Source organism: Megascapheus bottae, chromosome 1 (assembly GCF_031878675.1).
Source record: "Megascapheus bottae isolate mThoBot1 chromosome 1, mThoBot2.hap1, whole genome shotgun sequence".
NCBI lineage: Eukaryota > Metazoa > Chordata > Mammalia > Rodentia > Geomyidae > Megascapheus > Megascapheus bottae.
This window is the reverse complement of record NC_143509.1, coordinates 8,855,700-8,999,878: the sequence shown is the minus strand read 5'-3', so window position 1 is coordinate 8,999,878 and position 144,179 is coordinate 8,855,700. Positions and strand designations below refer to the sequence as shown.

Sequence of the window (144,179 nt, the reverse complement as noted above, 5' to 3'; positions counted from 1 at the left end):
AAAGACAACGTTTACACTGAAAAATTCTTAGCAGATAGAATCATTCCGACCAAGTTCAATGTAAAAATCCAGTCTCCGTTGTACTGGATCAAAGACTTTGAATAAGAGAAAGCAGAGGCACTGAAGTTGTATAGGGAAGAATAACATACGCAGTTCAGACAGAACAATTCTTAGCAGGTCACCAATGCAGAAGGAAGTTCAACGCAAAAATTCGGTCTCCACTGTAGTGTATCAAAGACTGCAATGAAAAGAAATCAGATACTTGAAGATGGATGAATAAAAGGCTCTTTTTAGACAGAACAATCGTTTCCAGATAGGGCAATGCAGGAGGATGTTCAGTAAAAAAATTCAGACTTCATTTTATTGGATCAAAAACGTTGAGAAGTAAAACCAGACACACTGATTTTGCATATGGACTAATAAAAGCCCTCATTTAGATAGAGCAATTTTTTTGATTGTATAATTTTTTCATATATTTTTATCATAATTAATACAAGGTTACATGATATTTGCCAGATAAATGGTGCATTAATTCGCATACATTGATACACTTTCACATGTCTTGGTCCCCATTTCCCTCCCCCCTCCCCAACCCCTCATCTTGTTTTCCCCCGTTCCCTATCCAATTTCAGATAATCAAATACAAATATATCCAATTTATCAGGTAATAAAGTGAAATAGTGTAACAATATGACATAACCAAGGGATAGCAGAAGTGATGAGAGATAACATAGTACCTTAAGAACAACAATCATTAATTATAGGGCTTATGTTTACATCATATTTTAAATGACAATTTTAACAATTGTTCAAGGAGGGAATCTCTAATTACAATCTCTGGGACTTAGTATTTAGAATTTCATCAAAATTAGGCTAACAGTTTGTATGTCATAGAAACATATCAATTTATGAAATAGAACATTGTGACTATACAGTCATAGGTTTTTATGTCTATATAGTTATGTTTGTATTTCCATTACCATGTCCATAGCTTTGGGTATGCAGTTATTGATTCCTCGCTCTTCTACACGTTGGATTTAATAACCGCATATTAAGGATACCATGCACCTTTTGTTCCTTAGGTCTTGACTTGTCTCACTCAACATGATTCACTCTAGATTCATCCACTTCCCCGTGAATGCCATAATTTTATCTTGTCTGTTGGCTGTGTAGAATTCCATTGTGTATATATACCATATTTTCTGTATCCATTCATCTGAGGTAGGGCATCCGGATTGTTTCCATTGCCTGGCTATTGTAAATAGTGCAGACATGAACATAGCTGAGTAGGTGTCTTTATAATATCCTGGTCATGCTGTTCAGGATAGATGCCCAGAAGTGGTATAGTGGGATCGTAGGGAAGGTCTATTTTCATTTCTTTAAGAAACATCCACACTGCTTTCCAGAGTGGCTGAACTAGTTTACAATCCCACCAGCAGTGCAGTAGGGTTCCTTTTTCTCCACAACCCGGCCAGCAACTATCATTGTCTGAGTTCAAAATCTTGGCCATTCTTGTTGGGGTAAGGTGGTATCTTAGGGTTGTTTTTATTTGCATTTCCTTTATGACCATAGATGATGAACATTTTCTGCCATTTTAATCTCTTCTTCTGATAGGTCTCTCTTTAGTTCCCTTGCCCATTTATTGAATGCTTTATTGGGTTTTTGGGGATTAGTTCCCTGTAGATATTGGATGTTAAGCATTTGTCGGATATATTGTTGGTGAATAACTTTTCCCAGTTGGTTGGCTGTCTCTCTACTTTTGCAACTATGTTTTTATCTGTACAAAAACTTTTTATTTTTAGGTAGTCCCATCTATCGAGTCTCTCTCCAATCTCTTGTGACCCTGGGATTCTGTTCAGGAATCTGTTGCCTGTGCCTATGAGTTCCAGTGTCTCTCCTACTTTATCATGTAGCAGTTTCATGGTTTCCAGTCTGACGTTGAGGTCTTTGATCCACTTTGAGTTAATGCTTGTGCATGGCGAAAGGCTAGGGTCAATTTTTAGTTTTCTGCATGTGGCTGCCCAGTTTTGCCAGCACCAATAATTGAATAGACTGTGTTTGTTCCATTGTATATCTTTGACTCCTTTGTCAAATACAAGTTGCCTACAGTTATGTGGTTCTATTTCTGGGTCTTCTATTCTGTTCCCTGATCTTCTGGTCTGTTTTTGTGCCAGTACCAAGCAGTTTTTGTTATTATGGCTCTATAGTAGTGTTTGAAGTTTGGTATTGTAATACCACCAACATTGCTCTTTTTGCCTAGAATTGTTTTGGCTATTCTAGGTCTTTTCTTGTTCCATACGAATCTTTGGATAATATCTTCAATTTCCGTAAAGAATGTCTTTGGGATTTTGATGGGGATTGCATTGAATTTGTGTATCAGTTTTGGCAGTATAGCCATTTTCACTGTGTTGATTCTCCTTAGCCATAAGCATGGGATGTCTTTCCATTTCCTAGTGTCCTCTTTAATTTCTTTCATTAGGCTTTTATATTTTCCATTGAATGATTCCTTTACATCTTTGGTTAAGTATATTCCTAAGTATTTTATTCTTTTGGGGGCTATTGCGAATGAGATCATTTTCTGGATTTGGCCTTCTGTTTGTGTATTGTTGGTGTACAAGAAGGCTACTGACTTCTGAAGATTGATTTTGTATACTGCCACTTTGCTAAAGTGGTTTATTAATTCTAGACATTTGGAAGTGGAGTTTTTTGCGTCACTCAAGTCACTGCGAATAAGGATAGTTTAATTTCTTCTTTCCCTATGTGAATCTCTTTGATATCCTTTTCTTGCCTCATTGCTCTGGCTAAGGGTTCCAGAACTATACTGAAGAGAAGTGGTGAGAGTGGGCATCCCCGTCTAGTTCCTGATTTTAAGGTGAATTGTTCCAGTCTTTCACCATTTAGTATAATACTGGCTGTAGGTTTTTCATATATGGCTTCCACTATTTTGAGGAATGTAACTCTTATTCCTATTTTTTCTAGTGCTTTCAACATGAATGGATGTTGTATTTTGTCAAATGCCTTCTCCACATCCAGAGAAATTATCATATGATTCTTATCTTTAACTCTATTGATATAATGTATGGCATTGATTGATTTGCAAATGTTAAACCAGCCTTGCATCTGTGGGATGAAGCCCACTTGATCATAGTGTATGATTTTTTAAATTTGTTTCTGGATTCTGTTGGCTAATATTTTATTGAGGAGTTTTGCATCTGTATTCATTAGAGAGATAGGTCTGTAGTTTTCTTTTTTTGTTGGGTCTTTCCCTGGTTTGGGGATGAGAGTAATATTAGCTTCATAAAAATGAGTTTGGTATTGCTCCTTCTGTTTCTATTTCTCGGAAGAGTTTCAAGAGTATAGGTGTTATTTCATCTTTAAACGTCTTGTAGAATTCCACAGTGAATCCATCTGGACCTGGGCTTTTTTTGGTTGGCATTTCCCTGATTGCTTCCACAATTTCGTTGTAAGAAATTGATCTGTTCAAGTTGTTTACCTCATCGTTGTTCAGTGTGGGTAGCCTATATTTATTTAAGAAATCGTCCATTTCTACTAGATTTTCTTGTTTCTTTGAATATAGGCCCTCGTAATACCTATTCATTATGGACTGGATTTCTTGGGAATCAGTTGTGATTGTTCCCGTGGGGTCTCTAATCTTGTTTATTTGAGTCTCCCCTTTCCTTTTTTTGATTAATCTTGCTAAGGGTCTGTCTATTTTGTTGACACTTTCAAAGAACCAACTTTTAGATTTATCAATTTTTTAGTATAGTAGATCTTATTTCAATCTCTGAAATTTCTGATTTTATTTTTGTTATTTCTGTCCTTCTAGCTGTTTTAGAATTAACTTTTTCTTGCTCCTCTAGGTGTTTCAGATTTTTAAGGCTACTTATGTGCTCTTCTTCTTTCTTTACAATATGCGCTCGCAGTGCGATAAATTTGCCTCTTAGAACTGCCTTTGCTGTGTCCCATAAATTCCTTTGTGATTTTTCTTGATTGTCATTACATTCAAGGAAGTTTTCAATTTCATTTCTGTTGTTCAGTTTCCATGTGATTGAATGTATTTTGACTTTGACTGCATTGTTCAGAATTAGTCTGACTCCACTGTGGTCTGATAGGATGCATGGGATTATATCAGACTTCTTGTATCTGCTTAAGTTTTCTGTATGGACTATTATATGATCTATTTTGAAGTGTGTTCCATGTGCTGCTGAGAAGAATGTAAAAAGTTTCACCGTTGGGTGGAAGACTCTGTGTATATCTGTTAAGCCCAGCTGGGCTATGGTTTCATTTAAGTCGATGGTGTCTTTGCTTAACTTTTTTTGAGTTGACCTGTCATTTGTTGAGAGTGAAATATTGAGGTCACTGACAATGATTGTGTTTGAGTCTATCTTGTTCGGTAGTTCCAAAAGAGTTTGTTTGGCAAAATTGGGTGATCCCATGTTGGGGGAGTAGCTGTTTATAACTGTAATATTATGGGCATGGATTGTACCCTTTACTAATATATAATGGCCCTCTCTATCTTTATGTGCTGATTTTACTGAGAAGTTAATTTTGTTGGAGATTAAGATTGCTACTCCTACTTTTTTGCATGGTGCATTGGAGTGGAAAATTCATTTCCATCCTTTCAGTTGGAATTTGTTTCTGTCTTTGGCAGTGAGATGGGTCTCTTGGAGGCAACATATGGATGGGTGGTGTTTCTTAATCCAGTCTGCTGCTCTGTGTCTTTTGATTAGATTGTTCAGCCCATTCACATTGAAGGAGATTATGGAGAAATGGTCAGTGTCCATTGTCGTTATTTACTTTGACTTCTAGGTTTCTTTCTCTCTCTTTTTTCCCCTTTTGTGTTTAGTGTATTTTAGATGTTTGCTAATTGATGGGAGTTCTTGATGTTCTACAATTTGTTCTCTAATTAGTATTGTTTGTAATGCTTGTTTAGTGTGCATGTATTCATAAAACTTCTCTTTGGAGTGAAATATTCTTGTTTCTCCCTCAAATGTAAATGCTTGTTTTGCTGGATATATCAGTCTGGGTTGGCAGTTGTTGATCTTCAGGACATCAATGATGTTTTTCCAAGCTTTTCTTGCATTTAGGGTTTGTGTGGAGAGATCTGCTGTAATTCGAATATTCTTCCCATTATGATATAGCTCCTTCTTTGTTTTTGCAGAATTTAAGATCAATTCCTTCGTATTTGGGTCTAATGTCTTTACTATGATATATCTAGGTGAGTTCCTTCTAGGATCTTGCCTGCTTGGCGTCCTGAAATCTTCAATATTGTGAGTATTTTCCCTTTTGAAGTTGGGGAAGTTCTCTGCTATGATTTTGGTGAATAAAGGTTGCATACCTTTGTCTTGGAATTCGGCACCCTCCTAATAATCCCTATTATACGAAGGTTAGACTTCTTTGCTGCATCTGCCAGTTCATGGAGCTCTCTCTGGTAGATTCTGACTGATTTTTCCAAGGTGGCGATTCTCTTTTCCAGCTCTTGTGTTTTGTCTTCCATTTCTGATGTTCTATTTTCCATCTCTGTCAATCTGCTGCTTAATGCCTCCAATTTTGCTTGAAGTGTGGACACTGAGCTGATCATGTCTGCTCTAAGGGTATTGATCTTTTCTTCCATTTCTCTTTTGAATTAGAGGAGCTCTTTGGAGATTTCCTGCTTACGTTCCTGGAATTGTTTTTGGAGTTCTGTTTTAATCTCTTAGTCATGTTCACAATCATCTCCTTGAATAGGGTCATGTTTTGTGTCTCTTCAGATGTCATTTCTTGGGATGGTGACATCTCTCTCGTCCCTTCGCTCTTATTGCCTTTTGGGCTTCGGGTGGAACTTTGATTATTTATGTGTGTTGTAATTCTTCTTTGCACTCTCCTCGGCATCGAGTACTGTTGTTGTAGTTCGCTCTGTGGTCAGTAGGTAGTGGTCTTTACTTGGATTGCGACCGTGGTTCTGGGAATATGTGTTCTCGGCCAAATTGGTTTCTCTGCTGACTACGTCAGAGTTTACAGTTTTTGCAGGTATTCGGTCCATTCTCAGAGGCTATGTGCTGCTGCAAGACTAGCTCCCAGCCCAACCAATAGCCTCACAGTGGGCTACGGGATGGATCTGCGAGCTTCAGTCTCAGCATGCTGGGCGAATGGTTGCTTTTCCTGTGCTGCTTCTAGGGGCGAGCGCCTGGCCAAGGGTCTGGGGTTTGGGAGTGTCCAAGGGCTCTCAGCAGGGCCTGCAGCTCTCTGCTCTGTTCCTAGCGGCGGGGCCCAGCTGAGGACATGGGCTCCAAGGGTGGAGCCTCGCCTTTCTGATTCTCAGAAGGGGAGCATGGCTGCTGGTCAGCCCTTCAGTTCCCTGCTGCTTTGTCAGAGAGTCTGTGACTGTGGGGGGCCCCTCGGTGCTATCTTGCTCAGGATTCTCAGCTGGAGGATGCCCTGCTCAAGACTTGAGGGGGACAGATGCTGGCTCCTATTTTGGCGCACACCCCACCCTCTGTTGTAAGACAGGGTCTCAGCCCTCCCCACTCTCCAGACCCAGTGACCTTGGAGAGGAACCTGGTGGGCGGGTGGGAGCTGGGACACCTCCACGTCCCATGGTGGGTTGCTGGGTCTTAGTGCCGCCCACCTGTCTGTTGCCAGTCAATAGCCTGAGGGAGGGGGTTGTTGAGGGAAGGGACAGGATTCCGTCCCCTGCTCCTGCTCATCTCAGGCGGGGTGGAGGTTTCTGAGTTAAGTTCTATTGATTGGCACCAGCTCTGCTTTCCCGATGTGTTTGTGGACCCGCTGCGGTACTCATGCCTCTGTGTTCTTCTGTGGGTGCCATACGGTGTTGGAGAATCCTTCACTCCCCTCAGATCTCTGCCACCGCCTGTGGTTCGAGTCTGAGTTCCGCTGCTTGCTGTTCTGGTTCTGTGTTTGGGTTCCGCTGCCCTTTGGCTCACTGGCCGGGTCCTATGCTAGTTTCTGCAGTGGTCGGGGCTTCCCGGCCCCGGCGCCCTCCTCCACCGTTTTCGCGGGTCAGAGCAGGCAGCGAGAGGTGAGGGAGGGATCCTCGCATTCCGAATTCTTTGAGAAAGTTGGATGTGAGCTTCATCTTTTCCGGTTTGGGTCTTTCTCCCTTGCTTCTTGAGTTTGTTGTTGTGGATTTCTTAAGGTAATTGACTCGTGGAACTCCCGGGTTCTCTCCTTTTGTAAGAGAGAGCTAGCCAGCGTCCCTATTGTCCCGGCGCCATTGTCCACACTCAGATAGAGCAATTCTTAACAAATACAACAATATAGGAGAAAATTGAATACAAAAATTCAGTCTCCACTATACTCAATCAAAGGCCTCAATTAAGTGAAAGCGGGTACACTGAAGTTGCACAGGGAAGAATAAAAAAGTCCTTTTAGTCAGAACAATTCCTAGCAGATAGAGAAATGCAGAACAAAATCAATGCAAAAATTCAGTCTACAATTATACTGGATAAAAGACCTCAGAGAAGTAAATCAGATACCCTGAAGTTGCATATGGAAGAATAAAAGAACCTCCTTACACAGAACAATACTTAGCAGATACAACAATGCAGGAGGAAGGACAACACACAAAACCAGTCTTCATTATAATACCAGATCAAAGACCTCAAATAAGTGAAAGCAGATACACTAAACTTGCAGAGGGCAGAATAAAAGACTCTGTTCAAACAAAACAATTCATAGCAGAGTTCACATTGCAGGAGGAAGTTCAACGCAAAAATCCAGTCTGCATTATCCTGTATCAAAGACCTTGAAGAAATAAAATCAGATACACTGAAGTAGCATATGGAAGAATAAAAGACCCTGTTAAGACAGCGCAATTCTTTGCAGATAGAACAATGCAACATGAAGTTCAATGCAAAATCAGGTCTCCATTATACTGGATCAAAGACTTCGAAGAAGTAAAAGCAGATACCCTGAAGCTGCAAGTAGATAAATAAAAGACCCCTTTGAGACCAAACAATACTTAGCAGAGAGAACAATGCTGGAGGAAGCTCAACACAAAAATACAGTCTCCATTACACTCGGTCAAAAATGGTGTAAAGTAAAAGTAGATACACTGATGTTTCATATGGAAGAATAAATGACCACGTTGAGACAGAACAATTATTAGCAGAAAATAAAATGCCAGAGGAAGGTCTACGTAAAAACCCTGTCTCCATTATACTGGATCAACGACTTGGAAGAAATAAAAGCAGAATTTGCACAGGGCAGGATGAAAGACCCCGTTTAGACAGATCAAATCTTAGCAGGTAGAACAATTCAGGGCAAACTTGAACGCAAAAATACAGTATCCCATATACAAGATCAGAGACCTTGAAGAAGTAAAACCAGATACACTGAAGTTGCAGAGGGGAGAATAAATATTCGGTTTAGACAGACCAAATCTTAGCAGGTAGAACCATGTAGGAGGAAGTTCAACGCAAAAATCCAGTCTCCGATATCCTTGATCAAAGTCCTTGAAAAAGTAAAAGCAGACAAACTGATGTTGCATAAGGAGGAATAAAAGACCAGGTTTAGATAGAACAATTTTTAGCAGAGAGGACAATTCATGTGAAAGTTCCAGGCAATAATACAGTTTAAATTATACTGGATCAAATACCTCGAAGAGGTAAAAGCAGATACACTAAAGTTGAATTTGGAAAACTAAAAGATCGCATTTAGACAGAATTCTTAGTAGATAGAAAAATGCAGGATGAAGTTCAACGCACAAATCCCGTGTCCATTGTACTGGATTAAAGACAACGAGGAAATAAGATGAGATACACTCAAGTTGCATGTGAAAGAATAAAAAAACTCTGTATAGACAGAGCAATTCTTAAGAGATAGAACCATACTGCACCAAGCTCAACAGAAAAATCGCATCTCCATAACCATGAATCAAAGAAATCATAGTTATAACAGATTCACTGAAGTGGTATATGCAAGAATAAAAGACAAGGTTTAGACCGAAAAAATCTTAGCAGATATAGCCATTCGGGCCAAGTTCAACGCAAAAATCCAGTCTCCATTGTATGGGATCACAGACCTTGAATAAGAGAAAGAAGATGCACTGAAGTTGCATATGGATGAACAAAAGAAGCTTTATAGGCAGAACAATCCTTTGCAGATACAACAATGCAGGAGGATGTTCAATGCAAAAATTCAGACTCCATTATACTGGAACAAAAACATTGAGAAGGAAAACCAGACACACTGAAGTTGCATATGGACAAATAAAAGCCCGCGATTAGATAGAGCAATTCTTAACAGATAGAAAAATGTAGGAGGAAGTTGAATACAAAAATTCAGTCTCCACTATACTGGATCAAAGGCCTCAATTAAGTGATAGCAAGTACAGTGAAGTTGCCCAGGGACGATTAAAAATCTCTGTTCACTCAGAAAAATTCCTAGCAGATGCAACAAACAGAGTCTATTCAATTATTGGTGCTGGGAAACCTGGGCAGCCACATGCAGAAAACTAAAAATTAACCCTAGCCTTTCATCATGCACAAGCATTAATTCAAAGTGGATCAAAGACCTCAACGTCAGACTGGAAACCATGAAACTGCTACATGATAAAGTAGGCGAGACACTGGAACTCATAGGAACAGGCAACAGATTCCTGAACAGAATCCCAGGGTCACAACAGATTGCAGAGAGACTTGATAAATGGGTCTACTTAAAAATAAAAAGTTTCTGTACAGATAAAAAAATAGTTGCAAAGTAGAGAGACAGACAACCAACTGGGAAAAGTTATTCACCAACAATATATCCGACAAATGCTTAACATCCAATATCTACAGGGAACTCAAGAAACTAATCCCCCAAAACACAATAAAGCATTCAATAAATGGGCAAGGGAACTAAAGAGAGACCTATCAGAAGAAGAGATTAAAATGGCAGAAAAACATATGAGAAAATGTTCATCATCTCTGGTCATAAAGGAAATGGAAATAAAAACAACCCTAAGATACCACCTTACCCCAAAAAGAATGGCCAAGATTTTGAACTCAGACAGTGACAGTTGCTGGAGGGGTTGTGGAGAAAAAGGAACCCTACTGCACTGCTGGCGGGAATGTAGACTAGTTCAGCCACTCTGGAAAGCAGTGTGGACGTTCCTTAAAGAACTGAAAATAGACCTTCCCTATGATCCCGCCATACCAGTTCTGGGCATCTATCCTGAACAGCATGACCAGGATATTATAAAGACACCTGCTCAGCTATGTTCATCTCTGCACTATTAACAATAGCCAGGTGATGGAAACAATCCAGATGCCCTACTGCAGATGAATGGATACAGAAAATGTGGTATATATACACAATGGAATTCTACATAGCCAACAGACAAGATAAAATAATGGCATTCACAGGGAAGTGGATGAATCTAGAGTGAATCATGTTGAGTGAGACAAGTCAAGACCTAAGGAACAAAAGGCACATGTTATCCTTAATATGAGGCTATTAAGTCCAAAGAGTACAAAAGCGAAGACTCAGTAACTGCATACCCAAAGCTATGGACATGGTAATGAAAATACAAACATAACTATATAGATATAAATTCTCCCTCTTGGCTTTCCAAACCATAGTCTGAGCTGGGAGAGATATAAGATGGAATGAGCAAACAAAGGACAGTTTAAGAGCATTAAGAATTGACCTCCTCCTTGAGCTGGCAACAATCCCAGGGGCATCCTGAAAGACCAGTCATATCATAGATCACAAAGATGGTGGAGAAAGCTTCTGGCAATAGAAAAAGCCATGAAGTTAAAAAAAACTAACCATAATTGTTCCTCAGCTCAAGATAATGCAAAATTATAAAAATACAGTTTTAAGTGTCTAATTGTATCTATGCACCTCCACTATTTTGCACATAAGGTATTAGAAATAACCAGCTACAACTTCAACTTATCTTGATCTTGGTAATAATAAAATAGAAAATTAAAGTGAAAGCACTTTGGTTATCCAAAGTATAACAAAGGAAGACAAAAATATTACAAAGGGCAGATCTCTGCAGCAGGAACACATTTGAACATATAATTGGAAAAAAAACGTATATATTTTCACTACTGAATCTACTAAGTCTTATTAACAACATTCTTAATTTTCAAAAAACTTATTTGTTTAAATGTCTTAAATAATTACTTTAAATTATACAATTCAAACTATAAACCCATATGAAACACACACACACAAGTCCATATGCATATGTACATAGTCAGACTGATGAAAAAATGATACATACTAGGATGGATTTCCATGGTGAAAGTTCTTAAACAATCAAAGACTAGTTTAACAAAGGAACATTTGAAAGCCAAAACATGTTTTGTCTGAGCTACAGTACTAAATGTAGACGGGTAGACAAATGGAGAGAAGAATGCTGACCAAATATGGTCATAATATTCAATTATACGTATGTGGAAAATGGAAATTTTAGGAGATAGGAAGGGATCTATTAAATGGGTAGGGAGAATGACAGATAAGCAATTAAGATACATTATAAACAAAAAGGATATGTTAAAATATTGCACTTTAGCACAATTACTTTAAAATTTAAAAGCATTCAATGGATTTTATTTTTTTAACTCAGAATTTTTTATTGCACGGCAAGCTCTAGAAGCATTAGAATTAATCTAAGGGAGAGTAAGAAATAAGATCAAATGATGACATAAGAAAATGTTGAACTTTCTCGATGGCCAAAGCAATTACCATTTTCCACAGAGATTAAATGTCTTCATACATAAAAAGTAACTGGATAGAACCAAGGACACACTAAACCCACTAGTACAACGATGTTCATTGCAGCACTATTTGCAATAGCAAAGATATGGAACCAACTCAGATGCTTCTCAGTTGATGAGTGGATCAACAAGATGTGGTATTTATACACAATAGAATTCTATGCTGCAATCGGAAAGAATGACATAGCCCCATTTGCAAGGAAATGCAAAGACTTGGAAAAAAGTGAAGTAAGCCAGACTCAAAGGAACATAGGTTCAATGGTTTCCCTCATTTGTCATAATTAGTTTAAACCTTGGACTCTCCTAGCAGTTTACATAGGGCAAAAACCTAGATATATAAGGCCATATAGGATGCGGCTAAATGAAAGGACCTCCAGGATATGGAAACAAGAGCCATATGATGTGTGATTATTGTTCTTAATGTACTATGTTATTTCTCATCTCTTTTGTTGTCCCTTGGTTATCTCATATTGTTAAAGTATCTTACCTTGTTATCTGGTATATGGTATATATGTTTATTTGAAATAGGATAGGGAAGGGGAAAACAAGATGAAGGGAGGGCATGGGAGGAGGGAAATCGCTTATCAGTGGTTGTATTAGATTGGTCTGCAAGTGCACAAAAAGAAAGACTGATAACACCAATCAAAATTTGTGAACATCTAATGTCTGCTAGCTACAGAGGTCTAGGTTGGTTATATCTGAAAAACTATAATCGTGTTGAGTAGTAATCTTGCTCCCATTTTCAAATGGGCAGAACAAGAAACTCAAGAAACATCATGCCCCACCCAATATAAACAGAAAATGGAACAGTCACTGGCAAACCTAGAGGAGACTCTTCCAAGTGCTATACAAATGCAATTGATAAACATCATTAATGAAAAACGTGAAAATACAAAGAAAGAGATAAGGGAGGAAGCCATAGCTAAACAAGAGGAAACCATAAACAAGGTCATAAGTGAAAAAGAAGAAGCCATAAAGGCGGCCATAATAAAGGTTTTTTTTTTAAAAAAGGATGAATTCATAGAATCCACAAATAAAAAGGTGACTGAACTCCAGCATATGTCCAAAGAAAATGAAGCTACTGAGCTAACCACTCAAATGGAAATCAAGGAGCTAAAAAATCCATACATGATCTAAAAGAAGAGATGGAAGACATCAAAAAAAGAGCAATTAGAAGCAAGGGAGATGAAAAATAAAGTAGATAGCTTTGACAGAAGGTAAGACAATGTGGAGGAGAGAATTTCCGGGGCTGAAGATAATTTAGTTGTTATAGAGAAAGAACAGAAAATGAGTCAATCTAAATCGAGGAAATATCAAAGAGTGCTTCAGGAGGTCCAAGATACAATTAGGAATCCTAATTTAAGGCTAATTGGTATTGAGGGGGGTCTGGAGAAAGAGGTCATTGATATTGGAAATATACTTCAGGGAATCATCTCAGAGAATTTCCCAAATATCCAGAAGGGCAGGCCCATCCAGATACAAGAAGCTTTTAAAACCCCAAACAGTCCTGACCAGAAAAGAACATCCCACCGCCACATCGTAATCTGAACTGAATCAATAGAAACCAAAGAAAGAATCCTAAAGACAGCCAGGGAAAAGGGATCAATAACCTATAGAGGCAAACCAATAAGAATAACCCCAGATTTCTCAGCAGAGACCATGCAAGCAAGAAGTGACTGGAAGCATGTATTTCATGCTCTTAAATCAAATAACTACCAACCAAGAATACTGTACCCAGCTAAGCTTTCATTCATATCTGAGGGAACAATAAAAACATTCCATTCCAGGGAAAAGCTGCAAAAATATGTAGCAGCAAAACCAACACTACAGAGAATTCTCAAAGATGTTCTATACGTAAAAAACCAAAATAAATGCAATATACTTAAGAAATGGCACCCAAACAGCATATCATCTAAGGACCACAAAAACTGTCAAGACACAGGCCCTAATAAAAGCTTTTAAAAATGATAGTAACTAATAAATATCTCTCAATTCTAACTCTCAATATCAGTGGACTTAACTCTCCAATTAAACAGTATAGACTGTACAGTTGGATCAAAAAGCAAGAGCCATCGTTCTACTGTCTTCAAGAGACACATCTTACCCAAAAAAATAATCATCTTTTGAATTCTAATGCCCCCGTAAACAGGCTGGAGTTGCCATCCTCATATCAGATGAAATAGATTTCAAACTACAATTAGTAAGAAAAGACAAAGAAGGTTACTATATACTACTAAAGGGATCTTTCCTCCAGGAAGACATAATGATCCTAAATATTTACACACCCAATCCCGGAACTCAGAACTTCATCAAGCAAACTTTACTTTCACTGAAACCATACATAGATCAAAACACAGTTATTGTGGTGAGTTTAACACACCACTCTCACCTATAGACAGATCAACAAGGCAAAAACTTAACAGAGAAACCTTAGAACTGAACAACTATATAGACCAACTAGATCTAACAGACATCTGCAGAATATTCTACCCAACAACAACACAATATACATATTTCTCAGCAGCACATGGAACATTTTCCAAAATAGACCACATCTTAGGCCATAAAACAAACCTGGTCAGATTCAGAAACACTGAAATTATTCCCTGCATGCTGTCAGACCACAAAGGCATCAAATTGGAACTGAACACACATCTCCACCAACGAAAACCCTGTATCTCATGTAGAGTGAACAACACATTGTTGAATCACCAATGGGACATCGAAGAGATCAGAACAGAAATCCAACAGTTTATGAAATTTAATAATAAGGAGCACACAAAATACCAACTCTTTGGGACACAGCAAAGGCCGTGCTCAGAGGAAATTTATAGCGCTAAGTGTCTACAACAAGTTGGAAAAATCGCAAACCAACAAGTCAATGTCTCACCTTAAGCTTCTGGAAAAAGAGTAACAAACCAACCCTAATCCCAGTAGAAGAAAGTAAATTATTAAAGTCAAAGAAGAATTAAATCGTTTGGAATCCGAAAAAAACTATAGAGAGAATCAACAAAACAAGCAGTTGGTTGTTTGAAAGAATTAACAAAATTGACAAACCCTTAGCAAATCTTACCAAAAAAAGAAGAGAGCATACCGAAATAAACTAGGAATCCATGGAACTTTCCTCAATAAAATAAAGGGTGTGAATGACAAAAACACTGCTAGTATTACACTTAATGGTGATAATCTAAAGCCATTCCCTCTAAAATCAGGAACGAGAGAAGGATGCCCACTCTCTCCACTCCTCTTTAACATAGTTTTAGAATTCCTAGATAGTGCAAAAAGGCAAGAAGCAAGCAAAAAGGGGATCCAAGTAGGGAAAGAGGAAGTAAAACTATCCCTCTTTGCAGATGACATGATTCTGTATTTAAAGCATCCTATAGACTCTAATCCCAAGCTCCTTGAGCTGATTCAAAACTTTGGAAGAGTAGCAGGCTATAAAACTAACTGTCAAAAATCAACTGCCTTCCTTTATGCCACCAGTGAGAGGAATGAGGCAAAAATCAGGAAAGCAACACCATTCACAATAGCCTCAAAGAAAATAAAGTACCTAGGAATTAGCTTAACTAAGAATGTAAAGGACCTCTTGATGAAAACTTTAAAAACCCTAAAACAGGAAATTGAAGCAAAACTAACAAAATGGAAAACCACCCATGCTCCTGTATTTGAAGAATCAACATTGTGAAAATGACAGTCTTGCCAAGGGCTATCTACAAAATCATCGCAATACCCGTCAATATTCCAATGGCATTCTTTAAAGAAATAGAAGAGGCAATTCAAAATTTCATATGGAATAATAAAAGACCCTGTATAGCAAAAACACTTCTTAGCAGAAAGAACAGCGCTGGAGGAATTTCAATTTCAAACTTTAGACTCTATTACAGGGCTTTCCTTATCAAAACAGCTTGGTACTGGCAAAAGAACAGGCCTGAAGACCAATGGAATAGAACTGAGGACCCAGATATTAAAGCACATATCTTTGGCCACCTAATCTTTGACAAGGGAGCCAAAAAAATAGAATGTAAGAAAGACAGCCTCTTCAACAAGTTGTGCTGGCAGAACTGGTTGAGAACCTGCAGAAAACTAAAGTTGGATCCTTCTTTGTCACACTGCACTAGAATTAACTCCAAATGGATCAAAGACTTGGAGGTAAAAGCTGACACACTGAAAACTTTACAGGAAGGAATAGGAGACACACTAGGTCTCCTTTGCATAGGTCCAAATTTTGTTAATAAGGACCAAGAATCACAACAAATCAGAGAAAGGCTGGATATGTAGAACTGCAATAAACTGCGGAGCTTTTGTATGGCAAAGGACATAGCTAGTAAATTAATTAGGAAGCCTTCAAAGTGGGACAAGATCTTCACCAACCAAAGAATAGACAAAGGCCTCATATCTAAAATATATCAACAACTCAAAAAATTGAATCTCTCCAAAGTAACAACCATCCCATTAAAAAATGGGCCAAAGACTTAAAGAGAGTCTTCTCTGAAGAAGATACAAAAATGGCCTGTAGACACATGAAGAAATGCTCAAAAACTCTGGTCATAAAGAAATGCAAATCAAAACAACTCTAAGATTCCACCTCACTCCAGTTAGAATTGCCAGGATCAGGAAAATGAAAAATAACAGATGCTGGAGGGGATGTGGCCAGGACGGATCCCTACTACACTGTTGGTGGGAGTGCAAACTCGTTCAACCATTATGGAAAGCAGTATGGCAGCGCCTCAAAAGGCTAAACATAGAACTCCCCTATGACCCAGCAATTCCACTACTTGGCATTTACCCAATCATCCAGAATCTAGGGCATACTAAATCCACTAGCACAACAATGTTCACTGCAGCACTATTTACCATAGCAAAGATATGGAACCAACCTAGGTGTCCCTCGGTTGATGAGTGGAGCAACAAGATGTGGTATTTGTACACAGTGGAATTCTAAGCTGCTGTCAGAAAAAACAACATCGCCCCATTTTTTAGGAAATGGAAAGACTTAGAAAAAATCCTATTAAGTGAAGTAAGCCAGACTCAAAGGAACTTAGGCTCAATAGTTCCCACATTTGTCGTAATCAGTAGAAACCTTGGGCTCTACTAGCAGAGGTCTGCAATAGAGCAAAATCTTGATACATAAGGCCATATAGTATGAAGCTAATTGACAGGACCTCCAGGATATTGAAACAAAAGCCATATAATGAATGATTGTTGTCCTTAATGTACTATGTTATCTCTCATCTCCTTTGCTGTCCCTTGGGTATCGCTTATTGTTACAGTATCTCACTTTGTTATGTGATATATTGAATTTATTTGTATTTGGTTATTTGAAATTGGATAGGGAAGTTGGGAAAACCAAGACAGGTGGGGGAGTGGGGAGAGGGTAATGGTTACGAAGACATGTTAAAGGGTATCAATATATGTGAATTAATGCATCTTCTATCTGGCAAATATCATGTAACCCTTTTATTAATTACAAAAAAATATAAAAAATGGAAGAAAAATCCACTCTCCTAATGTAGACTTGTTCAAAGAGCTGGAAGAAATAAAAGCAGATACACTGAAGCTGCATGTGGAAGAATAATAGCACCGTTTAGACAGAAGAACTCTTAGTGACAGAACAATGCAAGTGGAAGTAAACCTCAAACACTCATTCTCCAATATACAGGGTCAAAGACCTTGAAAAACTAAAGGCAGATTCACTGAAGGATCATAGGGAAGAATGAAAGACAGAACTGTTCTTAGCCAATAGAACAATTCTTTTCAGACACACCACGTTTAAGCAGAGCAATAATTAGCAGATAGAACAATGCAGGAGGATTGTCAACACAAAAATCTGGAAGCTCAACACAATCATTCAGGCTCCTTTGTACTGTATCATAGACCTCAAAGAAGTTAAAGCACATACACTAAAGTTGCATATGTAAGAATAAAAGGCCCCAGTTAGACTGAACTATTCTTTTTTTAAATTTTTTATTGTAATTAGCAAAAGGGTTACATGATATTTGCCAGATAGAAGGTGCATTAATTCACATACATTGATACCCTTTCACATGTCTTGGTACCCATTTCCCTCCCTCCCCACACCCCCCACCCGTCTTGGTTTTCCCCCTTCCCTATCAAATTTCAAATATCCAAATACAAATAAATTCAATATATCAGATAACAAAGTGAGATACTATAACAATATGGGATAACCAAGGGACAGCAAAGGAGATGAGAGACAACATAGTACATTAAGGACAACAATCATTCCTTATATGACTTTTGTTTGAATATCCTGGAGAGCCTTTCAATTAGCTTCACATTATATTGCCTTATATATGGCCTTTTGCTCTATTGCAAATCTCTGCTAGGAGAGCCCAAGGTTTCTACTGATTATGACGAATTAGGGAAACCACTGAGCCTAAGTTCCTTTGAGTCTGGCTTACTTCACTTAATATGATTTTTTCTAAGTCTTTCCATTTCCTAACAAATGGGGCGATGTCATTCTTTCTGACAGCAGCATAGAATTCCATTGTGTACAAATACCACAACTTGTTGATCCACTCATCAACTGAGGGACATCTGGGTTGGTTCCATATCTTTGCTATGGTGAATAGTGCTGCAATGAACATTGTTGTGCTAATGGGTTTAGTATGTCCTTGTTTCTGGATGGTTGGGTAAATGCCAAGTAGTGGAATTGCTGGGTCATAGGGGAGTTCTATGTTTAGCCTTTTGAGGCACTGCCACACTGCTTTCCATAGTGGTTGAACGAGTTTGCACTTCCACCAACAGTGTAGTAATGATCCCTCTTGGCCACATCCCCTTCAGCATCTGTTGTCATTCGTTTTCCTGATCCTGGCCATTCTAACTGGAGTGAGGTGGAATCTTAGAGTTGTTTTGATTTGCATTCCTTTTATGACCAGAGATGTTGATCATTTCTTCCTGTGTCTATAGGCCATTTTTGTTTCTTGTTCAGAGAAGACTCACTTTAAGTCTTTGGTCCATTTTTTAATGGGATGGTTGTTACTTTGGAGGTTAGATTTGGAGTGATTCAATTTTTTGAGTTGTTGATATATTTTAGATATGAGGCCTTTGTCCGTTGTCTGGTTGGTGAAGATCTTCTCCCACTCTTTAGGCTTCCTGATTAGTTTACTAACTATGTCCTTTGCCATACAAAAGCTCTGCAGTTTAATGCAGTCCCACTTATCCAGCCTTTCTCTGATTTGTTGTGATTCTTGGTCCTTATTAAAGTTTCGACCTGTGCCAAGGAGGCCTAGTGTATCTCCTATTCCTTCCTGTAACGTTTTCAGTGTGTCAGCTTTTACCTCCAGGTCTCTGATCCATTTGGAGTTAATTCTAGTGCAAGGTGACAAAGGGTCAAAGACCTCGAAAAAATAAAGGCAGATTCACTGAAGGTTCATAGGGAAGAATGAAAGACCGAACTATTCTTAGTCGATAGAACAATTCTTACCAGACACACCACGTTTAAGCAGAACAATAATTAGCAGATAGAACAATCCAGGAGGATGGTAAACACAAAAATCTGGAAGCTCAACACAATCATTCAGGCTCCTTTGTAATGTGTCAAAGACCTCAAAGAAGTTAAAGCACATACACTAAACTTGCATAGGGAAGAATAAAAGACCCCAGTTAGACAGAACTATTTTTTTAGCTTTTAAAATAATTTAATTTACATCATGTATGAAAAATATAAATCAAAACTTCCCATCTTTTTATATAAATGGGTATTATTACATGGCAAGTGTATATCATTACATACACTGGACTCAACTGAATGAATAGGTAAAATATTTTTCATAAGTATTAATTATAAAAATGAAAACAAAATTATAGTTGCCAAATATTCAACATTCACCTCAGAAAACCATACACATAATGGTAGGTGAATAAAAGACTTCATGTGTGGAATTAAAATGGAATTTCTAAAAATTGCAGTCAACTTGCTTTTCATTTAAATTTTATTGTAAAGGTTATGTACAGGTGGGTTACAGTTACATAATTAAGATAATGAGAACATTGCTTTGAAAATAGTGTTACCTACTCCTTCATTTTGTCACCATTTTCCCTCTCTCAGTGCCCTCCCTAGTTATAAAGTTCATTTTCAGCATATTGTCTAGTGAGTATCTGTTGAATTGGTTCACTCTTGGTTATACTGTTTCTGTGATTCCCTTTTCCTTCCCCAACTCAGATAAATTTACATTCAAAACAAAGAGTACAAAAATGAAAAACAGTGACAACTGAGAATAAACCAAAGGAAAGACGAAATAAAAAGTAAAAACATATTAAGTAACCTAAGTAAGCCAGCACTAAAGGAACATAGGCTTAGTGGTTTCTCTCATTGGCAATAATTAGTACACATCTAGGACTCTTCTAGCGGAGGATTACAATAGCATCAAACCTAGATTCATAAGGTCATGTAGAATGAGACTAAATGAAAAGATGTCTAGGTTAGGGAAACAAGAGCTTTATCTTTTCTGATAGTTGTTCTTAATGTACTATGTTATTTCTCTACTTCTTTGTTGCCCTTTGGTTAATCTCATATTGTTACTATACTTGACTGTGTTCCCTGGTGTATTGTATATACGTTGGATTATTTGAAATAGGAAAGGGAAGGGGTCTAAGGACCCGCTAACATGGATGGGGTGGTGAAGGGAACAAATGCCTAATAATTTTGAAACATGAGTTTTATTTAAAAAAAAAGCTGGTTTAGTCTATGCATAAATGACAAGATGAAAAGTATAATTATAGGCTAAGTATAGGCTATACAGGAAGGCAATTCTATGTTACAAACCCTTTGAACAATTCCCAGACAATTCATAAAGGAAATACCTAGAATATCAGTGTATTGAATGGGGGACTAGCAGGAAGGATTGAATCCCATGGAATCAGTGAACAAACAGTGGAGAATTTTCTCACAATACTCAATATGCATGTACAAGACAAAGTGTGTCCATTAATGTTTCTGTTGGTGGATGGAGAGAGGAAGTATTTTGGAAGGTGTGGTTTTTTCATATATTTTTATTGTAATTAATAGAAGGATTACAGTATATTCACCAGAAAGAAGGTGCATTAATTCACATACATTGATACCTTTCTTATGCCTTGGTCCCCATTTCTCTCCCCACCACACCCACCCCTCATCTTGTTTTCCTGCCTTCCCTATCCACTTTCAAATAACTAAATACAAATGTGTCCAATATATCAGATAACAAAGTGAGATACTCTAACAATATGAGATAACCAAGGGACAACAAAAGAGATGAGAGATAACATAGTACATAAAGGAAAACAATCACTCATTATATGGCTTTTGTTTCTATATCCTAGAGGTCCTTTCATTTAGTGTTATACTATATTACCTTATGTATCAAGGTTTTGCTCTATTGCAAATCTCTGCTAGGAGAGACCAAGGTTTCCACTGATTATGCCAAATGAGGGAAACCATTGAGCCTGTCTTCCTTTGAGTCTGGCTTCACTTAATATTATTTTTTATAAGTCTTTCCATTTCCTAACAAATGCGGCGATGTCATTCTTTCTGACAGCATAGAATTCCATTGTGTACAAATACCACATCTTGTTGATCCACACATCAACTGAGGATCATCTAGGTTGGTTCCATATCTTTGCTATGGTAAATAGTGCTGCAATGAGCATTGTTGTGCTGGTGGATTTAGTCTGTCCTTGTTTCTGGGCGATTGGGTAAATGCCAAGTAGTGAAAATGCTGGATCATAGGGGAGCTCTAAGTTTAGTCCTTTGAGGAACCGCCATACTGCTTTCCATAGTGGTTGAATGAGTTTGCACTCCCACCAACAGTGTAGTATTGATCCCTCCAGGCCACATCCCCTCCAGCATCTGTTGTTATTAGTTTTCTTGATCCTGGCCATTCTAACTAGAGTGAGGTGGAATTTTAGAATTGTTCTGATTTGCATTTCTTTTATGACCAGAGATGTTGAGCTTTTCTTCATGTGTTAGTGTTTTGGGTCAGGAAAAAAATAATAATGACTTTCCTTGCTATTTAACCTAGAAAAATATTAAATACATTCTCCCACATGTCAGAAGGTTCACTCTCATGTAGAATATGGTTCAAACAAATAAAACTGCCTAAAATAAATCATATGAAAAGTGTGTCTCATCGTTTATAGTTTTTAAGTATGGGGAGGCTTTGTGTGTCCTGATGTCACTACTGTAACCTGCTATGGTATACCACCATGTGCATTTAACTGGCATTTCTAAATAAAATTTTGCATTTCACATGAGTCATTGATGAGAGTTAAATATGCATTACATTCTGTTTTTAACATTTTTTGTGCCGGTCCTTGTGGTTGAACTCAGGGATTAGACACTGCCTATGAGTTTTGTGGCTCAAGTCCAGTGCTCCACTCCTTGAGCCACAGTGCCAGCCCTTGCTGAGTAGTCTATTGGAGATCAGAGTCTCACAGACTTTCCTGCCCATGCTGGCTTAAAAACCTGACCTTCACTCACAGCATCCTGAGTAGCTAGGATCACAGATGGAAGCCAACAGTGCAGCCTCGGTTCAGAAATATTAATTCTTCACTTGTTTTTACACAGAACTCTCCATTTAAGACATCCATGTACATGTACAATGCATCTTAAACCCGATCACACCTTCCAAAATTCTCCCCTCTACCCCTTCCTCACCTGCCACATTAATATCCACACTTCCTCTTATACATGAACATTGAGTATTGTAAAAATATTCTCCACTGTCTGTTCACTGATTCCATGTGATCCATTCCTTCTTGGTAGTCTCCTATTCAAGACACTGATATTCTACATATATCCTTTATGAATTGTCTGGGAACTGTCCAAAGGGATTGCAACGCAGAATGGCCTTCCTGTATTGCCTATAATTAGCCATACTTTGCATCATGTCATCTATGCATAGACTAGACCAGCTTTGTTTATCAAAGGACATGCTTCAAAACTATTCTATCAGGCCTTTCATCCTGACCCGCCATTTATGTTAGTGGGTCCTTAGAAATTATTTTCTCTGCACCAGTTTGGCAAATTGTGAGCTCTGTGAAATGGGCATCCACAATCATAAAAGAGCCTATAAGGTGAGAGTCCCCTGACATCTCCCCAAATATCTCCAATGTAATATTAGCCCCAATTGGAAATTCTCCTGTGTTGCCCTATTCATGTTCCACTGTGAGGATTGAGCCTGAGGTTTTCATACACTTCAGGCATGGGACAATCTTTTCATCTGTACTTCATGGACATGACCCAACAGACACAACGCAACCAAGTGTGTGTGTGTGTATTATGGTCTAACCAGATATTCCTTGTGATATGAATTTCCCAGAATATATTGTAAGAATTCACTTCTGTATTGGTAGATAAAAACTATTTCTTTGATTTGGACAGCCTTATTCACTTTGTTTAGCACTAGGACCAGAGCCCAAGAAATAAATTCACACCTAAATAGTGACACCAATATAAAAACATTAAAAATATTTGGTGAATAAAAGAGTTTAAATCATTTGAAGTATATCCCTGAGACAGATGATTGGTGGAAAGGCAGGGGAAACAGGCTGCGGCCCTCAGTCTGGGCTTCAGCCTGTGAGTTGGCAGAGACACACTGGAGCCAGGCGGTTCACCACCAAGCTACTGGAGAAAACAACACTTCCTGTCCATGAAAGCACTGGGAGGAGGGCAGAGGGAAGAGGAGGAACACACAGAGGAGCACTTTCACAGCCATGTAAAGTGACCCCTTGTGTCCTCACCACATCATTTTCACCTAGAGGGTTCAACCTAGCAGGGGTGTTCTCTAGACACAGCCGTTCATCCCACTCAGCTCATCACACCACCAGCTATGGGGCCAGCAGCACAGACCCCACTGAGCCTAGCTTCTCCTTCTGTCGCCTACAGTGCTGGACAGTGGGTGGGTGGTTGTGTGAACCGTTCCCAGCTCCCCTACTTCATTCTGCAGAAAAAGATCCAGAGAGGCTGTGTGAACCACCTCAGAAGGAAATTCCTCCCCCTACTAAGCCCACTTTCTACCTGACCAGAAGCAACCTTCTGCAGATAGGCTCAACTCACTCAAAGGCAGCACTTTCCAATCCTGATTCAGTTCGGTCGAGTTTACAGTACATTCAGGTTCAATGTGGGTTCATTTTGTACACAGAACATAAAATACTCACTAGTGGTGCCAACCTGTTTCAGTTAACACAAGAGACACTTCACCAGTCTCTTTCAACCAGTGACAACTAGGTTCAGTAGGTCCAGCAATGGGGCAACATCTCACCACCACCTCAGCTGAGATGTACAGGCATGTCCAGCTCACCCACCGGCCTAGACAAGGCCCATACACACCGGCAGAGTTCAACCTCCATAACAGACAAAAGATATTCCTGACCTTCAGAGTTAAAGTTATTCATATTCTCTTGCCAATGGTTTTCTTCTTGATGAAAAATGACCTTGAGTGCACATGACTTCATCTACTCATCCAGATCATGACAAGGCAATATTGACTCCAATCCTCCCTGACGACTGAGGATGGATGAAAACTCAAGGCTCAATTCTAGAGTTCCTGTGAGGGCACCCAGTGTCCAGATTCGAGGGTCAAACACCACAGGCACTTGATACTCAGCTGTGAGCCCATCAGAACTGCAGTCGTTCAAAATGAACGTGGGTGCAGACCATGCGTATTAGCTACTGTAAGGAGTCTTGAAGTTACAACACAGACCTCAAAAGTACCCAGTCTCTCAGAATATATGCTTGCACTTGAAGAAGAACAAATTAGAAAACTTCCACAGAAATATTTGTTTAGACTCTTCATATATTCCAGGAGAAACTCAAAAGTCAAATTAATTTCATTCATCTCTTCCCTTCTCTATCATTGCCCCTTCCAGGAAAATAATTTTTTCATATATTTTTATCGTAATTAATAGAAGGGTTGCATTACATGCACCAGAAAGAAGGTGCATCACTTCACAAACATTGATACCCTTTCTCATGTCTTGGTCCTCATTTCCCTCCCACCACCTCACCCCTCATCTTGTTTTCCTCCCTTCCCTATCTGACCTCAAATAACCAAATATGCATATATACAATATATCAGATAACTAGGTGAAATCCTGTAAAAATATGAGGTAACCAAGGACATCAAAAAAGATGAGAGATAACATAGTACATGAAGGACAACAATCACTCATTATATGGCTTTTGTCTCTATATCCTGGAGGTCTTTCATTTAGTGTCATTCTGTATTGCTTTATGTATCTAGGTTTTGTTCTATTGTAGATCTCTGCTGGGAAAGCCCAAGGTTTCTACTGATTATGACAAATAAGGGAAACAATTGAGCCTATATTCCTTTGAGTTTGGCTTATTTCACTAAATATGATTTTTTCTAAGTCTTTCCATTTCTTCCAGGAAATTCTTAAGAGTCTAAAATACCATTGTAATTTTGTTCTGTGCACATTCTATTTACACGAATTGCATTGAGAGCCTCACAGGCACTACTCCTCTGCTGAAAAACTATTTATTCTCCTGAACTGAATCTTTGCATCTGTCTATAAATACTCAGTCTCCAGAATCCTAAGGCTCTTAACTACTGTGCAATGAGGGAACAAGTTGGGGAATTATTTAGCCAATTACTCTTCACATTTTCCAGTTGGAAGAAGAAACAGAGAGCTGCCTAAATTTTCCATTTAGTTAAGTGTCCTACCCAAGACCTGAGTTCTGAGGATCCTGCTGCCCAGTTTCCTCAGAATCCTGCTAATGTCCCTGTTACTCAGGCTGTAGATGAAGGGGTTCGGCATGTGGGAGACCACGGTGTGCATCACCGAGGCCACCACAAACTTCTTGGAGCCGCGGAACACAGTCGAACCAGAGTACGCACCAAGCAAGGTGCCGTAGAAAAAGCAAAACACCGACAGGTGAGCCCCACACGTGGAGAAGGCTCTGTGCCTCCCGCTTTCTGTGGGGATCCTGAGGATGGAAGAGATAATTTTGTAGTAAGAGTAAAGGATTCCTGAAAGAGGAAATAAGCCCAAGACTACAGTAATTAAATATATGAACAGTTATTTGTAAGGGAACCAGAAGAGGACAGTTTAAATATTTGAGAAGCATCACAGAAGTAATTTGGGATTTCCACACTTTTAAAGCAAGTACAATGTAAGATCAATATATTGTGTGACTGGGAATTCAAAACACTAAAGAAAGCAGACACCAATAATAAGATCGACAGCAGTGAGGGTTCAAGTGGTCCGAGTAGTGCAGGGAGTGACAGATGGCCACAAAGTAGGTCATGACAGTCAGAAGCATGTCATCCATGCAGCCAAAAAAAAGAGAGACATCTGGGTGAGGCCGCCCCCATAGGAGATGGCTCTGCTGTGACTCTGGATGTTGACCAGGATCTTGGGGATCGTGGTAGATGTGAAGCAGATGTCAGGCAAGGAGAGGTTACAGAGGAAGATGTACATGGGGTTGTGGAGGTGAGGGTCATAGCTGACTGCCAGGATGATGAGCAGATTTCCCAGTATGGTGGTTAGATGCATAAAAAGGAAGAGCCCAAAGAGGACTGGCTGTATTTCAGGGTCATCTGAGAGTTCCAGGAGATGGAACTCAGAGACTGTGGTTAGATTTTCTGCTCTGAGATGACTTGGACAACTGCTAAAGGAAGAAATCTCATTAGAAAAGCATAATGTTTGTGTAGGAATATTCAACTGTATATACCTGATATTCAGATATGTATACATTTAAATGTGTAACATAATTGAGGTGCAGTGTACTTAGAAATATTTCTCTGCTGTGGCAATCCCACACTTGTAGCCTCTTCTAACTCAGGCAGGCCTTTTTTTCCCAGCCCTGTGCCTACACATCTGACCCACTGGGAGAACAACATATTAGAAATTCAAGATCATAAAAATAGCTAGAGCATGTCAGTACAACAATACAGCCCACTCTTATCTTCTTTTTAGAACAACTTTTTGGGGAGATCATTTGTGTAAGAATCATAGAAAGGACACAGTTCCAACATTTCCAAAAGATTCACAGTAGGACAGCTTTAGCCTAATTGAATTTGACTATACTGAGAAGAAATCAGACCCACCAACAGTCACTTACTGTCCCACTGCAACCCCAGGCAGACCAATCTGCTTCTGGTCCCTGTTGACTTTCCTATTCTGGTACTATGGCATTTGCAGGGAAATGAGTAGACCTAGAAATGTGCGAGTGAGTTCAGTAAGTCAGGCTCAGAGACAAAGGACACTTGTGCTCTCTCAGACATGGCTGTTAGATGTCATTTATATCCATATAAAAATCCATATACAGGTTTATGTGCATCTATACACAAAGTAATGTATGATGAGTAGAAGAGGATTCTGAGGGTGTTAACTCCTTGATCGCCTAAGCTGCAGTTTAATGAAATGAAAATCCCTTCTTGAATACTTGTTTGTTAAACATGACATTTGAAATATGATGTAAAAATCAATGTTAATAAACTCTTTTTAAACAGGGGGCGGAGTTCCCCCATGCCATTTTTGTGGTCTCTGTTGTGGCTAAGAGGTCTGTAGAAGTTCATACAAATGATTTACATGTCATTTTCCTCTTTACTCTTTTTTTTGCCAGTCGTGGGTTGAGATCAGGACCTGAGCACTGTCCTTGGACTTTCTCAAGGATAGAGCTCTACCACTTGAGCCACAGCACCATTTCTGGCTTTTTTCTATGTATGTGGTACTGAGGAATCGAACCCAGGTCTTCATGCATGCTAGGCAATCACTCTACCACTAGGCCAAACTCCCGGCCCTCCTCTTTATTCTTTCAACTCTTCTTAAAAGTCCTTGCTGTCTTTTGGGCCAGCAGTTTGTCCTAGTGGTAGTATGCTTGCCTAGCATTCATTGAAGACTGGGGTCTGATTTCTTGGTGGTGCTATGGCTCAAGTGGTAGAGCTGTATCCTTGAGAAAGCCCAAGGACAGTGCTCAGGCCCTGCATTCAAGCCCTGCACTGGCAAAAAATATTTTTTAAGTCTTTGCTATTTCTTTCAACTAGTCTGGAGGAAATAGTAAGTCCAGTCTTCCACTTTTGTAATACGCTTGTTTGTGTATGAGTTAAAAAAATGAAATGAATATCAGAAAGCTCAACCTACTTTAATTGTTTATATTTATTTATTTATTTATTTATTTATTTATTTATTTATTTATTTTGGGGGTGTCTTGGGGCTTGAACTTGTCCTGGGCACTGTCCCTGAGCACTTCAGCTCAAGGCTACCACACTACCCTTGAGCCAAGCCCCACTTCCCATTTACCTGATGTTAATTGGAGATAAGAGTCTCAGATCCTTTTGTGCCCAGGATTCTCAGACCTCAGCCACTTTAGTAGCTAGGATTAGAGGCAGGAGCCACCTCATTCAGCTCCTGGTTTTAAAAAAAATAGACAACATTCTACTTTCCAGTGACTCATGCCTGTAATCCTGAGATCTGAGGATAGCAGCTCTCAGTCAGCCTGAGCAAGAATGTCCTTGAAACTCTTAACTCCAGGGAACCACCAAAAGAGCAGGAAGTTGAGCTGTGGCTCGAGTGGTAAAGTGCCAACCTTGAGCCAAACATCTCAAGGATTGGTGACAGGACCTGAATTCAAGACCTGACACTACTATATTCTCCCTTTCCCTCTCCCTCTCCCACTCCCTCTTCTCTCTCTCTCTCTCTCTCTCTCTCTCTCTCTCTCTCTCTCTCTCTCTCTCTCTCTCTCTCACACACACACATACACACACACATTAACAAAAGTATGGAGGAAAAGTGATGCATATGAAATGAGAATGAATGACTTATAAAATTAACCCCTGAAGACAGGCCCTGGTGATGCACTTCTGTAATCCTAGCTACTCAGGAGGCTGAGATCTGAAGGTCATGGTTCAAAGCCATCCTTGGCATGAAGTCTGTGAGATGCTTATCTCCAATTAAACATCAGAAAACCAGAAGTGGCACTGTGGTTCAAGGAGTAGTGCAGTAGCCTTGAGCTGAAGGCTCAGGAACAGCCCTCAGACTCTGAGTTCAAAAAGAAAAATCCAAACTGATCTCAGAGATAATCACATGGCATTCTGTCAACCATGGCTCACTGTTGTGTGGTGTTCCTGTCACAGACAGCAGCAGCAGCCTCCAACACATCCTCCATCTCGTCGTCGTCATCATCATCATCATCATCATCATAATCACTATCATCATCATCATCATCATCATTATCATCAACATCCTCTCAGTAAAGCCTTCCTCATGGTCCACAAAACACACCTACAAATCCCTTCTCCATCCACCCTCAGCACTCACTCGCTGAAGCTGCCTCTCTCTTCAGCCATGATCCAAGTGGACAGGTCTGAGGACCCCAGAGCTGCCGTGTAGCACCAGTTCAGCCTCTATCCTCAGAGTGGATGTGAAGACTCCATGGAAGCAGAGCTGGGGGACGGTGACAAGGAGGAGGCAGGTCCTGCAGGCAGGAGAGTGAAGGGCAGGGAGCACAGGATCACCCTCCAATTCTAGGTGGCCTTGGAGGACTGAGGCCCACAGCTCCGAATTAGCCAAATTGAACACATCAATGACCAAGTCTCTGTGGACATTTCAAACAAAGAGCTGAGATGGCCTAAAGGAAATCCATGCTGTTCAAGACTCTATGTCTATGCACATCATTAATACACTGAAACTTCTATCACCTATGCTTCTCTGATCGAGAGATGGCATGGACTTTTCACACTCCTTATAATTGATCTCCAAACTGGGGTGACTTTTAATGAATTTTCATTGTTCTCTATCCATACCATATATTTTCAGAATTATTATGATTTCAAATTCAAAGTTTACAACTTTTCTAATTTTATTTTGTTTTATTATTCATATAAACATCTAATCAAACATTTTCTCTTCTTCCCACCTCCAAATGCCTACAGAAAACATTCCATGATTTAAGGATATATAAACCCTGAAGCAGTATAATCCCTGAAATTACAAATAAAATAAAGACAATAGTTGAGAAGTTGGGTATTAATTTTCCAGGTCTATCTATTCCCTTACAAACAGTACAATATATTTTTCTGATGGGTGTATATAATTTCATTGTGTTTATAGACCACATTTTCTTGTTTCGTGCATCCACCGAGGGGTATCTCGGTTGATTGCATATCTTGGATAAGTAAACAATGCTTCAGTGAAAATGGTGGTACTGACAGTTGCAGTGGGGAAATGTTTGTAGTGGATTTTTATCAAATGACCCAGAGTGGGAATGCTGGGTCATAGAGAATCTCTGTTCAGTCTTTTAAGTAATCTCCATAGCTTTCTAGAAATTTTACCCACAACATAGGAATGTCCCCTTCTGGCCCCATCCCCACCAGCATCTGTGACTATCAGTTTTCTTCATAATGGTCATCTAACTGAGGTTTGGTGGAATCTCAAATTTTTTTGATTTGCATTTTTTGTCAATCCTGGGGCTTGAACTCGGGGCCTGGGCACTGTCCTTAGACACTTTTTACTCAAGGTTAGTACTCTGCTATTTTGAGCCACACTGCGACTTCCAGCTTTTTCTATGGTTGTGGTACCAAAGAATTGAATCCAAGGCTTTGTGCATGGGAGGTGAGCAGTCTACCATTAGGCTACGCTTACAGCCCCACTTCCTATTTTTTCCATGCATGTGGCACTGAGCAGTTGAACCCAGGGCTCTATGCATGCTAGCTAAGCACTCTAATATCAGATTAACATTTGTCCATTGAATAGCACATTCACCGTTACCATACCTCTGCTGTGGTGACTAGTGCAGGAATTCCCTTGGATGTAAGAGATGTTGTGGTAGATCCTAAGCAGATGGCAGGGAAATGAGGTTGAAGCTAAAGCTTTATGCTTCTCACATGAGGAAGGAAAAAGTTGTTTACCAATACACAACAAATCTACATAGGGATCTAGAATTGGACATCCTTATGTGTGGGAGAAAGACAACAAGACTCTTACCTTCAATTAAACACCAAAAAAGTTGAAAGGAGTTATGTCTCAATGAAAGCAGTGCCAGCCTTGACAAAAAGAAAAAAAAATCAGGAACAGAGTAAGGTCCAGAGTTCAAGACCCAGAAAAAAGGATTGCAGTCCTAAATTCCAGAAATCTTAACAGCTTTAGTTTTGAAATCTCACCACTTGAGATCTCTCAATCTCAGTGACTTCTTTCTTTTCCCTTTCTCAAAATATTATTATGGTTAAATAGTTGTACCAGAGGATTCAACTTGTCATATTTATTTATGGTCTCTGTAATCAAAGTCATTCATTCCACAGTTCTTCTAGACTCTCTCATGCCCTACCAATCCCCTCAATTTGTGTGGATTCCTTTCCACATATGTACATGAACAAATGCAGTCATGATATTCTTTTGAACTCAGGGACTGGGTGCTGTCCCTGGTGCTGGTTTTGAACCATGACCCTCAGATCTCAGCCTCCGGAGTAGCTAAGATGACACGCATAAAACACCATCACACAGCTTTATTTCCCTTTAGTGTTTCCTGATGTTTTTAACTATACTGAGCACATTTTATTTGGTTCATTACAATTTCAATAAATAATGAAAACCCCAACTATGTGTCAAATATACCTGTAGCACCACTATACATTACAACAAAAAATAAAAAGATAAATTTTTAAAAAGTGGTCACAAACAGATCATTTTTCTTTTGGTAGCACTGGTGTTTGAATACAGGGCTTTCTGATTTCTTGGCAAATGATATAAAACGTGCTTTCTTTGTTTTTAGTAATTTACAGATGGGATCTAGGACTTTTGTGTTTTTTTTTAAAGAACTTATTAATGTTGATTTTTTACATCATATTTTAAATGACAAGTTTAACAAACAAGTGCTCAAGGAGGGAATGTCTCTTTACAATTACTAGGACTTAGTATGTAGAACTTAATCAAAATTAGGCTAAGGGTTTGCATGTCATAGAAACATTAATTTAAGAAATAAGACATTATGTCCATAGAGTGATAGGTTTTTATGTCTATATAGTTATGTTTATATTTCCATTACTATGTCCATAGCTTTGTGTGGGCAGTTATTGAATCCTTGCTCTTGTAATCTTTGGATTTAATAGCCACATATTAGGGATACCATGCGCCTTTTGTTCCTTAGGTCTTAACTTGTCTCACTCAGCATGATTCACTAAAATTAGGTTCATCCATTTCCCTGCAAATGCCATTGTTTTATCTTGTCTGTTGGCTCTGTAGAATTCCATTGTGTGTATATACCACATTTTCTGTATCCATTCATCTGCAGTAGGGCATCTGGGTTGTTTCCATCGCCTGGCTATTGTGAATAGTGCAGAGATGAACATAGCTGAGCAGTTGTCCTTGTAATATCTTGGGTCACGATGTTTAGGATAGATGCCCAGAGTGGTATTGTGGGACCGTAGGGAAGGTCTATTTGCAGTTCTTTAAGAAAACTCCACACTGCTTTCCAGAGTGGCTGAACTACTCTGCAGTGTAATAGGGTTCCTTTTTCTCCACAACCCCGCGAGCAAATGTGAAAATATGGAACCCTTCACGAATTTGCGTGTCATCCTTGCGCAGGAGCCATGCTAATCTTCTCTGTATCGTTCCAATTTTAGTATATGTGCTGTCAAAGCGAGCACGATCTAGGACTTTTTAATGCACAGGTCTGCCTGGATGCTTATATCTCAGGGATGAGCCTCTAACTGCCTGCTCATAAAAGCAAGGTGGATAATTTTTGTATTTTGCTTGCTTCTTTGCATCTTGGTTTGTACTATTCCTGGGGTTTGAACTCAGGATGTGGATACTTTCCCTGATTTTTTTCCTCAGGGCTATTTTTCTGCTTCTTGAGCCATAGCTTGTCTTTTTGCTCTGTGTGTGTGTGTTGTAATTGAATTTAAAAATCATAGTTGATGACGTGAGGGAAGAACTGGGACATTAGGATGGTAGGAATTACAGTATCCAGAATGAAATGCACTCTTCGCCTGACTCATGTAATATTAGCCCATTTATATAACACCTTTAAAATAACAAAAGTCATCAGGGGAAAAATTAAGGCACTAGTTTATAATTTTTCAATTAACTCAAGCAAAAGGGCAGGATGGGATAGCTGGCTACAAAATAACGTTCTGACTTCAAAGTCTGTCCAATAGTATTGAGGTAAAATGTACATATTACAAAATTTGCCACTCAATCCTTGCAATGTTGGGACTAACATCTGTAAACATCTGTCCTACTTACGAAAACTCTGTAAAATATACAGAGCTGCATGATCCAAAGTAATTTCACATCGAGAGTCCAGTACTAGAAAATCCTCTACCGTGCCTGCAATACCCCAGGAGATTTCTTCATCCTAGCTTTTTTTCTAAGTTTCATCTTTGTTTCCCTCCATCCCCCCTTTTTCTCTCTGTCTTTCTCTTTTTCTGTCTGTCTTTCTCTGTCTCTGTCTCTCTGTCTGTCTCTCTGTATCTGTCTCTGTCTCTCTGCGTCTCTCTCTGTGTCTCTCTCTGTGTCTTTGTCTGTGTCCCTTTGTCTCTGTCTCTGTCTCTGTCTGTCTGTCTGTCTGTCTGTCTGTCTGTCTGTCTCTCTGTCTCTCTCTCTCTCTCTCTCTCTCTCTCTCTCTCTCTCTCTCTCTCTATCTATCTATCTCTCTCTATCTCCGTCTGACTTTGTGTCCGTGTGTGTCCTAGGATTCTGACTCTGCGCCGAGGTACTGACCTTGAGGCTTTCCTGCCCAAAGGAAAGCTCAAACACTTGAGTAAGAAACTCCACTTTTGGCTTCCTGATAGCTAATTGGAGATGAGAGCTCACAGGTTTTGCTGCCCACGCTGGCTCTGAACCTTTATCCACAGAAATCCGGCTGTTGAGTAGCTAGGATTCCAGGTATGAGGCACCAGGCCTTGGACTGTAGCATAATTTAAAAAAACACAAACTCTTCAGTATCCTACATATAAGTAAATCAAAACCTCCAATATAACATCTACTTCTTCCTGAAGTAATTTCAGGAATTGAGGAATTTTCTGACAGTGGAGCAAGGGATTCCTGGGATGTAGGCAATGTTGGTTGACATTTAGTTACTGGGTTTCTTCCATTTCAATCATTTTTCTGATTATTGCACTTCCTATACTGGTTGCTAGCTGTGACCCTGGTGGCTGTTTTGTGATCAGTCAATAATCCCCTAGAGAAGAAATCAGTGTTCTCTTTCTGGAAGTCAGAGAGAGATGAGACAAATGTCCAGATTTTCACTGGAGGACTAACAAAGCCTATCACACCACTTTCCAGTATTTAATATTTGCTGACAATAGACAAATAGAAAGTTAGATTCACACCGTTTTTTTATCTAAGCATCTACCACCACTTCCATATATATTGAGTGTTCAGTCATATCCGTTTAGATAACTAGACAGACTGCAGTAAACAATAAGAGATTTTAAGTGAGAATCCTGTGATCTTCTATAGAACAGATTAATAATTTTTTACAATCTTCACTACTGCTATTCCCGGGACTCCTCTAACAGGATACCAAATTACTGGCTTGTCTTCATTATATTCATTATGTAGAAGCAGTCCTTGCAGCTGTTTTGCTCTTTAGTTAGGAAGCAATGCATTTGACTGTATTTCTTTTTTTTATTTTTATTTTTTTATTGTAATTAGTAAAAGGGTTACATGATATTTGCCAGATAGAAGGTGCATTAATTCACGTACATTGTTACCCTTTCACATGTCTTGGAGGGAAACGGGTACCTTGACTGTATTTCTTGACAAGAAGGAAAACTCTAAATCACAGGCATCTTGCAGAAAGCACTCTTGTATGAATAGTGTGGTACACTCACTACACACTTGGTTGTGTTGGTTCTCTGTTGGGTCATGTCCATGAAGTACACATGAAAACATTGTTCCATGCCTGAGGTGTATGAAAACGTCAGGCTCAATCCTCACAATGGACCATGAGTAGGGCAACACAGGAGAATTTCCAACTGGGGCTAATATTGCATTGGAGATATTTAGGGAGATGTCAGGGGACTGGCTGGTAATAGGCTCTTCTATGATTGTGGATGCACAATTCACAGAGCTCACAATTTGCCAAAATGATGCCGAACGAATCGTCTCTAGGCACCCATGTTATGGGGGAGGGGGTGAGGGAGAACAAATGCCTAAAATATAGATTTGAAGCATGTCCTTTGGTAAACAAAACTGGTCTGTCTATGCAAAGATGACAAGTTGAAAAGTATGGGTAATTATAGACTATACACGAAGGCTATTCTGCATTGCAAACCCTTTGGACAGTTCCCAGACAGTTCATCAAGGAAATATCTAGAATATCATTGTCTTGAATATGGAACTAGCAGGAAGGAATAAATCACATGGAATCATTGACCAGACAGTGAGAGAACTTTGTCACCATACTCAATATACATGTATAAAAGGAAGTGTGGATATTAATGTGGCAGGTGGGGGAGGGTGAGAGGGAGTATTTTGGAAGGTGGGATTGGGTTTAAGATGCGTTGTACATGTACATGAATGTCTTAAATGGAAAGTTCTACCTACAAACAAGTGAAGAATTAATATCTCCAAAAGGAGGAAGCACTGCTGGCTCACATCTGCGATCCTAGTTACTCAGGATGCTGTGAGTGAAAGATGAGGTTTTTTTTAATTAAAGAATTTATTAACATTGATTTTTACATCATATTTCAAATATCAAGTTTAACAAACAAATGTTCAAGAAGGGAATCTCTATATACAATCACTGGGACTTAGTTTTTAGAATTTAATCAAAATTAGGCAAAGGGTTTGTATGTCATAGAAACATATTAATTTATGAAATAAAACATTATGTCTATAAGGTCATAGGTTTTTATGTCTATATAGTTATGTTTATATTTCCATTACCATGTCCATAGCATTGGGTTTGAAAATATTGTGTCCTCGCTCTTCTACTCCTTGGATATAATAGCCACACATTAAGACACCATGCGCCTTTTATTCTCTTGGTCTTCACTTGTCTCACTCAACATGATTCTCTCTAGATTCATCCACTTCCCTGTGAATGCCATTGTTTTATCCTGTCTGTTGGCTATGTAGAATTCCATTATATTCATACATATATATGTATATATATCACATTTTCTGTATCAATTCATACGCAGTAGGGCATCTGGATTGTTTCCATCACCTGGCTCTTGTGAATAGTGCAGAGATAAACATAGCTGAGGAGGTGGCCTTATCATATCTTGGGTTATGATGTTCAGTGTAGATGACCAGAAGTGGTATAGCAGGATCATACGGAAGGTCTATTTTCAGTTCTTTAAGAAACTTCCACACTACTTTCCACAGTGGCTCAACTAGTTTACAATCCCACCAGCAGTGTAGTAGGGTTCTCCACAACCCTGACAGCACCTGCCATTGTCTGCGTACAAAATCTTGGCCATTCTTGTTATGGTAAGGTGGTATCTTAGGGTTTTTTTATTTGCATTTCCTTTATGACCATAGATGATTAACATTTTCTCATATGCTTTTCTGGCATTTTAATCTCTTCTTTTCATAAGTCTCTCTTTACTTCCCTTGCCTATTTGGTGAATGGTTTGTTGGGCTTGGGGGGGGGATTAATTTCTTGAGTTCCCTGTAGATACTGGATATTAAGCATTTGTCAATTGTATTATTGGTAAATATCTTTTCCCAGTTGGTTGGCTATCTCTCTACTTTTGCGACTATATTTTTTCAATATCTTTTTTATTGTAATTAATAGAAGGGTTACATGATATTTGCCAGATAAATGGTGCCTGATTCCCATACACTGATACCATTTCACATGTTATGGTCCCCATTTCCCTTCCCCCCTGCCCCACTCCTCATCTTGTTTTCACCCGTTCCCTATCCAATTTCAGATAACCAAATACAATTATATCCGATATATCAGATAACAAAGTGAGATAGTGTAACAATATGAGATAACCAAGGGACAGTAGAAGTGATGAGAGATAACATAGCACCTTAAGAACAACAATCATTTATTAAATGGCTTATGTTTACATCATATTTCAAATGACAAGTTTAACAAATAATTGTTCAAGGAGGAAACCTCTAATTATATTCTCTGGGGCTTAGTCTTTAGAACTTAATCAAAATTAGGCTAACGGTTTGTATGTCATAGAAACATATCAGTTTATGAAATAAAACATTATGATTATGGAGTCATAGGTTTTTAGTCTATGTAGTTATGTTTGTATTTCCATTACCGTGTCCATTGCTTTGGGTATGCAGTTATTGAGTCCTCTCTCTTGTACACTTTGGATTTAATAACCGCATATTAAGGATACCATGTGCCTTTTGTTCCTTAGGTCTTGACTTGTCTCACTCAGCATGATTCGCTCTAGATTCATCCACTTCCCTATGAATGCCATTATTTTATCTTGTCTGTGGGCTATGTAGAATTCCATTGTGTATATATAGCACATTTTCTGTATCCATTCATCTGCAGTAGTACATCTGGGTTGTTTACATCGCCTGGCTATTTTGAATACTGCAGAGATGAACATAGCTGAGCAGGTGTCTTTATAATGCCCTGGGTCATGCTGTTCAGGATAGATGCTTAGAAGTGGTATGGCAGGATCATAGGGAAGGTCTGTTTTCAGTTTTTTTTCATTGTAATTAATAAAAGGGTTACATGATATTTGCCAGATAGAAGGTGCATTAATTCACATACATTGATACCCTTTCACATATCTTGGTACCCATTACCCTTCTCCTCACATCCCCCACCCATCTTGGTTTTCCCCCCTTCCCCATCAAATTTCAAATAACCAAATACAAATAAATTCAATATATCAGATAACAAAGTGAGATACTATACCAATATGAGATAACCAAGGGAAAGCAAAGGAGATGAGAGACAACATAGTATATTATGGACAACAATCATTCATTATATGGGTTTTGTTTCAATATCCTAGAGGTCCTTTCAATTAGCTTCATACTAAATGGCCTTATGTATCAAAGTTTTGCTCTATTGCAAATCTCTGCTAGTAGTGCCCAAGGTTTCTACTGATTATGACAAATGAGGGAAACCATTGAGCCTAAGTTCCTTTGAGTCTGGCTTACTTCACTTAATATGATTTTTTCTAAGACTTTCCATTTCCTAACAAATGGGGCAATGTCATTCTTTCTGACAGCAGCATAGAATTCCATTGTGTACAAATACCACAACTTGTTGATCCACTCATCAACTGAGGGACATCTAGGTTGGTTCCATATCTTTTCTATGGTGAATAGTGCCGCAATGAACATTGTTGTGCTAGTGGATTTAGTATGCCCTTGTTTCTGGATGGTTGGATAAATGCCTAGTAGTGGAATTGCTGGGTCATAGGGGAGCTCTATGTTTAGCCTTTTGAGGCACTGCCACACTGCTTTCCATAGTGGTTGAACGAGTTTGCACTCCCACCAACAGTGTAGTAGTGATCCCTCCTGGCCACATAACAGCATCTGTTATTATTCGTTTTCCTGATCCTGGCCATTCTAACTGGAGTGAGGTGGAATCTTAGAGTTGTTTTGATTTGCATTTCTTTTATGACCAGAGATGTTGAGCATTTCTTCATGTGTCTATAGGCCATTTTTGTTTCTTCTTCAGAGAAGACTCTCTTTAAGTCTTTGGCTCATTTTTTAATGGGATGGTTGTTACTTTGGAGATTAGCTTTGGAGTGATTCAATTTTTTGAGTTGTTGATATATTTTAGATATGAGGCCTTTGTCCATTGTTTGGTTGATGAAGATCTTCTCCCAGTCTGTAGGCTTCCTAATTAATTTACTAGCTATGTCATTTGCCATACAAAAGCTCTGCAGTTTAATGCAGTCCCACTTATCCAGCCTTTCTCTGATTTGTTGTGATTCTTGGGACTTATTAAGAAAGTTTCGACCTGTGCCAAGGAGGCCTAGTGTATCTCCTATTCCTTCCTGTAAAGTTTTCAGTGTGTCAGCTTTTACCTCCAGTTCTTTGATCCATTTGGAATTAATTCTGGTGCAAGGTGACAAAGAGGGATCCAAGTTTAGGTTTCTGTAGGTGCTTAACCAGTTCTGCCAGCACAACTTGTTGAAGAGGCTGTCTTTCTTCCATTCTATTTTTTTGGCTCCCTTGTCAAAGACTAGGTGGCCATAGGTCTGTGGTTTAATATGTGGGTCCTCAGTTCTATTCCAATGTTCTTCAGGCCTGTTCCTGTGCCAGTACCAAGCTGTTTTGAGAATTTTAACTCTGTAATAGAGTGTAAAGTTTGGAACTGAAATTCCTCCAGCGCTGTTCTTTCTGCTGAGAAGTGTTTTTGCTATACATGGTCTTTTATTATTCCATATGAAATTTTGAATTGCCTTTTCTATTTCTTTAAAGAATGCCATTGGGATATTGATGGGTATTGTGTTGAATTTGTAGATAGCCCTTGGCAAGATTGTCATTTTCACAATGTTGATTCTTCAAATACAGGAGCATGGGTGGTTTTCCATTTTGTTAGTTTTGCTTCAATTTCCTGTTTTAGGGTTTTTAAAGCTTTCATCAAGAGGTCCTTTACATTCTTAGTTAAGCTAATTCCTAGGTACTTTATTTTCTTTGAGGCTATTGTGAATGGTGTTGCTTTCCTGATTATTGCCTCGTTCCTCTCACTGTTGGCGTAAAGGAAGGCAGTTGATTTTTGAGGGTTGATTTTATAGCCTGCTACTCTTCCAAAGTTTTTAATCAGCTCAAGGAGCTTGGGAGTAGAGTCTACAGGATTCTTTAAATACAGAATCATATCATCTGCAAAGAGGGATAGTTTTATTTCCTCTTTCCCTACTTGGTTCCCCTTTATGCTTGCTTCTTGCCTTATTACACTGGCTAGGAATTCTAGTACTATGATAAAAAGTAGTGGAGAGAGTTGGCATCCTTATCTCATTCCTGATTTTAGAGGGAATGGCTTTAGATTTTCACCATTAAGTGTAATACTAGCCGTGGGTTTCTCATACACAGTCTTTATTTTTTTTTGCCAGTCCTGGGCTTGAGCTCAGGGCTTGAGCACTGTCCTTGGACTTTCTCAAGGCTAGAGCTCTACCACTTGAGCCTCAGCACCACTTCCGGCTTTTTTCTATGTATGTGGTACCAAGGAATTGAACCCGGGTCTTCGTGCATGCTAGGCAAGCACTTTAACTAGTAGGCCAAACTCCAGGCCCCACAATCTTTATTATATTGAGGAATGTTCCATGGATTCCTAGTTTCTCCAGATCTTTTAACATAAAGGGGTGTTGTATCTTGTGAAATGCCTTTTCTGCATCGATTGAGACAATCATGTGATTATTGTCCTTGCTCCTGTTGATGTGTTGAATTATATTATTTGATTTGCGTATGTTGAACCAGCTTTGCCTCCCTGTGATGAATCCAGTTTGATCATAGTGTATAATTTTTTTGATGAGTTGTTGTAGACGTTTGGCCAGTATTTTGTTGAGAAGTTTTGCATCGATGTTCGTCAAAGTAATGGGTCTAAAATTCTCTTTCTTTGATGAATCTCTGTCTGGTTTGGGATCAGGGTTATACAGGCTTCATAGAATGAGTTTGGTAAAGAACCTTCGTTTTCAATTTCGTTGAAGAGTTTGAGGAGTATTGGTGTGAGCTCTGCTTTGAAGACCTTATAGAATTCAGCTGTGAATCCATCTGGCCGCAGCTTTTCGTGGCTTGGAGCCGGGTGAGAGTGGTGAGGGAGGGGTCCTCGCTTTCTGAATTCTTTGATAAAGTTGGATGTGAGGTTTAACTGGATTTCTTTTCCGGTTTGAGTCCTTCTGCGTTGCCTTTTGAGTTTGTTGTTGTGGATTACTTAAGATAATTGGCTCGTGGGACTCCCTGGTTCTCTGGTTTTGTGAGAGAGATCTAGGCAGCGTCCCTATTGTGTCGGCACCATCTTCCTTCTGCAGTGAACATCTTTATGCAAGTGGCTTTAGTAGGACAATTTTTATGGACTATTGGGTCAATGCCAAGGAGTAGGATTGCTGGGTCATAGGGGAGCTCTATGTTTAATCTTTTGAGGAATCGCCTTACCGCTTTCCATAGTGGTTGACGAGTTTACACTCCCATGAACAACAATCCCTCCAGGTTACTGACCAATTTTTTTTATGAGTACATTTCTTTTTTAATAGTTTTGACCTCTTCCCTCCTTACCTATTCATTCTTTTTTCCATATATTTTTATTTTAATTAATAGAACGGTTACATTACAGTCGCCAGATGGAAGGTGCATTACTTCACATACATTGATACCCTTTCTCATGTCTTGGTCCCCATTTCCCTTCCCCCACTCCCATCCTCATCTTGGTTTCCCCCCTTTCCTATCCAATTTCAAATAACCAAATACAAATATATCTAATATATCATATAACAAAGTGAGATACTGTAACAATATGAGATAACCAAGGGACAGCAAAAGAGATGAGAGATATCATAGTACATTAAGGACAACAATCACTCATTATATGGCTTTTGTTTCTATATCCTAGAGGTCATACTATATGGCCTTATGTATCTAGGTTTTGCTCTATTGCAAATCTCTGCTAGAAGAGTCCAAGGTTTCTACTGATTATGACAAATGAGGGAAACCATTGAGCCTATGCTCCTTTGAGTTTGGCTTACTTCACTTAATATGATTTTTTCTATGTCTTTCCATTTCCTTTCAAATGGGGAGATGTCATTCTTTCTGACAGGAGCATAGAATTCCATTGTGTATAAATACCACATCTCGTTGATCCACTCATCAACTGAGGGACATCTAGGTTGGTTCCACATCTTTGCTATGGTAAATAGTGCTGCACTGAACATTGTTGTGCTACTGGATGTAGTATGTCCTCGTTTCTGGACAAATGGGTAAGTGCCAAGCAGTGGAATTGCTGGGTCATAGCGGAGCTCTATGTTTAGTGTTCTGAGGAACTGCCATACTGCTTTCCATAGTGGTTGAAGGAGTTGGCACTCCCATCAGCAATGTAGTAGTGATCCCTCCTGGCCACATCCCCAGCAGCAGTTGTTATTAGTTTTCTTGATCCTGGCCATTCTAACTGGAGTGAGGTGGAATCTTAAGAGTTGTTTTGATTTGCATTCCTTTGATGATCTTACTGACCAATTTTTACAGGAGATAGACCCATATCTAAAATACTGTGCAGACATTTATTTATTTAGTCATGAGGCGTGAACTCTGGCCTGGGTGCTGTCCCTGAGCTCTTCAGCTCAAGGCTACCGCCCTACTCTTGAACCACATCCCCTCTTCCTGTTTTCTAGTGATTAATTGGAGGTAAGAATCTCTTGGCTTTGTATTTCCTGGGCTGGCTTTGAACCGTGATGCTCAGATCTCAGCCTCCTGAGTAGCTAGGATTACAGCCATAAGCCACCGCGCCCGGCCCACATAGACATTTAAAGAAAAATAATTGAGGAGTGACAGTAAGAGCAATGTGTCTCTTAAGCTGTCACTTTGTTTAACTCCTCAGCAATTACATCTCTCTACACACTACATCCCAGGTGTGGTGAAGGAATCATGCATGCGTATGTGAGACATTGATGTGGATAAAGAGGTAGGAGAGGTAGGGACTGGAAGGTTACCGAAAGAACAAAGATGAGAAAGAGGGAAAAGTACTGGATAAAAATCACCCTAGGAAATGGCAGCTGAAATCTGTCTCCTCATCTTTTTTTTTCTTTCTTTTATGGCCAGTGATCAGTCAAAGAAAAGTAAATGAAGAGGGTAAATGCAAAGCCAATTTTGTTGCTGTTCCAATGTTCCAGTGTGCTAAGACATATAAAATTAAACAATGTACTTGGGTCTGGAAGTGAAGATATTCATTATGTTTTAGCCAATAAAATTAACTATGATTGAGAAAACGCCTTTATTTCACATGTTAACCTGAAAAACAGAATCAAAGAAAGATTTTGGGGTTGTAATTCAAGCTTATTGAAAATGTCTTCTAGGAGACTAGGAACCATCGCCTTGACTGAATGAATCTCAACTGAAGTTATAGCTTTACCCATAGACACACAACCACTCTGTACTGTCCCTACCTTACAATGACTTTATTAAAGCATTTTTCTTTAAAAAAAATAAGGAAAAATATCTTTCTCATCTTAGAAAATTTAAATATTTAATTTCATAGAGTAAGACATCCTCTAGTAAATGCCTTTGTTTTTGGTGTGTGCCTTGTAAAATAAAACAAATCACCTGTGAAGGGAAAGGCACTGGTTCTTCTCTATTTCTCATTGTTTGAACTTCTGTTTGATGAAGAAGCATCTCATAGAGAGCCTGGGCCACCTCGTACATTATTGGAGACATTATAACTGTCTGTACACATATCATGTCAAATGTGTGCCCAGACAGCAAATCCAAGGAGGCGTCATGAGGACAATTGTCCCATGTCACACAGTCAGATTCAGAATCTGAGCAATTAAGAGAAACCACAGCCTTGCAGAAAAAACGTCCTCGGTATATTCGGAAGGGTTAGCTGCCTTGACAAAAATCTGTGAATGCAGAACCAGCTGCATGACGGCGTGAAAAAATAAAAGGTACCTAGGATGAGCCTAGCATGAAAAATTTCTTTCTCATGGATAAATCCCACTGTGAGTTCATAATACAAACCTTGCTTTACCTAAAATTTGCTCCATACACACTATTAAATCTAGTTGTAAATCATTATCATGATTTATAATGAGGACATTTGCTGAAGGTTTATTTATTTGATTATAAACTGCCATTCATTTGCGTATATGTGACAAGACTTGTCTTGAGATCACTAGCCCATATGCTACCCAAACTCTGTTCTTGTTTCTTCTTTCAGCTCAGGAAAACATTCTCATCTTGTGAGGTCAACAGCCCTACCCCATTTCATCCAGCTGAAGTGAAGCAGTAAGGAGACCATGGCAGGGGCTATTGCTGTGTCCGTTGTTGCCAGTTAATAGAGAGCTGGAAATTTGTTATGATCACTCAGGGCCTGATCAAAAGGTCTGAAGGATAGCTAAAAATAGAGACAGACATTGGATACTCCATGATTAAGAATATTGCCATCCATCACAATCTCAGTCTTGCATTCTATTAATAACCAGTTGAAGTGATTGAAGGTAATATTTGGTTTTAGGTTATGAAAAATTGCATTTATTTTTCTACAGTTGTACAACATCTCAATTTATTTGTAAAATTCCTCTTGGTCTTCTTCACTATTTCCATCACTCATCTCTATTAACAAACCCATTATCTGAGTTTCCTAATTCTATTTTCACCTTTGTACATTGAATTTTATGCTGTTTTTCCCCAAACATCCATTCAGTGTTCCTTTACATTTTCTCTCTAATATCTACTGTTCCCACATGTGTTTCAGCTTTGTGGGGTTCATTGTTTTACAGTGATAGCAGATCAATAAATTTACACCTTGGAACTCCAACCCTATATAAACCATACGTTAGTCAAAGTGAGTGTGTAAATGGCTGCGCATTGATTCATTATTGATTTCATATTACATGTTCCGATTTTAGATCTAACTTTCATATGTGAGGGACCCATTTCTCCTTTTTCTTCAGAAATCTGACTTTATATAAAAGTTAAGAGGAAGGATAGGGTTCCTGAAAAAAAATCATGACTTTCTACTTATAATTCTAGAATCAAAATAAATTAAAAAGAATTGATGAATGGGGCTACATCATACTTAAATTTTTCTGCACTGTCAAGGGCATAGGTAACACATAATGGGCATAGGTGACAAAGAATGAACACAGAATGGGAGATTTTCACTGGCTCTACATCAGATGAAAGACTGATGTATACAACTTTCCAACTTGGGGGTAGAACTGGGGCTGGAAATACAAAATAGCTGTGGTTATACCAATTGAAATCTTCAGTCCAGTGAAAGAAATGGTGGGAAAGAAAAAAGAATCATTAAAAATCTTGCTAGCAATTCATCTCACAGAGTCTGAATAGAATAGTGAACAAAACTCTGAAACCTAAATACCAGTAGGAGGAAATCCAATAAAAAAACATACTTTTATTAAAAGATTTAATTAACCCTGATTTTTTACAACATATTTCAAATGTTAGGTTTCACAAACAAGTATTCAAGAGTGGAATTTCTATATGCAATCACTGGCACACAAATATAAGAACTAATAAAAACTAATCTCCAAAGTAACAACCATCCCATTAAAAAATGGGCCAAAGACTTAAAGAGAATCTTCTCTGAAGAAGAAACAAAAATGGCCTATAGACACATGAAGAAATGCTCAACATCTCTGGTCATAGAAGAAATGCAAATCAAAACAACTCTGAGATTCCACCTCACTCCAGTTAGAATGGCCAGGATCAAGAAAACGAATAATAACAGATGCTGGAGGGGATGTGGCCAGGAGGGATCACTACTACACTGTTGGTGGGAGTGCAAACTCGTTCAACCACTATGGAAAGCAGTGTGGCAGTGCCTCAAAAGTCTAAACATAGAACTCCCCTATGACCCAGCAATTCCACTACTTGGCATTTACCCAACCATCCAGAAACAAGGGCATACTAAATCCACTAGCACAACAATGTTCATTGCAGCACTATTCACCATAGCAAAGATATGGAACCAACCTAGATGTCCCTCAGTTGATGAGTGGATCAACAAGTTGTGGTATTTGTACACAATGGAATTCTATGCTGCTGTCAGAAAGAATGACATCGCCCCATTTGTTAGGAAATGGAAAGTCTTAGAAAAAATCATATTAAGTGAAGTAAGCCAGACTCAAAGGAACTTAGGCTCAATGGTTTCCCTCATTTGTCATAATCAGTAGAAACCTTGGGCTCTATTAGCAGAGATCTGCAATAGAGCAAAATCTTGATACATAAGGCCATTTAGTATGAAGCTAATTGAAAGGACCTCCAGGATATCGAAAGAAAAGCCATATAACGAATGATTGTTGTCCTCAATGTACTATGTTGTCTCTCATCTCCTTTGCTGTCCCTTGGTTATCTCATATTGGTGTAGTATCTCACTTTGTTATCTGATATATTGAATTTATTTGTATTTGGTTATTTGAAATTTGATAGGGAAGAGGGAAAAACCAAGATGGGTGGGGGGTGAGAGGGGGAGTGTAATGGATACCAAGACATGTGAAAGGGTATCAATGTATGTGAATTAATGCACCTTCTATCTGGCAAGTATCATGTAACCCTTTTACTAATTACAATGAAAAAAATCTTGCTAGCAATTCATCTCACAGAGTCTGAATAGCATAGTGAACAAAACTCTGAAACCTAAATGCCACTAGGAAGAAATGCAATAAAAAAGATATTTTTATTAAAAGATTTCATTAACACTGATTTTTACAACATATTTCAAATGTTAGGTTTAACAAACAAGTATTCAAGAGTGGAATCTCTATATGCAATCACTGGCACACAAATATAAGAACAAAATAAAAATGAAGCAGAGAGTTTGTATGTCATAGCTACATGCCTATCTATATAACATTGTCTATAGAATATAAATCCCATCATAGACTTATATGTCTATGTAGCTATATTGATATCCCCAAGATCATGTCAGTGACCTTGATAACCCAAGTACTGAGTCTACACTAGTATACTGTTTGGATGTAATATCCACATACCAAGGAGACCATGCACCTTGTGTTCCTTTGGTCTTGACTTATCTCACTCAACATGATTGGCCCTAGTCTCGTCCACTTCCCAGTGAATGCCATTATTTTATCTTGTCTGTTGCAATGTAGAATCCCATTGTGTGTGTGTGTGTGTGTGTGTGTGTGTGTGTGTGTGTGTGTGTGTGTGTAACACAATTTTGTGTATCCATTCGTCTGTACTAGGGCATCTGGGTTGTTTCCATTGCTTGGCTAATGTGAGTAGAGCAGAGATGAACTTGGCTGAGCAGGTGTCCTTATCATATCCTGGATTATGATGCTCATGGTAGATGCCCAGGAGTGGTATGGCTGGATCATAGGGAAGATCTATTTTTAGTTTTTTGAGGAACCTCCAACCTGCCTTCCAGAGTGGTTGCATTAGTTTACATTCCCACCAGCAGTGCAGTAGGGTAAGGAAGAGATATTTTAAACATTAAAAATTTTAAATATAGAATCAGTACAGAAAAAAATTTTCAACCATTTGGAGCATTCAGGAAAACTACCAGTTACCCATGAACCCAAGAAGAAATTCAATTTTTTGAGCTGTTGATATATTTTAGATATGAGGCCTTTGTCCGCTGTATGGCTCAAGCCATTCCCTCTAAAATCAGGAACCAGTCAAGGATGCCCATTCTCTCCACTCTTTAACATAGTATTAGAATTCCTAGCCATTGCGATAAGGCAAGAAGCAAGCATAAAGGGGATCCAAGTAGGGAAAGAGGAAGTCAAACTATCCCTCTTTGCAGATGACATGATTCTGTATTTAAAGAATCCTAGAGACTCTACTCCCCAAGCTCCTTGAGTTGATTCAAAACTTTGGAAGAGTAGCAGGCTGTAAAATTAACCCTCAAAAATCAACTGCCTTCCTTTATGCCAACATTGAGAGGAATGAGGCAACAATCAGGAAAGCAACTCCTTTTGCAATAACCTCAAAGAAAATAAAATACTTAGGAATTAGCTTAACTAGGAATGTAAAGGACCTTTTTGATGAAAACTTTAAAACCCTGAAAAGGGAAACTAAAGCAGAACTAAGGAAATGGAAAAACTCCCAAGTTCCTGGATTGGAAGAATCAACATCATGAAAATGACAATCTTGCAAACGGCTATCTAAAAATTCAACGCAATACCCAACAATATCCCAATGTCATTCTTTAAAGAAATAGAAAAGGCAATTCAAAATTTCATATGGAATAATAAAAGACCCCGTATAGCAAAAACACTTCTTAGCAGAAAGAACAGAGCAGGAGGAATTTCAATACCAAACTTTAGACTCTATTACAGAGCTATAATTAACAAAACAGCTTGAGACTAGCATAAGAACAGGTCTGAAGACCAATGGAATAGAACTGAGGACCCAGATATTAAACTATAGACCTATAGCCACCTAATCTTTGACAAGGGAGCCAAAAAAATAGAATGGAAGAAAGATAGCCTCTTCAACATGTTGTGCTGGCAGAACTGGTTAAGCACCTGCAGAAAACTAAAGTTGAATCTTTCTTTGTCACCCTGCACTACAATTAACTCCAAATGGATCAAAGACCTGGAGGTAAAAGCCGACACACTGAAAACTTTACAAGAACGAATAGGAGATACACTAGGCCTCCTTGGCACAAGTCGAAACTTTCTCAATAAGGACCAATAATCACAACAAATCAGAGAAAGGTTGGATAAGTGGGACTGCATTAAACTGCAGAGCTTTTGTACGGCAAAGGACATAGCGAGTAAATTAATTAGTAAGCCTACAGAGTGGCCTTATTTTTTATCATTAAATTCGTCTCTCTTCCTCCTCTATGAGTTTGAAGTCATGTCATACACAGTACGTACACCTAAAATATAAAACTTTCTGCTTCGAGTACTTGCTTTGTGACAAAAATATTCGTGGATAATGAAGAGTATGGGTGTGTAGATTCATGATTAGATTGTGAAATATACATACATTTCAGAAAGATGAAGACTCTCTTTCATAAGGCTTTTATTTAATGTCACAATAGAGTGAAAGGTAAGTTGATGTGATAAAAGATTTTTCCCTGGAATAACCATGCTTGAAATAGAATAGAAAATATTAATGAAATATGCAGTTCAATACGCTGATTTGTAAATATTCAGGAGCAATATCCTCAATTGCTACAATTACATCACTCATTGATGATAGTTCATTACAAGCCTGTGTCAAGGTAGTTCTTGCATGAATGTCATCTAGGGTGCAATTGGATCACATCAAAATGCAATGTCAAAGTTAAGGTGAAACAATTGCAAACCACTGCTTTCTTCACTCATTGTTATTTTCAGTTACAGACCAAAAGCTAGAAATAGAGCTGAAGTCCAAGTGGTAAAGCAGCCTTGAGTGAAAAAGTTAAGGAACATACAATGAACACTAGAAGAAACAGAAAAAGAATACAATTCTGTCCATAGGTCTTAAATATGTGATTTTGTAAAAATAGTATAGAACTTGCTAAGCCAACATACTTGAAGCAATAAGTAATGCTTTCCTTATCAAATTGAGATATTGAAATGTAACAGATAAAACGTTTTGTGTGTTGGGGCCGGGAGTTTGGCCTAGTGGAAGAGTGCTTGCCTTCCATGCACGAAGACCTGGGTTCCATTCCTCAGTGCCACATACATAGAAAAAAGCCGGAAGTGATGCTGAAGGACAAGTGGTAGAGAGCTAGCCTTGAGAAAGTCCAAGGACAGTGCTCAGGCCCACACCCAACCCCAAGACTGGCAAAAAAAGTTTCGTGTTTCAACAGATTGTAGGAAGTATATTGCAAGAAAATAACCTTTATTCAGTTTGGCCTAGTGGTAGTTTGCCAAGCATGCACAAACACCCCGGCTCGATTCCTCCGTACCACATACACAGGAACAAAAGGCCAGAAGTGGTACTTGACTCAAGTAGTAGAGTTCTAGCCTTGAGAAAACCCACGGACAGTGCTCAGGCCCTGAGCCAAGCCCAAGACCAGCAAAAAAAATAACCTTTATATATAATATTCAAATTTTATATTTTATGGATCAAGTTTATGAATCAACAATACATTACAAAGTATATCCAGACAGGAATAGGCTTTAATCTTTTTTAAAGTATGACTCCCGATTTATTATGTCAATGAATAATTATAAAAAATGCACAAGCCATTTGTATATATTCTGAATACTAATATATAATTACACATCAGTTGAAAATGACAGAATCGTATTTTTATAAACTCAGGTTTTGCCTATTTGAATATTATCAATCCCCCCCTGTTTACCCTGTGTGGGTGAACTGAATTTTTCTAAATAAGCAGTGTTCTTATTTCCTATTTTCATATTTCAAATTTTCACATTTCAAACCTATATATACAACATTCAAATTTTATGTATCTAATTATGAAGAATGATTAATCAACAATACATTACAAAGTATATGTAGACAAGTATAGATGTTAATCTTAAGAGAACCATCAAAAAATCACATACATTGTAATCTTAAAGTGTATTTCTATAGCACATGAGATATTCCTGAAGCTTTATCAGGAAAGCAGAGAGAGAGGGAGGAGGAAGAAAGAGAAGGAGTTGGAGACACAGAGACAAAGAGAAAGAGAGACAGAAAACAACGCCCTCCATAACAGCCTCAGGTTTATTGCAAAAGGTGAAATCTGAGTAGAAATGCTCAAGTATTGGAGAAAGGAATCTCTGAAGATTATATTAGAAGATGAAAATTTGTTAAGAGGAAAGTGTTAGGAAAATGTATTAAATGACTGTGCAAAATGATGTTGTTCACAGAGAAAGTTAATATACGTAAAATTTAGAAAAGTGATTTACAAACAAAATAGTGAAATAACACTGAGAAGTGGAAATGATAGAATCAAGTATATATTGAACAGAGGGGCCAAAAATATGACAAGTATCACTCCAGTTTAAATAGTTATCGGCACCACTTTTGACTACCAAGAGTAGAAAAATGTACAGTAGATCCTTACACACTTAAGTAAAAGTTTCATAATATAAACTATTACAAGAAGGGAAAATTGCTGGACACTTACTTAGGAAATTCTAAACACAATGCAGGCACACGGGTTTAACCTTAAGAATGCTGACTTTTTCTCTCTAACTATGGCTTTTGACGGGAAAGACATGCAGAGAAATTTTATTTGGCATTGATAAAATGACAAAGCACTTTGGGACAAAAATGCAGTCCAGGAGGCCTGCCCCAGAGGCCAAGATGGAGAAGACCTCCACAGCCATCATCGCCTTCCCCTTGGCACTGTGGTAGACAGGCAGGAAGGTGAGCCACACTCTGCAGAACATTAGCATGCTGAAGGTCAGGAACTTGGCCTCATTGAAGGTGTCAGGAAGGTTCCTGGCCAGAAACACCACCGTGAAGCTGGCCGGGGCCAGGGAGCCCAGGGAGCCCAGAACACAGTAGAAGGCAGTGAGGGAGCCCTTGCTTTACAGGATGATGATGTGGCCATGTTCAGAGTGTGCATCTGTGTCCACAAAGGGAGGAGAGCTTCCCAGCCAGAGGCCACACAGACTCACCTGGATGAGGGTTCAGATGGGGATGAGGAGGTTAGGAGCCCCAGACATCAGCACCCCCCTCATCCTTCTCCCTGGACAAGTGGCCTTGAAGGCCAGGACCACAGTCACCGTTTTGGCCAACTCTGCGGAGACAGCCACCGTGAACACGACTCCAAATGTGATCTGCTGCAGGATGCAGGTGGCTGTGTTGGGATGGCCAATAAAGAGCAATGCACAGAGGAAACACAAGATGAGGGAGATGAGTAGGATATAGCTGAGAGCCTGGTTATTGGCCTTGACAATGGCAGTGTCTTGGTGTTTCACAAATAATCCAAGCACAGCGGCAGTGAGCATAGAGCAGCAAAGAGCCATGCAGGCCAGAGCCATTCCCAAGGGATCTCCAAAAGCCAGGAAACTTTGTGCTCTCAGGAGGCACTCGTCTCTCTGTGTGTTGGCATACTGGTGATCTGCACACCTCACACACTGCTCCATGTCTGTGGGAAAGAGTAAGCTAGTATTAATATTTTGTTCTGAATTGTTTTCTCTTCAAAAAATTTCAAACATTTTTTACTTAGATGAAATCCTAACATGTCAGCATTTACAGTAAAAGGTATTTTCATTTCTTTCCTTTTTTCATATATTTTATTGTAATTAATAGAAGGGTTACATTATATTCACCACATAGAAGGTGAATTACTTCAAATATACTGATACCCTTTCTTGTGTCTTGGTCCCCATTTCCTCCTCCCATCTCTACCCCTCATCTTGTTTTCCTCCCTTCCCTATCTGACTTCAAACAATCAAATACACATATATATTTTTGTTTCTTTTGTAAAGCATAACCCCCTCCCATTTCTCTCTTCTTCTTTATCAAGTTTTCATAGTCAATTTTTTCCTTCAGTGATTGTCACATGTATTATTATTGTGACAGTTGGGGTATTGTAATACCTAACATCAATTTTCTACTGATTTCCTTACTCTTATTAACAGAACTCTATACAGTCCTACAATGCTATGGAAAATTTTAATTGTATAGCTTAAAGCTTCCTACATGTCCGTGTAGAACATTGATTTTATCCCTGTAGTATCTTCTTAAATTCGTCTCATTATGGTTGTCCAGCTAACCATCTGTGAAGCAGTAGGAACAGATAAACCATTTTCGGATACTCTATAGTTATGCTTACTTCTTGAAAAGATTTCACCTTACTGAGCACTTGCCTGTGCCAAGAACAGTACTCTGCACTGAAAAATAAAGGTAGGCAAAATCCATGTTTTCTGTGTGGAGAAAATGTAAGTTTCAAGAAGAACGCTGTCCTTAATAATACTTACATTTATTTTCATGTGAGATCTTACACTTGTCCTAATGACTATGGATAAGAGGCCTTCCTGGAGATAACCTTGCCTGTAATACACTAGAAAATATTACTAAATTAGGTAATTCAAAGTCATTCTCTGTCATACTTTCTTAGCAATACTGCCCCAACAGTCTCTGTAATCCTAATCTACAACTTTTGCATTGACTTTACTTCATAAGATATGGATTTACCAGTCCCATTAGCAATCTGATTCTCAGGACACGGGTTACAATCAAAGCAACAGGCAGCCTTTCCCTCCTGAGGAGATTTCCTGAATCTAGGAGCACAAATCTCAGTGCAGACAGAGCGAGGAGTCTGAGGAAAATCACAGATGTATCAATAACTCTTCAGAATTATACAGAACACAAAAAGCCCATTGTTTAAAAATTCAGATTATTAAGCATGGCATTTCTTCTAGTCAAATTTTACTTCACGGTCAGGGTGATGTTTAAAGGGGTTATAGTTACATTCATTTGGTAGTGAGTACATTATTTCTCAAACATTTTTAACCCTTCCCATGTTTTCGGCCACTTTCCCTTTCCCCAATCCCTCCCAAGCTGCAAAGTTCATTACCAACATATTGTCTTGTGGATATCACTGTTACACTGATTACCCTTTGTCCTTTGTCTCATTATCTGCTTTTCCCTTTCCCTTCCTTATTTCAAATAAACAAATAAATCCATATACAATTCACAGGTACCAAATATAGGTACCAGAATCGGGTACAATAACAACAGGGGATCAACCATAAGGGGGAAAAGGCAAGAGAGAAAATAAATAATTTCACATGGTACATTAAAAACAACAATCACAAAAATAAAACTTTTGTCTCCATATCCGGGAGTTGATTTTTGCTTGGCCTCATCCTAAAGGGTCATATGCATATAGCTTTTGAGCTATTGTGATTCTCCACCAGGAAAACGCAGGAGAATCCTACATGTTTACTAATTCTTAAAGATGAAGGAAACCATGAGCCAATGTTTCTTTGGGTCTGGCTTACTTCACGTAATATGTTTTTTTCCAAATCTCTCCATTTCCTTACAAATGGGTTGATGTCATTCTTTTGGAAGGCAGCATAGAATTCTACTGTGTATAAATACCACATTTTCTTGATCCGTTCATCCACCGCGGGGCATCTGGGTTGGTTCCATATCTTAGCTATAGTAGATGATGCGGCAATGAACATCATTGTGCTGATAGCTTCAGTATCCTTGTTTCTGGACATTTAGTTAAATGCCCAGGAGTGGGATTGCTGGGTCATAAGGGAGTTCTTTGTTTGGTCTTTGAAGGAATAACCATAATGCTTTCCAGAGTTGCTGAAAGAGTTTACACTCCCACCAACAGTGTAGTAGCATTCTTTTTTGCCCACATCCTCCCAAGAATCTGTTGTTATTAGAGTTCTTGATAATAGCCATTCTAACTGGTGTGAGGTGGAATCTCAAAGTTGTTTTCATTTGCATTTCTTTTATGGCCACAGATGTCGACATTTTTTCATGTGTCCATAGGCCATTTTTATTTCTTCTTCAGAGAAGTCTCTCTTTAAGTCTTTTTTTAATGCCCATCCTGGTGTTTGAACTCAGACTTGAGCTCTGTCCTTGGGCTTTTTCAAGGCTAGCACTCTGCCACTTGAGCTAAAACACCACTTCTGGCTTTTTCTATGTTTGTGGTATGGAGGAATTGAACCTGAGTCTTCATGCATTCTAGGCAAGCACTCTACCACTAGGCTAAACTCCCAGCCCTTTCTTGAAGTCTTTAGCCCACCTTTTAATGTGATGATTGTTTCGATGAGGATTTATTTTTGAGAGATTTCAGTTTTTGAGCTGTATATATATTTTAGATATGAGTCCTTTGTCTATTGTCTGGCTAGAGAAGATTTCTCCCACTCTGTGGGCTTTCCATTTATCTTTCTATAAGCATGGTGTTTTCTGCAGGTGAACACAGTCAATTAAACACTGTAATAGACTCCCACAGGCTTATGTGGTACAGTCTTGATTTGTAATCTGTTGAACTATTGAAAAGTACGGAACTTATAAAGGTAGAAACTAATGGTGAGAAAGTTAAGTCAGTCTCAGTGTATGGTCCTATATAACTTCCTGGAATATATGTCATTATACATTGACTCCTAATTCTATGTAAAATGGAGAAGAGGATGGTGGATGTTCTATCTTGAATCAGGCTATGTGAACCGCAGGCTCATCATATCCTTGTCTTGTTTCCAGTGACCAGTCTTCTGAAAGGCTTCTTCAATGATTCCTCTCACCAGAGATGCCTAAGTAGCAGGTCAAGTAATGATTGAAAACTCTCCAGAAGGGAGCAAAATAAACCTTTCAACCCAACAAACTCATTCACCAGGGACTTTATCGCAGTGTTAGAAATCTACTAAGAAAGATATTTGTTTTTCTATTGTAGTGGTAATATTCTAAATCAATATTTAGTGACATGTTTAATTTTTTTTTTAAATTCTGATCCCGGGGCTTGAACTCAAGGTCTAGGTGCAGGTCTTGAACATTTTTGCTCAGGTTCAGCACTCTACTACTTGAGTCAAAGCTTCATTTCCAGATTTTTGGTGATTCATTGGAGATAAGGGTCTCACATACCTGCCTGTTTGGGCTCATTTTAATTGGTGTTAATCAAATCTTTGCTATCTGAATAGCTAGGATTACCGAAGAAAGTTTTCTGGCACTCAGCCAGGTATACATTTTAAGCGAGATTCTTTTCTTATGTACATGTCTTTACAATCACTGTGATTAGATGTAACCCACCTCTGCAGTTCCTATGGCCCATTCAATCATGTCTTCAGATAACTATAGTTGATTGCCATGGAGAGCATATGGGGAAAACATTCCTACTTTCACCTGATGTTCAAGACTTTCTGGAAAATTCCAAATATTCAGAATGTCATATTCTGGCTCCAGTTTCCTTTTGGCATCCAAAATCACTGGATCTCCAGCAGGATTGTAAAATTGGATGGTCTTCAGAAAAGGGTGCAACTAAATGAAATCCATCAAATTATGGTGAAGTACATCCTAGAGTTAAGGCAGAAAACCTGATCTATGAATAGGTCCTGATTGCCTTTATATTCTTTCTGAATTCAGAATCCAAGAATAGCACAGCCACTTAATGAACTCTCCTAGAAAAAAATCTCTTTTTTTTCACTCAGCATTGATGCTTGAACTCTGGACCTGGCTACCAGTCCCTGAGCTTTTTAAGCTCAGGCCCAGTGCTCTATCACTTGAGCCACAGCATCACTTCCGGTTTTCTGGAGTTTCTTTGGAGATATTCTCACAGACATTCGTGCCCAGGCTGGCTTTGAACCATGATCCTCAGATCTCAGCATCCTAAGTAGCCAAGATTACAGGCGTGAGCCACCAGTGGCTGGCTCCCCCCAAAAATTCTATGGAAAAATAAAAATTATTTTTCTGCACACTGGTATTTCAAAAAAGGCGCAGAGGCTTTTAAAAAATGAAACCAATATTGAGGCTTGGAGAGAGCTAGTGGTAGAGAGCCCACTCAGCATGCAAGAAGCCCTGGGTTCCATTCCTCAGAAACACATACACAAAAAAAGCCAGAAGTGGCGCTGTGGCTCAAGTAGTAGCATGGCAGCCTTGAGAAAGCTCAGGGACAGTGCTAAGGCCTTGAGTTCAAGCTCTAGGATGAGAGAGAGAGACAGAGAGAGAGACAGATAGAGACAGAGAGACAGAGAGATAGAGAGAGACAGGGACAGAGAGAGACAGAGACAGAGGGAGAATGTTATGGGGTGGATGGAGACAGAGAGAGAGAGAGAGAGAGAGAGAGAGAGAGAGAGAGAGAGAGAGAGAGAGAGAGAGAGAGAGAGAGAGAGAGAGAGAGAGAGAGAAAGAGGAGAGGGAATGGGAGAGGAGAGAGAGGGTAAGGGAGATTGAGGGGGAGATGGAGAGGGAGAGGACAGGGGGAGAGTAAGAAAGATATCACATAAACAGCAAGGAATGAGACAATACTCAGTTGCTTAGCTACAGTTTGCCCCAACCAAAATATTTAAGAAATTTATGAATGCCTTCACTTAGAGCTTGCTAAAATTTTAATACAGAGTTCAATGAAACTTGACCACTTATGAAAAATATGGGTAATTGTGTTGAACAGATCATCATTTACTATTACTGAAGGAACTCAGGGGATCCCTGAATTTACATTTTTGAAAACAGTTATGAACATGTTGAAGATGTTTGCAATGAAATGAATTCACAAGCCAAGATTCTGTGCCCCGTGCTTATCATTCTAATTACTCAGGAGCCTGAGATCTGTGGTTCACCATTTGAAATCTGTCCAGGCAGAAAAGTCTATGAGGCTCCTGTCTCTAATAAAACTACTCAAAAAAGCTGGAAGCAATGTTGTGGCTTAACCAGTAGAGTGATAGCTCTGAGTACAAATAGACCATGAGACAACACCCAGCCCATTACTTCAATCTCTAGGACAAGCAACAAACAAACAAACAAACAAAAAACCCCCACAAAACATCAAAAAATGAATTATAGAAACATGGAAAATATTTTATTTTTGTTACTGGCCTGTTTATGCTTTACAGCATATGAACTCATGCCTAGAGTTCTTCACAGACATGTAAACAAAAATAATTTCCTGTGTATTGGAAAAACATCAGAAATATTTACTTTTATACACTAAGAAACTCTCTAGGAAGTGCCTTTATTCAGGATGTGTGCTCTCCAACATAGAAGACAATACCTGTGCAGGGGAAGGGACTGTCCCTTTTCTATTTCCCATGGTTTGAACTTCTGTTTGATGAAGAAGCATCTCATGGAGAGCCTGGGCCACAGCATACACTATATTGTAGATATTGTAACTCTATGCAGACATGGTCACATCAAAAGTTTGTCCACGCAACCAATCCAAGGAGGCATCAGGAGAGTTCTCCCACATCACACAGTCAGACTCAGAATCAGAGCAATTAAGAGAGAGAAACCACAGCCTCACAAGGAAAAAGTCCTCTGGGTATTTGGAAGGGTTAGCTGCCTTGACAAAATCTGTGAATCCAGATACATCTGCATGATGGTGAGAAAAAATGAGAGGCACATGAGATGAGCCTAGCATGAAATGTTTCCTTGTGGTTAAATCCCACTGTGAGTTCAAGATACAAACTTTGCCTGTTATCAAAAGTTGCTCAATACATGTCATTAAATCTATTAGTGACTCATTATCACCATATATGATGAGAACATTTGCGGGAGATTTATTCATGTGATTATACACTTCCATGAATTTGATTGCAGGTAATATGCCTTTGCTTGAGATCAGTACCTCATAGGCTACACAAACTCTGTTCTTGATCATCTGCTGTTTCAGTTCAGGAAGAATCCACAAACCATTGTCATCTTCTGAAGCCAATACTCCCACCCAGTTCCAGCTGAAGTGAAGCAGTAAGGAGACCATGGCAGCAGCTATTGAGGTGTCCTTTGGGGACATCTGGTAGAGAGCAGGAAACTTGTTATTGTCACTCAGGGTATGAACAAAAGGCCCAAAATTAAGCTAAAGGGAAAGAAATTTGTACAGTCTATGAGTGAGAATATTGCCAAGAATCACAGTCTCATTCCTGAAGTATGTTAAGAATCAGCATCAAGGCTTATACTATAGGACTTGAGCCACACATCCCACTTCCTCCTTTTTTTCTGTTCAATTGGAGATATTTCCTAAATAGTTAGGATTACAGGTATGAGTCACCAGTACTCTGCTATCATATCTTCATACCTCAAAAGATTCCTGCAGAGAATCCCATGGTAACAACTGAATGGAGAGAGACTCAATAAATGGGACTACCTAAAAATAAAAAGTTTCTGCACAGATAAAAGCATAGCCACAAAACTAGAGAGATAGCAAAAAAACTGGGAAAAGATATTTACCAATAATACATCTGACAAATGCTTAATATACAGTATCTGCAGGGAACTCAAGAAACTAATCCCCCACAAACCCAACAAACCATTCACTAAATGGGCAAGGGAACTAAAGAGAGTCTTATCAAAAGAAGAGGTTAAAATGGCAGAAAAGCATATGAGAAAATGTTCATCATCCATTGTCATAAAGGAAATGCAAATAAAAACAACCCTAAGATACCACCTTACCCCAACAAGAATGGCCAAGATTTTGAACTCAGAAAATGACAGTTGCTGGTGGGGTCGTGGAGAAAAAGGATCCCCACTACACTGCTGGTGGGATTGTAAACTAGTTCAGCCAGTCTGGAAAGCAGTGTGGAAGTTTCTTAAAGAACTTAAAATTGACCTTCCCTCCAATCTCGCCACACCACTTCTCGGCATCTACACTGAACATCATGACCCAAGATGTGATAAGTACACCTGCTCAGCTATGTTCATCCCTGCACTATTCACAATAGACAGGTGATGGAAGCAATCCAGATGCCCTACTGCAGATGAATGGATACAGAAAATGTGGTATATATAGACAATGGAATTGTACACAGCCAACAGACAATATAAAATAATGGCATTTTCAGGGAAGTGGATGAATCTAGAGCGAATCATGTTGAGTGAGACAAGTGAAGACCAAAGGAAGAAAAGGCACATGGTATCCTTAATATGTGGCTATTTGATCCAAACAGTACAAGAGCGAGGACTCAATATTTGCATACCCAATGCTATGGACATGGTACTGGAAATATAAACACACCTACATAGATGTAAAAAATTATGACTCTATAGACATAACGTTTTATTACCTAGATTAATATGTACCTCTGATATACAAACCCTTAGCCTAATTCAGATTATGTTCTAAAAACTAAGTGCCAGTGATTGTATATAGAAATTCCCTTCTTGAATGCTTGTTTCCTAAACACATCATTTGTAATATGATGTAAAAGTCAATGTTAATAAATTCTTTAAACAAGCATTTTCCAGTTCATTTTTTAAGAAATTATTGATAAAGTTTGGAGCAATACATGATTCATTTGTTTGTCTCATTCCTCCATCTCCTTTTCCAAATGGTAGGATGATACATACCCCACTGTGTTTGAGTAATTACTCTTTCATACCACAAAATTAGATGGATTTGTAAGTCCATTCTCTTCTTGTCATTCTATTCTAACACCAAAATGGTACCAAATTAGACATTTTTTTATCCCTCCACCCTTCACCTGTGGAAATCTGTAGAGTGCCAGCAATGATCCAGTGTGGGCAGATGTTATTCCAAATGGTCCTGTAAGTGCTGCTATAGATTTGCTGTCTCTTATACATGACCAGTTTTCAATCTTCTCCTTCCCAAACAGCCAAATGAAGAGATTCTTAAATACTGTGGAAGTGCCAAAGTAAACATCTTAGATATCAAATCCCAGAGTCAAGTTATGTAAAAGATCAGAGCTTCTGATGATCTCCTCAACAGCAAAAGCCAAGGCCAAAACAAATCGATAGTTCTTGAAGGTAAACCTGCAAAATGAGCATGGAAATTGAGGAGGAGTGCTTAAAACTATTAACTTTGCTGGATTAAATGCTTGCATCATTGCCAATGAATATGTTATAACATTACCTTCAATTGGGATGGAATGTGAATACCATGGCTTATGCTTCTATATAGAATTAATTCTGAATGAGATTCAGAAATGTACCTAAGGTGAGAGAAAATGCTTTTTCTTCACGACCATGCATATGTAAACAAAAAACTTTTGTCCACGGATTAAACATGGATTAGATGTTCATGTCACATTGCATATTCTGTTTCCTTTACCTTAGGATTACTAGCTTCACCTCTGTGAAAAATGAATTGAATTTTGAGTTACTCAATTGGTGTTATGTGTTTTTATGGCAGGGCAGGCATAGTAATGAATGTTCAACAAAAGAGCAACTTTGAGAAGTATTCTTTATGAAAGATTCTATAGCCATTATGCTCACACACCCAACATATTGAACACTGCTTCCTATACTATCAACCAGAACAAGATCTCAATTATCAGGTGAGGAGATTTTATTCTTATTTATGTCAAAAAGTAAAAGGTGCATCCAACTCGAGGGAAGTCATTCTGAGGAGGAAACTCCAACAGTGGATAAAGAGGAAATTGCAAGCAAGGCCACCACTGTATCACAGAGGGATCTCCACTCCTCTTTAACACAGTACTAGAATTCCTAGACAGAGCAATAAGACAAAAAGTAAGCATAAAGGGGATCCAAGTAGGGAAAGAGGAAGTAAAACTATCCCTGTTTGCAGATGACATGATTCTGTATTTAAAGAATCCTATAGACTATACTCCCAAGCTCCTTGAGCTGATTCAAAACATTTGAAAGGTAGCAGGGTCTAAAATTAACTCTCAAAAATCAGTTGCCTTCCTCTGTGCCAAGAGTAAGAGGAATGAGGCAACAATCAGTAAAGCAACTCCTTTCGCAATAGCCTCAAGGAAAATACAGTGCCTAGGAATTATCTTAAGAATGTACAGGACCTTTTTGATGAAACTTTAAACCCTGAAAAAGAAAATGAAAGCAGAACTGAGGAAATGGAAAAACCTCCCATGCTCATGGAGTGGAAGATTCAATATCATGAAAATGACAAACTTGCCAAGGGCTATCTACAAAAGCATCACATTTATATCCTAATGTCATTCTCCAAAAAAATAGAAGAGACAATCCAAAATTTCATATGGAATAATAAAAGACCCCATAGAGCAAAAACACTTCTTAGCAGAAAGAACAGCGCTGGAGGAATTTCAATTTCAAACTTTAGACTCTATTACAGAGCTATAATTATCAAAAGAGCTTGGTACTGGCACAGGAACAGGCCTGAAGACCAATGGAATAGAACTGAGGACACAGATATTAAACCACAGACCTATGGCCACCTAATCTTTGACAAGGGAGCCAAAAAAATAGAATGGAAGAAAGACAGTCTCTTCAACAAGTTGTGCTGGCAGAACTGGTTAAGCACCAGCAGAAAATGAAGCTAATTGAAAGGACCTCCAGGATATCGAAACAAAAGCCATATAACAAATGATTGTTGTCCTTAATGTACTATGTTGTCTCTCATCTCCTTTGCTGTCCCTTGGTTATCTCATATTGTTATACTATCTCACTTTGTTATCTGATATATTGAATTTATTTGTATTTGGTTATTTGAAATTTGATAGGGAAGGGGGGAAAACCAAGACGGGTGGGGGTGGGGGGAAAAGATAATGTGTACCAAGACATGTGAAAGGGTATCAATGTATGTGAATTAATGCACCTTCTATCTGGCAAATATCATGTAACCCTTTTACTAATTACAATAAAAAAGAAGAAAAAAAGACATGGCACCTAAACATCTAAGGACCACGAGAACTGTCAAGACACCGGCCCTAATAAAAGCTTTTAAAAATGCTAGGAACTAATAAATATCTCTCAATCCTAACTCCTAATATCAGTGGACTTAACTCTCCAATTAAACAGCATAGGCTATCTAGTTGGATCAAAAGGCAAGAAACAACGTTCTCCTGTTTCAAGAGACACATCTTACCCAAAAAACAATCAACTTTTGAAAGAGAGAGGTTGGAATAAACTCTATCAAGCTAACAGCCCCCATAAACAGGCTGGAGTTGCCATCCTCATATCAGATATAATAGACTTCAAACTAAAATTAGTAAGAAAAGACAAAGAAGGTTACTACATACTAATAAAGGGATCTTTCCTCCAGGAAGACATAACGATCCTAAATATCTACACACTCAATCCCAGAGCTCTGAACTTCATCAAGCAAACTTTCCTTACACTGAAACCATACATAGCTCGAAACACATTGATTGTTGGTGACTTTAACACAGCACTCTCACCTATGGGTACATCAACAAGGCAAAAACTCATCAGAAAAACCTTAGAACTGAACAACAATATAGAAAAACTAGATCTAACAGACATCTGCAGAATATTCCACCCAGCAACAACACAATGTACGTTTTACTCAGCAGCACATGGAATATTTTCGAAAATAGACCACATCTTAGGCCATAAAACAAACCTGGACAGATTCAGAAACACTGAAATTATTCCCTGCATGCTCTCAGACCACAAAGGCATCAAATTGGAACTGAACACACATCTCCACCAACGAAAACCCTATAACTCATGGAGACTTAACAACACATTGTTGAATCGACAATGGGTCATTGAAGAGATCAGAACAGAAATCCAACAGTTTATGAAATTTAACAATAAGGAGTACACAAAATACCAACTCTTTTGAGACACGGCAAAGGCAGTAGTCAGAGGAAAATTTATAGTGCCGAGTGCCTACAACAACAAGTTGGAAAAATCACAAACCAACAAGTTAATGTCTCACCTTAAGCTCCTGGAAAAAGAGCAACAAACCAACCCTCATCTCAGTAGAAGAAAGCAAATTAATAAAATCAAAGCAGAATTAAATGATTTGGAATCCAAAAAAACTATAGAAAGAATCAACAAAACAAGGAGTTGGTTCTTTGAAAGAATTAACAAAATTGACAGACCCTTAGCAAATCTTACCAAAAAAAGAACAGAGCATATTGAAATAAACGAAATCGCAGATGACAATGGTAATATCACGACAGAAATTATCAAGATCCAGAATATCATGAGGGAATACTTCTCATACCTTTACGCCAACAAATTTAAGAATCTAGAAGAAATCGATGTATTCCTAGCCAGTATTAACATACTCACACTGAACCAAGAAGAACTAACCCAACTCAACAGGCCTAATTCAAGCACTGAAATACAAATGGCAATAAGAGACTTTCGACCTAAGAAAAGCCCAGGGCCAGAAGGATTCACAGCTACATTCAATAAGGTCTTCAAAGCAGAGCTCACACCAATACTCCTCAAGCTCTTCAATGAAATTGAAGATGAAGGTTCTTTACCAAACTCACCCTATGAAGCCAGTATAACCCTCAGCCCCAAACCAGACAGAGCCAAGAGCTATCTACAAATTCAATGCAATACCCATCAACATCCCAGTGTCATTCTTTAAAGAAATAGAAGAGGCAATTCAAAATTTTATATGGGATAATAAAAGACCTTGTATAGCAAAAACACTTCTTAGCAGAAAGAACAGCGCTGGAGGAATTTCAATTCCAAACTTTAGACTCTATAACAGGGCTATGCTTATCAAAACAGCTTGGTACTGGCACAAGAATAGGCCTGAAGACCAATGGAATAGAAATGAGTACCCAGATGTTAAACCACAGACCTATGGCCACCTAATCTTTGACAAGGGAGCCAAAAAAATAGAATGGAAGAAAGACAGCCTCTTCAACAAGTTGTGCTGGCAGAACTAGTGAAGCACCTGCAGAAAACTAAAGTTGGATCCTTCTTTGTTACCTTGCAGTAGAATTAACTCCAAATGGATCAAAGACCTGGAGGTAAAATCTGACACACTGAAAACTTTACAAGAAGGAACAGGAGATACACTAGGCCTCCTTGGCACAGGTCGAAACTTTCTTAATAAGGACCAAGAATCACAACAAATCAGAGAAAGGCTGGATAAGTGGGACTGCATTAAACTGCAGAGCTTTTGTATGGCAAAGGATATAGCTAGCAAATTAAATAGGAAGCCTACAGAGTGGGAGAAGATCTTCACCAACCAAACAACGGACAAAGACCTCATATCTGAAATATACCAACAGCTCAAAAAATTGAATCACTCCAAAATTAATCTCCAAAGTAATAACCATCCCATTAATAAATGGGCCAAAGACTTAAAGAGAGTCTTCTCTGAACAAGAAACAAAAATGGCCTATAGACACATGAAGAAATGCTCAACATCTCTGGTCATAAAAGAAATGCAAATCAAAACAACTCTAAGATTCCACCCAGATTCCAGTTAGAATGGCCAGGATCAGGAAAACGAATAAAAAGAGATGCTGTTATGTGGCCAGGAGGGATCACTACTACACTGTTGTTTGGAGTGCAAACTCGTTCAACCACTATGGAAAGCAGTGTGGCAGTTCCTCAAAAGGCTAAATATAGAGCTCCCCTATGACCCAGCAATTCCACTACTTGGCATTTACCCAACCATCCAGAATCTAGGGCATACTAAATCCACTAGCATAACAATGTTCATTGCGGCATTATTCACCATAGCAAAGATATGGAACCAACATAGATGTCCCTCAGTTGATGAGAGGATCAACAATTTGTGGTATTTGTACACAATGGAATTCTATGCTGCTGTCAGAAAGAATGACATCGCCCCATTTGTTAGGAAATGGAAAGACTTAGAAAACATCCTATTAAGCGAAGTAAGGCTCAATGGTTTCCCTCATTCATCATAACCAGTAGAAACCTTGGGCTCTACCAGCAGAGATCTGCAATAGAGCAAAATCTTGGTACATAAGGCCATATATTATGAAGCTAATGTAAAGGACCTCCAGGATATTGAAACAAAAGCCATATAACGAATGATTTTTGTCCTTAATATACTATGTTAACTCTCATCTCTTTTGCTGTCCCTTGGTTATCTCATATTGTTACAGTATCTCACTTTGTTATCTGATATATTGGATATATTTGTATTTGGTTATTTGAAATTGGATAGGGAAGGCGGAACACCAAGCCGGGGGGGCTGGGGGAGAGTGTAATGTGGACCAAGACATGTGAAATAGTATCAATGGATGTGAATTAATGCACCTTCTGTCTAGCAAATATCATGTAACTCTTTTTTTATTAACTACAATAAAAATTATTTTAAAAAAGATATGGAACCAACCTAGATATCCCTCAGTTGAGGAATGGATCAACAAGCTGTGGTATTTATATACAATGGAATTCTATGCTGCTGTCAGAAAGAACGACATCGCCCCATTTGTTAGGAATTGGAAAGACTTAGAAAAAAATCATATTAAGTGAAGTAAGCCGGACTCAAAGGAACATATGCTCAATGGTTTCCCTCATTTGTCATAATCAGTAGAAACCTTGGTCTCTCCTAGCCGAGATTTGCAATTGAGCAAAACCTTGATACAAAAGGCCATATAGTATGACGCTAAATGAAAGGATCTCTAGGATATAGTAACATAAGCCATATAATGAATGATTGTTGTTCTTAAGGTACTATGTTATCTCTCATCTCTTTTGCTGTCCCTTGGTTATCTCATATTGTTACAGTATCTCACTTTGTTACCTGATATATCAGATGTATTTGTATTTGGTTATTTAAAATTGGATAGGGAAGAGGGGAAAACAAGATGAGGGGTGTTGTGGGGGGGGGAGGAAAATGGGGACCAAGACATGTGGAAGGGTATCAATGTATGTGAATCAATGCACCTTCTATTGGCAAATATCATGTAAACCCTTCTATTAATTACAATAAAAATATATTTAAAAAATTAAAAAAATCTCTTCAGATGTTAAAAAAAGAAACAAAAGCCATATAATGAGTGGTTGTTGTCCTTAATGTACTATGTTACCTCTCATCTCTTTTGCTGTCCCTTGATTATCTCACATTGTTCCAGTATCGCACTTTGTTATCTGATATGTTGGATATATTTGTATTTGATTATTTGAAATTGGATAGGGAAGGAGAGAAAACAAGATGAGGGGTGGGGTTGGGGGGAGGAAAATGGGGACCAAGACATGAGAAAGGGTATCAATGTATGTGAATTAATGTACTTTCTATCTGGCAAATATATTGTAACCCTTCTATTAATTACAATAAAAATATATGAAAAAAACTCAAAAAGAAAAAAGTTCATTAAGAGAAACAATCACTCAAAATAATGTTTTTGTTTCCATATCATGGCGGTTGCTTCATTTAGTCTCATCCTATAAGACCTTATGTACCTAGCTTTTCGTATTGTAATCCTCGGCTTGGAGAGTCCTAGATGTGTACTAATTATTACAAATGAAGGAATCCATTGAGCCTCTCTTCCTTTGGGTCTGCCTTACTTTACCTAATATGATTGATTTTTTGCAAGTCTTTCCATTTTCTTACAAATGGGGTGGTCATTCTTTCTGATGGCAGCATAGAATTCCATTGTGTATGAGTACCATATCTTCTTGATCCAATCATCTACTGAGGGGCATCTGGGTTGCTTCCATATCTGACTGTGGTAAATAATACTTCAATAAGCATCATTGTGCTAGTGGCTTTAGTATGTCCTTGTTTCTGGATCAGTGCCAAGGAGTGGGATTGCTGGGTCAAAGGTGAGCTCTATGTTTAGTCTTTTAAGGAATCACCATAATGCTTTGCAGAGTGATTGAATGAGTTTACACTCCCACCAACAGTGTAGTAGTAATTCTTTCTGGCCACATCCCCACTGGCATCTGTTGTTAGATTTCTTGATCATGGCCATTCTAACTGGAGTGAGGTGCAATCTCAAAGTTGTTTTGATTTGCATCAAATGTAATGTATACATATTATGTATAATTGTACATCCCTTATATGGCCAGAGACGAAACAACCATTCCATTAAAAGATGGGCCAAAGACTTAAGGAGAGAATTCTCTGAAGAGGAAATAAGAATGGCCTACAGACACATGAAGAAATGCTCCACATCTCTGGTTAAGTTTTTACAGTCATTTTTCTTTCCTTTTTAAAAATGAGACTTTGTGTTACAGACCAAGAGCCAAGAGTATGCATGTGTGCAAGTAAAGCAGAAGTCATCTAGGGCAGTTAAAGTCTCCCAAAAGTGTTGTTTCATAACACTGAGCTTTTTTTCTCTCAGCTAGCACTGTGCCACTTGAGGCATAGCTCCACTGGCAGCTTTTAGATGGTTAATTGGAGATAAAAGTCTCACATATTTTCTTGTCTGATATAGATTTAAACCTCAATCCTCGGATATAGAAACAAGAGGTTTATCTTTGTCATTGCTGTTCTTACTATACTATGTGAAGTTATTTCTCTCTCTTTTTTATCCCTTTATGGTTAATCTCATGTGGTTACTACGTCTAACTTTGGTACCTGGTATGTTGTATATACGTATATTTGTTCATATAAAATAGGGAAGGGAAGGGGGAAAACAGGATGATTGGGGGTGAAGGGAGGAACAAAAAGATGAGAAGGGCTATCAATGCTGGAAAAGTAATGCACCCACTATGTGACCAGTGTAACTGTAAACCCTCTTTATATTCCCCTGACTATAGAATACAATTAAGAAATAAACCTCAATCCTCAGATATCAGCCCCATAAGTACTTAGGATTATAGTTATGAGCCACCAAAAGTTTTATCAATGTCCTCCACATATTGGTGTTAGTAGAGAGAAATTCTCAGACTACTGGCCTGAGGGGACAAGAAATACAGCTGCAGCCTTTTTGTCTCCAACACATACTAGAAATTCAGGTTGTGTATGATAACATTACTTCATTTTCTGTGATGGCAGCTGGAACAGAAGAGATACAGGATTTTAGAATAAAGTGAAGGCCCTAACTACCTGGATAGTAGAAGCAGTATGTAACAAAACAGAGTCCTCGCTGACTAGCAGGCAGGCAATCAAGTAATGTAGATAAAAGGCTAACTATGAAATTGAGCTGTTCCTGAAGGAATAAGGATGGGAGGTGAAGAGCAGCCAAGACACTACATTCCTGGGCACCCTAGAGGGCTCAGCCATTTCCCATCATCAGAACAAAGCAGTGAATGGGAATAAATGATGAGTTACTTACAGCTTGTTCTTTTCTTGCTTGGAAGCATCGCTGTAGCTAAGATCTGCTCCCAACGTGTAGAGAGCAATCATCACATCTCCATCCACGTGTGCTCGGTGCTTCATGGTAAAAAAGCAGCTGGCGGCAGGGAAGGACTTGACAAGGAGGGGAAGCTGGAGGAGAAGGAGTGTTAAAATCACAGGCGTCATCCCTGAAGCATCTGCCAGGCTAAATGTCTAGCTGGAAGTGAGGCCCTTATGGCAGGAATGTATATTCAAATATCTTATTATATGTGCATATGTGTCTTTGTATTGATCTACACTATAGCTCACCTTTCATCAAAGCCTCTTGTGAGTCCCAGAAGTTATGTGCAAAACTATTCCCCCAGGCTCTGCATCTGTGGCCTTCATCCAGGAGAAGAACATGAGTTGGAAAACATGCTTGCAGAATTGTCTTCTTCACCCCAGGTGCTGTGATTTCAACCAAGACCACGGAGAGTGAGGCCCCAGAGATGGAGTTATCTCGAATATTTTTCTAACTTCTGGGTCAAGAAACTATTTGCATGAACGCGATGTGGGATGATGCAAGCGGGTGGCCTCAAAGGATGCCATGTCAAGTGCATGGTGAAATAGCCAGAAAAGTCTATTCCTGTGAGATGTCAACCAAAGTTATGAGGGCATCACACCCAGAGGGTCGATTCAAACATACAATGTCCATAACAGCCACAGAACTGTGGTGATTGATACAGGCCACTGTCAATAAGAATTCTTTGAGCAGAGGGCTCCAGAAATGTACCCATTTAACTGTTGCCTGAAGAAGCAATGATCCAGCTGAAACTAGCAATTACATGTCAATAGTTAAATGGAGAAAGACTAGAACCATTTACCTTAAAATCAGGAACTAAACGAGGATGCCCACTCTCTCCACTTCTCTTCACTATAGTGCTAAAACGCTTAGCCAGAGCAATAAAGAAAGAGAAGGGTATCAAAGGGATCCACATAGGGAAAGAAGAAATTAAACTATCCCTATTCGCAGATGACATGATCCTATACTTGAATGACCCAAAATAAGCTCCACTCCCAAACTCCTAAATATAATAAAACACTTTAACAAAGTTGCAGGATACAAAATTAAACTGCACAAATCAGTAGCCCTCTTATACACCAGGAATACACAAACAGAAGGCCAAATCAAGAAAATGATCACATTTGCAATAGCCCCCAAAAGAATAAAATACTTAGGAATTAACTAAAGGTTTAAAGGAATTATTCAACGAAAACTATACAAGCCAAATGAAAGAAATTAAAGAGGATACCAGGAAATGGAAAGACATGCCATGCTCATGGGTAGGGAGAACCAACATAGTAAAAATGGCCATACTGCCAAAATTGTATACAAATTCAATGCAATCCCCATCAAAATCCCGAAGACATTCTTTACTGAAATAGAAGTATAATCCGAAGGTTCATATGGAACAAGAAAAGACCTAAAATAGCCAAAAAGAGCAATGGGGGGTGGTATTACAATACCAGACTTCAAACTCTACTATAGAGCCATAAAAACAAAAACTGCATGGTATTGGCACAAACATAGACCAGAAGTTCAATAGAATGGAAATGAAGATCCAGAAATAAAACCACATACCTATAGTCAACTTATATTTGACAAAGGAGCCAAAGATATACAGTGGAACAAACACAGTCTATTCAATTATTGGTGCTGGCAAAACTGGGCAGCCACCTGCAGAAAACTAAAAATTGACACCATGCACAAGTATTAACTCAAAATGGATCAAAGATCTCAATGTTAGTCCAGAAAACTTGAAATTGCTACAGGATGGAGTTGAAGAGACTCCCCCAAATATTCAAATTTTAACGATCACTACTACTTGTGATTACGAGTACTATACAAATGAGCAATAGACCCTTATTCATTGAAATAAATATTACAAAATACAAACTAATATAACAATGGAAATTTCCTAAAGATTTACATGACACATGTGTGTATGCTACATGTTCTGTGTTCCTTCATGGATGTCTGTGTTGATTCCCTGTCTTCGCTCTGGTAAACTGAACGGCAGTGAGCATGGTGGTGCAGGTAGCTTTAATGAGGGCTGTGTGTGGTCATTTGGGTAAATGCCCAGCGGTGGGATTGCTGAGTCGTATGGGGCTTGCTAGGCTCCTTGCTGAGCTCTAGGTCCATGTTACTCTTCTGAGCACTGGGTGCTCACCATGCCACTATGAAGAAAATGGGGAGGTCAGAAGGTCAGGACAGGCTCCGGGGCCCTTGGAAACTGATGTTACTGTATTCAATTGTAACCATTACATATATTTGATATTTCAGACACGTTTGTAGTATTTCTCTGTCCAGTTTTTTTGCATTTTTTATTGTAATTAGTAAAAGGGTTACATGATATTTGCCAGATAGAAGGTGCATTAATTCACATACATTGATACCCTTTCACATGTCTTGGCACCCATTTCCCTCCCCCCCCCACACCCCACACCCGTCTTGGTTTCCCCCCTTCCCTATCAAATTTCAAATAACCAAATACAAATAAATTCAATAAATCAGATAACAAAGTGAGATACTATAAGAATATGAGATAACCAAGGGACAGCAAAGGAGATGAGAGACAACATAGTACATTAAGGACAATAATCATTCGTTATATGGCTTTTGTTTCAATATCCTGGAGGTCCTTTCAATTAGCTTCATACTATATGGCCTTATGTATCAAGATTTTGCTCTATTGCAGATCTCTGCTAGTAGAGCCCAAGGTTTTTACTGATTATGACAAATGAGGGAAACCATTGAGCCTAAGTTCCTTTAAGTCTGGCTTACTTCACTTAATATGATTTTTTCGAAGTCTTTCCATTTCCTAACAAATGGGACGATGTCATTCTTTCTGACAGCAGCATAGAATTCCATTGTGTACAAATACCACAACTTGTTGATCCACTCATCAACTGAGGGACATCTAGGTTGGTTCCATATCTTTTCTATGGTGAAAGGTGCTGCAATGAACATTGTTGTGCTAGTGGATTTAGTATGCCCTAGATTCTGGATGGTTGGGTAAATGCCAAGTAGTGGAATTGCTGGGTCATAGGGGAGCTCTATGTTTAGCCTTTTGAGGAACTGCCACACTGCTTTCCATAGTGTTTGAACGAGTTTGCACTCCCACCAACAGTGTAGTAGTGATCCCTCCTGGCCACATCCCCTACAGCATCTGTTATTATTCGTTTTCCTGATCCTGGCCATTCTAACTGTAGTGAGGTGGAATCTTAGACTTGTTTTGATTTGCATTTCTTTTATGACCAGAGATGTGGAGCATTTCTTCATGTGTCTATAGGCCATTTTTGTTTCTTCTTCAGAGAAGACTCTCTTTAAGTCTTTGGCCCATTTTTAATGGGATGGTTGTTACTTTGGAGGTTAGTTTTGGAGTGATTCAATTTTTTGAGTTGTTGGTATATTTTAGATATGAGGCCTTTGTCCATTGTTTGGTTGGTGAAGATCTTCTCCCACTCTGTAGGCTTCCTATTTAATTTACTAGCTATGTCCTTTGCCATACAAAAGCTCTGCAGTTTAATGCAGTCCCACTTATCCAGCCTTTCTCTGATTTGTTGTGATTCTTGGTCCTTATTAAGAAAGTTTCGACCTGTGCCAAGGAGGCCTAGTGTATCTCCTATTCCTTCCTGTAAAGTTTTCAGTGTATCAGATTTTACCTCCAGGTCTTTGATCCATTTGGAGTTAATTCTAGTGCAAGGTGACAAAGAAGGATCCAACTTTAGTTTTCTGCAGGTGCTTAACTAGTTCTGCCAGCACAACTTGTTGAAGAGGCTGTCTTTCTTCCATTCTATTTATTTGGCTCCCTTGTCAAAGATTAGGTGGCCATAGGTTTTTGTATAAGCTTAAAATGGTATTTTTTCTGCCTTGAGATTTACATCAAGAAAAACCACCTCTCTTCACCTGAATGCTCTGAAGACTAGAGACTTACTTCCCACACTTAACAAGTGTGTTGTACCCATATTTGTTAGTATCAGTTGTTAAGAAGGAAATCAATTATTGCATTTGATCTGGATGGATTTTAAAGAACATAATGTTTCCTATTCCAAGGGTAATTAACATTTACCATCATCATGTTCTTTTTTTCTGAAAAAGATACTAGAACTTGGAGACATTAACATGCAAAAGTCTTTCATCATTAGCTCCTGAATTTGAGAAGGAGCAGCTGCCTTTTTATATGAATTTTGACAAATCATATTGTAATTCTTTTGTATGAAAAAGAACTACATGAATTCAAGAAGAAATATGAAATGCATAATTTATAAGTGGGTGGAGATTTTTTTCCACTATTGTTTTCGTCGAAAATGAAAGAGGATCATGGATTTTAGTTTTGGAGTCAGGGAATATTTTGAAAATTTTAATGTATGACCAATGTTTTCTGAAAGCTAAGAGAGGGAAAGGGTAAACTAGGGCTTTAGTCTCTCACTCTACATAGACCAGCACACTTCCCTCTGCAAACCTGAGAATGACTGCACCACAAAAGCTAATTTGCTTTGGCCCCTGTAACCTCAGGACTTGGCGTGAATATGAAAGATAGACAACTAATAGGTTTTCATTGCATAGTCAGCCAGAAAACACTTGGTGTCAGGTAATGCATATTTGTTTCATCTTTGTTTTATATTTATTTTTTTTAGGTTTTATTGGGAATGGTTTTCAAAATACTCAGTTTTGCTTAGGTTTTTTTTACGTGGTGGGGAATCCTCTTTTCTGTAGTGTAATTCCATTTAAGAGGTGGTCTGAGGGTTAGTCTTCAACATATAGGAAGATTTTAATACCTGAGAAGAGTCAAATTAAGAATATAAACTTTTGTAATTTCTTGTTATGAAAAGTAAAAAGAGAAAAAGGACAACCTTTGAAATTATGTAACGTTAGTCATTTCAATTTTTTTGTACATGGGACAGCACCTTGGTCCTGTACCTATTTTAAATTCTGTTAGTATTTACTTCATTGTAAATACTTTAAGGGTACCATTGTACTTTGCTTTTCACATTGGTTCTGTGATTTGGGAGTCAACAACTTCCCTAAAAAGCACCAGTATGTTAAATTCTAACATCAAGATCTCAAAATGTGTTACTGATCTTAAATCATTTTCTCACTCTTGATGTGAACAGCAGTATTTTTAATAAAGGTTATGGAGATAAAAAATGAGAAAAGACTTACTTATTGAAATAAACATTCCACAATAAAAACTAATAAAACAGTGGAAAATTTCTGTAGATTTAAACCAGACATTCTCTATACAAATCAAACACAAGAATTTGTAAGAAAGCGAATTTCTCCTACAATGTCTTTATTTTCTGCCACTCCTGGACTTGGGCTCAGAGCCTGAGATTTGTCCTTGTGCTTTCTCAAGGCTAGACCTCTACAACCTGAGCCTCAGCATCACTTCCGACTTTTTTCTATGTATGTGGTACTGAAGAATCAAAGCCGGTTATGGTGCAAGCTAGGCAAGCACTCTACCACTAGAACAAACTCCCGGCCATACTATGTCTTTTATTTCTGAAGTCACGCAGATAATTGCTATTGGGCTTAAATGTAATGATATAACAATTTGGGGCAAAAATGCAGCCCAAGAGGCCTGCCCCAGAGGCCAAGATGGAGAAGACCTCCACAGCCACCATCACCTTCTCCTTGGCACTGTGGTAGACAGGCAGGAAGGTGAGCCCCACGCTGGAGAGCTCCAGCATGCTGAAGGTCAGGAACTTGGCCTCATTGAAGGTGTCAGGCAGGTTCCTGGCCAGAAAAGCCACCGTGAAGCTGGCCAGGGCCAGGGAGCCCAGGGAGCCCAGGACACAGTAGAAGGCAGTGAGGGAGCCCTTGTTTTACAGGATGATGAGGTGGCCATGTTCAGAGTGTGCATCTGTGTCCACAAAGGGAGGAGAGCTTCCCAGCCAGAGGCCACACAGACTCACCTGGATGAGGGTGCAGATGGGGATGAGGAGCTTAGGAGTCCCAGACACCAGCAGCCCCCTCGTCCTTCTCCCTGGACAAGTGGCCTTGAAGGCCAAGACCACAGTCACCATTTTGGCCAACACTGTGGAGACAGCCACCGTGAACACAACTCCAAATGTGATCTGCTGCAGGATGCAGGTGGCTGTGTTGGGATGGCCAATAAAGAGCAAGGCACAGAGGAAACACAAGATGAGGGAGATGAGTAGGATATAGCTGATAGCCCGGTTATTGGCCTTGACAATGGCAGTGCCTTGGTGTTTCACAAATAATCCAAGCACAGCAGCCGTGAGCATAGAGAAGCAAAGAGCCATGCAGGCCAGAGCCATGCCCAAGGGATCTCCAAAAGCCAGGAAACTTGCAGCTCTCAGGAGACACTCATCTCTCTGTGTGTTGGCATACTGGTGATCTGCACACCGCACACACTGCTCCATATGTGGAGAGAAGTGTAATCAGCCATTAATCAATATTGCAAGCTTCATTTTCTTCAAAGAAATGTCGAAAGTATTCATTTAGATATAATCCTGATATATCAGCATTTCGTATCATAAAAGCATTTTAGTTTCTTTTCTAAACCATAAACACCTCCCACATCGATATTTTTCTTTACTCAGGTTTTTTGTTCAACTTCTTTTTCCTTCATTGACTAATACTTGAATTGATAATGTGCCCTTTGGGGCTTCCTATTAACAAGTATTATCTACACATTTTCTCATGTGTTCTCACACATGTACTTTTCTGCTATCCAATGGAAATTTTGCATAATATAGCTTAGTTGTCCTGAACATATTAATTTTATTCCCTTAACACATATTTGAATTTTTCTCATTAAATTTTGTGTCCAATTCAGTGGTGAAGCTATTGAAACTGAAAACCTAGTCTTGGACACTCTAAGACATGCTCACTAGTTAAACTGAATCCATATTTCTGAGCACTTGCTATGTGGCATGAAAGGGTTTCAGCAAAAAGAAATATAGAAGCAAGATTCATGTTTTCTATGTGGATAGAAAGTAACTTTCCATATGAACAATGTTCTTATAGGACTTCTGTTTCATGTTATGTTCAGGTTTACACATGTCTTTTTCATTATTGATATAAAAGGTTTGTGGAACATAACCTTGTCTGCAATATACTAGAAACTATTACTGAAATAGGTACTTTGGACACATGATGTAATGTATTTCAAAAGCCAATGCCACCACTAGACAATATGAACTTTTATCAGAGAGAAGGAAAATGGTTTGTCTAATCATTATGTACAAATTTTCATTGATGTGTTAGGATTAAGGAGAATAGAGTGAAATGAACCCACTACCTGATGAATGTAACTGTAACCCCTCTATAAGTTACCCTAACAATAAAGGCGAAAAATGAAGAATTTCGCCATAAGTCATGGATTTACCTGTCTCATTAGCAATCTCATTTTGTGGGCAAGGGGTACAATCAAAGCAACAGGCAACCTTTCCTTCCTGAGGAGATTTCCTGAATCCAGGACCACAACTCTTCCTGCAGACAGAATGAGGAGTCTGAGAAAAATCAGGGATGTGTCAGTAATTGTTCAGACTTACATAGATAGCACTCCAATATCTAGCATTTGAAAGAATCAGATTAGTAAGTATAATGTGTTTGTTGTAGTTGTAGTTGTTGTGGTTAATGTGGCTTAAACTTTTTAGCTCAAGACTACAACCCTACCCCTGGGCCTGGGCGTTGTCTCTGAGCTCTTCAGCTAATGCTACCTCTCTACCCTTTAGCCAAGCCCCACTTCACGTTTTCTAGAGGTTAACTGTAGATAAGAGTCTCTGTATCTCATATTGTTGCAGTATCCCACTTTGTTATCTGATATATTGAATTTATTGGTATTTGGTTATTTGAAATTTGATAGGGAAGGGGGAAAAACCAAGACGGGGGGTGGGGGGTGGGGGGGAGGGTGATGGGTACCAATACATGTGAAAGGGTATCAATGTATGTGAATTAATGCACCTTCTATCTGGCAAATATCATGTAATCCTTTTATTAATTTTTTTTAATTTTTTATTGTAATTAGTGAAAGGGTTACATGATATTTGCCAGATAGAAGGTGCATTAATTCACATACATTGATACCCTTTCACATGTCTTGGTACCCATTTCCCTCCCCCCCATACCCCCCACCCGTCTTGGTTTTCCCCCTTCCCTATCAAATTTCAAATATCCAAATACAAATAAATTCAATATATCAGATAACAAAGTGAGATACTATACCAATATGAGATAACCAAGGGACAGCAAAGGAGATGAGAGACAACATAATACATTAAGGGATTATCGTCAGGATAATCCCTTTTATTAATTGCAATAAAAAACCTTTCAAGCACCTAAAGGGATCTTCAGGTACTTTATCACAGTATAGGAAATCTTCTGGAAAGACACAATTTACATTTTATGATGATATTATAATCAATATTTAGAAATATTTAATTTTTATTTATTAGGGCAGTGACTATGACATACTATTGCTTTAGATTTGCACGCTACTATTTGAGACACAAGTCTATTAGTAGATGTTTTTGTTCATAATTGGAGAAAAATGTCTCTCACAAGTGTCCTTTTGATGTAACCTTAAACCATGATACTCAGATCTTGGCACTTTGGGTATCTTGGGAGATAGGAGAAAGTTGCTGGGAATCAGCCAGTTATAAATTTAAAGGAAGACTTCCACTTATATATACATATGCCTGTAAAATCATTATTTTTATATTCAACCCACCTCTGTAGTTGCTATGGCCCACTGTACCATCGCTTCAGATAGAGACAGTTGATTACCATGGAGAGCATATGGAGAAAACATTCCCAGTTTCACCCCACGTTCAAGACCATCTGGAAAATTCCAGATGGTCAGAATGTCATACTCTGGCTCCAATTTCCTCGTCTCATCCAAAATCACTTGATCTCCAGCAGGATTGTAAAACTGGATGTTCTTCATAAAAGGGTGAAGCTAAAAGAGATACAACATCTTCCAATGAATTACATTTCAAAATTAAGACAGAAAACCTGAACTAAGAAAGCCTTTTGATTGTCCTTAATTTCTAACTTCAAAATCAAGAATAGCTCAAATATCTAATGAAGTCTTCCAAAAGAAAATCTATAGAGAAATAATCTTTTCGAAATCAGGTTACTCAGAAATGGACTACAAGGCATATTCTTCAAAGACAAACCAATACCAGGTGAATGGCAGTATATAAGACAATTCTCAGTTGCCAATCTACAGCTTGACACAACCACTGCTTTCATGAATGTCTATCGATCTAGCCTACTAAATTGTTAATACAGCTGAATGAAACTAGTTGCCATAGAAAGTATGTATAATGCTGTTTATCAGGTCATCATTTGATACTACTGCAGAGACATGCAATTCAAAAACAATAACTATGAAAAGTACAGATTATATTAACTAAAAAAAATTCAGAACTTGGGCATTGACAGCTCATACCTGTAATCTTAGCTATCAAGGAGGCTGAAATGTCTGTGATACCCTTGTCTGTAGTAAGGTACAGAGAAATACTCATAAAAAGTGCTGTGTCTGTAGTGATAAAATACTAGAGCCCAAAGAGTTCCAGAGATAGCACTCAGACCCTGGCAAAAAAAACCCCAAAAGCAAATTACATAAACATGTAATATATTTAAATTTTTTATTCTTTTGTATGAGGGATATAATCACATATCTAAAGTACCTCAAAGACATTTAAATAAAATCATTTGGGACTTGGAAAACCCCTAGAAATATTTAATTTCATAGAGTAAGACACCCTCTAGTAAACGCCTGGGCTAATGTTGTGTGCCTTGTAAAATAGAACAAGTTACCTGTGCACCAAAAGGCACTGTCCCTTTTCTATTTCCAATTATTTGAACTTCTGTTTGATGAAGAATCATCTCATCGAGAGCCTGTGCCACCGCATATGCAGAGTTGTAGATATTGTGACTCTCTCTAGACATGGCCATGTCAAACATATGCCCAGGCAAAAATTCCAAGGAGGCATCAGGACAATTGTCCCATGTTGCACAGTGAGACTCAGAAGCTGAGCAATTAAAAAAGAGAAACCACAGCCAAGCAAGAAAAAAGTCCCCTGGGTATTTGGAAGGGTTAGCTGCCTTGACAAAATCTATGAATCCAGAAACTTTTGCACGATGGTGTAAAAATATGAAAGGTACATGCAATGAGCCTAGCATGAAATATCTCCTTTTCATGGTTAAATCCCACTGTGAGTTCATGATACAAACTTTGCCTTTAGCCAAAACTACAGTAAATCTAGTAGTGATTCATGATCACCATATATGATGAGAACGTTTACTGAAGATTTATTGATCTCATTATAAACTTCCATCAATTGGAGCATTTGTGACAAGCCTTTGTTGGAGACCAGTAGCTCAAAAGCTACACAAAGTCTGTACTTGGTCATTTCTTCTTTCAGTTTAGGAAGAAACCACAAACCATTGTCATCTTGTGAAATCAAAAGCCCCACCCAGTTCCAGCTGAAGTGAAGCAGTAAGGAGACCATGGCAGGGGCTATTGATGTGTCCTTTGGAGCCACCTGATAGAGAGTTGGAATCTTGGCCCACAGCAAGTTCAAAAGAGCCAAAGGTAAACTAAAACAAGAAAATTGGATTCTCCATGAATGAGATTACCAGCCATCACAATCTCAGTCTTGAAGCCTAATAAGCATGAGTTAACATCGGTGAAAGATGATTGTTTTCAGTTTTTTCAAAAAAAATCAAACTGATCTTTAATAGTTGTACAGCAGATCAACTTCATGGTAAAGTGCCTCTTGATGTTTGCACACCGATTCTTCCCATGTTTCTCCACCTCAGCCACTCCCCAAGTTTCCTAGTTCCATTTTCACATGAGTGTGGGGATTTATGTTGTTGTTCTCAAGCACCTGTTCCCTATATGTCTAAAGGTTTCCCTTAACATCTACCCTTTCCACACATGCTTCAGCATAGTGGTGTTCAATGTTTATACTATCTATAGATCTGAAAAGGTACTGTTTTTAGCCCTATTTTTTTCAACATAATAACATGCTCATGTGTGTACATGTGAATGTGGGTGTTTGTGTATGTGTGTGAGACTGCATGCCAGTCTAGGTGCATGAACTCAGGACCTCGTGTACTTTCTTGGCTTTCTCCCACCCGGCTGATATTTTTATTACTGGAGCCAGATATTCTCTACCTGCTATTTTTCTGATTCATTAGAGAGAACTTTGCTGAGTAGCTAGGATGAGAAGTAGAATCAACAGTACCCTCCTCAACATAACTTCACATTTGAAAGTCATTTTCCATTCCCTGATTTGTGATGAAGAAAATTAATGATAAGGTTTGAAACAACAAATAATCCATTTGCATGACTAATCTTCCATCCGATTTTCCAAACAATGGAAAAACACATAGCCCACTCTCCTTCAATACATGCCTGTTGATATCACAAAATTTGATAGGCCCTTATAATATTCATTATTTCCTATCCTTCTAACACCTAAAAGGACATCAAAATTAGACATTTTATATCTGCCCACAATCCATCCCTCACCTGTGGAAATCTGTAGACTTCCTGCAATGTTCCAATCTGGGCAGCCATTGATCCCATTGGTCCTGTAAATGCTGCTACAGACTTGCTGTCTCTTCCACAGGAGTAGTTTGGGATTGTGTACTTCCCAAAGAGCCAAATGAAAGGATTTTTAAATGCTTCCCAAAATCCAGTGCAAACATCATAGACATCAAATCCGAGAGTGACGTTATGTAAACGATCTCCTTAATAGCAAAAGCCAAGGTCAAAACAAACTGTTAGTTCTTGAAGAAAAACATGCATGGTGAACATAGAAAGTGAAGAGGAGCATTTCAAAACATTTTGATGATTTGAATACTAGCTTCTTTGCCAATAAAACTATGAAAACATTATTTGTTATTGTAGCACTCAAAGCTATGAAATTTCCTCTGAGTACTGCCTTTGCCGTGTCCCAAAGGAGCTGGTATTTTGTGTGCTCCTTTTTGTTAAATTTCATAAACTGTTGAATTTCTTTTCTGATCTTTTCGATGACCCATTGGTGATTTAACCATGTGTTGTTCAATCTCCATGAGTTACAGGGCTTTCATTATGGAGATGGGTGTTCAGTTCCAATTTGATGCCTTTGTGGTCTGAGAGAGTTCAGGGAATAATTTCAGTGTTCCTGAATCTGCCCAGGTTTGTTTTATGCCCTAAAATGTGGTCTATTTTGGAAAATGTTCCTGTGCTGCTGAAAAAAACGTATATTGTGTTGTTGATGGGTGGAATAATCTGCAGATGTCTGTTAGATCTAGTTGGTCTGTACAGTTGTTCAATTCTAAGATTTCTCTGTTGAGTTTTTGCGTTGTTGATCTGTCCATAGGTGAGAGTGGTGTGTTAAAGTCACCAACAGTATGTTTCGATCTATGTAAAGTTTCAGTGAAAGTAAAGTTTGCTTGATGAAGTTCGGTGCTCCGGGATTCAGTGTGTTGATATTTAGGATGGATATGTCCTCCTGGAGGAAAGATCACTTTGATACTATGTAGTAACCTTCTTTGTCTTTTCTCACTAATTTTAGTTTGAAGTCTATTTTATCTGATATGAGGATGGCAACTCCAGCCTGTTTATGGGGGCCATTATCTTGATAGAGTTTATTCTAACTTTCAAAAAATGTTTGTTTTTTGGGGTAAGATGTGTCTCTTGAAGACAGCAGAATGATGGATCATGCTTTTTACTCCATCTCGATAGTCTATGTCATTTAATTGGAGTGTTAAATCCATTGGTATTGAGAGTCAGGATTGAGAAATATTTATTAGTTCCTGCCATTTTTAAAAGCTTTCATTAGGGCCTGTGTCTTGATAGTTCTTGTGGTACTTAGATGCTATGACTTTTAGGTGCCATGTCTTTCTCTGTATTATATTTGTGTTGGTTTTCCATATGTAGAACATCTTTGAGAATTTTCTGTAATATTGGTTTTGTTGCTACATAGTGTTGCAGTTTTCCCCTGGAATGGAATGTTTTTATTGTTCCCTCCGTTGTAAATGAAAGCTTAGCAGGGTACAGTATTCTTGGTTTGTATTTATTTGACTTCAGGGCATGACATACATCCTTCCAATCTCTTCTTGCTTGCATGGTCTCTGCGGAGAAATCTGGGGTTATTCTGATTGGTTTGCCTTTATAGATGATTGTTCTCTTCTCCCTGGCTGCTTGTAGGACCCTATCTTTGGTCTCTATTGACAGTTCAGATTATAATGTGGTGGTGGGATGTCCTTTTCTGGTCAGTTCTGTTTGGGGTTCTAAAAGCTTCTTGTATCTGGATGGGCCTGCCCTTCTGGATATTTGGGAAGTTCTCTGAGATGATTCCCTGAAGTATATTTCTAATACCATTGACCTCTTTCTCCAGACCTTCCTCAATACCAATTAGCCTTAAATTAGGCTTCATAATTGTATCTTGGACCTCCTGTAGCATTTTCTCATATTTCTGTTCTTTCTCTATAACAACTAAATTATTTTCAAACCCGGAAATTCTCTCTTCTGCATTGTCTAACCTGCTATCAAAGCTTTCTATTTTATTCTTCATCTCCCTTGCTTCTAATTGCTCATTTTTGATTCCTTGCATCTCTTGTTTTAGATCATGTATGGACTTCTTTAGCTCCTTGATTTCCATTTGAGTGGTTACGTCCGCAGCTTTATTCTCTTTGGACATTTGTTGGAGTTCAGTCACCATTTTGTTTGTGGATTTTATGAATTCATCCATTTTTCTTTGAAAAACCTTTATTTTGGCCTCCTTTATGGCTTCCCCTTTTTCACATATCACCTGGTTTATGGTTTCCTCTTGTTTAGATATGGCTTCCTCCCTTATCTCTTTCTTTATATTTTCACACTTTTGATTAATGATGTTTATCAATTGCACTTGTATACCACTTGGAAGACTCTCCTCTAGATTTGCCACTGACTGCTCCATTGCCTGTTTATGTTGGGATGGAGATACTATTCCTTGATTTGACATTTTTCTTGAGTTTCTTGTTCTGGCCATTTGAAAATGGGAGCAAGATTAATACTAAACAAGATTATAATTTTTCAGATATAACCAACCTAGACCTTTTCAGTTGCTGACGATAGATGTTCGCTCTTTTAGATTGGTAATATCATTCTCTCTTTCTTTTTGTACACTTACATACAAATCTAATACAACCACAGATTATCGATTTATGACCAAGACAATAAGCCCCTCAATCCAATCTCTATTGTACTTGAGTCCCTCTGGACCTAGAGTATAATTGAACACCTAGATACATAGCATTGCTCAACAACCATCAAATGTAGATCCCTGCATTATTAGAGTTGAAGGATGAACAGAAGACCAGAGATAGAAAAATAATATGAAAGATGACAAGGGTGGTAGGAAAAGAATAATGCAGGAGTATAAGATTATTATAGTAGTGAAGAAAGGCTATTGTGTAATGATAACTGACCTAAGGGGACAGACAGGTAGAATATTTTAGTATAAAATTTAGATGAACTTAGATAAAACTTATGACAATAAGAAGAGTACTAAGAAGAATATAGAGAATTGAGGGAGGTAGATATTGGAGATTTCAATGATACAAATTTTAAAAAGAAAAAATAAACAAAACAACAACAAAATAAAAGCAAACAGAACACAAAAAAACAAAAACAAAACAAAACCAAACAAAAAAAAACAAAAAAACAAAACAATCCAAAAAAAGGGTTTTCTTCACTTTTGGGGTTTTTTTGGGGGTGTGGACAGGAAACTAGAGTCTCGACTAAATTCAGGATCTAAACACTTCACAAAGTCTTTTTCTCTTGAGATTTGGCTTTGTGGTTTTTCGGATCAGTTTGCTTGATTGGTAAAACAAAGCTGAAATATCCGCGGGTGGCTTTGCTTACCAGGCTTGTGGCTGGCGCAGGGACGGACTTCAGCATCACTGGGGCCAGATTTCCGACTAAGGGATGTCTGGGAAATCCTTTGCCAGTTAGAAAGATGGCTCTGTCAGAAACACCTCTCAGGCTCCAATTGCTTTGGCCCGTTTTTGCCAGTAGTCAAGATGGCGCTGCTCTCAGCTGGAGGGGGAGGTACTCACAAATTGCTGGATTCTCGGTTTGGTGAAGCTGGCAGGTCCGTGCAAACCCATACCTAGTATTATACTTAATGGCGAAAAGCTAAAGCCATTCCCTCTAAAATCAGGAATGAGACAAGGATGCCCACTCTCTCCACTCTTCTTTAACATAGTATTAGAATTCCTAGCCAGTGCAATAAGGCAAGAAGCAAGCATAAAGGGGATCCAAATAGGGAAAGAGGAAGTAAAACTATACCTCTTTGCAGATGACATGATTCTGTATTTATAGAACCCGATAGACTCCACTCCCAAGCTTCTTGAGCTGATTCAAAACTTTGGAAGGGTAGCAGGGTATAAAATTAACCCTCAAAAATCAACTGCCTTCCTCTATGCCAACAGTGAGAGGAACAAGGCAACAATCAGGAAAGCAACTCCTTTTTCAAAAGCTTCAATGAAAATAAAGTACCTAGGAATTACCTTAACTAAGAATGTAAAGGACCTTTTGATGAAAACTTTAAAACTCTGAAAAAGGAAATTAAAGCAGAACTGAGAAAATGGAAAAAACTGCCATGCTCCTGGATTGGAAGAATCAACACTGTGAAAATGACAATCTTGCCAAGGGCTATCTACAAATTCAACGCAATATCCATCAATATCCCAATGGCATTCTTTAAAGAAATAGAGGAGGCAATCCAAAATTTCATATGGAATAATAAAAGATCCCGTATAGCAAAAACACTTCTTAGCAGAAAGAACAGAGCAGGAGGAACTTCAATACCAAACTTTAGACTCTATTACAGAGCTATAATTATCAAAACAGCTTGGGACTAGCATAAGAACAGGTCTGAAGACCAATGGAATAGAACTGAGGACCCATATATTAACCCACAGACCTAATCTTTGACAAGGGAGCCCAACAAAATAGAATGGAAGAGAGACAAGCTCTTCAACAAGTGGTGCTGGCAGAACTGGATAAGCACCTGCAGAAAACTAAAGTTGGATCCTTCTTTGTCACCCTGCACTAGAATTAACTCCAAATGGATCAAAGACCTCAAGAAGTAAAAGGAGATACACTAGGACTCCTTGGCACAGGTTGAAACATTCTTAATAAGGACCAAGAATCACAACAAATCAGAGAAAGCCTGGATAAGTGGGACTACATTAAACTGCAGAGCTTTTGTATGTCAAAGGACATAGCTAGTGAATTAATCAGGAAGCCTACAGAATGGGAGATGATCTTCACCAACCAAAGAATGGATAAAGGCCTCATATCTAAAATATATCAACAGCTCAAAAAATTGAATCACCCCACAACTAATCTCCAAAGAAACAACCATCCAATTAACAAATGGGCCAAAGAGGTAAAGAGAGTCTTCTCTGAAGAAAAACAAAAATGGCCTATAGACACATGCAGAAATGCTCAACATCTCTGTTCATAAAAAAAGTGCAAATCAAAACAACTCTAAGATTCCACCTCACTCCAGTTAGAATGGCCAGGATGAAGAAAACTAGCAACAACAGATGTTGCAGGGGATGTTGCCAGGAGATATCACTACTACACTGCTGGTGGGAGTGAAAACTTGTTCAACCACTATGGAAAGCAATATGGCGGTTCCTCAAAGGACTAAACATAGAGCTCCCCTATGACCAAGCAATTCCACTACTAGGCATTTATTCAATTGTCCAGAAAGAAGGACAAACTAAATCCACCAGCACAACGATGTTCATTGCAGCACTATTTACCATAGCAAAGATATGGAACCAACCTAGATGTCCCTCAGTTGATGAATGGATCAACAACATGTGGTATTTGTACACAATGGAATTCTATGCTGCTGTCAGAAAGAATGACATCACCCCATTTGTTAGGAAAGACAGAAAAAATCATATTAAATGAAGTAAGCCAGACTCAAAGGAACATAGGCTCAATGGTTTCTCTCATTTTTCATAATCGTTAGAAACTTCGGGCTCTCGTAGCAGAGATTTGCAATAGAGCACTGGAACCATACTCCCAGCTCTTCTTTTGGTTTTTGCTTATTTTTTTGGATGTGGTTTTACTTTGCGGGGGGGACAATTCTTTTTCATTGTCAGAATAATGCATAGAGGGGTTACAGTTACATTTGTCAGGTAGTGGGTATGTTATTTCTAGAACCTTTATTCCCCTTCTCATGTTTATGTTCCCCTTTCTCTCCCCTCTAGTCGTCTTGTTTTCCCCCATCCCTTCCCTATTTCAAATAAACAAATAATCGTATATATAAAGTATGCTAATATACAAATTCAGATACAGTAACTTCATGAAATTAACAATAAGTGGAAAAAAGAGAAAAGAAACAACTTCCCATAGTACATTAAGAACAACATTCTCCTACCTACAGCCTCTCGTGGATTCTGATGTCACTCATCAAACCCAGATTATTTGTTGAGATATAGTCTTGGTAAATTTCTGCATGGACTGTGCTCAAATCCTCTTCTCTTACAGATCACATATTTTGAGTATCTAGGATTACAAGAGTGTCTCACATACCCAGATCATTGATTTATTTTTTAACCCTCCAGATATTACAGACTGATTTGAAAACTACAGTTTTTTATCGATTTTACCTTTTTGAAGGTGGCTGTATTACAGAGGGAGGCTTGAATAATATAAGCACTCATTGACATGTAGATGGGGTCACATTTCAGAAGAAATGATATCACCAGTACCAACCATGAGTATATCTAGAGATACTTCCTGGAGGCCTTAATGTTATCACTTATGTCAATTCCTCTCTGACCAATCTCTCACTGAGGGAGTAGTTAGAAGTCCATAACCATACTGGAATTGCTGCCATTCAAGACTATGGGAAGATGAACCCTAAAGGGAAGCCTTACATCTATCTGTGAATTTCTTGGGAAAGTTTCTTAACAATTCTCTGTTTGAGTTACCTTGGCTATAAAATTAACTAATGGCACAGATCTACTTGCCAAAAATGTCATAAGTAATTGCAAAGTACTCCACCAATAGAAATTGTGCAATTGCTAACTAACTAATTGTATAAAATTCCACAGAAGTCTATGCTTTTCCTTTGGGCTTTTAAATAATTATTTATTTGATTTATTTGTACAAGGCGGCATTTGCCTAAAACCTCTTTCTTATACGGTATTGTCTTTGATTTATGCTCTTTCACTTTGCCAGCACACTACTTGGCATGTGTATAAAGGATTTGCAAGAAAAAATCACTTAATTCACAGCATTTCCTTTGTTGTGACTGTCTTATCACAAACTGTTAAAGTTGTCACTTCTTCTCAGAATTGTTTGTCTAGTTTTTGTTCAGGCTTATAAATATACTCACCTTGGACATGGTTTATAGACAGCGTTAGGAAAACAAATACATGTGCTAGAACAGTTAGCTTAGATTTATTCTTATATAAGAAAATCAAGGTTTAAAGGTTTAAAAAAATAAAGCATCTGAACAGTTATCAACACATATCTAATTTTCTTCAGACTGCTCCCTCAGTTTGGAGTGAACGTTGTGGTCCTGAATTTCAGAAATCACATCAGAAAGAAAAGGCTGGCTGCTGTTTGGATTGCAAACTTCATCCGGAGAATGAGATTCTTATGGGACAGGGTAAGTCCAGGACTCAAGTAGAAATTCTCCATAATGTCATCCAATTAATGTGAGTCAGTAGAAGTTCAGATTGCAGAGGCAAAACTGCCATTCTTTCAGGTACTAACACTTGATGCTATTGCCCCTTGCAATTACACAAAGCACAGCCTTGAATGACATCTGACTTTGCTTGTTTTATATCCCAGTATATTCATGCTTTTCTCAAGAAAACTCAGTTCTCCATACTCAATAATGCAAGTTTTACTTCTATTATATCATTAAGTACAAAGCTGTAATTAGGACAGATTCCATTTATAAAATCAGGAAAGCAGGGATCATGTACAAGTGCACAGACTGCTTTTGCCACAGAGCAAGGGATCAGAAGGGTCTTTTGGTTTAAGAAGTAGACAACAGTTCGGTATAACATCATGTTTAGAGCTTCAAACTTGGTTTGGTTCTTTATTCACCACTGCTTCACAGGTGAGGAAGAGCAACCAAAATAATGCCATCATTGAAGGACATACTGTAGGGCTTTTATTAATATTTCATAGGGATATATAAACCATATTATCCATAATTTTAATGGTTGGTGCTATCTATACCTTTATTCACTGAGTATCAGAACTATTATTAAAATAGCATACAGAATCATTTTGATAGTAAAAATGTTTTTTAAAAATCCACCATTAAAGACTTAGAAAAAATCATATTAAGTGAAGTAAGCCAGACCCAAAGGAACATAGACCCATTGGCTTCCCTCATTTTTCATAATCAGTAGAAACCTTGGACTCACAATATAGAAACAAAAGCCATATAATGAGTGATTGTTGTCCTTGATGTACTATGTTATCTCTCATGTCTTTTTTTCTGTCCCTTGGTTTTCTCATATTGTTACAGTATTTCACCTGGTTATCTGATATATTGTATATATGTGTATTTGGTTATTTGAAGTCTGATAGGGAAGGGAGGAAATCAAGATGAGGAGCTGGAGTGGGGGGAGGGGAATGGGGACCAAGACATAAGAAAAGATATCAATGTATGTGAATTAATGCACCTTCTATCTAGTGAATATAATGTAACCCTTCTATTACTTACAACAAAAATACATGGAAAAACACCATTATGTATTATAGTCATTTAGTGTAAAATTTCAATTAGAAAACAAAATAATTTGCATGAGTGGTTAATGGGGGTTTTTGTTTTTTTTAGCCAGTACTGGGCATGAGCTCAGGGCTTGAGCACTGCACTGGGCTTTCTCAGGGCTAGAGCTCTACCACTTGAGCCACAGCACCACTTCCTGCTTTTTCTATGTAAGTAGTACTGGGGAATCGAACCCTGGTCTTTGTGCATGCTAGGCAAGCACTCTACTATTAGGCCAAAATCTCAGTTTGCGAGGTTATTGATATAGTTCAGAAAAGCCTAAAATAAAACAATACTAACCATTTTTGTGCTACTTGATAGTACATTAAACAGTCTCAAATCGTTAATTTCCATTTAAAAAAAGGCAGGATGGAAATGGGATGAATTCTTCCCAATTCCTTCCTCATTATCTTCCTCATCAGATATGGTGCTGTGTATGAAGTGTTCAGATTAAGAGTATGCTAACACAGACAGAAATCATGTCTCCCTGGGTTGCAGGTTTCCTGGATGATGAAGCATGCCTGGGAATGTCCCTATGTCCCTGGCCTGCAGGCTCTTTACTTGGACAAAATGGCTGCTGCTATTCTTTTTTGTTCCTTTTGAACAGTGCCAAGATACTGACCTTGGTTTACCTTCCTGCCTGTCTACCACAGTGCCAAGGGGAAGGTGATGGTGGCTGTGGAGGTCTTCTCCATCTTGGCCTCCGGGGCAGGGCTCCTGGGATGCATTTTTTCTCCAGTGTTACGTCATCCTGTTCAAGTCACATAGAAATTATCTTCCTGCCATCAGTGATAAAACACATAATCAGGAAATAGGATTTAAGATGAATTCAATGTGTTTGATCAATGAATAGAAATCTGAAGTACACCTACATCATTTTCCCAATAAGCTAACAGTGGGTACTGTTGGAAGTACTTCAGTAAAAAAAAATGGCCCACACTCATTTCTCTAGTGGTGATAGCACAGTAGATGTCAGCTTCTTACTAAATGATCTCATTTTCATTTTATTCTGCATATACGTGTTTCTGCCAATTCAATCTGCATTTAATATGTCTATTTGTATTTAGTATACAATCTTTGTCTTTAGTCTTTGTTGTCTTTTATTTAATTTTCAAAACATTTCAATAAAGCAAATTCTTCCCTATATCGTGTTTATTAGCTCCCTAATGAATTCTATTAATATTTTCCTAGTTACACAGTTCTATATTGTTCTATGCTCATTAGAGTATGTTATATTAAGCAATTACACATTATCATTTCCACATTTGCCTTTTGAAATTTTGAAGAATGAGTTTTTGAGAATTCATTTTTTTCTTTCCCCTCTGTATTTTGCACTGTGGATAAGGGTGATTATAGGCTATAAATACACCCAAGTTTGTTTCACAATGTATTGAGGCTTGAACCAAAGTTGGATGAAATTTGTGGAGGCATTATAATAGCTGAATCAATCACTGTTGGATAAACTAGTGAATTTCTCCTTGCTTAATCAACGTGTATACATTAAATAACCATACATATATTTATTACTAGAGTATTTCTTTATTGAAAAGAAGATGAGCAGTGGTGTATCTACTACGTAATTAAAGGAATGAGTACATTTGTTTATTTTCATTGTTACTCCATCCTCAAAAGACCCCCTATGACCTAGCTAACCCACTTCTGGCCATTTACCCAACTGTCCATTAACTGTCCATTAACTAGAAATACTAGCACAACCGTGTTCATTGCAACATTATTTACAATAGCTAAGGTGTGGAACCAACCAAGATACCCTTCAGTATACGAATGGGTCAAGAATATGGGTTATTTGTACACACTGGGATTCTATGCTGCCATCAGAATTAGTGACACCATCCCATTCATAAGGGAAAAGAAAGACTTGCAAAAATCCTACGAAGTAAAGTATGTCAGACCCAAAGAAACATAGGCTCCATGGCCTCGCTTAGTTGTAATAATTAATTAAAGTCTAGGATTTTCCTTGGAGAGGATAACAATAGCTCAAAAGCTATTCTTTCACACAGGAAAAGCTAGGCAAAATGTACTTTATGATATGGATTGTGATTGTTGTTCTTATTGTATTATGTGAAGTTATTTCTTTCTCTTTTTTTTCCTTTGCTTTATCCCCTGTTGTTACTGTGTCTGACTTTGGTACCCTATGTATTGTACATATGTCTATTTGTTTGTTTGAAACAGGAAAGACAACAGAAACAACAAGATTATTGGGAGAGGGTGGAGGGAGGAAAAGAGGGAGAAAAACATGGGAAGGGGTATCAATGATTAAAATGAAGTGCACCCACGACATGACAAGTGACAAATGAAACTGTAACCCCTCTATAGATCACCCAGAAAAAAAGACAATTTTTAAAAAAGAAACAAATGCCAATTCACTGTGCTCACGTTTTCAGAACAAGAATAAGGAATGGGGTTGCTTTGACCATATATGCTCATGGAAGTTGTTTAGAAACATCAGCCTCTAAATGGGTCAAGTTTGTTGCTAGCAGAATGAAGTCTTCCTAGCTGACTGTAATTAGCTTCTGAGCTATGGCAAATTTACAAATTTATCCTATGTGGTTGTTATTTTAATATTCTATGTGAAGATATTTTTTACCTTTTTCTCTTTTTCTTTTTTCTTTCCCTTATGACTTATCACATGTTGTTGCTTTATCTGACTTTGGCACCTAGTGCATTGTAAATACATTCGCTTATATTATTTACTGAAGGGAGGGGAAAAACACGACAATGAGTCACATGACATAGGCTGACCCAGTGTAACAGCAATATTCACAAGATATTATGTTGGAGATGAAATCCAAAACTGGGAAGGAGGGTGAAGAAAAGTGAGAAAAAAATAAGAAGCAGTAACAATTTTCAAGAAGTAAAGGACTCACTACTGTACAGATCTAATTGTAACCCTGCTATACATCACCATGAAAATAAAACATTTTTTAATTTTATATTTTATTTTTTATTGTAATTAATAAAAGGGTTACATGATATTTGCCAGATAGAAGGTGCATTAATTCACATACATTGATACCCTTTCACATGTCTTGGTACCCATTACCCTCCCTCCCAACCCCCCACCTGTCTTGGTTTTCCCCCCTTCCCTATCAAATTTCAAATAACCAAATACAAATAAATCCAATATATCAGATAACAAAATGAGATACTATCACAATATAAGATACCCAACGGAGAGCAAAGGACATGAGAGATAACATAGTACATTAAGGACAATAATCATTCGTTATATGGCTTTTGTTTCAATATCCTGCATGTCCTTTCAATTAGCTTCATACTATATGGCCTTATGTATCAAGGTTTTGCTCTATTGCAGATCTCTGGTAGTAGAGCCCAAGGTTTCTACAGATTATGACAAATGAGGGAAACCATTGAGCCTAAGTTCCTTTGAGTCTGGCTTACTTCACTTCATATGATTTTTTTCTAAGTCTTTCCATTTCCTAACAAATGTGTCAATGTCATTTTTTCTGACAGAAGCATAGAATTCCATGGTGTACAAATACCACATGTTGTTGATCCACTCATCAACTGAGGGACATCTAGGTTGGTTCCATATCTTTGCTATGGTGAAAATAAAACATTTTTTAAAACTCCCCCCCAAATATTCAAATTTTAGTGATCACTGCTACTTGTGATTACCAGTACTGTAAAAATGAGCAATAGTCCCTTATTCATTGAAATAAATATTACAAAATACAAACTAATATAACAATGGTAAATTCCTATAGATTTACATGACACATTTCATACAAATCAAGCATGTGAATTTAATTATAAGAAAGTCATTTTCTCCTACTGTGTCTTTTATCCCAGAAGTGATGAAGAGAATTCCTATGGCACATTATCACAATGATGTAACACTTTGGGGCAAAAATATAGCCCACGAGGCCTGCCCCAGAGGCCAAGATGGAGAAGACCTCCACAGCCACCATAACCTTCACCTTGACACTGTGGTAGACAGGCAGGAAGGTGAGCCACACACTGCAGAACACCACCATGCTGAAGGTCAGGAACTTGGCCTCATTGAAGGTGTCAGGCAGGTTCCTGGCCAGAAAAGCCACCGTGAAGCTGGCCAGGGCCAGGGAGCCCAGGGAGCCCAGGACACAGTAGAAGGCAGTGAGGGAGCCCTTGTTTTACAGGATGATGAGGTGGCCATGTTCAGAGTGTGCATCTGTGTCCACAAAGGGAGGAGAGCTTCCCAGCCAGAGGCCACACAGACTCACCTGGATGAGGGTGCAGATGGGGATGAGGAGCTTAGGAGCCCCAGACACCAGCAACCACCTCATTCTTTTCCCTGGACAAGTGGTCTTGAAGGCCAGGACCACAGTCACCGTTTTTGCCAACACTGTGGAGACAGCCACTGTGAACACAACTCCAAATGTGATCTGCTGCAGGATGCAGGTGGCTGTGTTGGGATGGCCAATAAAGAGCAAGGCACAGAGGAAACACAAGATGAGGGAGATGAGCAGAATGTAGCTGAGAGCCCGGTTATTGGCCTTGACAATGGCAGTGTCTTGGTGTTTCACAAATAACACAAGCACAGCAGCAGTGAGTACAGAGAAGCAAAGAGCCATGCTGGTCAGAGCCATGCCCAAGGGATCTCCAAAAGCCAGGAAACTTGCAGCTCTCAGTAGGCACTCATCTCCCTGTGTGTTGGCATACTGGTGATCTACACACGGCATACAATGCTCCATATCTGGAGGAAAGTGTAAGGTACCATTATTTCTTGTTGCAAATTCTTTTTCATCAAAGAAATTGAGAAAGTGTTCATATATATATATATATATAATCCTAATACTTAAGCATTTACTATTATAAATGCAATTTGGTTCTTTTCTAAATCATAAAACCATCATATTTCCATATTCTTCTCCATTCAGGCTTTGTATTAAACTTTTTTCCTTCATTGACTATTGCTTGTATTGATAATGTGCTCTGTGGGACATCAAATCTCATAGAAACTATGCCCTACACATTTTCACACTTTTTAACAGGTGTGCTTTTTGGCCATCCAATTGAAAATGTTGTACAATACTGCTTACCTGTCTTTGTAAAACATTATTTTTATCCCTGTGCCACATACTTGAATTATTCATGTTATATTTTGCAGTCAACTCATTTGTGAATCAGTTAAAAGAGAAAATTCACTCTTGCATACTGTAAGTTATACTCACTTCTCAAACTCTGTCCACATTTCTGAGCACTTGCTCTGTGGCATCAATGGATCTTGGCAGAGAGAAACATAAATGTGCAAGTTCCATCCTTCTTTGTGCACAGAATGTAACTTTTCATGTGAACACTGTTTCATGTTTTGTTCGTTTTACACATCTCACTCATTATTGATACAAAGGATTTCTGGTCATAATTTTGCATGTGATATGTAATTCAAGCTATGATATGTTATATTTTAAATTCCAATAGCAAAACTAGTGAGTATCTCTGGGGACTCCTAGCTAGTGGCTTGGGAGCCCCGCTGCTTGCCCCCTGTGCTTCAGCACGTACACACTCAGTAATCCTCTCCCATGCTTCCTTTACTTGAGGTCAAGTTGAACCCTCAACATGGCCTTCTGGAAGTGTTCCCAGTAATTGTTACTCCCCAGGCTTCCTTTACCCTCAGTCTGACAGCAATCTTCCCCGGCAGATCTGGGAACCACACAGCCTACAACTGCTTCAATATCGGAGGGCAGTTTACTTTCGGGATATGTTTCTTATGATATAAATCCTACTTTTTTAATAAAGCTGCAGTCAGTGGCAACACCATTGCCTCACATGGAATTCAGATCTCCTCCCAGGCCTTAATAGATACTGGAGCTAAAAGAACTTGCCTTGGGAAGCAGGAAGTTCCTGCCTCCTAGAAACTCTGCCTTAGGCCCCAGCTCCAGGGTTTAGGCAGCCTAGTAGCATGTTCCTCAATGGCATGCCCTCTGCCCTGGGGAGAGCTGTTCAGCACTGGTCTTAGAGGACCTGCCCAATAATCTCTTGGGAGAAACATTTTACAAAATATGGATGTTGTGGCATTCTACGCCGACTGCATTATCTATGAGAAAGTTGGCATAAAACTGCTCCCCCAATTCTAGGTGCCACAGTCTCCCATGGTTTCCATTTCCCCTTATAGTTAATTTAGAAATCGCATGACCCTGTATGGTTGGAGCAGTGGCCTCTTGGCAGGAAAAACTATTGGAGCTACTAAAATTAATATTGGAATAGCTTCGGAAGTCCCCATTTTTGTTATCATAAGGGTCAGGAAAATACAGGTTTCAAATACAGGTTTCTTCATGATCTCCCCACAGTAAATATGCCCATGGGGGCCATCCAATCAGGGCTCTCAAGTCTTTCATCAATTCCTAATGATTTGTATATTTATGGTATTTAGATAAAGGATTGCCTTTACCGCCCCTCCTATTACAACCTTTTTCGGAAAAGATGCCCATGTTAAAAGCAAAGGCCTCCGGAGGTATGTAGAAGTCGGTTGACCCCCCTGTATGTTTGTATTTTTTTTCCAGAAAGTGTACTGTGGGCCTAAAATGAAGAGGAAAAGCTGGACACAGCTAGCTCTCTAAGGCCTGGGTGGTCAAGGGATGCCTTGACCCCCCTTTCTGGGGTTCTTGTTGATAACAGGGCATGTCTGAGAGGACGTGTGGGTTCAAGTCCCATCAGAAAGACATGTCTAAATCTAAATAAGCTGTTTTGTGAGAATATTCATCTGATTTCATGTTTTTGTGTTAAGTGTATCTGACCCAGACCAATTTTCTTGTTGTTTTGTTTTCCCTCTTGCTTGAGAATGGCCTCAGCCCAACCGGCTACCAAGAAATGGAGATCTCCATTGGGAGGCACCCCCTGAGTTCAGGGCCCCATGGTCTTTCCATCACTCTGATAGCTTAAGGCCAGTTATGCCATCAGAAGTTTGGGGGTTACTTAAAAGTCTCTGCTTAGCTCTGTCTTGTCCATGTTACATGTTTTTCCTTGGGTATTTTTTCTTGTCTGGTTTTGTCTTTGAAATTGGTACCAGTCCTAAATATGGATCCTTGTGGTTTTTATATATGTGTGTGTGTGCATCTTTGTTATCTATTTGAATCTCTTGAAAACTTCAGAAAATGTACAGCTGATATTAATTTTGCGTGCTTTTAGATGTTTGAGTATGAATGTGTGAATGTGTGTGAGCGAACATGTTCAAGATTATACTTGTATACAAGTATACACGTTTATTCTTGAAACTAACATACACAAAAGGGATAGTTGGTTAAATCTAAGTCTAAACTCCAAGCAAAGTCAAATGCTTCAAGGGATTATTGTATTGTTTTAAAGAGGAACTACTTTAAAATCTAGTACTGTATTGCATAGAGCTGTTTATATTGTAAACATTGTATTCAGTTTAACAAAAAGACATCAAGGAACTTTGAATTCATTTCCTTGAATTTAAATTTGGAGATAAGTATCAGAAATTTAAGTGTGAATTTATCAGTTTCAAAAACCTTGCCCATCTGTTTTTTAGAAAGGACAAGGCTTCATCCTGTCTTCCTTGCAGACTGACACTGGAAATCTGATGGTAAAGTGGGTGATGTGATTAGTATTTCTTAAACTTGCCCCCTAAAATGTATTAAATTGGGGAAAGAGGATTTTAAGAAAAATGTTTAAGTAAAGTGTTAAGTATTGAAGTTTTAAAGAAAATTAGAGCTGGGTTTCTGGATGAAATTTGGAAGTGAGGTTATCCTAAATGTTTGTTTCAAAAATATAATGTAGATCTGGAGGCCAGGTTTAAAAAGCTCTCTGGATGAGTGGAAGATGGCACCGAGACAATAGGGATGCTGCCTAGCTCTCTCTCACAAAAAGAGAGAACCAGGAAGTCCCATGAGTCAATTACCTTAATAAATTCACAACAACAAGCTCAAGAAGCAGCAGAGGAGGACTCAAACCGGGAAAGAAACCAGATAAAGCTTACATCTAACTTTGTCAAAGAATTCGGAACGCAAGGACCCTCCCCCACCCCTCATCGCCAGCTCTGAGCCGCCAAAAGCCATGGCGGAGGGAACCGGGCGGTAGCTGTGACCGCTGCAGAAACCAGCATAGGATGGGGCCAGCAAGATGCAGAAACAGCGGAACCCAGACACGGAACCAGAACAGCAAGCAGTGGAACCCAGACGCAGAGCACAGGCAGCAGCGGAGATCCGAGGGGAGTGAAGGATTCTCGAACACCATGCAGCACCCACAGATGAACGCAGAGGCGTGAGTAGCACAGCGGGTCCCCAAACCCATTGGGAAAGCAGAGCTGGTGCCAAGCAATAGAACTTAACTCAGACCTCTCCACCCCGCCGGAGAAGGACTGACAGGAGCAGGAGGGCAAGGAATTTAGAATCCTGTCCCTTCCCTCAACAGTCCCCTCCCTCAGGCCATTGACTGGAGACTGACAGGCAGGCTACGCCAAGACCCAGAACCCCACCAGGGGAGAGAGAAGTGTCCCAACTCCCACCCACCCACCAGGTTCCTCTCCCAGACCTCTGGGTCTGGAGAGTGGGGGGCAATGAGACTCTGCCTTACAACAGCGGGTTGGGTGTGTGGGAAAATAGGAGCCAGCATCTGTCCCCCCCCCCAATCTTGAGCCAGGCATCCTCCTGCTGGGAATACTGAGCAAGACGGCCATACCACCCTGAACGCGCCCTATCTCCTCTATTTTCAGTTCTTTAAGGAACCTCCACACTGCTTTCCAGAGTGGCTGAACTAGTTTACAATCCCACCAGCAGTGCAGTAGGGTTCCTTTTTCTCCACAACCCCGCCAGCAACTGTTATTGCCTGAGTTCAAAATCTTGGCCATTCTTGATGGGGTAAGGTGGTATCTTAGGGTTGTTTTTATTTGCATATCCTTTATGACCATAGATGATGAACATTTTCTCATATGGTTTTCTGCCATTTTAAACTCTTCTTCTGATAGTTCTCTCTTTAGTTATCTTGCCCATTTAGTGAATGGTTTATTAGGTTTTCGGGGGATTAGTTTCTTGAGTTTCCTGTAGATACTGGATATTAAGCATTTGTCAGATGTATTGTTGGTGAATATCTTTTCCCAGTTGGTTGGCTGTCTCTCTACTTTTGCAACTATGTTTTTATCTGTACAGAAAATTTTTATTTTTAGGTAGACCCATTTATCAAGTCTCTCTCCAATCTGTTGTGACCCTGGGATTCTGTTCAGGAATCTGTTGCCTGTGCCTATGAGTTCCAGTGTCTCTCCTACATTATCATGTAGCAATTTCACGGTTTCCGATCTGACGTTGAGGTCTTTGATCGAGTTTGAGTTAATGCTTGTGCATGGCGAAAGGCTAGGGTCAATTTTTAGTTTTCTGCATGTGGCTGCCAAGTTTTGCCAGCACCAATAATTGAATAGACTGTGTTTGTTCCATTGCATATCTTTGGCTCCTTTGTCAAATACAACTTGCCTATAGGTATATGGTTCTATTTCTGGGTCTTCTATTCTGTTCCACTGATCTTCTGGTCTGTTTTTGTGCCAGTACCAAGCAGTTTTTGTTACTATGGCTCCATAGTAGAGTTTGAAGTCTGGTATTGTAATACCACCAGCATTGCTCTTTTTGCCTAGAATTGTTTTGGCTATTCTAGGTCTTTTCTTGTTCCATATGAATCTTTGGATTATATCTTCAATTTCCGTAAAGAATGTCTTTGGGATTTTGATGGGGATTGCACTGAATTTGTATATCAGTTTTGGCAGTATACCCATTTTCACTATGTTGATTCTCCCTAGCCATGAGCAAGGGATGTCTTTCCATTTCCTAGTGTCCTCTTTAATTTCTTTCATTAGGTTTTTATAATTTTCATTGAATAATTCATTTACTTCTTTGGTTAAGTATATTCCTAAGTATTTTATTCTTTTGGGGCCTATTGCGAATGGGATCATTTTCTTGATTTAGCCTTCTGTTTGTGTATTGTTGGTGTACAAGAAGGCTACTGACTTCTGAAGGTTGATTTTGTATCCTGCCACTTTGCTAAAGTGCTTTATTAATTCTAGAAGTTTGGGAGTGGAGTTTTTTGGGTCACTCAAATCACTGCGAATAAGGATAGTTTAATTTCTTCTTTCCCTATGTGGATCCCTTTGATATCCTTTTCTCATCTTATTGCTCTGGCTAAAGGTTCCAGCACTATATTGAAGGGAAGTGGAGAGAGTGGGCATCCCTGTCTAGTTCCTGATTTTAATGTGAATGGTTCCAGTCTTTCACCATTTAGTATAATATTGGCTGTAGGTTTTTCATATATGGCTTTCACTATTTTGAGGAATGTACGTGTTATTCCTATTTTTCTAGTGCTTTCAACATGAATGGATGTTGTATTTTGTCAAATGCCTTCTCCGTGTCCAGAGAAATTATCATATGGTTCTTATCTTTAGCTCTATTGATATGATGTATTACATTGATTGATTTGCGAATGTTAAACCAGCCTTGCATCTGTGGGATAAAGCCCACTTGATCATAGTGTATGATTTTTTAAATTTGTTTCTGGATTCTGTTGGCTAATATTTTATTGAGGAGTTTTGCATCTGTGTTCATAAGAGAAGATAGGTCTGTAGTTTTCTTTTTTGTTGGGTCTTTCCCTGGTTTGGGGATGAGAGTAATATTAGCTTCATAAAATGAGTTTGGTATTGCTCCTTCTGTTTCTATTTCTCGGAAGAGTTTCAAGAGTATAGGTGTAATTTCATCTTTAAATGTCTTGTAGAATTCTGCAGTGAAACCATCTGGACCTGGGCTTTTTTTGGTTGGCATTTCCCTGATTGCTTCCACAATTTCATTGTAAGAAATTGGTCTGTTCAATTTCTTTACCTCATCGTTGTTCAGTGTGGGTAGCCTATATTTATTTAAGAAATCATCCATTTCTACTAGATTTTCTTGTTTCTTTGAATATAGGCCCTGGTAGTACCTATTCATTATGGACTGGATTTCTTGGGAATCAGTTGTGATTGTTCCCGTGGGGTCTCTAATCTTGTTTATTTGAGTCTCCCCTTTCCTTTTTTTGATTAATCTTGCCAAGGGTCTGTCAATTTTGTTGACTCTTTCAAAGAACCAATTTTTGATTTATCAATTTCGTGTGTAGTAGATCTTATTTCCATCTCTGAAATTTCTGATTTTATTTTTGTTATTTCTGTCCTTCTAGCTGTTTTAGCATTAACTTTTTCTTGCTCCTCTAGGTGTTTCAGTTTTTTTTAAGTTTATTTACGTGCTCTTCCTCTGTCTTTTTAATATGTGCTTGTAGTGCGTTAAATTTGCCTCTTAGAACTGCCTTTGCTGTGTCCCATACGTTTCTTTGTGATGTTTCTTGATTGTCATAACATTCAAGGAAGTTTTAAATTTCATTTCTGATCTGATCTGTTACCCAGGGGTTATTCAGAAGTGTGTTGTTCAGTTTCCATGTGATTGAATGTTTTTTGACTTTGACTGCATTGTTCAGAATTAGTCTGACTCCACTGTGGATGTATGGAATTATATCAGACTTCTTGTATCTGCTTAAGTTTTCTGTATGAACTATTATATGATCTATTTTTGGAGTGTGCTCCATGTGCTGCTGAGAAAAATGTAAAAAGTTTTGCCATTGGGTGGAAGACTCTGTGTATACCTGTTAAGCCCAGCTGGGCTATGGTGTCATTTAAGTCAATGGTGTCTTTGCTTAACTTTTTTTGAGTTGACCTGTCATTTGTAGAGAGTGGAGTATTGAGGTCACTGACAATGATTGTGTTTGAGTCTATCTTGTTCGGTAGTTCCAAAAGAGTTTGTTTGGCAAAATTGGGTGATCCCATGTTGGGGGAGTAGATGTTTATAACTGTAATATTATGGGCATGGATTGTACCCTTTACTAATATATAATGGCCCTCTCTATTTTTGTGTACTGATTATACTGAGAAGTTAAGTTTATCCAAGATTAAGATTGCTACTCCTGCTTTTTTGCATGGTGCATTGGAGTGGAAAATTCATTTCCAGCCTTTCACTTGGAATTTGTTTCTGTCTTTGGCAGTGAGGTGTATCTCTTGGAGGCAACATATGGATGGGTGGTGTTTCTTAATCCAGTCTGCTACTCTGTGTCTTTTGATTGGATTGTTCAGCCCATTCACATTTAGGGAGATTATGGAGAAATGGTCAGTGTCCATTGTTGTTATTTATTTTTACTTCTAGGTTTCTTTCTCTCTCTTTTTCCCCTTTTGTGTTTAGTGAATTTTAGAAGTTTGCTTCTTGATAGGGGTTCTTGATGTTCTACAATTTGTTCTTGGTTAATTAGTATTCTTTGTAACGCTGGTTTAGTGTGCACGTATTCATAAAGCTTCTCTTTGGAGTGAAATATTCTTGTTTCTCCCTCCAATGTAAATGCTAGTTTTGCTGGATATATCAGTCTGGGTTGGTAGTTGTTGGTCTTCAGGACATCAATGATGTTTTTCCAAGCTTTTCTTGCATTTAGGGTTTGTGTGGAGAGATCTGCTGTAATTCGAATGTTCTTCCCACTATAATATAGCTCCTTCTTTGTTTTTGCAGCATTTGAGATCAATTCCTTGGTATTCGGGTCTAATGTCTTTACTATGATATGTCTAGGTGAGTTCCTTCTAGGATCTTGCCTGCTTGGCGTCCTGAAACCTTCAATAATGTGAGTATTTTTCCTTTTGAACTTGGGGAAGTTCTCTGCTATGATTTTGGTGAATAAAGGTTGCATACCTTTGTCCTGGAATTCGGCCCCCTCCTCAATCCCTATTACCCGAAGATTAGACTTCTTTGCTGCATCTGCCAGTTCCTGGAGCTCTCTCGGGTAGATTCTGACTGATTTTTCCAAGGTGGCGATTCTCTGTTCCAGCTCTTGTGTTTTGTCTTCCATTTCTGATGTTCTATTCTCCATCTCCATCCATCTGCTGCTTAATGCCTCCATTTTTGCTTAAAGTGTGGATGCTGAGGTGATCATGTCTGCTCTGAGGGTATTAATCTGTTCTTCCATTTCTCTTTTGAATTAGAGGAGCTCTTTGGAGATTTCCTTCTTATGTTCCTGGAATTGTTTTTGGAATTCTATTTTAATTTCTTTAGTCATGTTCATCATCATCTCCTTGAATAGGGTCATGTTTCGTGTCTCTGCAGGTGTCATTTCTTGGGATGGTGACACCTCTCTCATTCCTTCACTCTTGTTAACTTTTGGACTTTGTGTGGGACTTTGATTATTTATGTATGTCGTGATTCTTCTTTGAGCTCTCCTCGGCATTGAGAACTGTTGTTGTAGTTCGCTCTGTGGTCAGTAGGTAGCGGTCTTTGCTTGGATTGCGACCGTGGTTCTCGGAGTATGTGAATACCTGTGGTTCTCAGCCAAATTGATTCCTCTGCTGACTATGTCAGAGTTTGCCGTTTTGGTAGGTGTTTGGTCGATTCCAAGAGGCTGTGTGCTGCTGTACGACTAGCTCTCAGCCCAGCCAGTGGCCTCGCAGTGGGCCGTGGGATGGATCTGCGAGCTTCGGTCTCAGCGTGCTGGGCAGATGGTTGGTTTTCCTGTGCTGCTTCAAGGGGCGGGCCCCCAGCCAATGGTCTGGGGTTTGGGAGTTTCCAGGGGCTCTCAGCAGGACGTACAGCTGTCTGCTCTGTTCCCAGGGGCGTTGCACAGCTGAGAACATGGACGTCAAGGGTAGAGCTGCGCCTTTCTGATTCTCAGATGGCGAGCATGGATGCTGGTCGGACCTTCAGTTCCCTGCTGCTTTTTCAGAGAGTCTGTGACTGTGGGGAGCCCCTCGGTGCTGTCTTGCTCAGGATTCCCAGCTAGAGAATGTCCGGCTCAAGATTTGAGGGGGACAGATGCTGGCTCCTATTTTCCCGTACACCCCACCCGCTTTTGTAAGGCAGGGACACACTGCTCCCCACTCTCCAGACCAAGTGGCCTGGGAGAGGAACCAGGTGGGTGGGCGGGTGGGAGCTGGGACACCCCGGCCTCCCCTGATGGGGTGCTGGGTCTTGGCTTAGCCTGCCTGTCAGTCTCTAGTCAGAGGCCTGGGAGAGGAAACTGGTGGGTGGGTCAGGACTGGGACACCTCTGCCTCCCTTGGTGGGGTGCTGGCTCTTAGTGCCTGCCGTCTGTCAATCTCCAGTCATTGGCCTAGGGCAGGGGGCTGTTGAGGGAAGGTAAAGGATTCCAAATTCCTAAGTACCTAGGAATTAACTTAACTATGAATGTAAAGGACCTTTTTGATGAAAACTTTAAAGCTCTGAAAAAGGAAATTAAAGCAGAACTGAGGAAATGGAAAAACCTCCCATGCTCCTGGATTGGATACTTCCCTAGTTTAATTGATCATGATGAACAAGTATACCTTCAACCTGTTCCTGTTAAACTATTACGGGATTTAAAGTGTGCCTGCTCCCAATATGGGCCAACTGCCCCTTTTACTCAAGTAATATTGGAGGCCGCGTGTGCTGGTATTGTATGCCCAAATGGCTGGAAGCAGCTTGCCAGAGCATGCCTTAGTGTAGGAGAGTACTTATTATGGGAGACAGAGTTCACTGCACAGTGTCGGGCTAAAATAGAAACAAACAGGTCTAAGAACCTGCCTTATACTGTTGATCAGTTGTTAGGAGAGGGAACCTATAAAAACACCGAAGATCAATTGGGTTATGCAAAGGAAGCCTATTCACAAATAAATGCTGCGGCGAAAGAAGCTTGGAAAAGGTTACGTATTTCCAATCATACAAAAAAATTAGTAGAAGTTAAACAGGGACCAAATGAATATTATCTAGAATTTTTGTCTCGATTTATGGAGACTGCAGACCGCCTAGTACAAGGTGAGAACGCAAGGAGATTATAGTTAGACACATAGCCTATGAAAATGACAATGCCGCTTGTCAGGCGGCTATCAGACCCCATAGGAATAAGGGAGGAATCACGGACTTTATTTCACTGTGTGCTGATATTGGACCCTCCCATGTACAAGGCCTTACTTTAGCCGCCGCTCCTCAAGGAAAGACTATTACTGAATTTCTAAAATATAGAGGTCAGCGGCATTCTCGGGATGCTAGTCCCCAGGGGAGTTGCTTCTCTTGTGGACAAATAGGACATTGGATGACATAATGCCCACGCCAGGCCAGGTTAAAGAGAGAAAAATCACCTGGCACATGTCCACGCTGTGGTAAAGTGAAGCACTGGGCTAAAGATTGCAAGTCAGCAACAAATCGCAATGGCCACCTGTTTTTGGGAAACTGGAGAAGGGGCCAGACTCTGGCCCCGCAAAACCATGGGGCAGTCCCTCCCTCTTCTCGGCCACAAGTACATCTTCTAACAACCGCCCAAAATCAGTCTCCAGCCTCTTCCGTGCCACCCCACGCACTGCAGGATTGGACCTCTGTTCCTCCACTTGCTCAGTATTGACCCCAGAGATGGGGACACAAGCTCTCCCCATGGGGGTCTTCGGTCCCCTTTCCCCGCGAGAGGCTGGATTGCTGATAGGGAGAAGTAGCTCAGCCCTTAAAGGGATACAGATTACACCTGGCAAAATTGACCAGGATTTTACTGGAGAAATCAAAGTTATGGCCTCTGCCCCGAAACACGTGGTATCGATCCCAGCCAGTGAAAAATTATCACAACTAATACTTGTGCCTTTACCTCACGGGGAGACTGCTAATTCTTCTGCCCCATGTGGACAGAGAGGATTTGGATCCTCTGATATCTATTGGGTACAAAGCATAAAAAAGAGAGGCCTGAGATGACTATATTTATACAAGTAAAACCCTTTAAAGGAATATTAGACACAGGAGCAGATGTGTCTGTAATATGTAAAAAGCATTGGCCAGCCCAATGGCCCCTGACAACCTCTATGACTTCCCTACAGGGGATTAGGCAAGCAACTGACCCACAGCAGAGCAGTGCGATCCTTGTTTGGAGAGATAAGGAAGGACACTCTGGTCATTTTCAGCCATTTGTCCTGGATCATCTGCCAATTAAGTTATGGGGTCATGATATCATGGAAAAAATGGGAGTGTATATGTTTAGTCCTAGTGCTGCGGTCACTAAGCAGTTACTTGATCAAGGCCTCCTCCCCTTTAGGGGACTAGGCCGAGCAGCACAGGGGGAGCCAGAGCCACTCCAACCCCAGTCTCACCCCCCGAGACAAGGATTAGGGTATTCTTTAACGGGGGCTGTTGTTTGTCCTGCCCCTCATGCTGATCCCATAAATTGGCTCTCTGAAGAACCGGTATGGGTCGAACAGTGGCCTCTCTCTCTAGAAAAGATCATTGCAGTACAGCAGCTGGTACAGGAACAGCTGGACTTGGGACATGTGGCCCCTTCTAACTTTCCATGGAATTCTCCAATTTTTGTTATAAAGAAAAAGTTAGGTAAGTGGAGGCTGTAACAGGATCTGAGAAAGCTAAATGCAACTATGGAACTGATGGGGGCCTTACAGCCCGGCTTGCCTTCACCCATGGCAATCCCAAAGGATACTTATAAGATTATTATAGATTTGAAGGATTGTTTCTATACTATACCCCTGGCGCCTCAAGACTGTAAGCTCTTTGCCTTCAGCGTCCCCTCTGTTAATTTTAAAGAACCCATGAAGCGATATCATTGGCTTGTGCTCCCACAGGGCATGGCAAATAGCCCAACTTTATGTCAAAGTTTTGTAGCTAGAGCCATTTCTTCTACCCGTGAATATTTTTCTTCTGTTCTTATTGTTCATTATATGGACGACATCTTGTTGGTTTGTTCTTACCCTATCGTCGTACGACAAGCCTTTGGACAACTAAAGCAAGATCTGAGCCTCTTTAGTCTTATAATGGCAGCTGAAAAGGTTCAGGAAGACCCCACTTTTACGTATTTAGGCCATATATTAGGCCCACATTATTTTAAAAGCCAAAAAATACAATTAAAAACTTCACACTTAAGAACTCTTCATGATTTTCAGCAATTTTTAGGAGATATAAATTGGCTTCGGCCTTATTTAAAGCTGTCCACTGGAGAGTTAAAACCCCTCTTTGATCTCTTAAAAGGAGATACCAACCCTACATCCTTGCGCAATTTAAATCCCGACGCCAGGAGGGCCATCCAAATAGTAGAAAAGGCAATTTCCCAGCAACAAGTGACCTATTGTGACTACTCTAAACCATGGGGAGTTTGCATTTTAGCTACTTCTCACCCCCAACTGCTGTATTGTGGCAGGATGGCCCACTTTTATGGCTTTATCTACCATCAACACCCGGCAAAGTGCTGACCCCCTACTACGAATTGGTAGCTAATCTGATACATATGTGCCGAGTGGATTCCTGTAAATATTTAGGTCAGGAACCTCATTTTATCTGTGTCCCATATGATTTATAACAACAAGATTGGCTATTCTCCCATTGCGATTCTTGGGCCATTGCTTGGGCCAATTATACGGGAAAAATTTTACATCACTACCCGTCTAACAAACTTCTCCAATTTGCTGTGTGTCATACGTTCCTATTTCCTTCCATAGTACGGGCCTCGCCTTTATATTCTGCTGCTTTAGTATTTACAGATGGATCCTCTAATGGAACGGCTGCTTTGACCATTAATGGGAAAACTCAATCTTGGGTTACGAGTTTTTCCTCCACCCAAGAGGTAGAATTAGAGGCTGTTTTACAAGCACTCGGCCTGTTACAAGACGAGCCCTTTAACTTATACTCAGACAGTCAATATGTAATTCGTGCTCTTCAAGTCATAGAAACTGTTCCCTTTATTGGAGCTACTAACTTCAATATCCAGACCCAATTTCACCAATTACAAACTTTGCTTTGTTCTCGCAACCACCCCTGTTTTTTTGGCTTAATTTGAGCTCACACTAATCTTCCTGGCCCTTTAAGTGAGGGTAACGCAGTTACTGATTCTACCACCAGAGTTTATTTAACTCAAGTTGAACTTGCTAAGCAGTCACATGCCATCCATCATCAAAACAGCCCAGCCTTGCGCCGACAGTTTAAATTATCTAGAGAAGCGGCACGTCAAATAGTTAAAACTGGCTCCAACTGTGTGCCCTTCTCACCAGCTCCTCATTTAGGTATAAATCCACGAGGACTGCTTTCTAATCACATTTGGCAGATGGATGTCACACATGTTCCATCATTTGGCCGATTAAAATATGTTCATGTTACTGTAGATACTTATTCTAATTTTATCCTGGCCATCCCCCTTACAGGGGAAGCTACTAAACATTGTATTTCTCACTGCATTCGATGTTTTGTTGTGATGGGGATTCCCTCGCAAATAAAAACAGATAATGGCCCTGGATATGCAGGCCGAGCATTTCAATCCTTCTTCCATTCTTATAATATCACTCATATTACAGGCATTCCTTACAATCCTCAAGGTCAAGGCATCGTGGAGAGAGCTAATGGATTATTAAAACATCAAATTGCTAAAAGTCTCTGTTTCTTTGTCTTGTTCGTGTTACACATTTTTCTTGTCCAGTTTTGTCTTTGAAATTGGCACCAGTTTTAAGTATGGATCCTTATGGTTTCTCTAAAGTTTTGTTTTGAACCTGGTTCTCACCTGCAAGAGTAAAATTGGCAAAGCTCTCTTGACACAAACTTCCGGAAAATGAACGGCCAATATTAATTTTGTGCACGTTAAAATCTTTGAGTATGAATGTGTGTGAATGAGTGAGTGAACATGTTCAAGGTTTAATCAAGAAAATCATTTAGGTTTGAATTATTGCATTGTTTTAAAGAGGGGGGAAAATGGAACATTAGATCAGCAAAAAAAAAATGAACTTGATGTTCGTATGACAGCTGTTAAGTCCCATTTAGAAGGTCAAATCAGTAGATTGGAGAGAAAACTCTGAGAGCATCAAGGGAGGCACTTAGAGCAGAGAAAAGAGCCTCAAGAACCTACTAGTAAGGTCCCAGAACAGCAGAGATAGATCACGTTGAAAACTACTGCACCTTCTGAAGAACGAGGAATTGCCAGCACTTCAGATCCACCAACAGCCAATATCAAGCCAACTCCTGTTGTTTCTACTCCAAGTAAAGTGACAACTGAAGCTATGGCTGGGAACAAATCAACACCTATGGCCAGTACCCGTCCAATGGTCACATCTGCAACAGTCACCAATCGAACAACTCCGCAGATCTAAGACCCAGATGGATGAATTCCCCCCAGAGAGGAATCGCAGTCAAGGACGGGATAAGAGGGGATGCTCTCTGACCAACCTAAGACAGGGCCTTCAGCTTGATTTGAAGAAGTTCCCCATGACAGGTAAGGCAGAGTCAGCGATCCACCCAACCTGAGATAAGTGAGTCCACATCTTTTAAAAGAAAGACAGGGGAGATGTTGGGGACCGACTGTGGCACTGTGGCGTCAATGACCTTGGACCTGACCTTGGACCTACACAACTGTATACATAAGGAAGTAACTCTTATCAGGATGACTTTAAGCAATGTTAATCCTTTCTCATTTATCCTATATGTGACTTGTTTACTATTTTGTATGAATGTAGCCTCTGGCAGTTCCCTAGTTTTAAGAAGAGTATTTAAAGTCTGAATTTAAAATAAACAGGACAGTCTTAGGCAGGCGGCAGTCTGGAGCTCACAGCCTTCTTGGACTGCTGACTTGGGCAGTAGTCCTCCCGAACTGCATCTGTTTGTCTCTCTTTTAATTTTTCCTAGTCCTTGCCCCTATTTCAGGAATCCCAATCTGCGAACCCTGGTTTGCTGCCGGCTGTCCCCGGCAGCCATTTTCATTAGGATGGTTCTCCCTATCCATGATCATGGGATGTCTTTCCCTTTCCCAGTGTCCTCTTTAATATCTTTCATTATGCTTTTATAGTTGTAAGATCGGGCTTTTAATCCAGAATGGGCAGGAAAGTCTGTGAGACTCTGATCTCTAATAAACAACTCAGCAACGGCTGGAAATGGCACTGTGGCTCAAGGTGTAGAGCACTGGACTTGAGCCAAAAAGCTCATGGGCAGTGTCTAATCCCTGAGTTCAAGCACAAGGACCAAAAAAGGTTAAAAACAGACTGTAACTTATATTTAACTCTCATCAATAACTTGTGAGAAATGCAAAATTTTATTTTAAAATATCAGTTAAATATACGTGGTAGTATGCTATAGCAGATTCCAGAAGTGACATCAGGACACACATAGCCTCCCCATAATTAAAAACTATGAACTATGAGGCACACATATCATATGATTTATTTTAGGCTGTTTCATTTGTTTCAACCATATTCTACAGGCCCATGAACTTTCTGTCATGTGAGAGAGTGTATTTAACATTTTTCTACGTAAATTTGCAAGGAAAGGTCATTTATTATTTTTTTCCTGACCCCAAACACTAACAGCCAGGCTCTGTTGGTCCATGGTTGCTACCCTAGCTGCTCACAAGGAAGAAATCTCACAATTTGCATTTTGAGGTCAGCCACGGTTGGAAATCCTATAAAAACTGTTATTTCCAACTAAACACACACACAAACACACACACACACACATATACACATAGAGTCAGAAGTGGGGTATAGTTCCAGTGATAGGTCACTAGTCTTCAGGAAACAAATATATGGATAGTAACAAGTCCTGAGGACTGGTACAAACAAATGACTAACTCCCCACCCCAACATATGATGCAACTTTTATTAACCATGAGACAGAGGCTCACATGTGCAATGGTAACATCACAGCATCTGGCCAGATCTGTAGATAAAGGCTTCTAAGGTTTTAGATTGAGTAATTCGGTGTATAAGTGACCATTGAAATCAGCATGGAAATAACCACACTCCTTTCAAGGAATAGTTTTATTGTTTTTAAGTGGATGTCAAAGTGTTCACAATTTAGAATGTCACTTTATGTATCTAGGTCCACTTCACATCTTTCATCATTCCACCCCATATCTCTCAAACCTACACATCCCCTGATTGTCCTACTTTCATTTTCACATATAGTGGATAATATTGAATGTGCTTACTGAATATCATGAATGTTTTCTCCCTTACCATTCCATCTTCACGCTTCTAAACCCTTCTTCTTGGTTTGATCCCCATCCCCAACACTTCAAGTACAAGCCACTTCATATTTTTTAGGTTACCTAATAAGTTCATGGCTCAAAGAATCACACCATTGGAATCATCCCCTGTATAGTCCATTGTTTGTCAATGCATTTGTTCAGAGTCACCTGTGATTCAGCAGGTCTTTATATGTATATTTGTAAAATGGTACTCTATTCCACATTCCTCATTTCAATCAACTTCTAGGTACTCATGTTAGACATTCAACTATATTAGAATAGAAGGGGCTGGGCATGTGGCTTAGGGGTAGAGTACTTGCCTAGCAAGTAGGAAGCACTAGTTTGACCGACTCTGTTCCACATACACAGAATATTATGCAAGTGGTGCTGTGGCTCCAAGTGGTAGAGTGCTAGCTTTGAGAACAGAGAGGCTCAGGATAGAGCCTGAGTTCAATCACCAGGACTATCAAAAAAAACAAGGATCATGAAAGAAAAAGAAAGAGAGAAAGAAAGAAATGCAGAAAGAAAGAAACACCGAAAGAAAGAAAGAAAGAAAGAAACATAGAAAGAGAGAGAGAGAAAGAAAGAGAGAGAAAGAAAGGGAGAGAGAAAGAAAGAAAGAAAATGAACAATATATGGAATGTTTCTGGATCAAAGAACAATAGAGGCTCCTCTTCCAAGATCACTGGAGAAAAATCCACAGAAGGCATCCCGGTTGGTGAAACTCAATCTCATCCAATCTATAAAGAAACACCCATGTATACTTTCTTATTAATAAAGAAATAGTGACATTTTCTGAAGATATGATCCTTGTAAACGTTCTGGAAAACATAGACAATTGGTTTCTCACCCTTAATTTCATACAGATAATTCAACACTAGAAAATACTATGCTGAGACGTTTATCTCTAAGAAGATTTCATTTCTTCATCCCGGTTCTTCTTCCTGGTTTTCTAATTCCCATCCTGGTTCCTTCCTTTTCTTCCTTTCTTCCTTCTTTCCTTCCTTCCTTCCCTTCCTCTTTCTTTCTTTCTTTCTTTCTTTCTTTCTTTCTTTCTTTCTTTCTTTCTTTCTTTCTTTCTTTCTTTCTTTCTTTCTGTGTGTATGATAGCCGAAGGACTTGTATTCAGATTCTGGGAACTTCACTGAGATTTTTCTTCTCTTTCTACCCCTGAGTCACACCTCTACTTTTGGCTCTTTGATGGTTAATTGGAGATAAGATTCTCATGGCCTTTGTTACCTCAGTTGGCTTTGAACTGGGATTCTAAGATCTCAGTGCCTTGAATAGCTAGGAACACAGGTGTGAGCCATAGGTACCCAAAATAAACTATACTTTAAGAAAACAATCACTCATTATATGGCTTTTTTCCTATATCCTGGAGTTCCTTTCAATTAACGTCATAATATATGGCCTTATGTAGCTAGGTTTTGCTCTATTGTAAATCTCTGCCAGGAGATCCCAAGGTTTCTACTGATTATTTCTCATCTCTTTTGCAATCCCTTGGTTATCTCATATTGTTACAGTATTTTACCTTGTTATCTAATATATTGTATGTATGCTTAGTTAGTAATTTGACATCAGATAGGGAACAGGGCAAAAAAGATGAGGAGTGGAAGTGGAGGGAGTGAAATGGGGACCCAGACATGAAAAAGGATATAAATGTTTGTGAAGTAACGTACCTTCTATCTGGTGAATATAATGTAACCCTTCTTTTATTTACAATAAAAATATATGAAAAAGTAAACAAAACTTTTTTCCAGTTATTCAACCTAAATGCCTCAAGTGGGAGAGCACTGTTCTTGACAATAAGAGGCTCAGGGACAGTGCACAGGCCCCAAGTTTAAGCTCCACAGCTGAACAAAATCACAGCTTTCTCTCTTCAGAATGGATTATGCAGGGCTGAGAGCATGCTTAGGTGGTACAGTGCTTGCCTAGCATGCACAAAGCTATGGGTTTGATTCTTTGATACCACATTGAGAGAAAAAGTAAGAAGTAGCTATGTCTCAAGTGGTAGAGCACTAGCCTTGAGAAAGCCCAAGGGCAGTGTCCCAGCGCTCAGTTCAGGCTCCAGGATTGGTAAAGAAGAAAAGACAAGAAAAGAAATGGGAAAAGAATCTCACAGAGTGTATTCTGTATAGGTGGACATGGAGGATTTCCAGCTGCAGGATCATATGGTGTTGGAGATTTGATGAGATGCCAGAGGACAGGCTGATGACAGGCTCTCCTACCATCATGGAACCTGATTTGCAGAACTCACAATTAGAAAAATTAATCTAAAGCTTACAAATCCAAATCAAGTCACTAACATCGATGACAGGTAAAAACATGTCCCAAAGAATAGATTTTATATTTGTCCTCTGGAAAGCAAAGCTTCCAAGTTCTATGCCTAGATGACAGCATCAATAATATGGCTAATTGGGGTAAGGAATTTGCCCTGGTGATGGACTGTATGCCTAGCATACACGAAGATCTGGGTTTGATTCCTCAATAGAAAAAAAGTTGGAAGGGGTGCTGTGTCTCAAGTGGCCTTGAGCTCTAGCCTTGACAAAGCCCAAGGACAGTGTCCAGACCCTGTGTTTTAGACCCAGGACTGGCAAAAAATGTGGCTAATTATAGCATATAGAGGAATGCAATTCCAAGGTGTAAAACTTTTGAGTAGTCCCCAGACAATTTAACAACAGAAATATTCTGAATATCATTTCCTTGAGTGGGGTTCCATTAGGGGGTATGAGAATGAATGGAAACCAGGAGCCATAGGAGAATGCAGTCATGATAATCCATGTTCATGTGTGCAAAAAATGAAATTTGGATCTCAATGTGCACATTGCTGAAAGGGTAGGTGGAAGAGAAGCATGATGGAAGAGATGAATCTGATGAGGACACTTTGTACAAGTGTATGGACTTGCTAATGTGAAATGTGTTTCTACAAGGAAGTTAAGAGAAAAAGTGTTAAAGAGAAAAAGGAGCTTAGTCAAACTATTAAATGATATAGTCTTTAACTATCATCAGTGACTTCTTTGAAATACAAACTATTGTAAAACTGTTTCAGTTAAGTATGTATGGAGAGGCAAGCACACAAATGATATCAGCACACATTCTTCTCCCGATAATTAAAGAAAATATATTTTACATTATTGATCTTACATCATATTATTACTCAAACATATTCTCTAAATCAATAAATCTTCTGTAACATAAGATAGCTTATGAACTCATTTTCCTACCCAGTCACAAATAATAATCATTTATTGGTTTCTATGCTGAAAATCAGGTTTAGCTGTGTGCCTGTGGTTCATACAGAATAGCCAAGAGACTCAGGATCAGAGACCTGAGAATTTCAGTTGCAAAGCCACCTAGGGCTGGAAAGTCCATCAGAATTTGAGCTCCAATTAAACACACACACACACACACACACACACACACACACACACACACACACACACACACAAACCCAGAAGTGCAGTTATTCATCAAGTAGTAGAAGAATAGACCTAAGCAAAAAAGCTCAGGAACAGTGTCCAGACCCTGAGTTCCAGCACCAGCACTGCTTCAAACAAACTAACAAAAAAAAACAAGTAAACCCCAAAAATGACACCCATCTTACTTTTGTTAGTCAGGATCTAGAGGCTCACCCTGAAATCTGGGCATCTGGCCCGTCCTGTTCTTTAACAAGCACTAGATCCTAGCCGGTGGGGTGGCTCAAGCCACTAATCCTAGCTACTCTTAGTGGCTTAGATCTGTGGATTAATGTCCAAAACCAGCCTGGGCATAAAAGGACTTGAGACTTTTAACTCAAAATTACCTCTAGAAAATGTCAAGTGGGGCTTTGGTCAAAGGTGGGATTGAACTTGGTCTAAAGAGCTCAGGGAACGCAATCATGGTGAGTTTATCCCATTGAACCAAAAAAAAATCCCTGAAACCTATGTATAAAATAACTAAAAAGAACGTTTTGGTCATAAATCATTTGCCAAGAAATGAGAAAGCTACAAGTTCAAACACCAGTGCTACCAAAACCAAAATAATCTGTTTTTCTCCAATTTTATTGAGGTAAAATATCAGTGACAGAAACGTCATATCCCAACCACTGTAAAATTCAGTTGGAATATCATCTCCAGGCATGTGTCATCTTTGCAAACTAAAATTTTATACGTTTAAAACAGTTGAATCCTTACTCATGAATATCCTTGACATTGCCAGGAATTTTCTCTAGTGCCCCTGTGCATCAATTATACTGATGAAACCAGACAAATACAAAGAATGTGCAGAGACAGGTAGAGATATACAGGAAATTGGGTTAAATTTTCTTCCAATGCAAAACCATATTACAGATGGATTTCCTATCTCCTGATGTCAGCTCCTCGTTTGAATAGCCTGATGAGGACATTTTTGAGGTCCCTGTTATTCAGGTTGTAGATGAAGGGGTTCAGGAAAGGAGTGACCACTGTGTACACCACTGAGGACAGCACTGCCCCTGGAAGAATGTGACACAGCTGATTCAACATAAACACCCAATGCTGTCCCAAAGAATAAACACACCACTGACAGGTGAGAGCCACAGGTGGAGAAGGTTTTGTACTTCCCTCCTGATGATGGAATTCTCAGCACTGAAGAAATAATTTTATACTAAGAGAGAAGGATTCCAAAGATTGTAGGAAATCCATAAATGATAGCAACAACATATTTGAAGATATCATTTGAGAGTGTGTCTCTACAGGAAAGATCCAGAATTTGAGAAGGGTCACAGAAGAAATTTGGGATTTCCGATTCCTTGAAATCGGTCATCCTCAATGCCATCCACACATGCAGCTGTCCTTCCAAGAAGATGACAACCAGTGACAGCAGAACCAAGGAGACACAGACGAGGGTTCATGATGAGAGGGTAATTCAGGGGGTGACAGAGGACAACAAGTGGTCATAGGCCATCACAGTAAGAAGCAGAACATCCATAAAGCAAAAAAAGATGAAGAGGCACATCTGTGTGAGGCAGGCTACACAGGAGATGGCTCTGCTGTGACTCTGCAGGTTCACGAGCATCTTGGGCACGGTGGTGGAGATGAAACAGATGTCATCTAAGGAGACGATGGAGAGGAAGAAGTACATGGAGGTGTGGAGGTGGGGGTCAGAGCTGACAGCCAAGATGATGAGCAGATTTTCCATCACAGTGATCAGGTACATAGACAGGAAGAGCCAAAACAGCATGGGTTGTAATTTTGGATCCTCTGAGATTCTCAGGAGAAGGAAATCTGTAATGTGGGTTAGAGTTTGTGCTTCTTTATCACCTGGACATCTGCTCAAAAACAAAAATGTCTTGATACAAAGGAAAACAAATATCCAGGTATTTTCAGCTCTAAATATTTGAAACTCAAGTATTTACAAGTTTGAACTATGTACCACATATGAAGTGCAGTATTCTAGGGTTTGTGAATTGTGGTCATGATTTACTTCTAGAATTTTCTCACTCTGTGATGGCTGTTCCTGTATTTTGGGTACATGTCTGCCCAGTGACACACAGCAGTGTTGGAAAGCCGAGAACGTAAAGGCTGGTTAGAGGAAGATCACCTGACAGTACAGCCCACCCTTTTGTAGTGTGGGGGAGCAGGTTCCAGGGCAGCAGAAGTGATCTAAGAGTTTTACATGTTTATGATGCATGTCTCTGTCTAGGGGCCTGTTTTTTGGAGCCAGAGCCCTGCCATAGGTTTTTGAAAGGCCATCCACTGACAGGGTGGGAGAGTGGGCTTTTATGTGTAGATTGAGATTCTGGATTGTAAACTGGGCTGGAGGATTTCAGGAAGATTCCCCTGGGGGAAGAGCCAGCAGTAGTTCAAGCCACTAGAGCAATATTGAGTTAGGAGAACAAAGCAGTTTCCCATCCATTAGTGCAGTGAATATTTTTATCCCACTGAAAAGAAAATCCAATCCCATGGACAGTCACTCGTTATTCATCTCTATTCTTTCATCATCCAGGCAGGAATTTACTTCTGATTCCTCTGGACTTGTCTCTTGGTATTATGGCATTTGTAGGGAAATGGGCAGGCCTGGAAATGTGGTATTGAGGGAAATAAGTCAGGTTCAGAGAAACAAAAGGTATTTGTCCTTCTCTAAACCATAGAAATTAAATCTCAGTTTTGAGGATATATGAATACAGATTGGTTCATGTGCAGCAATGCACACAGAAATTGAGTAAAGTGTGTCAGGAAAGGATTCTGATGGAACAACTCCTCTCTATAGTTTACCCAAATGAATATACAGTGTTCCATGGGCAGGTGGCTCACAGTTCTAATCCTATTACAGAGGCTGAGTCTGAGATTCACAGGTGGAGGCCAGTCTGTGGCAGGGAATTCTAGGAATATCTTGTTTTCAATTAACTAGCAAAATGCAGGAAATTAGGAGGAGGCAAAATGAAAGGACCTCCAGGAACTTAGGAAAGTGGTTTGAACCATTTATATGCTGCTACATTTGGTGACCCACAAATGAGAACGGAAAAGCACAGTAGCTATAGAATTCTCCATTACATATACTGGTACCCCTAACTTTCAACCCCTACCTGCAAATTCACTGGCATACACTTTCCAGAGTCCTTGTGTGTAAGGTTTCACAAGAGCATCCTCACCACTTGTGATGCCGAAACCATCCTACCTGTCTTCATGCTGCAGAGAAGACATTCCTTCACCACCCATCCCGCCCCACTCTATTGTTTAAGCTGCTTCCCTCTTCAGCTATGGCCCAGGTAGACAGATCTAAGCACCCCAGATGTGGTGCCCAGCATAAGTCCAGCCTCTGTCCTCAGGAAAGAGATGAAGACACAGAAGAAGCAGAGACGGTTTTGATGAAGAGACAGATATAGGACCAGTGTCCTGGAGACAGGAGAGTGACAGTTCATCCTTGGCTTTTACATGGCCTTGAAGGGTTAATACCCACAGATCACAATTAACTAAATTGTGTGTATTAATAGGCCAAGTCTCTGGACATTTCCAACACAGGAACGGCAGAATCATGAAAACAATACATGACATGTGGCCAGGAATGTGGCCTAGAGTAGTGTCCTCGCCTATTATGTACAGAGCCCTACATTCGATTCCCCTGAAACTCATAAACAGAAAAAAAAGTTGTGCTGTGACTCAAGTGGAAGAATAGTGTCATTGAGAAAAATGTGTTCAAGGACAATGCCCAGGCACTGAGCTCAAGCCCCTGGACTGGCAAAAAAAGAATAGGATTTTAAGTAGTTGTGCACTGGTTTCTTCATTACCATATTAATATTAATTTGTTGTACCAAGATTTTACAGTTCAACATATCAGTTTGTGAGTAAAATGTATTTTGGTTGTTGACATCCTTTCTGTCTCCCTAACTGTCCCAACTTCAACAATGTCTTCAATATTCTATTTTTTTAAAAAGATAAACATTTGAATTACATTAAACTAATTGTCCAAGGAGTTTCCACTCAATAAAACAGTTGATGAACACAATGCATCTTGATCCTTATCAACACTTTCATTCTCCTTCATTCTACCCAAACTCCCCTCCCTTAAATTGTCTTCATGTTGAAGGGTACGTATAAAATCTTTAATAACATTTCCCCCCTTCTGTCTTCATTCTTCTACCATCCTTTGTCCTACCCTCTAGATTTCCATTACCCCATTTTCTGATACTCAGAAACATAATGATAAATTCTTCATTTTGTAGAAATAAATAGGGGGTTTTATTAAGATATATGTCATGTCCTTCTACTATAATATGAATATGTGCTCTTACGTTTGACCTTAACATGGGGAAGAAGTCAAAGCTTTGTGTTGTATGATTTCTCGCAGTGAAATGGAAAAAAGCAGATGGGTCATTAAAAAGGTAGGAGCAAGGACAGAGTGAAGGCACGAGTAGGGGAAGGTGACATTTTTGGAGAAGTGACATTGATGGAGATATATTATATTCAAAAACTGCTTTGGTAACTGTCAAATCCTTAGTACAACTACTTAAAATAATAATAATAATAATAATAATAATAATAATAATAATAGGGATAAAAGAACTTGTCAGTGGAAGAAGATGGCGGCGGTTCAGTGTGAGTTTTCTGTGCTCTCTCCAAGATACCAGTTCTAGAATCATACGGGAAAGTTCATACCCAAAGATCAACATTAAGTAAGCTTTAGCACCACAGCGATATAAGGCAGAAAGGAAAAAGGCAGAAAATTGAAGCAAGAAGACAGTGTGGAGCGCCACCAGCCGCTCGGAGCCACCACGGAGACAAAGCCTTTCTCCTGAACCTGAGCACACAGATCTTCTTGGCAGCACAGACCAGTGCCAGACAGAGCCTGCGGGAGCCCAGAGCCATCATCCAGCTGTGTGGCGAAAGTGCCAGCTTCACGGAACCAAAAAAGCCATCAATTTTTGAGTACCTCCATAGAAAGACATTGGGAAGGGATCCTCTTCTCCACCAGCCTAGAGCAGCGCCATCGTGACTGCTGGCAAAGACCCAGCCAAAACAACTGTAGTCTGAGAAGTGGTGCTGGCAGCGCCATCGTTCAAAAGGGCAAATGTATTCCCAGAGGCAGCTTGGCCGGATATCTCTTCCTGATGCTATCGGAAGTCCCACCCCTGGGCGTAGCCACTGTCCTGGTAAACAAAGACCCTCATGAAGCCACTATTTTGCTTTTTGTTTCCTGCCCAATCAACAAACTAATCAGAAAAACCGCAAAGCCAAATTGCAAGAGAAAAGTTTTTGAAGGGTTTGGATCCCGAATTTATTGGAGATACAAGTTTCCTATCCTGTGCCCCACAAAAAGACAAACTGAAGATTAACATTTTTTTTGTTTACCAGGAGTGCAGCCCCACCCAGGGGGAGAAACTTACACTACCATCGGGGACTGGTGTCCGGCTAAGCTGCCTCTGGGAAAACCTTTGCCCTTTTGAATGATGGCACTGCCAGCACCACTTCTCAGGCTCCAGTTGTTTTGGTCGGGTCTGTACCAGCAGTCAAGATGGTGCAGCTTTCAGCTGGTGGGGGATGGGATTCCATCCCAATGCCGTTCCATGGAGGTATTCACAATTTGATGGGTTTTCTGGTTTTGTGAAGCTGACAGGTCCTCGACAAGCTGGGTGAGCACTCTGGCCTTGGGCAGGCTTGGTCTGGCTCTTTCTGGAAGTGGCAGGTCTGAGCTGCCGAGAAGCGCTGTCTGCTCAGGTTCAGGAGAAAAGTTTTGTCTTCACAGTGGCTCCAAGCAGCTGGCTCTGCTCCATGCTGTCTTCTTCTTCTAGTTTTCTGCCTTTTTCTTTCTGACTTATATCTCTGTGGTGCTAAAGCTAATTTAGGACTGATCTTGCGGTATGAACTTTCCCTATGATGCCAGAACTGGTATCTTGGAGAGAACACAGAAAGACTCAACACTGAACCGTCGCCATATTCTGCCAACGACAAGTTCTTCTGTCCCTATTATTTTTATTTTTAAGTAGTTGTACTAAGATTTGACAGTTACCAAAGCAGTTTTTGAATATAATATATCTCGATCAAAGTAACTCCTCCCATATTATCACCTTCCCCTACTCACCCCTTCACTCACTCTTCATAATTTTGTGGGATATACATTGGATGCGTGTCTGCATTCTCCCCATCTTCTTCTCCTCATCTATCCCTAGACACCACCCAAACCCTGTCACTACCCACTGCCTGATGTTAATGTCTCTGAACCTAGATTTTGTCTTTCTATCGAAATACACCACCTGATGTATTTACTAAGGAGTTTGTGAACTAAATGTACCTCCCACATACAAGGGAAAACATGGATCCTGTATCTCTCTGAGTCTAACTTACTTCCTTTAACATGATTTTTTTTCCAGGACTTTCCAGTTCTTTCCCAGTGATAAAATACTATCCTTACCAATGGATGACTAGAATTTTACTATGTCTAGATATGATATTTCTTGGCTCCATTGACCCAGTGAGGGTGCTCTGGGCTGATTCCATCCATGTCCGTTAAACTACCAACAGCAGAATCCTCACATCCTTCATATAGTTTGTTTTTCTCTTTTCCATGGTGCTGTCCTCCCATATGGCTGTCCAGTTCCTGATTTTAATGGGGAATCTGTGCCCCTAAGAATCCTCACATCTCTAGGGCCTCTGTGCACTTGTTGCTTTATGTTTCTGATCCTCAGGATCATTCCACGGGGTACAAGTTCAATGCATTCCCCATACATGTGCTATAGTGAATCCTGGGACTCTTCTACATCATATGGGACCATCCTAATCCATTGAAGAAATGTCGCATGGAGACCTATCTGGGCTGGGGCTATTGCACTGCAGGGATGAAGGGCTTGAACTTTGAATGTTAGGTAGAATTGGAGACACAAGCTCAGCTGGTGATTAGTTAGATTTTTGGTGTGTTTGGTCCAAGTCTCTGTGGATGCACTCTTATTAAAAGATGAAGAGGAGAAAGGAGAACTCAAACCTGCTTCTTAGTGAAGAAAGAATATTTATAGAAGGGAATTGTCCTCCTCCTTTAGGAAGAATGAGCTTCCATCATTTGTGAAGAAATAAATTTGAGGACAAAATTCAAATGAAGTCAAGCCAGACCCAGGGATGCTAAGGATGCATATTTTCTCTCATATGTGGTAGTTAGATCTAATTTATAATTATAGAATTATATTCATGTGGGGTATTTGGCAAAGGTACCAATTTATACCCTAAAGTGCACTATGTTCAGGGAGGGGGTTTAAATGCTGTCATTTCTTAGAAAACTCACTCTCAGTCCACAAGAATGAATGCCAGGAAGCTGGAAAGTCTTGAAGGCTTAGAGCAATGCTATTTATAAAACTAATGTGAGGAAAATAGAGAAATTGATGTCTAGAGATAAAGATGTCAAACACATTTCATAGGTATGTTCTTAAGGGAAAACCAATGTATCAAGTGAAATATGATATATATAGGATAGAGTTTAAATGGTGTAATTCATTAGAACTCCCAAAATACTGGCCAACAAAATGATTATCAGAAAATGAAAGCCCTCTAAATGAAAGGGCCTCTAGGATGTAGAAACAAAAGCCATATAATGAGTGATTGTTGTCCTTAATGTACTATGTTATCTCTCATCTCTTGCTGTCCCTTGGTTATCTCATATTGTTACAGTATCTTACTTTGTTATCTGATATATTGAATATATTTGTATTTGGTTATTTGAAATTGTATAGGGAAGGGAGGAAAACAAGATGAAGGGTGGGAGTAGGGGGAGGGAAATGGGGACCAAGACATGAGGAAGGGTATCCATGTGTGTGAATTAATGCACCTTCTAACTGGTGACTATAATATAACCCTTCTATTAATTACAATAAAAATATGAAAAAAGAAAATAACGTACTGGAAATGTACAGGATAAGACAGAGGAAGGTATACTGAAGTGAGAAGGGGGGAAATGTTCTTAAACATTCCATACATACCCTACAAAATTAAGACAATTGAAGGGAGGGGAGTTTGGGTAGAATGAAGTAGAATAAAACTGGTGATATGGAGCAAGATACACTGTGTTCACCAACTGCTCTATTGAGTGTCAACTCCTTGGTACAAATACATTAATGTAATTCAAATATTTATTTAAAAAATAGAATATTGAAGATACTATTGATGTTGGGAGAGTTGGTGAAGCAGAAAGGGTGTAAACAAACAAAATTCTTTTTTCTCACAAATTGATATGTTGAACTGTAACATCTTGGTACAACAAATTAATAATAATCATGATAATAAAGAAACCAGTGCACAGCTACGTAAAAATATTTTCTTTTTTTTATCAGTCTGGGTGCTTGAACTCAGGGCCTGGGCATTGTCCTTGGACACATTTTGCTCAAGGCTGGTGCTCTGCCACTTGAGTCACAACCCCACTTCTGGATTTTTCTGTATATATGATGCCAGGGAATCAAACATAGAGCTCTGTGCATTCTAGGCGAGCACGCTACCCTAGGCCATACTCCGAGCCACGAGTCATGGAAATTTTTTATGATTCTGTCATCCCTATATTTGAAATGTCCAGAGACTTGGCCTGTTAATACATACAGGTTGGTTAATTGTGCCCTGTGGGTATTAATCCTCCAAGGCCATGTAGAAGTCAAGGATGAGCCTTCCCTCTCCTGTCTCCAGGACACTGGTCCTATATCTGTCTCCTCATCACCACCATCTCTGCTCCTTATGTGTCTTCATCTCTTTCCTGAGGACAGAGGCTGGATTTGTGCCGGGCACCAGATCTGGGTTCCTCATATCCGTCTACTTGGGCCATAGCTGAAGAGAGAAGCAGCTTAAGCAACTGAGTGGGGCAGGATGGGTGGTGAAGGACTTGGAGACAAGGAGACTGGAAAGTGTATGTCCTCAGTGAATTTGCAGATAGGGGTTGAAGGTTAGGGGTACCAGTATATGTAATGGAGAATTCTTTACCTACTGTGCTTTTTATTCTCATTTGTGGCTCACCAAATGTAGCAGGATAAAAATGGTTCAAACCAGTTCCCTAAGTTCTCCTAAAGGCTGCATGAAAGGAGGAGGAGGAGGAGGAAGAAGAGGAGGAGAAGAAGGAGAAATAGGAGGAGGAGGAGAAAGGAGGGGAATGAGTAGGAAGATTGTGATGATGGTGAAAATGACAAAAGGACATTATATCAATGAAACTTTGGGCAGAATGCCCTGTGTCCTTCTCAGAGTTCTGGGTTTTAGATCATTCTTTCTCATTTCATATCGTTCACCTTCTGTAGTGTGTGCATGTTTGTGCGTTCACACACACACACATGGTTCTGTGGCTTGAACTCGGGGCCTGGGTGCCCAGGTCCCTGAGGTTTTTGCTCAAAGCTACAGCTTCACTTCCTGCTTTTAGAAAATTTACCGTTATATTTGCCAGATAGAAAGTGCATTGTTTCCCAAACATTGATACCATTTCTCATATTTTTGTGCCCTTTTGCCTCTCCTTACCTACTCCCTTCATCTTGTTTCCCCCCTTCCTATCCAATTCCAAATAAACAAATGAATGAATATAGAATAAAACAGATAACAAGCTAAGATAGTGTAACAATATGAGAATAACCAAGGGACAATAAAAGAGATGGGAAATAACCTAGGACACTAAGAACAACAATTACACATCATATGGCTCTTGTTTCCATATCCTGGAGGTCTTCTCAATTAGCCTCCAGCCCCTAACTTTCCGATTCAAAACAAGATATTTTCAGAATTCCCTGCCCCAGACTTGCTTCCACCTGTGAATCTCAGACCTCAGGCTCCGGAATAGTTAGGATTAGAAATTTGAGCCACCTAGTCTTGGAACACTGTATATTTCTAACAAGCAGGCTGTTTCAGCTTCCTCCTATTCATGAGGTTAAACCATAGCTTACTTGATGAGAGTTGTTCCTTAAGAATCCTTTCCTGCCACACTTTACTCAATTTGTGTGTGCATTGATGTACATGACCCTATGTGCATTCATATAGTGTGATAATTGAGATTTAATTTTATGTTTTGTGTTTTATAGAAGGATACATGTCCTTTGTTTCTCTGAAACTGACTTATTTCACTCAGTATCACATTTCCAGGCTTACTCATTTCCCTACAAATGCCATAATACAAGAAGAGGAAAGTTGAGAGGAACCAGAAGTACATTTGTGCCTGCATGCTGTCACAGTGGAGATAAATAAGGAGTGACTGTTCATGGGATTGGATTTTCTTTTCAGTGCGATAAAAATATTCACTGCACTAATGGATGGGAAACTGCTTTGTTCTCCTAACTCAATATTACTCTACTGGCTTGACCTACTGCTGGCCCTTCCCCAAGGGGAATCTTCCTGAAATCCTCCAGCCCAGTTTACAACCCAGAATCTCAATCTACACATGAAAGCCCACTCTCCAGCCCTCTCAGTGGATGGGCTTCCTAGAGCCTAGGGCAGGGCACTGGCTCCAAAAGTAGGCTCCTAGACAGAGACATGCATCATAAATGTGTAAATTCTTGGATTTCTCCTGCTGCCCTGAACCTGTTCCCCACACTACATTACAAGGATGGCCCTCGCCAGCCATTATCTTCTTTGCTTTCCAACACAACTGCGTGTCACTGGGGCACATATGGAGACAAAAGCCTGAGGAACAAGGCATCCGAGATTGAGAAGATTCTAGAAGTAGAGAATTGCCACAATTCACAAACACTAGTATACTGTACTGCATAGTTGGTGCAAAATTCAAGCTTGTAAATGTGGTGCAAAATTCAAGCTTGTAAATACTTGACTTTCAAGTAATTAGAGCTGACAATTCCTGGATATGTGTTTTATTTTCTATCAAGATGTTTTTGTTTTTGAGCAGTTGTCCAGGTGATAAAGAAGCACAAAATCTAACCCTCGTTACAGATTTTCTTCTACTTAGAATCTCAGACGATCCAAAATTACAACCCATGCTCTTTGGACTCTTCCTGTCCATGTATTTGACCACCTTACTGGGAAATCTGCTCATCATCCTGGCCGTCAGCTCAGACCCCCACCTCCACACCCCCATGTACTTCTTCCCCTCCATCCTCTCCTTGGATAACATCTGCTTCATCCCCACCACCGTACCCAAAATGCTGGTGAAACTCCTGAGTCTCAGCAGAGCCATCTCCTGTGCAGGCTGCCTCACACAGATGTGTCTCTTCACCATTTTTGGCTGCATGGATTCTATGCTTCCTACCGTGATGGCCTATAACTGCTTTGTGGCCATCTGTCACCCCCAGAATTACCCTCTCATCTTGAACCCTCGTCTCTGTGTCTCCTTGGTTCTGCTGTCATTTTTCGCCAGCTTCTTGGAAGGACAGCTGCACATGTGGATGGCATTGCAGATGACCGATTTCAAGGAATTGGAAATCCCAAGTTTCTTCTGTGACCCTTCTCAAGTCCTGGATATTTCCGGTAAGCACACATTCACAAATGATATCTTCAAATATGTTGTTGCTACCATCTACGGATTTCCTCCAATCTTTGGAATCCTTCTCTCTTACTATAAAATTATTTCTTCAATTCTGCGAATTCCATCATCAGGTGGGGAGTACAAAGCCTTCTCCACCTGTGGCTCTCACCTCTCAGTGGTGTGTTTATTCTTTGGGACAGGATTGGGAGTTTATATTGCATCAGCTGTGTCACATTCTCCCCAGGGCAGTACTGTGTCCTCAGTGGTGTGCACAGTGGTCACTCCTTTCCTGAACCCCTTCATCTACAGCCTGAAGGACAGGGAACTCAAAAGAGCCCTGAGCAGGTTGTACAAACCAGGATCTGACATCAGGAGGTAGGAAATACATCTGTAATATGGTTTTTCAGAAGGAAGAATATTTGACCCTCAGTCCTGTATATCCTACCTCTCTGAACACATTATTTGTATTGTCTGGTTTCATTAGTATCATTCATGACAGATGAATCCTTGAGAAAGTTGCTGGCTAGGTCAAGGTGTTTCTTGAAGTAGGGGTTCCGTTTTTTGTTTTTTTTTCATATATTTTTATTGTAATTAATAAAAGGGTTACATTATATTCACCCGATAGAAGGTACATTACTTCACAAATATTGATACCCTTTCTCATGACATGGTCTCCATTTCCTTTCCCCCCTCTCCCCGCTCCTCTTGATTTCCCCCTTCCCTCTCCTATTTCAAATAACCAATTAAGCATATATAAGATATATCAGATAACAAGGTGAAATATTGTAACAATATGAAATAACCAAGGGACAGCAAAAGAGATGAGAGGTAACAGTATATTAAGGACAATAATAACTCATTATGTAGCTTTTGTTTCCTTATCCAGGAGGTCCTTACATTTAGTGTCATACTATTTTGCCTAATGTCTCCAGATTTTGTTCTATTGTAAATCTCTTCTAGGAGAGCCCAAGGTTTCTACTGATTATGACAAATGAGGGAAACCATTGAGCCTATGTTCCTTTGAGTGTGGCTTACTTCACTTAATATAGTTTGGTAATGTAAAAATTTTAAATTTGTATAGGCAGCACATGTCTGGAGATGGTTGCCCAACAAACTGAAATTTACAGTGGTTGAGATGTGAATTTTCTATCATGAATAACTTATCTCAATCAAAGTGCACAAATGGACATCTTTTCTATTTTGGTAGCACTGGTACTTGAACTCAGGGCTTTCTTCTTTCTTGGCAAATGATGTACAACCAGATTTTTTGTTTGTTTGTAGTCATTGTATACAAAGGATTTAGGGGTTATTAATGCAAAGGTGTGTTCAGATACTCATATCTCATGGTCAGCCTCTAGCTGCTGACTAATGAAACCAAGGTGGGTACTTTTTGCTGTTGTTAGCTTGCTTGTTTGCTGGTTCATTTGTACCTGTCCTTGGGCTTGAACTCAGGGCCTGGACATTTTCCCTGAGCTTTTTTGCTCCAGGCTATTATTCTCCTACTTCACACATAGCTCGACCTCTTGCTGTCTCTGTGAGTATGAGTGTGTGTGGTGTGTGTCTGTGTTTAATTGGATATAAAATTCTAATGGACTTCCCAGCCACGGATGGCTTTGAAATGAAATTTCCAGGTCTATGCCTCCTGAGTGTCTAGGATTCTGGGTGTGAAGCACAGGCACACAGGGAAAGCAATAAATGAACATTACTTGTGACTTGGTAGGAAAATGAACACATAAGCTATTTTACATTGATGAAGGTTTATTGATTTAGAGAACATGGTTGAGACAAATCAAATGATGTAAGATAAATAATGTAAAAGGCATGGCTCATCATGTGTTTTTACTTATGGAGAGATGAATGTGTTTTGGTGTCACTTGTGTGCTTGGCTCTCCACATATACTTAATTGAAACATTTTAACAAAAGTTTGTATTTCACAGAAAACATGGATCGTATATCATTTAATAATTCGACTAAGCTACTTTCTCTCTTCAATGCTTTTTATCTTGACTTACTTGCAGCAACAGATTTCAGATTAACATGTCCCTGTACTTGTATAATGTATGTTCATCTGAGTCATCTGTTCCATCATTCTCCTCTTCCACCTGCTTTATCAAGAATAGACACATTATTATCCAGATTTCATTTTTAAACAAATAAACAGTGAGTATTATCACAGTATTGTCCTTTGGCTACTTGTTTCCATTCATTCCACTACTTCGTAATGGAACTCCACTCCAGATACTGATATTCAGGGTATTTCTTTTGTTAAATAGTCTGGCGACTATTTGATAGACTTAAAACTTGGAATTGAATTCCTGGATATGCTGTAATTAGCCATATTTTTGCCAGTCCTGGCGTTTGAACACAGGGTCTGGACATGTCCTTGGGCTTTCTCAAGGCTGCACCTCAAGACCACATGAATCACAGCACCACTTCCAGCTTTTTCTATGTATGTGGTACCGAGGAATACAATCAGATCTTTGTGAAAGCTAGACAAAGAGTCCATCAACAGGCCAAACACCTGGACCTCATTAGCCATATTTTAGAGGCTGTCATCTGGGCATAGAACTTGGAAGCTTTGCTGTCCAGAGGACACGGCTAAAATCTATTGTATTGAACATTCTTTCCCCCCATCCATGTTAGTGAGTTCATTGAGATTTGTAAGCTTTGAATCAATTTTCTAATTGGGCATCTGTCTCATTTCTCTCAGAGTTCCAGGAAGAGAATACCCTATTTAGGGCATTATAGACTGATCACAAAACAAAGCCACAGGGGTCACAGTTAGAGACCAGTATAGGAAGTGCAATAATCAGATAGATGATTGAAAAGGAAGAAACCCAGTAACTAAATGTCAATCACCATTGCCTACATGCCAGGAATCCTTTGCTACACTGTTAGCAAATTCCTCAATTCCTGAAATTACTTCAGGAAGAAGCAGATATCATATCGGGGATCTTGATTTATTTCTATGTAGGAGACTGAAGACTTCATGTTTTTTTAAGTATAATTCAGTCCCAGCCCTGGTGTCTCATACCTGGAATCTTAGCTACTTAACTGGCTGAGTTCTATAGATAGAGGTTCAAAGCCAGCATGGGCAGCAAAGACTTGTGAGCTCTCATCTCCAATTAGCTACCAGGAAGCCAAAAGTGGAGTATATTACTGAACTGTTCGAGCTTTCCTTTGGGCAGGAAAGCCTCAAGACCTGTACCCAGGCCTAGAGTCAAAATCCTAGGACGCACATGGATACACACACACAAACTCACACACACAAACTCACACACACACACACACACACACACACACACACACACACACACATGGCAGGGGGAGAGAGACAGGTAGACAGACAGACAGACAGACAGACAGACAGACAGACAGACAGAATTAGAAAACAAAGCAATGATGCAGAATCTCCTGGGAGACTGCAGGGACATTGGATCAAAATGAAGTTCACAGATTTAAAAAAAAATCACTGCTGTGAACTACCCTGTAATGCAGAACAATCTGTATTTTCTCTGATCAGAAAACACTGCATATAATGTTCTAACATAGTTGAGTATCTACAGTGAATACAAAAATGGTAATAAATGCGACCAAAAAATCTAGGATTGTGTTTGTCACAAGTGAAAAGTGTGGGACAGAATGTCGGTATCAACTATGCGTATTTGAGTTCAAAATGATTGTGAAATTCTGACTTCTTCATTATGTATTGCTCTCTCTTTATATCAAAGGTCTCCAATTAATGCAGAGTTGTGCAATCTAACACACATCTCTGAATTTTATCTCCTGGGACTCTCAGATGGCCCTGAGCTACAACCCATGCGTTTTGGGCTCTTCCTGTCAATGTACCTGATCACTGTGCTCAGAAATCTTCTCATCATCCTGGCCATCACATCTGACCCTCACCTCTACACCCCCATGTACTTCTTCCTCTCCATCCTGTCCTTGGCTGACATTGTCTTCACCTCCACCACCGTCCCCAAGATGCTGGTGGACATCCAGACTCACGGCAGAGCCATCTCCTATGCGGGCTGCCTCACCCAGATATCTATTTTTGTCATTTTTGATTAAATGGATCTTTTCCTTCTTACTGTGATGGCCTATGACCGCTTTGTGACCATCTGTCACCCCCTGAATTACCCTCTCATCAGGAACCCTCGTCAATGTGTCTCCTTGGTTCTGCCATCATTTGTTAACAGCATCTTTGGTGGACAAATGCACGTGTGGATGGCCTTACATATGACTGATTTCAAGGAAGTGGAAATCCCAAGTTTCTTCTATGATACTTCTCAAGTCCCGGATCTTTCCTGTAAGCACACACTCACAAATGCTATCTTCAAATATGTTGTTGCTACAATATATGGATTCCTACAATCTTTGGAATCTTTTACCTTATTATAAAATTATTTCTTCAGTGCTGAGAATTCCATCAACAGGAGGGAAGTACAAAGCCTTCTCCACCTGTGGTTGTCACCTGTCAGTGCTGTGTTTATTCTTTGGGACAGGATTGGGGGTCTACTTTGCATCAGCCATATCACATTCTCCCAGGAGCATCACTGTGTCCTCAGCAATGTACACAGTGGTCACTCCTCTCCTGCATCCCTTCATGTACAGCCTGAGGAACAAGAACCTCAAAAGTGCCATGAGGAGGTTGTTCAAACCAAGAGCTGCTTTGCAGAAGCAACAAAGTTGACATGGAATCAGATAAATTCTACCTGTTTGAATATTTAATTGTTCTAGTTTCATTAGTACAATCCATTACTAGAAAAGAATCTATCAAGATAGATTATAAATTGAAGAATGTATCTTTTTAATGTTTAAAATGATAGTTTGTAAAGAATGATGAATGTCTGCAGATGGTGGGCCCAACAAAGAATGTTACAAGGATTGAGTGGCAAGTTTCTAATATGTAAAATTTACCTCAATAAAATTGGACAGAAACATACCTTTTTGTTTTTCTTTTTTAAGCAGTCTTTGAAGTAATAACTTTCTACTTGGTAGTCAGATATCCTGCCTCCTGCCCTTTGGTTTTGAGTTATTTTTGATTTATAAGTTAGTCCCCTAATTGTTTCCTGTAATGCATTTTGTTATTTTAAAGGTGATATGTAGATGGGATACCATTATCTAATTCAAGTAAAGAGTGCATTTCATTCTGGACAGTGTAATTCCTCCCTTCCCTTTCTTCCATAATATCTTTCAAAGAAAATTGAAAATCTTGTTTCCTAGTGAAATTATGTGAGGATAGACAAACCTAATCCACTGGCACCTACATTTGTTTCTAGGCTGCTTGATTTTCTGGGTACATGAACTCTATGATATGGGGGTCTCGTAATGCTTGAGTGAGCTGGAGGAAGCAATGAAAGAGCAATCCATTACCTAATCTACAGGGATGTGAGTGGTGCCTTGGAAAGACATTGGAGTGTTCATCTCAAATTCACTTGTAGATAAACCAAGAGTAAGGGACATCGCCTTGGACTTGGCCTTCCAAGACTCAACCAGCCATCGCTAGCCCAGACTTTATCCCATCCTTCATCTGTCAGCTGCATTCTTACCGTGCACTTATCACTGTCAAGACAGGGACACTCAGGGACATCAACTTGTGGATCTGAAATGCAGTGAACAGTCCCCATCTTTGAAAGGAAGGTTTTCTCATGGATATACCTAACATCCAGTGTTGGTTAATGCACAAACACAATGGACTGGCCTGCCTTGCGGGGTCAGTCCAGGCCAAGCTGAGCAGTCACCCAAAGTGTGGAGCATTTGATGGGACTGGCTGAGACCACTGCATCCCATGGCAATTACTTTTTACGTACTTGCTTTACTTTTCAACTCAAGAGGTTCCTGCAAGAAACATTTCTGTATGCAATTCTCACTGCAGAGTCTTTCCATGGATTTCAATGGCAGTTTCCTATGAAGTCTTTACATACTTGTATATATATGGTACATTGTGGTACTAATACTTTGGAACATTTTGGAGAAAACTTATATCCCCTTAACTCGATTAATGTCCCAAGAGTACCATGAAATACAGATAAGCAAGTCTACAACGTACTCAACATTTCCCTATGTCAAAACCTGCTGTACTTGGACACTTCAACTAGCAGATCCAATGTCTACCATCAGAATTACCAGTGATGATGTTTAAGACAAGTGAGAATTGTAGTGCTTTGCCTACATTGCCTTAGTTCTTATTCTTACTGTCTGTTAATAATTTGTATATATGTGTGAAATAATATTGTTCTTAGGACATCATTATCTCATTGTGACATCACACAACTAGTGCAAAATCATAATTTGTGACATCACATTGATGGAATGACATCGCTGACCTACCATAACATCCTAACCATTGTGACATCACATGGCTATTTTTACATCAGAGAAGCTTTGACCTCATGTCCTGATTTTAGCCTACGAAAGTTTCAGGCATTGTGACAGTAAAAAAGATGATTATGACCTCACATCAGAATTTTGGCATCATTGTGACATTGTGATGTCACTGTCACATTGTGACATCATAAACCTACTGTGACACCACAGTGCTTGTGGCAATCCATTAATTAAAACTGAATTAAAAGCATTGGCACTTCACACGTGGAGATTAAAGAAACCCCTGCATTATTCATAGTCTCATGCTCACAATTCACACATATGCCCAGATACTATTTGTATAGATTTCTAGTTATGAATATGGAGAGGTAGTACTTTTCTTATCATAATATCTGAGCTATTCTAAGTATAAATATATGCACAATTACAATTTCATGGATTGGCATAAAAAATAATGGTAACACCAGTGCGTTTTTCTCTCCAATACCGGGGCTTAAATTCAGGATCTCCGGTTTCTATCCTGTTTGCTTAGCTTGTTTGCTCATTTGAACTACATCTCCAGCCTGCCTTTTTGCTGAATAATTAAAATGGGTTTCAAACTTTTTTTTCTAGCCAGACTAACTTAATGACATTTACAGGACAGATAGAAAATCCTGAAACTAGAAGAGGAAAATGCAAGTGACACAAGAAGCAAGTAAAAGTACACCTATATCATTGACATATATTCAAAAGAAGTGGTTTGGCTTGGCTCTGATATTAAGCTTCCCCAAATCCTGGACTTCTGATAAGCCATGCACAAGGAAGCAAGTTATACTTTTATGAGGCCTAAACCACTGCTTTGTATGAATTGGGTTGATACGTTACATTAGGCCACAGGAGAAGTTATCTAGGCCTATCTCTGAAGGCATACTCTACTGGTCTGTTCCTGACAGGCTAATTTCCATAACACAGGAAGATGGCCTACTGTGGTGGGAAGGTAGATTCCATAACAATATTAACGTAAAAGAGTCTGAACTTTACTTATTTAGTGTTTTTACGGTCATGAGGTTTGAACTTAGCCTGGGCACTGTCTCTGAGCTCTTAGACTCAAGGCTACCACCCTACCCATGGGCCTGAATTCTGTCCCTGAGCTCTTCAGCTCAAGTCTACCACCGTACCACCGACAGGTGAGCCCCACACGTGGAGAAGGCTTTGTGCCTCCCAGTTTCTGTGGGGATTCTGAGGATGGAAGAGATAATTTTGTAGTAAGAGTAAAGGATTCCTGAAAGAGAAACAGCCCAAAGATGACAGTACTTACATATATGAACAAGTTATTTGTAAGGGAACCAGAACAGGACAGTTTAAATATTTGAGAAGCATCACAGAAGTAATTTGGGATTTCCACACTTTTAAAGCAAGTGAATTGTAAGATCAATATATTGTGTGACTGGGAATCCAGAAAACTAAACAAAGCAGACACCAGTACTAAGATGCGACAGCAGCGAGGGTTCAAGAGGACTGGGTAGTGCAGGGGGTGACAGATGGCCCCAAAGCGGTCATAGGCCATGACAGTCAGAAGCATGTCATCCATGCAGTCAAAAAAGAGGAAGAAAGATATCTGCGTGATGCAGCCCCCATAGGAGATGGCTCTGCTGTGATTCTGGATGTTCACCAGCATCTTGGGGACCATGGTTGATGTGAAGCAGATGTCAGCCAAGGAGAGATTACAGAGGAAGAAGTACATGGGAGTGTAGAGATGAGGGTCAGAGCTTACGGCCAGGATGATGAGCAGATTTCCCAGCACGGTGGTCAAATACATGAACAGGAAGATCCCAAAGGGGACTGGTTGTAGTTCAGGGTCATCTGAGAGGTCCAGGAGATAGAACTCAGAGACTGTAGTTAGATTTTCTGCTTTAAGATCACTCAGACAGCTGCGTAAAGAAGAAATGTCATTAGAAAAACAAAATGTGTGTCCAGGATTGCTCAACTGTACATACCTGATATCCAGATATTTATAAGCTTAAATGTGTAACATACTTGAGGTGCAGTGTACTTAGAAATATTTCCCTATTATGGCAATCCCCCACTTCTAGACTCTTCTCACCCAGAAGTTTGCCTATCCTCCTGTCCTACTGGTGAAAGGAATTGTTAGAAATCACAGAACAATTTTTAAATGGGGTTGTTGTTTCTTGGATGGTTTACTTTGGGGAGGTTTAATTTGTTGAGCTCTATAGAGACTTATCTGAAGAAGAAATAAGAATAGCCAGTAGACACATAAAGAGATGCTCTCCATCTCTGGCTATAAAAGAAATGCAAATCAAAACAACTTTGAGATTCCACCTCACTCCAGTTAGAATGGCCATGATCAAGACATGTAATAACAACAGATGCTGGCAGATATGGGTCCAGAAGTGAACACTACTACACTGTTGGTTGGAATGTAAATGTGTTGAGCCGCTGCAGAGAGCAGTATGGAGAGGCCTCAGAGGGCTAAACATACAGCTTCCCCATGACCCAGCAATCCCACTTGTGGGCATCTACCCAAATGTCCATAAACAAGGCCCCAGGAAATCAACCACCACAGCCACGGTCACTCCATCATTATTTACCATAGCTAAGATATGGAACCAACCGAGAAGCCCCTCAATCAATGAACAGATCAAGAAAATGTGCTTCATATACATAACCAAATTCTATGAACCATGAGAAAGAATGTCATCAACCCATTCATAAGGAAATGGAAAGGCCTGGAATAATCATACTAAGTGAAGTGAGCCAGGCCCAAAGAACCGTAGGCTGCATAGTTTACCTCTTTTGTGATAATTAGTACAGGTCTAAGATTTTCCAAGCAGAGGATCACAATAGCTCAAATCTATGTGCATATGACCATATAGGATGATGCTAAGGTCAATGAACTCCAGGATATGGAAACAAGAGGGTTTTCTTCATGATTTTAATATAGCATGTGAAGGTATTTCTTGTTTCTAATGCCTCCCCCCATTATGATTTTTCCCTTCTTGTCACTGAATCTGATTTTGGTACCTGGTGAATTGTATAAATATACTTGTATTAGGAAAGGGAAGCAAAACAACAAAATGGTGAGACAAAGGACAAAGGATACCCCTATGTAACAGTAACACACACAAGACCATGTGTTGAAAATGCACTCTACAACTGGGGATGTGGACAGAGGGAAAGTGGGAGAAAAACATGGGTGGGCTTAACGATGTCCAACAAGAAATGTACTCACTAGGTTACGTATGTACCTGTAACTCCTCTGTACATTATCCTGGCAATAAAATGAAATTCAAAAGGGGGAAGGGATAGTAATGTACTTACCTAAATTAATTTTTTTAAGAAATCCAAAAACAGAACAGAAATGTGAGCTAGAGCATGTTGATATGATACTAAAGCTTACTCATGTCCTGAGTCAAGAACAGATTCATTGAAGATCTTCTCATAAGAATCATCTAAAGGATACAGTTCCATCACTTATAATGCATTCACAATGAGGCAGCTATGAACATAGTCGAATTTTACCATTCTGAGAAGAAATCCAGACCCCTGAACAGTCACTCCTTATTTAACTGCAACCCCAGGCAAACACAAATCTACTTCTGGTCCCCCTGGACTTGCCTATTCTGGTATTATTGCATTTGCAGGGAAATGGGTGGACCTGGAAATGTGCTATTGAGGAGAGTAAGTCAGGCTCAGAGAAAAAGAGCACTTGTGTTCTCTCAGATATGGCTGTGAGATGACACTTATCAACATGTAATGATCAACATGTCAGTGCGACTATACACAAAGGGAGTAACGTGTGAGGGGTAGGAGAGGATTCTGAGGGTGTCAAGTCCTGGATCACCTAATCTACAGATTAATAAAAATGAACATCAGAAAGCAAAAACAGCTACTAATATATATACATATATATGTGTGTGTGTGTGTGTGTGTTTGTGTGTGTGTGTGTGTGTGTGTGTGTGTATCCCTTCCGGTTTCCAGTGGCTCCTGCCTGCAATTGTGAGATTTGAGGAAGGCAGTTCCCAGTTAGCCTGAGCAAGAATGTCCGTAAGACTCTTACCTCCGCGGAAGCACCAACACAGCTGGAAATGGTACAAGCTATGGGTTGGGTGGTGAAAGGCCAACTTTGATCAAAACACCTTAAGGACATCTTCCAGACCCTGGGTAAAAGATCTGAAACCAGTGCAGGCATGCACACACACACACACACACTCTCACACACACACACACACAGGGAGGAAGTTGAAGCACATGAAATGAGAAAAAATGACATAAAACTGAGCTCAGAAGTGAGCACAGGGTAGCATGTCAACCGTGGATCATTGTTGTATGGTGTTCTTGTCAGCAACAGCAGCAGCAGCAATAGAAGCATCATCACCGTACATCTCCTCCTCCTCTTCCTCCTTCTCATCATTATCAGCATCACCATCATCATCATCATCATCATCCTCTCAGTCAAGCTGTCCTCATGATCCACAAAACACACCTCCAAAGCCCTTCTCAGACATCCACCCTCAGCACGCACTCGCTTAAGCTGCATCTCTCTTCAGCCATGACCCAGGTGGACAGATCTGAGGACCCCAGACCTGCTGTGCAGCACCAGTTCAGCCTCCGGCCTCAGGGTGGATGTGAAGACACCATGGAAGCAGAGCTGGGGGATGCTGACAAGGAGGAGGCAGATGGAGGAGCAGGGTCCTGCAGGCAGGAGAATGAAGGGCAGGGAACACAGGCTTCCCCTCAACTTCTAGATGGCCTTGGAGAATTGAGGCCCACAGCTCCCAATTAGCCAAATTGAGCACATCAATGACCAAGTCTCTGTGGACATTTCAAACAGAGAGCTGAGATGACATAAAGGAAATCCATGCTAGGTTCAAGATTCTCTGTCTATCCAGATGATTAATACACTAAAACGTCTATCACCTATGCTTATCTGATGGACAGATGGCATGGACTTTTCACAAGCCTTATAATTGACCTCCAAACTGGGGTGACTTTTAATAAATTTTCATTGTTTTCTATCCATACCATATATCTTCAGAAACATCATGATTCCAACTTCAAAGTTCATATTTCTTCTAATTTATTTTCTTTTATTATTCATATAAACATTTATTCAAATATTTCTTTTTCTTCCCACCCTCAAATACATACAGAAAACATTCCATGATTTAAGGTTATAATTACAGTACAAACCCTGATATTACAAATACAATACAGGTGAAGAGTTGAGATATTGGGTATTAATTTTCCAGATCTGCCTATTCCCTTACAAACTGTGCAATATCATTCTTTTTGATGTGAATATAGAATTTCATTGGGCATATAGACCACATTTTCTTGATCCATTCATCCACTGAGGGGTATCTCGGTTGATTACATATCATGGATAAGTAAACAATGCTTCAATGAAAATGTTGGTACTGGCAGTTTCAGTGGGGAAATGTTTTTAGTGTATTTCTATCAAATGGCCCAGAGTGTGAATGCTGGGTCACAGGGACTCTCTGTTCAGTATTTTGAGGAATCTCCATAGTTTTTCAGAAATTTTAACAACAACATAGGAATGTCCCCTTCTGGCCACATCCCCACCAGCATCTGTGATTACCAGTTTTCTTCATAATGGTCATCTAACTGAGGTTTGGTGGAATCTCAAGGTTATTTTTTTAAATTTTTTATTGTAATTAAGAAAAGGGTTACATGATATTTGCCATATAGAAGGTGCATTAATTCACATACATTGATACCCTTTCACATGTCTTGTTACCCTTTCCCTTCCATACACCGCCCCCCCATCTTGGTTTTCCTCCCTTCCCTATGAAATTTCAAATAACCAAATACAAATGAATTCAATATATCAGATGACAAAGTGAGATACTGTAACAATATGAGATACCCAAGGGACAGCAAAGGATATGAGAGATAACATAGTACATTAAGGACAACAATCATTCGTTATATGGCTTTTGTTTCAATATCCTGGAGGTCCTTTCAATAAGCTTCATACTGTATGGCCTTATGTATTAAGGTATTGCTCTACTGCAGATCTCTGTTAGGAGAGCCCAAGGTTTCTATTGATTATGACAAATGAGGGAAACCATCCAGCCTAAGTTCCTCTGAGTCTGGCTTACTTCACTTAATATGATTTTTTCGAAGTCTTTCCATTTCCTAACAATTGGGGCGATGTCGTTTTGTCTGACAGCAGCATAGAATTCCATTGTGTACAAATACCACAACATGTTGATCCACTCATCAACTGAGGGACATCTTGGTTGGTTCCATACCTCTGCTATGGTGAATAGTGCTGCAATGAACATTGTTGTGCTAGTGGATTTAGTATGCCCTAGTTTCTGGATGGTTGGGTAAATGCCAAGTAGTGGAATTGCTAGGTCATAGGGGAATTCTCTGTTTAGCCTTTTGAGGCACTGCCATACTGCTTTCCATAGTGGTTGAATGAGTTTGCACTCCCACCAACAGTGTAGTAATGATCCTTCCTAGCCACATCCCCTCCAGCATCTGTTATTATTCGTTTTCCTGATCCTGGCCATTCTAACCGGAGTGAGGTGTAACTTAGGGTTGTTTTCATTTGCATTTCTTTTATGACCAGAGATGTTGAGCATTTCTTCATGTGTCTATAGGCCTTATTTGTTTCTTGTTCAGAGAAGACTCTCTTTAAGTCTTTGGCCCATTTTTTTAATGGTATGGTTGTTACTTTGGAGATTAGTTTTGGAGTGATTGAATTTTTTGAGTTGTTGATATATTTTATATATGAGGCCTTTGTCCGTTGTTTGGTTGGTGAAGATCTTCTCCCACTCTGTACACTTCCTGAATAATTTACTAGCTATGTACTTTGCCATAAAGATCGGGGGAAACTAGGAATCCATGGAACATTCCTCAATATAATAAAGGCTGTGTATGACAAACCCACTGCCAGTATTGCACTTAATGGTGAAACTCTAAAGCCATTCCCTTTAAAATCAGGAATGAGACAAAGATGCCCACTCTCTCCACTCCTCTTTAACATAGTATTAGAATTCCTAGCAAGTGCAATAAGGCAAGAAGCAAGCATAAAGGGGATCCAAGTAGGGAAAGAGGAAGTAAAACTATCCCTCCATCCAGATGACATGATTCTGTATTTAAAGAATCCTATAGACTCTACTCCCAAGCTCCTTGAACTGATTCAAAACTTTGGAAGAGTAGCAGTCTATAAAATTAACCCTCAAAAATCAACTGCCTTCCTTTACGCCAACAGTGAGAGGAACGAGGCAATAACCAGGAAAGAAACTCCTTTCACAATAGCCTCAAAGAAAAAAAAGTACCTAGGAATTACCTTAACTAATAATGTAAAGGACCTATTTGATGAAAACTTTAAAATCCTAAAAAAGGAAATTAAAGCAGAACTAAGGAAATGGAAAACCTCCCATTCTCCTGGATTGGAAGAATCAACATTGTGAAAATGACAACCTTGCCAAGGGCTATCTACAAATTCATCGCAATACCCATCAATATCCCAGTGGCAATCTTTAATGAAACAGAAGAGACAGTTCAAAATTTCATATGGAATAATAAAAGATCCCGTATAGCAAAAACACTTCTTAGCAGAAAGAACAGCGCTGGAGGAATTTCAATTCCAAACTTTAGACTCTATTACAGGGCTATAATTATCAAAACAGCTTGGTACTCACACAAGAACAGGCCTGAATAACAATGGAATCGAAGTGAGGACCCAGATGTTAAACCACAGACCTATGGCCACCTAATCTTTGACAAGGGAGCCAAAAAAATAGAATGGAAGAAAGACAGCCTCTTCAACAAGTTGTGCTGGCAGAACTGGTTAAGCACCTGCAGAAAGCTAAAGTTGGATCCTTCTTTGTCACCATGCACTAGAATTAACTCCAAATGGATCAAAGACCTGGAGGTAAAAGCTAACACACTGAAAACTTTACAAGAAGGCCTCCTTGGCACAGGATGAAACTTTCTTAATAAGGACCAAAAATCACAACAAATCTCAAGGTTTATTGATTTGCATTTTTTGCCAGTCCTGGGCCTTGAACTCGGGGTCTCTGCACTGTCCTTAGACACTTTTTACTCAAGGTTTGTACTCTGCCATTTGAGCCACATTGCCACATCCAGCTTTTTCTATGGATGTGGTACCAAAGGTCTTGAATCCAGGGCTTTGTGCATGGAAGGTGAGCACTCTAAAACTAGACTATGCTCCCAAGCCCACTTCCTACTTTTCCGGGCATGTGGCACTGAGCAGTTGAACCCAGGGCTCTATGCATGCTAGCTAAGCACTCTAATATCAGATTAACATTCTTTTCAATGCTGTCCCTGAGCTTTATTGCTCAAGACTAAATCTCTACCACTTTGAGACAGGAGGCACCCTCGGGTTTTCTGGGGGCTCATTGAAAACAAGAGTCTCTTGGTCCTTCCTGATGAGCTGGTTTTGAACCATGACCCTCAGATTTCAGCCTCCTGAGTAGCTAGGATGACAGGCATAAACCAGCATCCCACAGCTTTATTTACCTTTAGTGTTTCCTGATGTTTTAACCATTCTGAGCACATTTTATTTTGTTTATTCCAATCTTAATAAATAATGAAACCCCCAACTATGTGTCAAATATACCTGTAGCCCCACTATACATTATAATAAAAACAAAAAGATAAATTTTTCCTATAATTAACCGGGGCTTGAATACAGGGTCTGGACACAGGCCTTGGACTTCCTCAAGGCTAGAGTTCAAGGCCACTTGAGGCACAGCACCACTTCCATCTTTTTCTGTGCGTGTTGTACCGAAGGATTAAACCCGGGTCTTTGCGCTTGCTAGGCAAACACTCTACCACCAAAACTCCTGGCCCCAATTAGCCATATTTTAGATGCTGTCCTTTGACATAATATTTGGAATCTTTGTTTACCAGAAGAGAAGGCTAAAATCTATTATTTTGGACATTCTTTTTTATTTTTCTACCCCTCCATAGATGTTAGTGAGTCAATTGAAAGCTTTGAATCCATTTTTGTGATTCTCAATTCTACAAATCAGGGTCTATGATGGTAGGAAACCCTGCCATCAGCCTGTCCTCTGGCATCTCATCACAATCTCCAATACCATATGACACTGCAGCTGGAAATCCTCCATGTCCACCTATATAGAATCCATTCTGTGATTTTTTTTTCTTTTTAAAGATTTCATTGACATTGATTTCTACATCATATTTCAAATGTTGTGTTAAACAAAAAGTATTCAAGAAGGAAATCTCTGTATACAATCACTGGCATTTACATAGAACATGATTAAAATTAAGTTGCATCTTTATATGCCATAGATACCCATTAATATTTGTAGTAAAATATTATGTCTATAGAGTCTATAGCCCATCAAAGATTTTTAAGTCTATGTAGTTACATTTGTACAAGTCTCTCTTTAGTTCCCTTGCCCATTCAGTTATTGCTTTGTTTGGTTTTGCGGAGGACTAGTTTCTTGAGTTCCCTGTAGATACTGGATATTAAGCATTTGTCTGATGTATTATTGGTAATACACTTTATGAGAAATTATACAAGACTCTAGGCATGCACATGCAGTTCAAGCAAAGTCAGCTACACTCAGGAGAGAATCACAATAGCTCAATACATGTGAGCCTCTGATCACATAAAATATTATTTATCAAAATGAACTTCAGGAAGTGTAAACAACAGGTTCATTTTCTTTGTTACTTTTACTTTCTTTTCCTTTTGCCTTGTTTGTTTGTTTATCTGTATTTAGGAATGTAAGGGGACACAGAAATGAAGAGAAGAGGGTGAACAAATGAAGCAGTGAAACTCACTAGATACTATGTTGAAATTGAATGTAACATCTCATAGGTGATGATGGGAGAGAAAAACTGGGAGACAGGGAAGGAAAGAATTACATTGTCCAGAATGACTTCCACTCTTCGCCAGACTTATGTAATGGAAGCCCATTTACATAACACCTTTAAAATAACAAAAGGCATTGAGGGAAAAAATTAAGGTACTAGGTTATGATTTTAAAATTAACTCAAACTAAAAGGGCAGCACAAGATAGCTGGATACCAATTAGAAAGTTCTGAATTCAAAGACTGTCCAAAAATATTGAGGTAAAATGTACATATTACAAAATTCATCACCCAATCTTTGCAACATTCTTTATTGGGGCTACCATCTGTAGACATTCATCTTTCTTTACAAACTAACAATTTAAACATTACAAAGATATATTCCTCCTTAAGGAATCCATCCTGACATAGCCAGAATGGTTTTCCACTGCTAATGGATTGTACTAATTAAACTAGATGCATACAGTATTCAGACAGGTAGAATTTATAGGACTATATGCTGAAGATTCTTGCTTCTGTCAAAACCACATAACAAATAAACTTCCTACCTCCTGGTGTCAGCTCTTGGTTTGTACAATCTGCTCAGGGCACTTTTGAGGTCCCTGTACCTGAGGCTATGGATGAAAGGGTTCAGGAGAGGAGAGAAAACTGTGAACATTGCTGAGAACACAGCACTGCCCCTGGGCGAATGTGACACAGCTGATGCAAAGTAGACACCAAATGCTGTCCCAAAGAATAAGCAGACCACGGACAGGTAAGAGCCACATGTAGAGAAGGCTTTGTATTTCCTGCTTGAAGATGACATTCTCAGCACAGAAGTAAGAATCTTGTAGTAAGAGAAATGGATCCCTAAGACAGGAAGGAAAGTGTATATGGTACCAATAATGTATTTAAACAAATTATTAGTGAGTGTGTGCTTACAGGAGAGATCCAGGACATGAGAAGGGTCACAGAAGAAACTTAGGATTTCCAGTTCCTTGAAATCGGTCATCTGTAAAGCCATCCACACATGCAGCTGTCCTTCCAAGAGGCTGGCGAGAAATGACAAGAGAACTAAGGAGACACAGAGACGAGGGTTCAAGATAAGAGGGTAATTCAGGGGGTGACAGATGGCCACAAAGGTGTCATAAGCCATGACAGTAAGAAGCAAAACATCTGTGTTTCCAAATAAAATGAAAAGAGACATCTGGGTCAGGCAGCCCCAGTAAGAGATGACGCTGCTGTGACTCTGAAGGTTCACCAGCATCTTGGGCACGGTGGTAGAGATGAAGCAAATGTCAGCCAAAGACAGGTTGGGGAGGAAGAAGTACATCGGGGTGTGGAGGTGGGGGTCAGAGGTGACAGCCAGGATGATGAGCAGATTTCCAGACACAGTGATCAGGTACATGGACAAGAAGATCCCAAAGAACATGGGTTGTAGATCACAGTCATCTGAGAGTCCCAGGAGATAAAATTCCGAAATGTGTGTTTGATTACACAGCTCCGCATTGATTGCAGACCTTGGATAAAAAAAAGAGAGAGAGAGAAAGAACAACATGTAAAGAAGAAGTCAGAATTCCACAATCATTCTGAACTCAAACATGCACAGTTCATAACAACATTCTGTCCCACGTTTTTCAGTTGTAACAAACCCAAGCATCCTAAAATTTTTTTCTTTCTCATTGATTCCCTTTCATGTATTCATTTTAGATACTCAACTGTGTTAGGAGTATAATGTTTGATCACAGAAAATACAGATTATTCTTTATTATAGGCTAGTTGACAGCTGTGATTTTTTAATTTATTTTTAATATACTTTTAAAGTAATTAATAAAAGGGTTACATGATATTTGCTATATAGAACGTGCATTAATTCACATACATTGATACGCTTTCACATGTCTTGGTACCTTTTACCCTCCCCCCACCACCCACGATCCTCTTCGTTTTCCCCCTTCCCTATCAAATTTCAAATAAACAAATACAAAAAAATTCAATAAATAAGACAACAAAGTGAGGTACTGCACCAATACGAGATACCCAAGGGACAGCAAAGGAGATGAGAGATAACATAGTACATTAAGGACAACTATCATTCATTATATGACTTTCGTTTCAATATCCTGGAGGTCCTTTCAATTAGCTTTATAATATATGGCCTTATGTATCAAGGTTTTGCTCTATTGCAGATCTCTGCTAGTAGAGCCCAAGGTTTCTACTGATTATGACAAATGAGGGAAACCATTGAGCCCAAGTTCCTTTGAGTCTGGCTTACTTCACGTAATATGATTTTTTTCTAAGACTTTCCATTTCCTAACAAATGGGTTGATGTCATTCTTTCTGACAGCAGCATAGAATTCCATTGTGTGCAAATACCACAACTTGTTGATCCACTCATCAACTGAGGGACATCTAGGTTGGTTCCATATTTTTGTTATGGTGCATAGTGCTGCAGTGAACATTGTTGTGCTAGTGGATTTTGTATGTCCTTGTTTCTGGATGGTTGGGTAAATGCCAAGTAGTGGAATTGCTGGGTAATTGAGGAGCTCTATGTTTAGCCTTTTGAGGCACTGACACACTGCTTTCCATAGTGGTTGAACGAGTTTGCACTTCCACCAACAGTGTAGCAGGGATCCCTCATGGCCACATCCCCTCCAGCATCTGTTGTCATTCGTTTTCTTGATCCTGGCCATTCTAACTGGAGTGAGGTGGGATCTTACAGTTGTTTTGATTTGCATTTCTTTTATGACCAGAGATGTTGAGCATTTCTTCATGTGTCTATAGGCCATTTTTGTTTCTTCTTCAGAGAAGACTCTCTTTAAGTCTTTGGCCCATTTTTTAATGGGATGGTTGTTACTTTGGAGGTTACTTTTGGAGTGATTCAATTTTTTGAGTTGTTGATATATTTTAGATAGGAGGCGTTTGTCCTTTGTTTGGTTGGTGAAGATCTTCTCCCACTCTGTTGGCTTCCTAATTAATTTACTAGCTATGTCCTTTGCCATGCAAAATCTCCTCAGTTTAATGCAGTCCCACTTATCCATCCTTTCTCTGATATGTTGTGATTGTTGGTCCTTATTAAGAACGTATCAGGAGAAGGAAGATGGCGCCGAGACAATAGGGACACTGCCTAGATTTCTCTGACAAAAAGAGAGAACCAGGGAGTCCCACTAGCCAACTACCTTAAGAAATCCACAACAACAAACTCAAAAAGCAATGGAGAAGGACTCAAACCGGAAAAGAAATCCAGAAAAAGCTCACATCCAACTTTCTCAAAGAATTCGTAACGCAAGGACCCCTCCCCCACCTCTCGCCACCGGATCCAACCCGCAAAAGTCACGGAAAGCCCCGGAAAGTCGCGGAAAGCAGCAGCTGGCCCGCTCAAGCCGCGAAAAGCGGCTTGAGTGGGTACCGCCTCCACGCAGGGAAAGCAGCGGCGGGCGCCGGCTCCAAGCCACGAAAAGCGGCGGCAGTGGAGGGCGCCAGGCCGGGAGCCCAACTGCTACAGAAATCAGCACAGAACTGCGCCAGTGAACGGAGGAAGCAGCAGAACCCAGACGAGGAACCAGAACAGCAAGCAGTGGAACCCAGATGCAGAACACAGGTGGCAGCAGAGACCCGAGGGGACTGAAAGACTCCCCACCACTGTGGAGCACCCGCAGATGGATGCAGAGGCGTGAGTAACGCAGCTCGTCCCCAAACACATCGGGAAAGCAGAGCCGGTGCCAAGCAATAGAACTTAACTCAGACCCCAATACCCCACCCGAGAAAGACTGGTGGGAGCAGGGGGGCAAGGACTTTAGAATCCTTTCCCTCCCCTCAACAGCCCCCTCACTCAGGACATTGACTGGAGATTGACAGGCAGGCTACTTAAGACCCAGCACCCCAGCAAGGGAGGCGGGGCTGTCCCAACTCCCACCCGCCCAACGGGCTCAACCCCCAGCCTTTTGACTGGAGACTGAGAAGCGGGCATCCCTAAGACTCAGCACCCCACCAGGGTAGGTGGAGCTGTCCCAGCTCCCACCCGCTCACCAGGCTCCTCTCCCAGGCCACTGGATCTGGAGAGTGGAGGACTTTGGGACCCTGCCTTACAAAAGTGGGTATGCGGTGCGGGAAAATAGGAGCCAGCATCTGCCCCCCCTCAATTTTTGAGCGGGGCATCCTCCAGCTGGGAATCCTGAGCAAGACAGCACCGAGCGGCCCCCCACAGTCATAGACTCTGACAAAGCAGTGGAAACACAGCAGGGATTTGAAGGGCCGACCAGCAGCCAAGCTCCCCTTCTGAGAATCGAAAAGGCTAGGCTCCACCCTTAGAGCCCACTTCCTCAGCTGGGCCCTGCCACTGGGAACATGGGAACAGAGGGGTCTCCTGCTGGTCCTGCTGAGAGCCCCTGAAACTCTCAATCCCCAGACCCTTGGCTTGGGGCCGCCCCTGGAAGCAGCACAGGAAAACTTCTGCCAACCGCACTCAGACGGAAGCTCGCAGATCCATCCCATGGTCCACTGTGAGGGCACTGGTTGGGCTAAGAGCTAGTCGTGCAGCAACACATAAGTTTTATTCTAATACTTTCCAAACTTTGTACTCAAATACACTACCTACATACCCCCTGACCTCTCTC

At 39.6% G+C, this 144,179-nt stretch overlaps 1 non-coding gene and 2 pseudogenes across 1 annotated transcript; all 3 read right to left on the bottom strand.

Moving 5' to 3' along the window:
• Positions 1-32,210: 32,210 nt before the first annotated feature.
• LOC150068312 (U6 spliceosomal RNA) lies at positions 32,211-32,317 on the bottom strand. The gene has a single exon (XR_016538631.1). It is a non-coding gene; the product is annotated as a U6 spliceosomal RNA (small nuclear RNA).
• An 18,075-nt stretch (positions 32,318-50,392) lies between these two features.
• Positions 50,393-67,938, bottom strand: LOC150068311 (vomeronasal type-2 receptor 116-like; annotated as a pseudogene).
• A 308-nt stretch (positions 67,939-68,246) lies between these two features.
• LOC150068310 (vomeronasal type-2 receptor 116-like) lies at positions 68,247-95,606 on the bottom strand (annotated as a pseudogene).
• Positions 95,607-144,179: the final 48,573 nt, after the last annotated feature.